Source organism: Mesoplodon bidens, assembly GCF_964165515.1.
Source record: "Mesoplodon bidens genome assembly, chromosome: 11".
Lineage (NCBI taxonomy): Eukaryota > Metazoa > Chordata > Mammalia > Artiodactyla > Ziphiidae > Mesoplodon > Mesoplodon bidens.
Window position 1 is genome coordinate 80,257,512 of NC_138167.1, and position 144,179 is coordinate 80,401,690.

Below are 144,179 nucleotides of genomic sequence, written 5' to 3' on the forward strand. Positions count from 1 at the left end.
CTCCTCACTTACATACCAACTAATCACTATAAATTTGACTGACTGACTGTTTTTCTGCCTCTCCCTAGCCCCCAACTGCAGGAGGGCAAGGACTTTGTTTTGCTCACTGCTATATCCCCAATACCTACAAAAATGCCAGGCAGATCTCAACAAATATATACTGAATGAAGAAATGAATAAATGAATTCTCTTCTTTACAGGATCTTCTCCATGCCAGCCACACCAGGCATCAGAGACAAACTGAGGAAAAAGAAAATTTTGATAGAATTGAATTACATATAGCTGATAAAGCATGGATAGAGAGGTTGATGGCTTTAATTTGAAGACTTTCACATTCGTTTTCTGATCAACAAAGGACAAGGAAGGAGTCTGAAACAATCTGAAAATGTTTTTCAAAAATATTTTAGAAATTTTATTTTTATAAAATGTTTTAAATTCATGTATTAAAATGTATACCAACACACACAAAAAAAATCATGTAAGCTGTATCATAAATACAAAACTAACAGTTTTCAAAACATATAAGACACATCCAATGTAAAAAAAAATCTTATATATACAAAATGAAATGTATTTCCAATACAAAAAAAAAAATAAAGGGGGAAATGCTTGAAAAATGCTCATCCAAAAGTACAAAACAAAACCCTCCCCTTGACTGGCCACTTAAGCTGCTATGAAAGGCTTTTCTTCTTCCCTTATGTTACCTGGTCTTTCTTCTCATTTTTCTTTTTAATTTATTTGTAAGATAAGAGCCAATTAAGGTGTTTTAAAAGTCGATGTTAGTTGTTATACTTTTACAGTCAAGTGACTTTTAATTCCAAAAGTTAATACTTTATACTCTGAGATATAAATGAGTTCCTAAACACTGTATGCAAATCAAATTATGATTTGGGTACTGTAAGCAGAACATAACATTTACAGAAATTTCTTTTTATAAAATTAAGATTTTCATGTCACATTTGCTTAAATCACAGTAAGCCCCTAAATTAATTCCTCAACCCACCATAAAACAAAAAAAACAAAAAAACCTCCTTAACAATGTAAAATATTTTATTCACTCTCTTTATGGTTCCCTCAAATGCTAAATAGGAACATCTAATCTAAAATACATCTGGAGGGGTCTGTTCCCTCCCTACCTACCCCACATCTACTAATATGCACCAACAACAGAAACTGGCTCAGTGCTTACCTACTGTTAATGCTAATACTCATCTGATTTAGTTCTTGTTGCAGCAACCAAAAATTTTGAATTTTGGTTGTTTTTTTTATGTAAGAACCACATCTATTACTAATTTATCACCATTTTCCTTAACAATATATTTCAGGGAAAATGTTTAGATTTAAGCTACAATTAAAGTTCCTAATCAGGAAATCAAAAAAGCTAGTTACTGATGTTGATATGCTTTTTCCCTGTCAAAACTATCTTTCCTGATTAAACTTAGAGGGAGGGAGGAAAGGAGAGAAGGAGGGAGAGAAGGGGAAGGAAAACAGACTGGCTGGAAGGTTAAAGGTGACATCTTGCAGTCACAATGACTCTTCCAGTATTGTGTAGAAAACCACAGAGAATTCTCTTGAAATTCACTAAGAGAATAGCACTGGCAATGCCGTTCATCTAAAAGTAAATGGAATTAGAAGAAAATTATTTTTTACTATTTTCTATATCTTGGAAAAATTCTGTTGTTAAAAATTATGATTATAACTGGCTCCTCCCCAATTATTCAGATTTACTAACATTTAACTGTGGAGCAATTACTTTAAAAAAAGAGAGAAAAGTGAGGATTAAGAAAGGTTAAGTTCAGTCAAGTAGGAAGTCTGGTATGTAAAAAACCAGAGAAAGCAGGAGAGTGCCCAGTTCAGAGACTGACAGCTAGAGTCCAGGTCCAGCCCGGGGCTATCAGCTAATGAGAAAAGGTAGACCAACAAAATCTACTCACTCCAACACGCGTAACTTTTGCTTCACAGAGAGTACTTTTGAAATCTAAGACTCACTTATCAAGTGAATTAAAGGAAATTTTGCAAACTGTGCACATAGACACAATATTTTTAAAGCAAATTTAAGGGGTGCACATAAGTTCTGAGACTATATTTGGGAGAACTATACCCCCTTGGGGTAAATGTGGTTCAGAAATCAAGCCACTACTACCCTGAGGCACAGCCTGCATAATAATAATATTATTAAAATATATATTTCCTTCAAATTATTCTCATTAATTATGTCAACCAATTTGAATGCATCAAGGGAGAATTTTACCAGTGGTATAACAAGGTACATATTTACATTTTCATTTGTATCTTAAGGACAAACTGTTAAAAATGATGATTTTGATGATTTCATATAATCAGAATCATATGAAAATGATGATTATGAAAAATAAGAAAAAAGGTGTGTTCATTTGGGAAAAGCTACATTAATATTATTCATCCAACCACAAACACTTTTGTAATGAACGCGATACTGCAAAACAATTCACAGCTTTATAAAATGTTGAAATACAGTTTCATTAGGATTTTTTTTCCAATTCAAAATTAAAAGAGTTCAACTTACATCGCTGCTTAACTATTTTACTCTAAAATCTTTAAAATATATAAAATACCAAGATTATCAACAGTCACATATGTTTTGAAGTCAGGGGACACATGTATTTTCTTAAGATTGGTTCCATTTGTGTAGAAGGTCTGTGAGGATTCCCCAGTGACAACATTCCACCACTGTTCAGAGAAAAATAAAATTCTTATTAGGTTGGTAATTACAGTGTGAGACAATCTGCAGTGCCAACTGGATCCTTCACCCCATCACCTCCCCACTCCCAAACTAAAGCAAACACCAGGAAGGATGTCTAAGGTTTAATGCTGAATATAGTATTATCAACCCAGTCCACCATTCCTGATTAACCCTGGTGACTGCCTCGCAGCTACCCTACACCTAACCCCACTGTAAGGCATGCTGGAGAAACATGCAGCCTACTCAGAGCTCCAGACAGAAGGCTACACAAAGCCCATTATGGCCATGGCTGGACTGAATTCTCCTGTCTGCATATCCTTCTCAGTAGAATGGAAAGAATGACCCTTTCTTCTCTAAAAATGCCCCTTTGCAGACATGGACAGGAATTTTGGCAGATATCAAGACTACTGATAATATGGGCTGCAGGATAGAATGTTCTCGCTACTGAATCTTCCCTTTCACCAGGAGTGATTCAAGAGCCCATGACCAAGTTTTTTATTTAAAAGTCTACACATTTATTTGCTAAATAAATACTGAACATCTCAAATGTAGCAGGTGCTCTGGCCAAGTCCTTCCTTTCTCTTCCCAATTACTGAATTCGCTAAGATTGTAACAATATTTATATTCCTTTACTAAATGGAGATCATGAAGCTTACCTACATATCTCACAACTAAGATGAAGGCAAAAGAGACCATGTACATGAACACCTTTTGAAAAGGCCTCAGGTACATCAAGATTCTGAGTATTGAAACTGAGCTATTTGTAATGAGGTCGATGGACCTAGAGTCTGTCATACAGAGTGAAGTAAGTCAGAAAGAGAAAGACAAATACCATATGCTAACACATATATATGGAATTTAAGGAAAAAAATGTCATGAAGAACCTAGGGGTAAAACAGGAATAAAGACACAGACCTACTTGAGAATTAACTTGAGGATATGGGGAGGGGGAAGGGTAAGCTGTGACAAAGCAAGAGAGAGGCATGGACATATATACACTACCAAACGTAAGGTAGATAGCTAGTGGGAAGCAGCCGCATAGCACAGGGAGATCAGCTCGGTGCTTTGTGACCGCCTGGAGGGGTGGGATAGGGAGGGTGGGAAGGAGGGAGACGCAAGAGGGAAGGGATATGGGAACAGATGTATAACTGATTCACTTTGTTATAAAGCAGAAACTAACACACCACTGTGAAGCAATTATACTCCAATAAAGTTGTAAAAAAAAAAAAAAAAGATTCTGAGTATTATGAATGCAATGATCACTTCTGTGTCCGTGGCAATGCCTAACATTCTGCCTTGCTCGTGTGACTGGGTCAACTATTCATGTTCACTACTAGTAATGGTAACTGGTAAAAGTATACCTTGTGGACTTAAGTAAACCTCAATGAAGCAACATGTACTAACTTGAAATTCTCTAGGACTCACAATTTTGCTTTATAAAATAGCAGTGTAGGGCCTCCCTGGTGGCGCAGTGGTTGAGAGTCCGCCTGCCGATGCAGGGGATACGGGTTCGTGCCCCGGTCTGGGAGGATCCCATATGCCGCGGAGCGGCTGGGCCCGTGAGCCATGGCCGCTGGGCCTGCGCATCCGGAGCCTGTGCTCCGCAACGGGAGAGGCCACAACAGTGAGAGGCCCGCATACCGCAAAAAGAAAAAAAAAAAAAAAAAAAAAAAAAAATAGCAGTGTAATCAAGACTGCAGAGGACAGTCGCTGGAGGCAAATCGTAGAGGTGGTAAAGGCCCTTAGAGGTCACCTAGTCCAACTGCCTCACTGAACAAGTAAGGAAACCAGGGTTGAGAGAGAAGAAAGGCCTTGTCACTGGGAACAACACCGCTAGCAGGTGGCAGAAGTGGAAGAGGTATCCGGCTTCCCAACCTAGTGCACCCACTGCCCTTCCGTCTATTAAAACAGACCACTCGACTTGGAAACACTACCCCAGCCACTAATGTGAATATGGACTAAAAGACACTGATATTAAATAGGACTTATGCAAGGGACTTCTGGGCAGTGAAACTACTCTGTATACTACAATGGTGGACACGTGTCGTTATACATTTGTCAAAATTCACAGACTGTACAACACCAAGAGTGAACCCTAATAGAAATTATGGACTTTGGGTGATAATGACATGTCAATGAACATTCATCAGCTGTAACAAATGTACCCTCTGGTGGGGGATGTTGACAGTGGGGGAAGCTTGCACGTGGGGAAAGGGTGGGTGGGTATATGGGAACTCTGTACTTTCCGCTCAGTTTTGCTGAGAAACTAAATCTGCTCTAAGGAATAAAGTAAATTAAAAAAAAATAGCAGGGATATTTTTGGAAGGAAGGATAATTGGGAATTTGGGATTAACAGATACAAACTACTATATATAAAACAGATAAACAACAAAGACCTACTGTATAGCCCAGGGAACTATATTCAACATCTTGTAATAACCTACAATGGTAAAGAATCTGAAAAAGAATATATATATATATTATATTATAATATATATATTATATTGTAATATATATTATATATATTATATATATATACATCTGAGTCACTTTGCTGTACAACTGAAACACTGTAAATCAACTATACTTCAATTTTTAAAAGATAGCTAACATTTACTCAGGGTACACTATGTGCCACCATGTATAAGTACTTTACTTGTATTAACTCCTTTAACCCTCCCAACCCTATGAGGTAGGTGTTATTATTACACCCATTTTACAGATGAGAAAGTCGAGGCTAAATCACCTTGTGCAAGATTACAAAGTTACTGAGTGGCAGATCCAGGCTTTGAATTCAAGTAGTCTGCCCCAAGTCTCACTCTCTTGACCTTTATATTCTGTTGCCTCTACATAATGGAAAACCTGAATTTATCATCATGTATTTCATATTTCAAATCAGCCTTTCTCCTCATGAGTATGAATTAATGTGGATTTCTTGTCATTCTAACAGTATGTACTCTGTGGCATGACACAAGTAAATTACATTATTTTTTACTTATAAATAGGAATAATTTTGAAAGTTAAGAGCTTTTTAGCTACTGGATAACTACTTTATCTTACTGACATTCGATTCATACAGCTTGGATTATAAAGTAAACAGACTCAAAAGGCCTATTTTCTTGGACATTACAGCAGCTGTTCCTTTTTTACTTTTAATTTGCTCTGTGCTCTTAGTCTCATGAACATGCTGGGTAGATGCAGGCTGAGCTATATCACAACCAGTTTAACCATGTTAGTAATCAAACCAGAAGGAAGAACAGCCTGATTGTCACTGAAATATACACACTGAATATATAGGCTATAGGCTCTTTCACCCTGAAGACATAACTTCAACAGTACCGACATCGATTCTGCTGTTTATTTCAAGGTTCTCCAGGAACTCTGGAAATCTAGTCACTGATCTCCATCATATCTTGTAAGCCAGACTCACAATTATGTGACAGCCTTCTATGGTGCCCAGAGCACCAAAAGACATGGTCTCTAGAAGCTCAGTGTCAAAGCTGAGCAGTTAAGTTTTTCAGCAGTTAATACGGCTGAAGACTCCCAGCTTCCAACACAAAGACAGCAATGTCGCTCCTCTAAGCATCATCCTCAGAACAGACTAAGAGTGCAGTTTATCTCTACACTAAAGGAGGACAAGTGGTGGTAGTCTCACAATCCCCTAATAATTAAATAAAGGTGGACCTTTATTTAGGTACAGGTTAATGCAACATCTTGTAAGCAGCATTGTATTTTCAATGTAAACTTGTAAAGGAATCATAACATACATCCTCTCACAGAGCTGAAAACTGCCCTCTGATTTATCTTTTTTATAAGCTAGATTTTTACATTAAATAAAATTGCATCTACATAGGTCCCATATAATCAAAAACTTCAATTCAGTCATTCAAATACTTTTGAACATCTATACTGTATTAGACAATCAGAATCATTTCCTACAGCTGAATGTTTTCAGTAAGAAAAAACAGTATTGTAAGATCTAATTCATTAGGGTCTAATTCATTAGGGATCTATTTTAAGTGATCAGTACAATACACAGTACCATCTTCAACCCCTTTTACAAGTAAATCACTACTCAAGACTCAGCTCAAGCATTCCCCTCCACTGGAAGCCTCTGCTAACTCCCAAAGGTAGAACTGTCCTCTCCTTTGTGCCTCTACTATCCTTATGCAAATGTGTCCCAGAACCCCTCTTACACTTAGAGACTTTATTTATTTACTGTCTGCTTCCTCCAAAGACTGTCAACCACCTGGGCAAGAACCAAGTCTTAAACATTGTGCCACGTAGCAGTGCCAGCACACAGTGGGCACTTAATACATTCTTAGTGAGTGGATGGATAAAAAGATGCAAGCACCAAAAAATGACCCTGAGGCACCACAACACGCTCAACCGTGGCCTCAGTATTTGCTAACAATAAGTCTGTATAAGGCAATCTACTAAGTAATTAGGAAATTCACAACCTCTATGAACATCAGTTTCCTCACCTACAAACCAAGGATGATAAAATTTAAGCCTCGCAAAGCTGGCTAATAAGATGATGTAAGTAAAGCATTTTGTAAACTATAAAGCAATATGCTGCCGCTGCTATTTTTATTATTATTACTACCACCACTACCACTACCATTACCACTAATACTTAAGAAAGGAAATTTCACAAATTTTTTTAAAGACTCAACCAACATAGTTCACAATTAGTGAAGTAGAAAATCAAATTAAGTTAAACACCCCACTTTATAGTCACTCTGATCGCCTAAGACTTTGTTTGGGGCAGGATGAGAGCTCTGGACTGAGAACATCCCTAACACTGTCATCAAAACTTCCAAGAGATCTGAAGAATGCAGCCTTGCAGATCTCAGTCTCATCACCCAGAACGGGATAACAGTAATCGCCCTTCCTCTCTGATGGGTTGTACGAGGCCCAACTGAGACACAGGAAGTGAAAATAATTTGGAAAGTAGGATACAGGCTGTTCTTTTCTTTCAGTCTTTGAGAAACCCTTACCTTAAGATATCCTCCAGCAGAAACAAGCATTTTGCTATCTGGAGAAAAGCAAAGGTCAGTCACCCAGCCTCCGTGAGTAGCAGCTCCTTCTTCTACTGAAATCGGAGCAAACAAATGAAGAAGCTCACCATCTGAGACATTCCATATCTATAAAAATGATACACAGTTCATTAACAGGGTTACTCAGAAGTTTTATATATCTATCTATTTCATTTGGAACATATTTGGAAATTTTTCTTAAAAATATAATTACAATTCAGTGATACCTTAGGAATTTTTTTAGATTACATTCCCTCCTGTGCAAATTTTTAAAAACTACTAATTATAATTAAAATGCATTACTTACAATATTTATCATTAACTATACTCCAAAAAATATAACAAAAGGACTTAGAGTGACTGATTAGAATACTGTGATTCTTTCACTGAATAAAAGGAGTATGGGGCCTCCCTGGTGGCTCACTGGTTAAGAATCCGCCTGCCAATGCAAGGGAGAGGGGTTTGAGCCCTGGTTCAGGAAGATCCCACATGCAGTAGAGCAACTAAGCCCGTGCACCACAACTACTGAACCTGCGCTCTAGAGCCTGCAAGCCACAACTATTGAGCCTGCGCTCTAGAGCCCGCAAGCCACAACTACTGAAGCCCACACGCCTAGAGCCTGTGCCCTGCAATGAGAGAGGCCACTGCAGTGAGAAGCCTGCGCACCTCAATGAAGAGTAGCCCCTGCTCGCCGCAACTAGAGAAAGCCCACATGCAACAACAAAGACCCAACGCAGCCAAAAATTTAAAAAATTCAAAAAAAAAAAAGAGTATGATGGGAGAAGCAAGGAATAAACAAAAAAAGGCCTAATAAACTATCTCAAAAGAACAAAGAATTCTAATTCAGGATCTACCACTAAGAATATTGACAGACACTATTCAAACACCTAAAGTATATATATTTTAAAGAGTAAGTCCCAGTAAGGTTTTTAATATATATATATATATATATATATGTATTTTTTTATATTTTATATGTATAAAATAAACAAGCAAGCAAGCATATACACATACATTCACTAAGATTAGTTTACTAAGCTCTTAAAAACAACCCAATTATAGATACTAATATTTTCATTTATTTCCAGTGATACTTAATATATGAGCAGTACTCTAATTTTTCAAAGAAATTGTACATCAAAATAAGAAAAACAGAGGCATAAATAGCAAAAGAAAATAATCAAAATCATCATTTGTAAATGTCCCCCTGGGAAATCCAAGGGACTCAAATGGAAAAACTGATTAGAAAGAATTCAGTAAGACAGCTAGATAGAAGATATATATATATATATATATAAAACATTAACAGCTTTCCTATATTTTGAAAAATCAAGTCGAAAAACAGAAAATTTTTTTAATGTACTAAAGAAAAAATTCTAAATAACCCTTATTTAAAGAGACAATTTTTACCTTTAGGGGTTTCTGGAAAATGAAACACTGCCTCATAACCAGTAAAGGAGCCCTTTCATCCAGAGGTGAGAACTCAGAGCAAAATGAATGTTCCCAAAGCAGTCCTGCCTCTTCAGCTGGCATGGCATTTATGAGAATGGTATACGGAAGGTTGGTTACTTAGTCCTCAAGCAAGAGAATCTTAATTTTCCTGGAAAGCCTATCTGATAATGCCCCTAATTCCTGCATAATGCATACTGTCTCATTCTTCTGCATTATATACCTACCTATTCCTTGAATTTTAATTCCTGCTTTGTAAAAAACGAACAAAATAACATACAAAAAACAAGACTCTCCTGATTATACCAGTTACCAAAGCAGCCACCCCCAATGCCCAAACTTTTTCCATCAACTGCCCAATCCTTCTCACACAACCAGAGGCAGACAATCCCACGAGGACGGCAATAGGCTCCACTCTAAATGTTGACTATCTAATGGATATAGTGCTAAAGAGACCTTTCAGGGCAGAAAACAGCAGAATTGCAATTCATTTATAATCTAGACAACAATTTACAAAAATTACTTTCCTCACATTCTGCCACTAAAAACAATCTTTGGTTCAGGTCCGAGAATTAAGATGAATCATTCTCAAGCTAACAGCACAGAACCAACTGCAAATAACTAGGGCATCTGCCTCCTCACATACTTGGGAAATGCTTCACTTTAACTCTCAAATGAATTCTTTTCTGCAGTGAAGTGCAGCTGTGAACACAACGTGCATAAGAAACAGAACAAAGAGTGCCTCATCCAACCAGAACCCTGGGGCCTGTGCCTCCCTGTCACATTAACAAAGGCCCCAGATGTGGCACAGAGGGCTACAGCCAAAGCTGGAGGGAGAGCACTGCTTTCATGTCAGCAAACACCCTACCCTGATTTCTCCGTTGTCATCTCCAGTTGCCAACAGGGTACTGTCCACAGAGAAGGCAGAGCAGCGCACGCAGCCTTTGTGGCCTCTCAATTCATGTAGAGGGGAAAGGAGTTCAAAACTCCAAATCTGGAAGGCAATTCAGATTGTTTAGGAAGAGTAAATACACTCGAAATAAGCATCTATAAACCCTGCCTCAAATGCTAGTTAGCCATAAATTCAATCATATGAAGTTCTAACATTCAACAGTTCATAAACTTTCATGAGAGGCCCAAATGCCAACTAGCAACCTGGTTCATTTTTCAGAGTTTCCCTTTAATTACTCAAGTAAACTTAAGCTCAAGGATCAAAGTCACAGCTTCCTTAACTTTAGACTTAGAAGGAAGAATAGCAAAGCAGCCTATGGAGTACAGCAGACTTGAGTGGAGTCCTGGCTCCACTATTTACTAGTTCCTTGGCCTAGGACAACCCACATAAGCTTCTCTGGCTTCAGTTTCTTTATCTGTATAATGGAGACAATAGCACCTATAGAGTGAAAATTAAATGAGATAACAGAGACTGAAATTCCTAGCAAAGGGCCTAACGTATGGCGAGAGTACTTTAAAGGTTAGTCCCTATACCATCCTACTATCTTAGCAGCCAAATGCTGGTCTTTTCCTTCCAATATTCTCCCTGGTGGTTCTGTCATCACCATTTAACAAGCTTGTACTGAAAATGTGTTCCAGGCACTGTGAGCAAAGAACTAGTGGTGCAAAGATAACTGGATTCAGTCCCTGTCCTTGAAAAGTTTCTAGTTTAATCATGAATGTTTGAGCGAACAGTGGTATGAAGTAAATTAACATGAGTAATATGTAATAGGAACACTGAGGGTGGAGCAGCTAATCCTGCCTGAGGGCCAGGAAAGGGTTCACTGAAGGACTGACCTTAAATCTAGGTCTAGAAGAATGAGTCATAATGCTTCCAGGTTAAAAAGGATACAAGGTTGTATCAAGTGAAAGTTAACAGTGCGCACAAAAAGATGGAAGTAGAAGTAGTCTGGCACAGAGGGAACAATGTAGCAGAAAGAGATGGTGATGGGCTAAGGAGTTGAGCTTATAAACCATCAGGTCACAGAGGAGTTTCAACAGGGAACTCGGGCAGCAGTAGGGAAGATAAACCAGAGGAAGTACAGACCAGTGGCAGGTCCACCAATAAAAAAGGAGAGCCTGGTCTTAAGGGTGGGGACAAGGAAGAGAACAAGGATCCAGGAGACACTGAGGAGTAATCAATAGAGCACAAAACACAGGAGAGTCCCAGGCAACTCCAGTGTTTACAGGTTGGAAAGACGGGTAGATAATGATGCCATTAACAAAGATGGAGAAAAAAGAAGAGAATGGAGAACGGAGTATTCAATGTCCCCAACCAGGGAGCATCATTTCACTGGAATGTGATTTTTAGAAGCAATGATTTACATCAATTACAAAAAAGTTTACTGTGGGTGTACAATTAAATGTAAATCTCTTTTCAAGGCTTTTTATTGCCTAAAATATTCAGTAGACATTGCCTTTGATTACTAACAGACAAAAGTTATCAGTAAGGGAGAAATCAAAAATCCTCAATGTCATTCACTTCATCTATTTGACACAAACTAAATGTCAATGGGCATCCTCCAAAAATTCACAAAATGAGACAGCCATGTAGACAGAAACTTATTATTCTGTTTTACACATTAGTTGGACTCATAATACATAACAAATACCAAGGTCTTATGCATGTACCTTTCAACAGATTGGCCTACCTTTGCAGTCTTGTCAGCAGAGGTAGAAGAATACTTGGTTGCATCAGGAGAAATATCACAAGAAAGAACTGTATCCTGATGACAGACAAAGTCTTTTTCTATTCTTCCAGTAATAATATTCCATACCTTCAAAGAAAAACTCATAAGTTGACAATTAAGAACATTTTGTATTACTGAGCATAAACAGCCAGAAGACATCCTATAAACCAAGAGCTTTAGCACATTGGTTGTTCTGACCTCTTTAAGTGCCTTTTAGTACAAATGCTCATAAACACACAGCAGATGTAGATGACTGCAGTAAACAGAAAACAGGCACTTCTATTTTAGAAATTTAAAAATTTAAGTATTTACATATCAGCCACCTGCTTTTGGCTGTCATGATATAATCAATGCGATCAATATTAGAATATTTTTTTAAAAGAAATGTGTGCTTCAAGTTACCTTCACTGTTCCATCAAACGACCAGGAAAGCAGTCTTGAATTTTTCAAGAGTCTAAAGTCTTTCACAGTTTCCTGATGGGCTTGCAGAAAGACATATTCCTCTGATTGCCAATTCCATACCTGAATATCAGAGAAATAAGTCTGCTATAACTCTTTCCCCATAATATCCCATTAGAGAGGTGGAGGTGTATCACTCGCTTGTCTAAAGTCTTTCATCCTCATGGCACTTCAGTAAAATAAAGAAGAGAACCAAATAAGAATATGGTATCCCCATTTTACAGACAAAGAGAAAAGCTGGGGTTAATTAACTTGACTATGGGCAAAATAAAATATTTTTCCTCCTAAATAAAGTCTGTTTTCTTCAGTTGCTTGGAGAGCAGTTAATTACACCAGAAGATAGAGAAAAGTCACAATATGTTCATGAGCTCACCATCTGATTAAATTTTCCAAAGAGAATTATCCCAATTACATATTCACAGATTTCTAAACTTCACAAGTTAGGCCAAGTGTCCAGATTCTGGCTCCACTGAAGCTACTGAATCCTACTGGCCCTATTGCCTGGGAAGGTCAGTTGACCAGAGCAGCTTCAAACCAGGTCGTGGAATTTCTGGGCTTCAGAGATCTTACCTAGCCCCTAATGCAATCCTCAGAATGACAAAAGTGATATAGTACGTTATTTTTCACATGGCACTCCAGGAAGAACTCTTCAGATACAAAAGAGAAGAGACTGCAATGCTGGAGACAACGCGTTCCAAGTAGGCTTGAGAAATGAGCTGGAACTATCATTCACAAACTGAGAAGGGCACTTCAAAGAGAATGAATGCTAGAGTTAAAGCTCAGGAGCAGGAAAATGTGGAAAGGTTACAGGTACCTGTTCATAGTTCAATCTGACTGGAACAGGATACGTAGAAGGAAAAGTAGGGGGAAAAGTTTAGAAAGATATTCAAAGAAACAGCCCAGAGAGCCTGAAGCTAGACTTCTGAGCTGTGGGCAATCAGGGAGTCTCCCACAGAATTTTCTTCTATTTTTTAATATTAGGAATAAAAAGATAATGAAAAAGCGGCCACCATCTCAGGTATGCACATTAGTAGTATTCTGGGTCTCCTTTTTGACTGGTGAAGGTTAAACAGTAGAAATGCCTTTAAGGCTTTTCTTACTGGGCTTAGGCAAAACTGTAGAAGAAATTACACCTCTCTTACCCCCTTTCTTTACTCCTCTGTCCTCCACATTTAGCAATCACCCTCCCAGCCCCACCGAGCCCTGGCTCTCAGATATCTCCATCTTTTCTGTCTGAGTGTTCATTCACAGAAGCAGGGTATCTTGTATGAGAGCAAGGGACCTTAGAAGAGGAGCTGGAAGTGAGAGTAGTTCTAAAGAGGATGAACTGGGAATTTCAGTATTCTAAGAGCGCAATAAGATATGCTGAGGTAGGGGGAAGAAACAGAAGCTTTCTGGCTCCCCAAATCATAGCAGGAAAAAAGGCATCCTGTGTGACTAAACATAAAATACCCTGGACCGCTACCACTAGGAACCTTCTGGCTCCCTCCTCCTACTTTCTGGGCTTTGCTGGACTAGAGGATCAGGGGCTGTTATTAACAGCTCTTCCGGGTTGACTGGCACTGCCATTCCCAGCTGTGTCTGATTCAATGTTCCTTCCTGACTGAGGTTCTTACTGCTACCGTCCACACATCAAGAAGTCAGAGAGCCTTCCTGAGCAGATATAACAAAGAATTTGACAATCACTGAGGGGAAATGAAGACTAGCCTTAGCAGCTTTTGTTGCAGATGCTTTCTGATAAGGCAATGATGACATGGATACCTTTTTTGTTGACCTCAAACATATTGTGCTAGTTGAATCACCTTATATAATAGCTAAACTTCCACCAGCATTATCAGTCACATGTATAAAGGTTGAATTTGGGTATGTCTCTACAATTAGCTATAATTTTTGCAATGTAGGTACACTGGAATTTTTTCAGCTATATAAATTTAAATTTTAAAAAATGCTAAAGAATCTTTTTACACTTGTAAGAATCAATATATTCTCATTCATTCTCAGGTAAACACAGCTACTACTTGGGCTTTATTTACATCAAGGTAAAGGATCAAAAACTACCAAAACAGACCTCAACTTTCACAACTCTAGGTGCTATAATCAAGAGAGCTGATTCTTCAAATTTTGGCAATAACTTTAGTTGAGCTTGACAAAGATTTACCAAACCCCTACTACATTCCAGGCACTGGGATACAAAGATGATTAAAATAAACCTCCAAAATGGTAACTGTGTGAAGGGTTTGCCGATTTGTTAATTAACTTGATTGTGGTAATTATTTCACAATGTGTACATATATCAAATCATCACATTATATGTCTTACACATAATACTATTTTGCCAATTATACCTCAGTAAAGCTGGGGGGGAAGAAAACAAACCTCCAATTAATTATTTATTAAAACATTAAAAAAAACTATAAAACAAAAACCCAACCAGTCAATTCTTGGAAATACCTACCAAGAATTTTGTTGCATGAATGTACATGCATTAAAACATTTTAAATGTAAAATGTATTCTGAGTAGAGCAGAAAAAGAGGATGAAACACAACTCATTTCTACAAATAATCTAACTTGGATCCTAAAAATATTCCTAGAAATTATTTCTCCCTCTGGCTGAGAATAACTGATCTTCAAGGAGGTCATAAAACCTGTGAATTTAGCTGCTGACAGAAAGACTATACTGTATACAATGTCTCAGCAGAATTTCATCAGATGTAGCTTAGTTTTACACATTTCAAAGCCATCTAGAGAGGAAGAAAGGTGAATATTACACTGAGTTTCAGAGCTAATACACTAGTACCATGGGAGCCTATAATAAGTAAGTTTCTATACTAAAGGCAAATTTCATTCCAATCATATAGGACTCATAGAGACATAACATAAAAAGATTTTTTCCAAAATAGTTTTTAACAGTGTAGCTAAATATTGCCACTGTAGGAAATATATACATATGTATAAAATAAGAGAATACATACTAACTCCTGTTTGAACATATGTATTTATCTCCTTATCCTTCACTTCTAAAACCCCACTAAAATGACAAAGTCAAGAATGAGAAAGAAGGTAACAACAAAACATTGGAGGCTGTATAGCAGGAGAATGGTAACTGGCTTTGCAGAACCAAGAAAACAGAATCTTAAAAGCATTAGAAAGACAAAAGCAACAAAACTGACACTATAGAACTCTCAAAATGCTCAGAAACTGAGGTCACAAAGTACATCCAGAGGTGGGAATGAGGGTGGGGCTAAAAACAGATGTATCAGGAGTTGTGGGAAGATGGCAGTGATGCAGGCATCTCCTTGAAGCCTCCCTAAGAGTAGACAAAGCAACTAAAAGAGCAAATCCAAAAATGCACAGACAATATCAACAAGACCAATACCAACAAGACTTAATATCAACATGTTAAGTGACATAGTATCCCCAAAAACCACAAGATACAAGTAAATGGGGACAAACTGAGAGCTGCAAGACTTGCACAGTAACAGCATCTGTATGGGTAGAAGCAGAGGGAAGCATAATGAGTCTGACAAACCCAAAAAACAGGAGAATCCCAAAAGAGCCAAGTACCATTCACTGAAAAGTGCAAAGGACCAACAGGGAACAGCAGTAGAAACTGAGTGCAAGACGGACTGTACTGTGTGGCACAGTCTGGAAGGGCTAAAGCAGTCTAGACCCTATGAACTCTCAAAAGTAACCGGGACAATCCTACAATGAGGAGAAACGGTTGAGAACAGAATCTAAAGTAAGAAAAACAAGGATGATGGCAGCAAAGGAAGGGGAAGGTCTCCATAAAAATGAGGGAAGGGGATAGAACAAAGGGATCTCATCAGCACAATGCCAGATTTTTAACACTTCATGAAAACAACAGAAGATGGAACTGCAGAGCTGTGAAGAAAGAAATGTTGTCCTTCCCAATCACTTCAAAAAGTTCAGGAAAACTAATTTCCTGTAAAAAGAAAAGAATCACTATTGAATCCCAAACAATGTTATTATGAGAAAAAAAAAAAAGAATAAAGTGCAGAATAATACTGCTAAAACAAACCAGAAAGAAGAATCTCTGGATTAAAGGACACCAGCACAACTGAGGGTAGGATAGCAATTTTGAGAACAGGGGGATCAGTGAAGGTTTACACACTAAACGCTGAGACATTATACGATCCACACCCCCCTTCCCACTCTCTTCCCCCATTTAGCTCTAAGAACCTGTCTGCCAGGTTTATAACCTCCAGGAGAAGACCAGAGATTCCTCTCTAGGAATCTGACAAGACCAAGACAAAGACCTAAAGACACTGACAACAAAGTTTCCCCATCCAGATCACCTTTCAGAGGAGGTCTCAGTCAATACACAGAGCTCCCAGTCAGCCTTTTAGTATCCATCTCTGGGTAATGAATGATCACCACACAGCTGAGGAAGGCCTTTAAAATAAGAGGCCAAAACAACCAAAACAACCAAAAAAAAAAAAAATTGGAGGGAAGAGCAACTATGCAGGAAAATTAGATTTTGAGGGAAAAAATATATGTAATGTATATGATATAATTTATACGTTATTTATATACCTATCTATCCTCAGAGAAGATATTTCATCTACAAAACAAGAACACATGCTCTACAAAAAAACAAACAATAGAAAAGGACTCTCCAGCATTAAAAATATAATGGTAGAAATGAAAAACTCAATGAAAGGGTTGGAAGATAAAGCTGAAGAAAACTCCCAGAAAATGGAGTATGGTACAGAAAGATGAAACATAGAAAAAGAAAACTAGGTGATCAGTCCAGGAGATCCAATATCTGAATAAGGGTTGTTAACAGAAAAAGGAAGCATATGGAGAGCGCGGGGAGCGGGAGTGAATCAAAGAAATAATTCAAGTAAACTTCTGTGAATTGAAAAACATAAGTTTCCAAACTGAGAAGGGATAGTGAAAGTTAAAAACAATGGATGAAACAAACACACAAAGGCACATCATCATGAAATTTCAAAATTCTGGGGACAAAGAGAAGATCCTAAAATCTTCCAGAGAGAAAGATTAGGAATCAAAATGGCTTCAGATTTCTCAACATGAGCTTTGAAACTTAGGAAAAAAAATAAAACAATGTCTTCAAGGATTTAGGGTAAAATAATTTCCAACTATTACCAGAGGTAGACTTTTCCTAAATTGCACTAAGGCAGAAAAGGCATTCATAGTACACTTGGTCTACTTAGTCATAACAATGACACTAATGACCTAAACAAAATTTTGTTGTGATTGTGTCGGGATGACAGGGATCGACAAAAGGGTGTGTGCATATGTTGGAGGTAGGACAGGTGGGAGGAAAAAAAGAGCTAAATTTTCATCTTAATATAAGGAATTAAGTAGATAAACCCTCAAAACTAAAAAATCAAGAATTAGCACTATAAGCATGCAATATAGGGTAATGAAGGTAAATATCAAAAGAAACGTCTAAAAGCTAAAAGTGGTGCTTTAAGAGAAAGAGAAATGGGGGAGTCTACTTTTTATAATGAGCCTTGTAATACTATGACTTTTAAAAGTATGTGCACTGGAACTTTGATAAAGAACGTACACACACACAAGTGCTTCCTCACAGAGGGGTTGGAGCTGTGGCAGACGCAGCCCTGGGTAGCCCCTTCTCTGCCACCTCCTTCTCTTCCTGAGGGCTCCCCACTCCTCTTGCCCTCCGACGCTGCCCAGATAACACTGAAGAAAACCTCTGTGCATAAATATTTCTCCATACTTGATTACTTTCTTAAGATAGGAATAAAAATGTTCAGTCAAAAGCCACGTGGCTAACAGGGTCTTGGTGCTCCGGCCGGGTGTCAGGCCTGTGCCTCTGAGGTGGGAGACCCGAGCTCAGGATATTGGTCCACCAGAGACCTCCCGGCTCCATGTAATATCAAATGGCAAAAGCTCTCTCAGAGATCTCCATCTCAACACTAAGACCCAGCTCCACTCAACAACGAGCAAGCTACAAAAAACTAGCAAGACAGGAAAACAACCCCACCCATTAGCAGAGAGGCTGCCTAAAACCATAATAAGGTGACAGACACCCCAAAACACACCACTGGACGCGGTCCTGCCCACCAGAAAGACAAGATCCAGCCTCATCCACCAGAACACAGGCACCAGTCCCCTCCACCAGGAAGCCTACACAACCCAATGAACCAACCACAGACACTGGGGACAGACACCCAAAACAATGGGAACTATGAACATGCAGCCAGCGAAAAGGAGATCCCAAACACAGTAAGTTAAGTAAAATAAGAAGACAGAGAAACACACAGAAGATGAAGGAGCAAGGTAAAAACCCACCAGACCAAACAAATGTAGAGGAAATAGGCAGTCTACCTGCAAAAGAATTCAGAGTAATGATAGTAAAGATGATCCAAAATCTTGGAAATTGAATGGAGAAAATACAAGAAATGTTTAACAAGGACCTATAAAAACTAAAGAGCAAACAAACAATGATGAACAACACAATAAATGAAATTAAAAATTCTCTAGAAGGAATCAATAGCAGAATAACTGAGGCAGAAGAATGGATAAGTGACCTGGAAGATAAAATAGTGGAAATAACTACCACAGAGCAGAATAAAGAAAAAAGAATGAAAAGAATTGAGGACAGTCTCAGAGACCTCTGGGAAAACATTAAATGCACCAACATTTGAATTACAGGGGACCCATTAGAAGAAGAGGAAAAGAAAGGGACTGAGAAAATATTTGAAGAGATTATAGTTGAAAACTTTCCTAATATGGGAAAGGAAATAGTCAATCAAGTCCAGGAAGCACAGACAGTCCCATACAGGATAAATCCAAGGAGAAACATGGCAAGACACATATTAATCAAACTATCAAAAATTAAATACAAAGAAAAAACATTAAAAACAGCAAGGGAAAAACAACAAATAACATACAAGGGAATCCCCATAAGGTTAACAGCTGATCTTTCAGCAGAAACTCTGCAAACCAGAAGGGAGAGGCAGGACATATTTAAAGTGATGAAAGGGAAAAACCTACAACGAAGATTACTCTACCCAGGAAGTATCTCATTTAGATTCGATGGAGAAATTAAAACCTTTACAGACAAGCAAAAGCTAAGAGAATTCAGTGCCACCAAACCAGCTTTAACAAACGCTAAGGAACTTCTCTAGGCAGGAAACATAAGAGAAGGAAAAGACCTACAATAACAAACCCAAAACAATTAAGAAAATGGTAACAGGAACATACATATTGATAATTACCTTAAATATAAATGGATTAAATGCTCCAACCAAAAGACAGAGACTGGCTGAATGGATACAAAAACAAGACCTGTATATATGCTATCTACAAGAGACCCACTTCAGACCTACGGACACATACAGACTGAAAGTGAGAGAAAAAGATATTCCATGCAAATGGAAATCAGAATAAACCTGGAGTAGCAATTCTCATATCACACAAAATAGGCCTTAAAATAAAGACTATTACAAGAGACAAAGAAGGACACTACATAATGATCAAGGGATCAATCCAAGAAGAAGATATAACAACTGTAAATATTTACGCACCCAACATAGGAGCACCTCAGTACATAAGGCAAATACTAACAGTCATAAAAGGGGAAATCAACAGTAACACAATCATAGTAGGAGACTTTAACACCCCAATTTCACCAATGGACAGATCATTCAAAGTGAAAATAAATAAGGAAACACAAGCTTTAAATGATACATTAAACAAGATGGACTTAACTGATATTTATAGGACATTCCATCCAAAAACAAGAGAATACACTTTCCTCTCAAGTGCTCATGGAACATTCTCCGAGACAGATCATATCTTGGGTCACAAATCAAGCCTTGGTAAATTTAAGAAAATTGAAATTGTATCAATATCTTCTCCAACCACAACACTATGAGACTAGGTATCAATTACAGGAAAAAATCTGTAAGAAATACAAACACATGGAGGCTAAACAGTACACTATGTAATAATCAAGAGATCACAGAAGAAATCAAAGAGGAAATCAAAAAATACCTATAAACAAATGACAATGAAAACACGACGACCCAAAACCTATGGGATGTAGCAAAAGCAGTTCTAAGAGGGAAGTTTATAGCAATACAATCCTACCTCAAGAAACAAGAAATATCTCAAATAAACAACCTAACCTTACACCTAAAGCAATTCAAGAAAGAAGAACAAAAAAACCCCAAAGTTAGCAGAAGGAAAGAAATCATAAAGATCAGATCAGAAATAAACGAAAAAGAAATGAAGGAAACAATAGCAAAGATCAATAAAACTCAAAGCTGGTTCTTTGACAATATACACAAAATTGATAAACCATTAGCCAGACTCATCAAGAAAAAAAGAGAGAAGACTCAAATCAACAGAATTAGAAATGAAAAAGGAGAAGTAACAACTGACACTGCAGAAATACAAAAGATCATGAGAGATTACTACAAGGAACTATATGTCAATAGAATGGACAACCTGGAGGAAATGGACAAATTCTTAGAAAAGCACAACCTTCTGAGATGGAAACAGGAAGAAATAGGAAATATAAACAGACCAATCACAAGCACTGAAATTGAAACTGTGATTAAAAATCTTCCAACAAACAAAAGCCCAGGACCAGATGGCTTTACAGGCGAATTCTATCAAACATTTAGAGAAGAGCTAACACCTATCCTTCTCAAACTCTTCCAAAATATAGCAGAGGGTGGAACACTCCCAAACTCATTCTATGAGGCCACCATCACCCTGATACCAAAACCAGACAAAGATGTCATAATAAAAAGAAAAATACAGGCCAATGTCACTGATGAACATAGATGCAAAAATCCTCAACAAAATACTAGCACACAGAATCCAACAGCACATTAAAAGGATCATACACCATGATCAAGTGGGGTTTATCCCAGGAATACAAGGATTCTTCAATATATGCATATGAATCAATGTGATAAAACATATTAACAAATTGAAGGAGAAAAGCCATATGATCATCTCAATAGATGCAGAAAAAGCTTTTAACAGAATTCAACACCCATTTATGCTAAAAACCCTCTAGAAAGTAGGCATAGAGGGAACTTACCTCAACATAATAAAGGCCATATATGACAAACCCACAGCCAATATCGTTCTCAATGGTGAAAAACTAAAACCATTTCCACTAAGATCAGGAACAAGACAAGGTTGTCCACTCTCACCCCTATTATTCAACATAGTTTTGGAAGTTTTAGCCACAGCAATCAGAGAAGAAAAAGAAATAAAAGGAATCCAAATTGGAAAAGAAGAAGTAAAGCTGTCACTGTTTGCAGATGACATGATACTATACATAGAGAATCCTAAAGATGCTACCAGAAAACTACTAGAGCTAATCAATCAATTTGGTAAAGTTGCAGGATACAAAATTAATGCACAGAAATCTCTTGCATTCCTATATACTAATAATGAAAACTCTGAAAGAGAAATTAAGGAAACATTCCCATTTACCATTGCAACAAAAAGAATAAAATACCTAGGAATAAACCTACCAAAGGAGACAAAAGACTTGTATGCAGAAAACTGTAAGACACTGATGAGAGAAATTAAAGATGATACAAACAGATGGAGAGATATACCATGTTCCTGGATTGGAAGAATCAATGTTGTGAAAATGACTATACTACCCAAAGCAATTTACAGATTCAGTGCTATCCCTATCAAACTACCAATTGCATTTTTCACAGAACTAGAACAAAACATTTCACAATTTGTATGGAAACACAGAAGACCCCGAATAGCCAAAGCAATCTTGAGGAAGAAAAACGGAGCTGGAGGAATCAGGCTCACAGACTTCAGACTATACTACAAAGCTACAGTAATCAAGACAGTATGGTACTGGCACAAAAACAGAAATATAGATCAACGCAACAGGATAGAAAGCCCAGAGATAAACCCACACACATATGGTCACCTTATTTTTTTTTTTTTTTTTTTTTTTTTTTTTGCTGTACGCGGGCCTCTCACTGCTGTGGCCTCTCCCGTTGCGGAGCACAGGCTCCGGACACACAGGCTCCGCGGCCATGGCTCGCGGGCCCAGCCGCTGCGCGGCATGTGGGATCTTCCGGGATAGGGGCACGAACCCGTGTCCCCTGCATCGGCAGGCGGACTCTCAACCACTGCGCCACCAGGGAAGCCCTGGTCACCTTATTTTTGATAAAGGAGGCAAGAATATACAATGGAGAAAAAACAGACTCCTCAATAAGTGGTGCTGGGCAAACTGGACAGATACATGTAAAAGAATAAAATTAGAACACTCCCTAACACCATACACAAAAATAAACTCAAAATGTATTAAAGACCTCAATGTAAGGCCAGACACTATAAAACTCTTAGAGGAAAACATAGGCAGAACATTCTATGACATAAATCACAGCAAGATCCTTTTTGACCCACCTCCTAGAGAAACAGAAATAAAAGCAAAAATAAACAAATGGGACCTAGTGAAACTTAAAAGCTTTTGCACAGCAAAGGAAACCATAAACAAGACGAAAAGACAACCCTCAGAATGGGAGAAAATATTTGCAAACAAAGCAACTGACAAAGGATTCATCTCCCAAATTTACAAGCAGCTCATGCAGCTCAATATCAAAAGAACAAACAACCCAATCCAAAAATGGGCAGAAGATCTAAATAGACATTTCTCCAAAGAAGATATACAGATTGCCAGCAAACACATAAAAGGATGCTCAACATCATTAATCATTAGAGAAATGCAAATCAAAACTACAATGAGGTATCACCTCACACCAGTCTGAATGGCCATCATCAAAAAATCTACAAATAATAAATACTGGAGAGGGTATGGAGAAAATGGAACCCTCTTGCACTGTTGGTGGGAATGTAAACTGATACAGCCACTATGGAGAACAGTATGGAGGTTCCTTAAAAAACTAAAAATAGAACTACCATTCGACCCAGCAATCCCACTACTGGGCATATACCCTGAAAAAACAATAATTCAAAAAGAGTCATATACCACAATGTTCACTGCAGCTCTATTTACAATAGCCAGGACATGGAAGCAACCTAAGTGTCCATCTACAGATGAATGGATAAAGAAGATATGGCATATATATACAATGGAATATTACTCAGCCATAAAAAGAAACCAAATTGAGTTATTTGTAGTGAGGTGGAAGGACCTAGAGTCTGTCATACAGAGTGAAGTAAGTCAGAAAGAGAAAAACAAATACCATATACTAACACATACATATGGAATCTCAAAAAAAAAGGTTCTGAAGAACCTAGGGGCAGGACAGGAATAAAGATGCAGACGTACAGGATGGACTTGAGGACACGGGGAGGGGGAGGGGTAAGCTGTGACGAAGTGAGAGAGTGGCATGGACATATATATGCTACCAAGTGTAAAATAGATAGCTAGTGGGAAGCAGCCACGTAGCACAGGGAGATCAGCTCGGTGCTTTGTGACCACCTAGAGGGCTGGGATAGGGAGGGTGGGAGGGAGGGAGACGCAAGAGGGAAGAGATATGGGAACATATGTATATGTATAACTGATTCACTTTGTTATAAAGCAGAAACTAACACACCATTGTAAAAGAATTATACCTCAATAAAGATGTTAAAAAAATTAAAAAATAAAGAACATACAGTAGGCTTAAGGCCTCTAGATCCACAATCCTTTGTTATGGTAAACTATTCTTTTTTTTTTTTTTTTTTTTTTTTTGCGGTATGCGGGCCTCTCACTGCTGTGGCCTCTCCCGTTACGGAGCACAGGCTCCGGACGCGCAGGCTCAGCGGCCATGGCTCACGGGCCCAGCCGCTCCGCGGCATGTGGGATCCTCCCGGACCGGGACACGAACCCGCGTCCCCTGCATCAGCAGGCAGACTCCCAACCACTGCGCCACCAGGGAAGCCCTAAACTATTCTTTTTTCACAGGATTTTATCCCTGTAATAAACATCTTACTATTAAAGAAAGAATGAAATTATTTCACTTAGATTTTACTACTGTAAAGTAAAATAGAAATTACATAAATGTGGCAAAAAGTATATTTATTGATTCAAATCCAAATACAAAGGCAGGTGGGAGAATTCAAATGAATCCTTGATTTTCAAAATAAACAATCTCCCACTAGAGGGTTCTGAGTCAAACTGCCTGCCTCACTCACAGAAAAATACGGGTTTTATTTATGCCCATGTGCATAATCTAAAGGGAAGCCCAAAATAATCTGATCTGAAAGTTTAAAATACATATCAGACTTGAGGCATAATCAAAGTGTTCCTTCATTAGAGTCAGCATTATGTATGTTAGAAGTTCAACCTCCCTCTCACCTGAATTGCAGAGTCATCAGAGCTTGAGATAAGAGTCTTTGCATCAGCTGTGAACTGGATGTGCCGTACAGTGTTCTTGTGCCCAATCCTGGATTGGAAGATTCTGTTGTTTAGGAGTTCTAAAATCTTCAAAGTAAAAAACCAGAGAAAATTAATACAAAGAAATTCAGCAACACCCAGGCATTACAACCCCAAAATATTAAATCGAATCTAGACTACAGAAGGGTATAGAATTTCCATCTCAGTGCTTTCAGTTTAACTAAAGATACACAAATGAATGGCACAAATACAGACACGCACATCTATGCACACACACACATACACACCCTAAAATAAAACATTCACTGAAATGACCAGATGGCAGTAGGAACCAGTGGTCCTTCTTGAGTATTCAACTACCCAATTCATCAAACAAGTAGCAGTCTGAGCTCAGCCACCAAAAAGAAAATGACATTTAAGATGGATGAGAAGGAAGAAAGAAAAAAATCCTGGTTGAGAGATAAGGCAAGCTCTTTATAAAACAACACAGAGACAATGCAAGATAAAGGATGATGAGGGAGACAGGTAAAGGAAAAGAGCATACGAGCAGGCTGGGATGCAGTACACTGAGGAGACTTGAAAGGGCTAAAGATTAATACGCCAAATACAGAGAATAAGAAAGTAGAAAAGAACTCAAAAAATAACAACTATGTCAAAAAGGCTTTCAAATAAACTCACACCAAAAAAAGTAAATATGTACTAAGTAAGCACTAGGGATGTAATGTACAACACGATAAATATAATTAACACTGCTGTATACTCTACATGAAAGTTATTAAGAGAGTAAATCCTAAGTGTTCTCATCAAAAGGAAAAATATTTTTCTGTTTCTTTGATTTTGTGTCTACGTGAGATGGTGGATGTTCACTAAACTTACTGTGATAACCATTTCATGATGTAAGTCAAATAATTATGCTGTATACCTTAAACTTATACAGTGCTGTATGTCAATTATATCTCAATAAAGCTGAAAGGTAAAAAAAAACTCCTCTTTGTGGGGCAATATGGACTGGAGAATATTTGTGCAATTCCTTACGACAATGAATCCAAAGTAAAATAAATGTGGCTAGTGGCATAATTAATAAATTAAGAAACAATTCCAAAAAGCTCAGGTGAGAAAAGGAGTCAATATTCTTTGAAAAACTATTATGTAGCTAGAGAAAATGTGCTTTCATGATGAATTTCACTTGTGATGAAATCACTTTTTTCCAAAATGATTTTTATTATACTGTCTTTTTTTCCTTACAAACTGATTTCATTTTTATTTATTTGATCTTATTTGATCAATTAAGGATTTCAGGTGGTAAACTGGTGTACTTCTAATACCAAAAGTAGAACAGCGAGGACTGGTGAAACAGGTAAATATAAGGCACCTGCACTGATATTCCCGATGAACCTGATCAGAACCAACATGGAAACAACTTACACCCCTAAACGGCCAAGTTTCTAAGAAGAGAAAAAATGCTTTTTGCATAGTTAGCTAAATCTCTGACAGTGTTTGATATATTTGGAGAACAGCAAGACAACTGGGCAGAGAACAAGGAACACAAAAAGACAAAAAGTATGAGAAAGAATAGTAAAAGCAATATGAAAAATATACAACCAATAGGATTGTAAGATTATTTTTAATCTAACAGAGGAACGACTAATTATCATAGAAAGATTTATTTAGTATATAAGTCTACAACGCCAGGTGTATCATTAATTTTAAACAAAAACTATACTCCACAGAATGCCTCTGCAGAAGAGAACTGAATACCCAAATGGCTCCATCTTCGCCTCCAAATGCAAGGTACTGAAGATGTGGACTTAAGCAACAGCAACTCACTTGAGCTTCAGTCAGATAATCAATCTGACCTGTGTTTCCATTAATGAGCTAATGAAAAATAAGTCACAATCAGGTATTAGACTGTAAGAGCAGTTTTTGTTCTTTAGAACAGAGACTTCAACTGAAAAAAATAAAATGAATATAACCAACAAGAGCTCCCAGGGGGAACAAGAAAACCCTATTCTATTCTCAGCAGCTGCATTTAGCACTTCACACTTCCGTTTCATTTCACTTTTGTGGTTCATATACATTTTTGTAAAATAAAACAAGCTTTAAAAGGTTTAAAAAGCAGCTGCTGTGCCCACCACCTGAGACACATCTGATTTGCAATCCCACAGCTAGCTCCACACTGTTTCCCATTTCTTCACAAAGCTCATTTTAATAGGGCTATAGTTTATTAAAATACACTTCCCTGATATTTTTCAAGGGGTTTGGTGAAACAGGACTGAGACAGACATTACATAAAAAGACAAATTAAAATTAAAATGGGTTTTATATCCTCCAAATTACCAAACAGTGTAAATTAAGATTTTTTTCCCCTTTTTCTTTTGGGAGGAGGAGGCATTGGAGAACAACCCATTAGCACAATTTGGGTTGTAATGCATAGACTAAGAGTACCAAGTTTCATAACCTGTACCAAAACTAATGATTATTCTTTAAAATCCCACTAATAAAAATACCTTATCACTCAACTAAAACATGTGACCTGGGAAAATATTTCTCAATCTTAACTAACTGTCAGATCTATCTAACTACAATTACAACCTAAAAGTCTTGAATTATTTTTCAATATGAAATAAGCAGTCACCTTCGTTTCAGGTACAAAGATTATAGGGTCAATCAATTAAGATAGCTTTTCCTTTACAATATTTTACCTGGCATGTTCTGATCGATTAGACATTCAAAATGAAGACTGAATTACTAAAAGGTGAATATCTTCTTTCCCTCAAAAATCAATTTCCATACTTTTTTAAGCAGTGACTAAAAAATGTATGTTCACTTAAATGGAACTATTACTTGTCAGTTTAATTGTCCTCTAAACTCTCCCACAGTCAATGACATAGAATAAAATACTTTTATAGTCAGATGACTTCTTGAAGTCTCAGTTATGACAACTATTAAAGAAAGGTTGCACAAATCTAATAAAGGTAATATAAGCATTGAACTTGACAAGAAAACTGTAGTGGAAAAAAACCCAAGTGGAAGAATCAGTCTGCTAAAAATCAGTAATGAGGAAATCACATTCAATTCCACACCCCAATTCATCCCAGAAATACAGGGCATTAGGAGCTCCTCATCGACACATTAAGGACAATAGTAAAGCTTGTAAAATACAAAACAAGCCATATTTAGAGGTGTCTCACAGCTTGACTCTGACCCTCACAGCAGACGAGAAGAAATTACCACACGCCATAGACAGTTTATTCCCAGATCTCTGCTTCCTGAGTTTGGATTTCACCTTGACTCTATAAAGCAGCTTACAGATTTTTGAAAATGAAAAGGACCTTACAGGTGAAGAAAGTGAGGTTCAGAGAAGTGATGCTATTTACTCAACATCACAGAACTGGCTGACGATAAAGCTTGAACTTGTACCTTGGTCTCCTCAGTGAACAGTCACTATTCCCTCTACTACATCAAGCTGAGCTTTGCAGCTTTAGAACTTGTTAAGCTCCATCCTACCCTGTCAGTCTGTCTCAAGCTCTTGCTACATCTCACACTTTCCATGTGCGTGCTCCCTCTATTTCTCTCTTCTCTTCTCTATTCCATTTCTCTCTTCACTCTAGTTCCATTCCATTATTTCATCTCATTCTCTCACATGTTCTTGCTCCCTGTCTTCCAGTTACTAACAGGAGAGGAATGAGGTAAAGCAAGGTATCACCTTGTTTAATTCTAAATACTAGCATATGTGAGCCTCAGCTCAAGACCCACATATTTATAAAACTGATACCTACTGATCATCTGTTAGATACTATACAATTACGCATGATCAAGTCCAAAAACAAACAAGAAAAATTTTGAATTGAGAGTTCAATCAAAACACTTTTTCCAACTATTTTCTAAAAAATACTCACCTGCAGACGTTTTATATCATCAACTGCAAGAACCATCACTTCATTTTCTTGAAACACAACATCTATTTCTTGCTTTAACACTATAGCAGAGTTCTCACATACTTTCTTTGTCTCCCAGAGCTGATTAAGAAATTAAAATACTAAAGTAAGATAACTGCATTCTCTGAAATAATGCAAAGACAAGTCTTAATCTTAAAAACAATATACAATCATACTTCACTCTCCAAATGCCTATAATGCTAGAAAATTTCAATTAGATTATAATTCAACAATAAAAATTTATTAATTACATAGTATAGGAAGAAGCAGTTATTATTAAGAGTAATGAATGCTAGAATCAAAATGCCTTAGTATGAATTCTAGTTCTACTGAAAGTTGTGACTTTGGGCAGATTACTTAACCTGGTGCTGCTCAAAGATAAGGACCTCTTGCTGTTTCTCACTGTTTGATACCAAGATAAGGAGCAAATCCGCTATATCACTAAACACACTGTTAACAGTATGCTTATGATACAGTTGATTTTTTTAAACAAGACTTTCTTGATGAAGGAAGCAGTGCACTGATTTACATTCTGGCTCAACCTTATTGAGACTGGCAGTTTAAACAGCACTAACTTAAGCTTTCTGTGACTGTTTCCTCAGCTGCAAAACAGGATTGCTATGAGAATTAGCAAATTAACACAGGCACAGTACTTTGCCCAATGTCTGACATACAGTAAATACTAAACAAATTTTAGCTAAACACAAATTTGTACAAGACACTGTATTAGATGCTACAGGGACAAACCAGGGTCTCTGGCCTCAAAGAGCTTATAATTTAAGATGTGTGAACAAGTCTGAGGGGCAGTGAAGCATTAGTGGTAAAGAGTTTTAAAATAACTCTGTGCTGGGAGATCAGCTCTGTGCTTTGTGACCACCTAGAGGGGTGGGATAGGGAGGGGGGGAGATGCAAGAGGGAGGGGATATGGGGATATATGTATACATATAGCTGATTCACTTTGTTATACAGCAGAAACTAACACACCACTGTAAAGCAACTATACTCCAATAAAGATGTTAAAAAACAAAAATAACTCTGTGCTTAAATTCAAGGCACAATTTGATAAGTACCATAAGAAAATGACACACAGTCACATAGCATTAAAGGAGAAAGACATTCCTCCAAATGGAATACTAGGAAAGGCTTCACTGAAAGCTTGAGGGGACTTGTAGGTTAGGATTTCGACAAGGAGAGATACAGAGAAGTGGGTTATTCCAAACATAAGAAAACACATAGGGCCCCCCTGGTGGCGCAGTTGTTGGGAATCTGCCTGCCAATGCAGGGGACACGGATTCGAGCCCTGGTCTGGGAGGATCCCACATGCCGTGGAGCAACTGGGCCCATGTGCCACAGCTGCTGAGCCTGTGCTCCGGAGCCCGCAAGCCACAGCTTCTGAAGCCTGAGCACCTGGAGCCCGTGCTCTGCAACAAAAGAAGCCACCGCAATGAGAAGCCCGTGCACTGCAACAAAGAGCAGCCCCCGCTCACCACAACTAGAGAAAGCCCCTGCACAGCAACAAAGACCCAACGCAGCCAAAAATAAATAAATAAAATAAATATTTTTAAATACCTTTAAAAAAAAAAGAAAATACATAAGCAAAAGTACAGAAGCAGGGAAGTACGGGGTGTTTGGGGAAATGTGAGCAATTCAGTGTAGGTTACCTGTAGGAATAAAACAGAAGACAGACTGGTACAGAATAGGCTGTACTGTAGAGAAATTTAATGGCAGACTTTGGAGTACGTATTTGTTGGGTTGGCCAAAACGTTCATTCAGTTTTTTCCGTAAGACGGCTCTAGTAGCACTTAGTTGTCTTTAACTTCATTCGAAACAATTTTGTTAGACTGTATGTGACAACTGCCATATCAGCATGCATTTTTTAAAAAAGACATCAAAATTGGTGAATTTTTGCGTAGCTATTTTAATACTGAAGATGGAAGAAAAAAGCAACACTTTGGGCATATTATGCTTTATCATTTCAAAAAAGGTAAAAACGCAACTGAGGGCTTCCCTGGTGGCACAGTGGTTGAGAATCTACCTGCCAATGCAGGGGACACAGGTTCAAGCCCTTGTCCGGGAAGATCCCACATGCTGCAGAGCAACTAAGCCCGTGCACCACAACTACTGAACCTGTGCTCTAGAGCCTGCGAGCCACAACTACTGAGCCCACGTGCCACAACTACTGAAGCCCACGTGCCTAGAGCCCACGCTCCGCAACAAGAGAAGCCACGGCAATGAGAAGCCCGCGCACCACAATGAAGAGTAGCCCCCACTCGCCACAATTAGAGAGAGCCCGTGCACAGCAATGAAGACCTAACACAGCCAAAAATAAATAAATTAAATACATTTATTTTTAAAAAAAGAACGTAACCGAAACGCAAAAGAAAAGATTTGTGCGGTGTATGGAGACGGTGCTGTGACAGACCAAACATGTCAAAAATGGTTTTTGCGAAGTTTCGTGCTGGAGATTTCTTGCAGGATGATGCTCCACGGTCAGGTAGACCACTTGAAGTTGAGAACAATCAAATCGAGATATTAATTGACAACGATCAATGTGATACCATGCGGGAGATAGCCAACATACTCAAAATATCCAAACCAAGTGTTGAAAATCACCTGCACCAGCTTGAATATGTTCACTGGTTTAATGTTTGGGTTCCACATAAGTGAAAAAAACCTTGATCATATTTCCACATGCAATTCTCTAGTGAAATGTTCTGTTTGGGACGAAGTGAGAGAGTAGCATGGACACACATACACTACCAAACGTAAAATAGATAGCTAGTGGGAAGCAGCTGCATCGCACGGAGAGATCAACTCTGTGCTTTGTGACCACCTAGAGCGGTGGGACAGGGTGGGTGGGAGGGAGATGTAAGAGGGAGGGGATATGGGGATATATGTATACTTTTAGCTGATTCACTTTGTTGTACAGCAGAAACCAACACACCATTGTAAAGCAATTATACTCCAATAAAGATGTTAATTAATTAATTAATAAAACAAATTGTGACAGGCGATGAAAAGTGGATACTGTACAATAATGCGAAACGGAAGAGATCGTGGGGCAAATGAAGTGAACCGCCAACAACCACACCAAAGGCTGGTCCTCATCCAAAGAAGGTGATGTTGTGTATATGGTGGGATTGGAAGGGAGTTCTCTATTATGAGCTCCTTCCGGAAAACCAAACGATTAATTCCAAGAATTACTGCTCCCAATTAGACCAAATCAAAGCAGCACTCAGGCTTCCCTGGTGGCGAAGTGGTTGAGAGTCCGCCTGCCGATGCACGGGACGTGGGTTCGTGCCCCAGTCCGGGAAGATCCCACATGCCGCAAGTGGCTGGGCCCGTGAGCCATGGCCTCTGGGCCTGCACGTCCAGAGCCTGTGGTCCGCAACGGGAGAGACCACAACAGTGAGAGGCCCGCGTACGGCAAAAAAAAAAAAAAAAGCAGCACTCGACGAAAACTGTCCAGACTTAATCAAGAGAAAACACACAATCTTCCATCAGGATAATGCAAGACCACATGTTTCTTTGATGACCAGGCAAACACTGTTACAACTTGGCTGGGAAGTTCTGATTCATCTGCCGTATTCACCAGATGTTGCACCTTCGGATTTCCATTTACTTAGGTCTTTACAAAATTCTCTTAATGGAAAAAATTTCAATTCCCTGGAAGACTGTAAAAGGCACCTGGAACAGTTCTCTGCTCAAAAAGATAAAAAGTTTTGGGAAGATGCAATTATGAAGTTGCCTGAAAAAATGGCAGAAGGTAGTGGAACAAAAGGGTGAATAAGTTGTTCAGCAAAGTTCTTGGTGAAAACGAAAAATGTGTCTTATTTTTACTCGAAAACCGAAGGCACTTTTTGGCCAACCCAATACTTTGGTAGACAAGGGAGCTACTATCTGTTTTTGAGCAAAAACGACATGACTGGGGGCTTCCCTGGCGGTCTAGGGGTTAAGACTCTGCGTTTCCACTGCAGGGGGCACGGGTTTGATCCCTGGTTAGGGAACTAAGATCCTACAAGCCACTTGGCCAAAAAAAAAAAAAGAAAAGAAAATTACATGACTGTATTGTACATGAGGAATATACCTTGCAAGCAACATGTAAAAAACCAAGAAAGAAAAGACTTGTAGCAGAGGCTAATACAAGAAAAGCAACAACTAATGAGCACCTAAACTTGAAATGGAAAAGTAGAAATAAATGATAGAAAATGGAAAGGTATCAATAGAATCCATTAGAATCGGCAAGTAATTGGATGTGGGAATTCAAGGTAATATAAAGAGTCAAAAGTTACTCTGAGGGGCTTCCCTGGTGGCGCAGTGGTTGAGAGTCCACCTGCCGATGCAGGGGACACAGGTTTCTGCCCCGGTCCGGGAAGATCCCACATGCCATGAAGCGGCTGGGCCCGTGAGCCATGGCCGCTGAGCCTGCGCGTCCGGAGCCTGTGCTCCGCAACGGGAGAGGCCACAACAGTGAGAGGCCCGCGTACCACAAAAAAAAAAAAAAAAAAAGTTACTCTGAGGACCCAAATGTAATATATTTAAATTAACCAAAATACAGTTTAATCATTGGACTTCTCCAGCACCTGGACCGTGGTAACACTCAATGAACATGTACTGAATGAATGAGACTACTATAGTTCACATAATAGCTCTTTTCAAGGATAAATATGAAACCGGCAGTTTCCTGTTTTACTTCCCTCAATACTGCCCATCAATTTCTTAACTAGGATATTTAGCTTACCATCATTAAATGTCTAAAATGAAAATCTCAATATATCTCACCCTGATTGTCTGGTCATCAGAAGACGTCAAAAATGATGATCCATCAGGAGAAAACATCACACAATGGACCCAACTTAAATGTCCTCTACAATCAGCTACTTTTAAACATGAGTCCATATTCCACAACTACAGAATAAACACAACAAATAGGAAATCACATTCATAAGCATTTTGAATACATCAAGAATATTAAAAATAGCAAGAATGATCCAGCAATTCCACTTCCATGAATATAGCCCAAAAATACATTAGCAAAAATACAAAATAACTTGTGTGGATTATTCACTGCATTGTTATTTTTAACAGCAAAAAACTGGAAACAACTCAAATGACCATCAATAGGGAACTAACTGAATAAACTGCATTAATCACAAAATGGGATAATACGCAATCTTAAGAAAGTAATGAGAAAAACACCCTGATAATGACTAGTCTCTGGGTTACGTTGTTTACATCAAAAAAGCAAAGAATGGTATATACATTTCTGCAGAAGGGTATATATGTTTCTCTCTCTCTCTCTCTCTCTCTCTCTCTATATATATATATATATGCAAGCTATACTAAATGAGATAAAAAACAAATATGTGACTCTAGAGATGGATACAGATGTGATATACATATAGATGGATATATAAGGCTATATATTATACATATAGATATCTGTTTATACATGCAAAAAGAAACATTAGGATGTTAAGACAAAAACGGTTACCTTCAGAAGGTAGGGAGGGAAAGTGGCAGGGAAGGGATAGGGATGAAAGTCAGACTTCCCTGAATAAAATTTATTATAAAGCTTTGATTTGGAGCCATACAAACGTTTTATCCATTTTTTAAAAATCAATCTAAAACAATAATAGGATGAACATAAGTGGTTTCCATATTTTACTTTCCACTGTCATCTAATCCTCATTTCAAATGACTGCAGAACCCTAAAACCAATGAATGTACTAACTGTACATGTATATACTTCTCCTGTTATTCATGCTTATTACAAATTGTCAATGTCTATCACTAGCCTGGCTGTATTTTGTCCTGAGTTCTGCTGCAAATTACTCAAATATATTCCAGTCTAATGTATCATATGTGCCTGAGTTCCTCTCATTACATTCTGAATTACAGACCTACTTTATGATTTCAGAACTAGCATGGACAAAACAAGTACTTCATCACATGCCCAGTAGTTTTCAATCAGTGAGTTCTATGGTTACCAATTCGTTATGTGAAATTTTCTCTGCCTTATCTCTGGAGTCCAATCTAGGACATACAGAGCTAAAGGCCAGAAATGAAAGTGGTTCCACAACTGAAAAATCTCCCTTGAAAATCCTTTCTCTTCCCTTCTTGCTCTCTCTCATCATTTCTTTGTCACTCACAGCCTCCAAAACTAAGTCCCTATATTTCAAGAAGAAAGACAATGTTTCCAGGAGATTTTTAAGAATAGCAAGGGGTAAGGATTTTAGAAGTGACAGGGAAGGCCAAAAGAAGGGTTGCTCTCCCACTCCTCCTAAAATCCAGACAAAACCCAGGAAGTGGAAATTTCCAACCACGCCTACCTTGAGGATCTACAGGTAAGGTGTGAGATCTCCTAGTAGCTCTGAATCTTTCGATTCAAGGCCTCTGCTGAAGAGAACACTGCCCACAGCACCTACTCTCTCCCATTGTTGCAAACAGGACTGGAGCTCGTTCACACTCACTGCCTCTGCTTCCAGTGGGAAGATTCTCACAGGGAAGTTATTCAGTGTTAGTTGCACTGCTGTACTCAGAATTAGGAGGAGCTTACAGAGCTTATCCACTCACTCTCATCTTGTCTGTATCTCCATGCTGAAGGGCTATATAGCTCAGCCACTCTCCAGCCATACCTTCAAGTATAGGGCAAGGTTGATGAACTCACTAAAAAATCACTGAAACAGGCTCAGAACACTGAAGAAGTGCTTGCCATAGTCAAGCTTTCTTTGAAGGTAGCCTGTGAACCAAATGAATTTCCCTATTTTCCAAATAAAGGCCCATACCCATCTTCTTGGACTGTAATCACAAGGGGCTTCAAATTACTTGGTAGTAAGCTAAATTCAAGGAATGAGTAGTAACAAAGCTTGGAAAAACTAATCCATCTATGGAGAAAAAATATCAGGGAATTCATTGCTTTTGAAAAAATTAATACAGCAACTCACTGGGTAGAATTCTTCTAGGTATAGACACTGAGTATAAAATCCATCAGGTTAAGGGCAAAATTATAAATATAAACAAGAAATCATTTTATTCAATAGTGCTTAGCAATGAAAATTCTAGGTTAACCAATTCTAATCTTAACTTCCGGAAATCTTACCTTTCTCAATGATCTAAGAAATGTGAACTGGACTCATTTCTCATCGTTTCCTTTACAGAAGAGTCTGTGCCCATATTTAAGAGATGCCATGTTTCTGCCTAGGAAACCAATGGTCATGCCATTGTTTCCCCAGACCTTGGCACATACTGACTGTTCGATAAATGCCTGATGCTATCTGTCACTCTCTGTTTACTGTCAAACCAATTCTTCAATCACTGCTAAAGTATTAAAGCTGTCAATGTGGCTTAATATCCTAAAGCTAAAGGTCATTATGCTATGAAGAAAACACTATAATTTCTCAAGCAAACATCCTCACCAGTTAATGGTTTAATTTAAGCAACCCATTCTTTGTCATCCTTGTACCTCTGAAGACCCAGACTTCACTGAGTAAATTCAACTACTCACCTCCACGCAGTACTGGGGCAAAGCCACCACTGCCAAATGGTTATGAGGGGAGAAGTCACAGTACTGGACAGTGCTATAATGGCCTGTGTGGATTTCTGCCAACAGGCCACTGGTGTGAATGTCAAACAGCTGTCAACATAAAATAGAGAGATATCTATAAAAGTGAATATGTTAAAAGATAAGCTATACCCAAAGTGAATCTAAATTTATTTCTAAAAGAATACCCTCCCATTTCAAACATAGAGTGTAAGTCCTAAAAAAATACTACAATTACTGATAATTGGCAAAATTATTAACTCATTAAAAAGATATAAATTAATATACATATACTTTTTAAATACTGCTCATCCTGAAACATGTTTCCTATAAAGGAAAACTTATCACAGATGATCATGCTAGCCTATAGAGAAATAAAACCTTTGTGAATACATGAATGGACTAGCCAAATTAATATACAGAACAGTTCTCCCTAATGCTCGTTTATTCAAAAGAGAAAATGTCTACTCAAAATGAAGATGATAAAAATAATATAGGGCAGAGGCTTACTAAAATGAAATTAGTTCAATCATTTCTATTTCTCTTCAGAGCCCAAATTACTCCATTATCAATCATTTTCCCATTTTTGAACCACAAAAAGCTATTTTTGAGTAATTCAAACTTCATTTCAATTTTTGGAAGATGTTTACATGATGAATATACTCTTCCAAAGTTTTTGCCAAATGATAAAAACGTTTATACCGATATACAGTATAACGATTTAAGGCCAAGCCATAGTCTTCAGGAAGGGAAAAAGAAAAGTTTCCAGTGGAAGCCATGAAAATGTTTTGTGAATGCATAGCCCTGTGAGCACACATAGACGGTAAGCAGAACGGCATCAGGGGCCAACAATAAATGACAGGAAATCATACTTAAAATGCTTCCCAGGACAAGTTGTTCTTAAAAATTAGTGGCTGACAGTCATAGAGGAAACTTGGCAAGTACGGAATAGGCAGCTGTCCCAATTACTGGGTAGCAAAAAGACCTAATAATAGGAGTGGGCTAATAACACAAGAGAATTGGAAAGAAATAGAGGAAAAGAATAGAGAGACCAAAGAGTAAGAACTGGAAGCTACATGTCGTTAAGGGTAATCTTAGGGTAGCTTTATTTTAGCATGGTAAAATAAAGAGCTGGCCTATAGATTTTTAAAACAGGAAAACATTTCACACAATATAAAATTATTTTCCTCTCTCACTGGACAGATAATTTTAAACAAATTTTGCTCAACACCATTAGTCATTAGGGGAATGCAAACCAAATCATAATGAGATGCCACTTTACACCTAATATGATAGTTATAATTTTTAATAATGGAAAAAAGCAAGTGTTGGCAGGATGTAAAGAAACTGGAATCCTTGTACACTACTAATGGGAACAGAAAATGGTACAGCCACTACGGAAAGGTCCGGTGGTTCCTCCAAAAGCCCAGTATAAAATTACCATACAACCCAGAAACTCTACTCCTAGGTATATACACAGAAGACCTGAAAACAGGGACTCAAACAGAGACTTGTACACTAGTTCTTGTGGCATTATTCACAATAGCCAAAAGGTGAAAACAACCCAACAACAAATGAATGAATAAACAAAATACAGTATATCGGTATAAGATTATTACTCAGCCATAAAAAGAAATGAAGTTCTAACACATGCTACAACATGAATGAACCTTGAAAACGTTATGCTAAATGAAATGAGCCAGACCCAAAAGGACCAATATTGTACGACTCCACTTATATGAAATATCTAGAAAAGGCAAATTCATAGTTTAGATTAGAGGTACCAGGGGCTGAAGAGAGAGAATAGGGAGTTACTGCTTACTGGTTACAGTGTTTCTGTTTGGGACAATGAAAAAGTTTTGGAAAAGTAGTGATATCTGCACAAGATTGTGAATGCAATTAATGCCAGTTAATTGTGTATTTTAAAATGGTTAAAAGGCAAATTTTACAAATCTTCACATCTTGTAAACGTAGTGGCTCCTTTCTGTTCTTACGGACTTTAACATACTTAAAGACAAAAGGAGATATTTTTCTTTGGTTTCCTGCTAAAGGGGTAAAAACCTATAAGCAACCAAGATCCAATGGTCATAACTACTAGATCAATAATAATAATATAAATGGCCCCTCAGTTTTTATACAGCTATATGTGTGTGTGTATATATATATATATATATTTTTTTTTTTTAGATTTATTTTATTTATTTTTGGCTGCACTGGGTCTTGATTGCTGTGCGCAGGCTTTCTCTAGTTGCAGTGCGCAGGCTTCTCATTGTGATGGCTTCTCTTGTTGCAGAGCATGGGCTCTAGGTGCGCAGGCTTCAGTAGTTGTGGTGCACAGGCTTCAGCAGTTGTGGATCGTGGGCTCTAGAGCGCAGGCTTAGTCGTTGTGGCGCACGGGCTTAGTTGTTCCGCAGCATGTGAGATCTTCCTGGACCAGGGCTCAAACCCGTGTCCCCTGCATTGGCAGGTGGATTCTTAACCACTGCACCACCAGGGAAGGCCCCAACTATATGTATATTTCAACTGTGTTCTTTAAAACTGTAATCTCTTGGGTGGGGGAGATAGGGAAAGGTTGATAAAAGGATACAAACTTCTAGTTATAAGATAAATAAGGTCTGAGGATCTAATGTATAACATGGTGACTATAGTTGATAACATTGCATAGTATAAGAGAGTAGAACTTAAATGTTTTCAAAAAAAAAGAAAAAGAAAAAAGGCAAATACGTGAGCTGGCACGTGTTAGTTGGCTCGATGGGAGGAATCTCTTCACAGTATACGTTTATCAAATCATCACATTATACACTTTAAATATTTTACAATATGTCGATTATACCTCAATAAAGCTTAAAATAAAATAGAATAAACTTGTAATATCTCTTATTTAAGTCTTTAAAATTACCATCAGAATGGGATGGCACTGAGCCCTAAATCAGAAGACCCGGCTCTCCAAATCACAGTGTAACTCTGGATACATTATTTGGCTGCTCTGAACCTCAGCTGCCTCATTATTATCATAGGGCTCTTGCAATCTGCTGTGCCCTTTGTATATTTATATCAAAAGAAATTATATGTAAGAGCACTCTGAATACTACAAATGTAAACTATCACTTGAATTGAATAAAGAAACATTTCCTTGTCGTTTACCTTTCTTTGCATATCTTCCTCATTTACTTCACAGAAATTTCACGAACTTCTTCAGTTGTTGATAAGTATTTCTCTCAGTCACCAAATCATAAAATTTTACGGCTAAGAAATAACTTCAAAAATCACCTAAACCAATGTATTTCAAATGGGGAAAGGGGAGAGAGTAATGCAGAAAGCATTCCATCCATATTTTAGATAAATTTGAGAAACACTGGTTAAACAACATAAATTGTTTCTTTATTGTAGGACTCCGGAGTCCTTAAATATGTTTGTACACACTGAAGTACCTCTAATAGCGGAAAGTAATACGTAATATTTCCCAAACCCGTGACCATGGAGACCTTTCCTCACAAGGCCTACGGACATTCCCTGAAGCGTAGTTCTGAGAACTATGGGAGGTTAGAGCATCTGCCCAAAATAGTTCAGCTATACTTTATATCAGTAAACAGTATAAAATGCAAAAATCAATTAGATGTTTCAATTTTCTTTAAATTAGACTAAATTTGGCTTTTGAAAATACTGGTACTTACAAAGACTTTATTTTTTGCGGCCACCATTATCCTAGCACCATCAGCAGACCATGAACAGCATTTCACTATCACTTCCATATCCTCTTGAGGCTCCTCTGAATTTAGGAAGAACTGCTTCACATTAATGCTCTTCCTCTCGTTTGCTGATTTCACATCCCAAAGCTTCAAATTACAAAAATAAAAAAACGTTTAAGTTTGTTTTGATCTCAAATCACACCTCTAGAATTCCACCTGGCCTAAATGTCACACAAATTATTCAGTTCACCTAATGACTTATTTTTAATTATGCATAACTTTTCATAAGGCTTTTAAATTAAGTATTCCAGTTTCATTCAGCACCTTCCTAAAAAGAAAAAAGAGCAATGCCCAAAATGCAGAATGTAAAACTACACAAAATGTTAAGAGACTTGCGTGGTGTGGAGGAGGCTAAAGATTAGGTGTTGACAGCAAGAATGAGCGTGGAAGAAAGAAGAGACTCACGACTTGCCATGGCTGCCCTCTGCTGGGCCAGGCATGAGGTTTGCTTCACATGCACAGCACGGACACTACACACAGGACCCAGCCCAAGCTGAGTTATAACCTAGCAGAGCATCAGAGACATAAGGAAGTCCCTGAAAATAGAAAACAATATGCTGAAAGGAAGCAAGCCACCTTGTGTGCTTGGTGGGGTCAGACAGGGCTCTAAAACAACTGGATCCTGAGGAATGGGATACAAAAGACCAAACCTCACTCGCTAACAGAGCCACCTGAGCAGCCCAAATGACAAAGGCCTTCAAGAAGATCCATCTTCACTCCCCTGGGCCTTGAGCAGTGTCCCAGTTTCACAGAATGATAATGGCTGCCATACACAGACCAAGGGTTGGCCAAGGAAAAGGATTTAAAAACAAAAAAAAGCTGCTTCTCAGGCTTTAACTCAGCTTCCAAAGCACAGCTCCCAGGGTAAAACCCGATTTGACTGGCCAGGCACACGTTTAAATCTCTCTTGAGTTTAAAGATTATATACACTAGAAATACAGCCAAAACCAAAACCTTTCCCCTTGCAATAACTATAGGTAAACTGGACGAACCAAAGAGACCTCTAAAGTAGTTAGCCCTCCTTGACACTGAAGAGAGAAAATCTGAACATCAGTGCCAGAAGCTTCAGTCACATCAGTCAGATTATATGAGAAATCACACTGTTTCCCTCTTAATACAAAAAACAAAGCAATCATTGCCTGGATTTAAGAAAGGAAAAGAAAACTAATACAACCCAATTTCACTACATCTATCTAAACTACATCTTCTGCATGTGGACCTGACCTTAGCCACTATCCAAGGAGTGATGAAATTCCACATACTGAGGGACCAAGTAAATACCAGCATTTCATTTTGAGAAAGTCACTGCACTGTATCCAAGGTCCATGTGCACCCTGGTCCTTGTGTGGTTCAAATGGCAATCTTTAAATAAAACTCACATTTTGAAACAGTTTATCATCAAGGCCTGAAAAACACATGCTTATCAACATGATATGCTATAAAACACTTAGAAGATTACAGAGCCATTTGGGACAGGAAATAATTTTATGGTTCTTCATCCTCTCGGAAAATAAAAGCTTTACAAGACTTTGACCTTGAAATGCTGTTATCCAGCATCATTTTGCAAGACCTCTGCTTAGTAAACGTCACTGTATCAGTGCGAACCAGCCAACGATACTGGCTTAACAGTAAAAGCTGCCACAAACACGGCAGTTCTTACCAAGAGTGCAGCAATGTCTGTCCCCTGCTGTTACTGCTCTATAATCACATTCTGATACCCACACCTGAAACCAAAATCCTGTCCCTGAAGACTTTTAAATTGTTTTTCTTTTAAGTTTTGAGACGGCTTAATTCAATCTGAAGGGACACGGCAAAGGTTTATCATCTTGAACACATTTATTAACCACTATGCTAGTCACTTCGAGATTATATAAGTGAATCAGATATAGACACTACTCTCAAGGAGTTTATAGGCCAGTAAAGGAGGTAAGACAAGCAATATAAATGACTCTAACGCAAGATATGCCAGATGTGTCTTTTTTTTTTTTTTTTTGCGGTATGCGGGCCTCTCACTGTTGTGGCCTCTCCCGGTGCGGAGCACAGGCTCTGGACGCGCAGGCTCAGCGGCCATGGCTCACGGGCCTAGCTGCTCCGCGGCATGTGGGATCTTCCCGGACCGGGGCACGAACCCATGTCCCCTGCATCGGCAGGCAGGCTCTCAACCGCTGCACCACCAGGGAAGCCCCAGATGTGTCATTTGAGAGGAAAAGATACAGCACAGTGGCAATGCTTTACCAGAGCCATGGGCTTGAGGAAACACTTTTTGCAGAGGGGGCCACCTCACTCTCCTCCCTGAAGTTCAGCCTACTTTACACCAACTTAAGATGGACAACTTAAGATGGACTTAAGATGGATTTCAATACCAAAAAATACCAGAGAGTCTAGGCTAAGGGGTCAGCATAAGCTAAAGTACAAAATGGAAAAGCACAGACAATGAAAAGGGAGAACAAGTGCAGTCTGGGTGCAGCAGCAGGAGCCTGCACACTCCCCCACAGAACCACTGCCTGCTCTGAGCCCCCTCCACATACTTTTACCATTTTCATGGTTTGTCTATTCTCTTACCTTTCTCCCCAGCTAGACCCTGAACAACTTCAAGCCAGGAACTATACTTTTTTTTTTAAGTGTTTAAAAACCAAATGCCTAGTACAGAATCTGGCACATAGTAAGTACTCAATAAATGATCAATAAATACATTTTAAGTGAAAAGACAAATTATTCCCATGTTTCAAGCACAGGTGAGTAGAGACAATAGCGTTACTGAAAGAAACCAGGTTCTGAAGATAGAACACATACATTCATCTCAACACCCTCCCAAAACCCATGTAAAACAACAGTAAAGAGAATTTTTCTCTCTAGGCATGATTCACAAGGTAAAGGAGAATGGAGGAAGATATTAGAGCGACAAAACTATAAAGGCTAGAAAGAAAAAAGACAAGTGATAAGGGGATTCCTTAAAATTGAATCCTGAGCTCACAGTGGAGAAAGCCAAGAAGTAGCCCAATTCACACCAGAGAACCCCCAAAAGGCTCAGGAAGTGTTGGGCCTAGCACCTTCCGGTAAAGATGGAGCTAACACAGGAGGAATCATCGAAAGTCCCTTGAAATCCCTTCCCCTACTATGCCATCCAGATTGCCCTACTCTGGCTGAAGAAAAGAGGGTTAATCTACACCCAGCACAGTTGAGAGCAGGGTCACCATTCTGAAAATAGGGAATTTAAGAGAAAGTCTATATTCCAAGTGTTGAGATCTCTGCCTAGATATCTTTGCAGAACTTGCCAGCCAGACTTTATAGCCTACAGGAAGGGGACTGCAAGATTTTTCTCTGAATACCCCACCAGATCAAGACAAAAGATCTAAAGAGTCTGACATTAAGAGTTCACCATCAAAAAATGATAACACTACAGGGAAACCCACTATAAATAAGTTCACAATTTCCTATCAGTTTTTTGGTGCTGCACTCTTTAAATGTGCTTTGTTTGTTTGTCTGTTTCTTATTATTTATTTTTGGCTATGTTGGCTCTTCATTGTTGTGCACAGGCTTTCTCTAGTTGCAGCGAGCAGGGGCTACTCTTCATTGTGGTGCACAGGCTTCTCATTGTGGTGGCTTCTCTTTGTTGCAGAGCACCGGCTCTAGGGCATGTGGGCTTCAGTAGCTGTGGTACACGGGCTCAGCAGTGGTGGCTCATGGGCTCTAGAGAGCAAGCTCAGTAGTTATGGCACACATGCTTAGTTGCTCTGCAGCATGTGGGATCTTCCCGAACCAGGGCTTGGACCCGTGTCGCCTGCACTGGCAGGAGGATTCTTAACCACTGCACCACCAGGGAATTCCCAGTGCTGCACTCTTTAAGCATGAGCAGATATCCAAGGATCAGGCAAGTAAGATATAGCTCTAAAGTGTAGACAGAAACCAAAACCAACAAACAGAAAAAAGAGAAACTATAAAAGAATATGAAAACTTAAAAAAAAACTATTACTAATACCCACAAAAAGATAAAAGATATTGTACCCATGAAACAAGAATAATATTAAAAAGGAAACTGATCATAAGAATGGGTACACTTAAAAATATGATAACAGAAATTAAAAACACAATAGAAGGAGTGAAAAATAAAGCTAAATAAATCTTCCAAAAAGTAGGATAAATGGACGAAGAAAAGAGAAAAATAAGAAAACATCCCTAATAGACATTCTAGAAAGAGAAACTAGAGAAGAATAAGTCAAATAATTAAAGGAAACCTCCGGAACTGAAGGACATGAATTTCCAAATTGAAAGAGGCTATCGAGTGCTAAGCACAATAAATGAAGACAAACCCACACCAAGGCACTTTATCATTAATTTTTAAAATACTGGGAATAAAAGAAGATCTTAAAAGTTTCAAGACAGGAAAATAGATCACATACGAATCAGAATGGCATCAAACATCTCAAGAGAAACTTTGGAAGCTAGAAGACAAGGGAGCAAGCAATGTCTCCAAAATTCTAAGGAAAAATTACTTTCTTCTGTATGCAGTCAAAAATATAAATTAATGGGCTTCCTTGGTGGCGCAGTGGTTGAGAGTCCACCTGCCGATGCAGGGGACACAGGTTCATGCCCCGGTCCGGGAAGATCCCACATGCCGCGGAGCGGCTAGGCCCGTGAGCCATGGCCGCTGAGCCTGCGTGTCCGGAGCCTGTGCTCCGCAACGGGAGAGGCCACAATAGTGAGAAGCCCGCGTACTGCAAAAAAAAAAAAAAAAAAAAATATATATATATATATATATATATATATATATATATATATATATATATATATATATAAATTAAGTATGAAGCTAGAAGAAAGACACTTTTAGACAGACAAGTTCTCAAAAATTTACCTCCCAGAGATTCTTTCTTAGAAAGCTAGAGGAGATTTTCCACCAAGCTGAGAGGGTAAACCAAGAAATTCAGGAAACAAGGGTTTCAACTCAAGAAAAAAGCAAAAGGAACTCCCAGGATGGCAGCTGAACACTGGGAATAGTACCACCAATCATAATGGAGCAAGGTAAAACCCTCTAAGAAAGTTATTTCTAAGAAAAGAAAATGTCAAATCAAATACCTGATACATTTAAATTGTTTAAGAAAGAACTTAGACAAGGGATAGTTTGAAGATGAATTAGTGGTATGCACATTTAAAAAATAATAGGGGGACTTCTGTGGTGGTCCAGTGGGAAGATTCCACACTACCAATGTAGGGGGCCCGAGTTCAATCCCTGGTTGGGGAACTAGATGCCGCATGCCTGTCGCAATTAAGAGTTCGCATGCACAACAAATAAGTCCGTGTGCCGCAACTAAGACCTGGCCCAGCCAAAATAAATAAATTTAAATAAATAAATGTCAACCTTTGGGCTTCCCTGGTGGCGCAGTGGTTAAGAATCCACCTGAATGCAGGGGACACGGGTTCCAGCCCTGGTCCGGGAAGATCCCACATGCCACGGAGCAACTAAGCCCATGAGCCACAACTCCTGAGCCTGCGCTCTAGAGCCCGCAACTACTGAAGCCCGCACCCAGAGCCCGTGCTCCACAACAAGAGAAGCCACTGCAGTGAGAAGCCGGTGCTTCACAACAAAGAGTAGCCCCCGCTGGCCGCAACTAGAGAAAGCCTGTGTGCAGCAATGAAGACCCAATGCAGCCAAAAATAAATAAATAAGTAAATAATAAATAAAATTTAAAAATTAAAAAATAAATGTCAACCTTTAAAAAAAATAAGCAAATGATAAAAACAAAGCTTCACTGTTAAATATACAACATCTTTAATCCCAAAGAAAACAAAGTGTTGTACAGGAAAGGGGGGAAAAATAATCATCATATACTACGTGGCCCAACTGTGATCAGTCACAATGATGTAAAAATCCTGAACACTGATCTAATCAAAATCCTGAAACATATAGGAACCACAAAAAGTAGGTCAGTTTGGGGAAGAAAAAATGAAGAGTTCAGTTTGGAGCACATTAAGTTTCAGGTACGGCATATTATCTAAGTGACAACAGTGAGCAGGCAGTTAAAGATGCAGGACACAGCACATAAGAGAAATGAGGGCTGGAGAGAACACATCTGAAAGTCACTCACAGAAGGGAGAAGAACTGAAGCCACAAGACCAGCTGAACTGGGATGGAAGAAAGGTGATGGAGGTAGGTAGTCAAGATTAGAATCTTGAGGAAACAGTTATATTTTAATGGGCAGGAAAAAGAGTTAAAGAAGGGGTTAGAGACACAGAAAGAGAAAGAAGAAAACACTGAGTGTCAAATGAGTAGAGTTTCAAAAAGGAAACAGAAGGGGGTGTAATACAACCAAAAGAATAAGGACTGGATAAAGAAAAATACCGGATTTCACACTCATCCAAAGAGCATTAGATTTTACAACAAAAAGAATGAAAACAAAATAAAACTGGATTTTACTCTTCAAGGGAATAACAGGACCAGGCTAAAAAAGGGTTAAGTAGTGAATAAGTAGTCAGAGGTTGAGGCAAGTATAGGTGACTTAAGAAGTCTAGTCATAAAGGTCTAGTCAAAAAGAAAAACTGAATGACTATTTCAGAGGATAACACAATCAAGGAAGAATCAAAGGTTTTTCACTTTTTGGTTTTATAATGCTTAGGAAGGGCCAAGAACAACTGTAGGCTGTGGGAAAGGATTCAAAAGAGAAAAAAAACTAAAGATGCAACATGGAGAGGAAATAACCAATGAGGCAAGGTCTCAGGGGAAGAAGGAAAAAAAGGAACAGTAGGTACAAGCAGAGGACTTCCTGGGCACTGAGATGAGAGAAGAAGGGGAGTAGAGACTCTTTATGGCAATTGTTGAGGGGGCTCATGGCAGGGAGCTCTCGGGTGGTGTCAACCTTCTGAATAGGTATGAGGTAAGGTTATCTCCATAGAATGAAAGAGATACAGTGACATTGTTAGGGGCTTAAGAACAGCAGAAAAGGTTTGGAACAGGCACTACAGTGAATTCAGTTCAGGAAACAAATGGCAGCAAAGAAGGCCCAGTAGAGTTACACAGCTCAAACTTGTAGAACAGATAAATGGCCTGGTTTCACAACTTTCTTCAACATTAAGCAAACTAATAATAATGGAATCTTCCCAGAACTTGCATTAGCAATGGAGATAAGGTAAAAGGAGAACCTTCCTTGAGATATAAAATGCCTCTGAAGTCATTCATTTAGTAAAAACCAAGAAATAACAACTCATAGGACTAGAAGAATCTTTCAGAAGAGGGTTGCCTTCACTGGGCCTCCAAAAAATCCTCTGATATGGTCATCCCAAAGAAGAGACAGATATTTGATATTTGTAGAGAATATGTCATAGAGGCCAAATCCATTTGGCTGAATATTCTAAGAATGCTCCAACATCTACCAGATGCCAGGAAATTATATCAAGTAGAATTCTACCCATAAAATTCCTAGATGCCCAGAAGAAATCTATACAAAAATGAGTTATCCTCAGTCAACAAAGAGAGATCAAAGATTCAAACAGAGGATCAGCATCAAGAGAGTATAATTTGCTGTAACTTAGGAGTCACCTAGTAGCATTAACAAATCTCCTTCTCTAGAGATTCTAACAAACAAAATAGAGCCCGGAGGACTCAAGTATTTCCCTGGAAGAGGTATATGCCAAGAAAATTTACTGAGCACATGCTCTGAGTACGACTGTGTACAATGAACTTCAGAGAGATACAGAAAGATGACAAGGTCTCTGCAGATCATAAACCTATATTCAACCTTATCAAAGAAAAAGAAGACACATGAAAATGACTGAACTAAACAGTACAACAAATTTATAAGTGGAAATCAGAAGACCAAGCAGCTTCCACCTATCGATATATATAGATACAGGTATATAGAAGATATGTATATATTTGTTCTCAGAACCAGATGGATGGATGTCATAAGAGAACACCTTCTGAAGAAGGCTTTGCATTTATTTTTTAAATTTATAAAGTTTTGAGGGTAATTAAAAACTACAGACAAGTGAATTGGAGGCAAAAAAAAATTCCAAAAAAGACTAATGAAACATATATAGGGACAGTAGCTGAAATAAGCCCCCAAAATTATCTTGCCCAGAAGTGACAATTAATGTACTGGACAGGATCAGAGGTAGAATGATGGAAAGTGAAGAGCCTTAGAGGTGTGCCTGATGAGCGTGGGTTTATCATAATTTAGAATTTGGTACTTTTGTGTTCCAGCTAAAAATGGCAAGATGAAAACAGAGGTAGAGAGTTAATCTAGCGGCTACATATTGGGATAAGGAAGGATGAAGAGTATATCTTAGAAGGTTGCTATCACACATGAGGGTATGACAGCGTGAACCAGAGCAAACACTACAGAAAGGTAGACCAAGAGATGAGGAAGTCAAAGATGGGTTAGACTGAACACCAAAGAAAGGAGAATCAATAAACAGGAGACCAGAATGACAGTAGAGAGGAATAAGAAAGTGGCATAGGATCTTATTGAGAAGTAAGGTGGAGATTTAAGGAAGAAGAATTCAGTGTTTTTTAAAGACTATAAATTTCAGGAGGCTGAATAAGCTTTTTTCCCTAGCTCTGAGTTTTCCCCCATAAGATTTCACAAAAACAGGAATATAGGAACATAAAAGGCAGAATAAATGAATGATAAATAAAAGCAGGACCTTTACAAATTTGATCCCATAGATCTCAAAAGATTTTATGAAACCATAAACGAAATACATGCTTAAAAATTAAGAATTAAAATTATATGAACTTTAAAGCATAAGGTAGTAAACCATTAATAAGCAATCATTATGACAACCAATTACAGTTATATTAAATATGCTCCTGGAAGTTGAAGCTTTCTGTAGAAATGTGAAAAACAGAAATCTATTTCGTAAGACAATAAAATTATTTATAAACCATTTTAACAATGAACAAAAGCATACCTTTAATGTTCCATCAGCTGAACAACTAGCCAAAAGCTTATCATCTGGTGAAAATCTGCAGTGATTGACTGAATTTGTATGGCCAAACATGGTATTTCGACATTCTTTTTGATTCAGAGCCCAGAGCTATTTGAGAAAGATAAAAAGATAACTGAAAAACTAGCATTGAATGGGGAAAAGTTAGAAATCATGTGAAGTTCTTCCTTCCCTCCCAATTAAGCTTTTTCAGTTACAGGAAGCATTCCATTCACAGTTTGACAAAGGTGTCAAACACAAAGGTGAACTTGTGATTAACAAGTAATGGGGCAGCCCTTAGATCAGCACCTAAATCTACTAAGGGACTTGAAGGTTTATCTAGGCTTCAGTCTGAGCACTAAACTAGCTAAACAATTACTGCTTATTTTAACAAAGTAGTTTGAAATCATTATTATTTTACTCAGCTGTATAACAATATGTAAAATAAATTGCCCAATTTTTTTAGACGCTAAGTTATCCAACTCTAAAAATAGTCATTTCTAAGATTTCCCTATGCAAACCTAGAGTCTACTAACTAGGCTAAAATCTATTAGGGCTCTTAAAAAATGACTCAAAAATACAAAGACTGCAAAGATAGATATAAATACATTTGACAGGAAACAGAAGGGATTAGCAGAGCAAGTTAAACAACCCTTCCTGGAAACAATCAACCAAATCCAGAACGTGGGACATTCCACAGGATAAATGACTCAATTTTTCTAACAAATCAATGGCATAAAAAAAGAGATAGACAGGAAGGGGAACATTTAAAGAATAAAAGATTTAAGAGACATATCAACCAAATGCCAGTTGAAGTTTGGATTCTGACTCCAATAACTATATGGCAGAAAGATATGCTTTGAGACTAATAAGGAAAAAAGAACATGGACCAGGTATATTAAGAAATTACTGTTTATTATGTTAGGTATGATAATGGCATGGTATTTATGTTTTAGACCTCAGAGATTCATGCTGAAGTATTCTGGGTGAAATGATATGTTACCTGGGATTTGCTATAAAATGCTCTAATCCAAAAAAATGGGAGGGGGTGGGGGAATAAAATACAATTGGCAAATGTTGACAATTGTTGGACCTAGACGATGGACACCACGAGAGTTACTATTCTCTCTCCTTTGGGGTATGTTTGAAAAGTATAAAAAATGTAAATAAAACGGGCAAGGGTGATTTATGCAAATTAGATTAAACACAGAAGAAGAAATCATTTACCTCCCAAAATTAATCTTAATAAAAATCCTTTGGAAATGATCAGTAAGTGAGGTAAGTCCTGTCCTTTATGTCCATCTCCATCCCTAGCTTCTTTTATCCCAGTCCCAGATAAACCCAATTCTGCAGATAATGCAAATTACATGGGAGCAGCATCAAATTTATATCTTTTCATTAGCTTCTCTCAGTTCAAAAAGCACAAGAAGGGCTTCCCTGGTGGCGCAGTGGTTAAGAATCTGCCTGCCAATGCAGGGGACACGGGTTCGAGCCCTGGTCCAGGAAGATCCCACATGCCACAAAGCAACTAAGCCTGTGCGCCACAACTACTGAGCCTGGGGTCTAGAGCCCGCGAGCCACAACTACCAAGCCCACGCGCCGCAACGACTGAAGCCCATGCGCCTAGAGCCCGTGCTCCGCAAGGAGAGAAGCCACTGCAATGAGAAGACTGCACATGCACCAAAGAGCAGCCCCCACCCTCTGCAACTAGATAAAGCCCGTGCACAGCAACAAAGACCCAACGCAGCCAAAATTAAAAAAAAAAAAGCACAAGAAGTGGGACTTCCCTGGTGGGGCAGTTGTTAAGAATCCACCTGCCAATGTGGGGGACATGGGTTCAAGCCCTGGTCCAGGAAGATCCCACATGCTGCGAAGCAAATAAGCCTGTGCACCACAACTACTGAGCCTGCACTCTAGAGCCCACGAGCCACAACTACTGAAGCCCACGCACCCTAGAGCCCATGCTCTGCAACAAGAGAAGCCACCGCAATGAGAAGCCCGCGCACCTCAATGAAGAGTAGACCCGCTCGCCGCAACTAGAGAAAGCCCACGCACAGCAACAAAGACCCAACGCAGCCAAAGAAATAAATTTTTTTTAAAAAAAGAACTTAAAGTTTATAAAAATAAGAGAATAGAACCCTTGCATAGGACATAGGATCCAGGACTTGAAAGAATACAATAAAATCAGATTTAAAAAAAAAAAAAAAAAGCACAAGAAGTCCTAATAGCCCTCATGGAAATGCAAGTGTGGAATGACCGGTCTTAAAGTAAACCTTGTCCTTATTTAAAACTGTTGACCAGGCTTCCTTGGTGGTACAGTGGTTAAGAATCCACCTGCCAATGCAGGGGACATGGGTTCAAGACCTGGTCCGGGAAGATCCCACATGCCACGAAGCAACTAAGCCTGTGCGCCACAACTACTGAGCTTGCACTCTAGAGCCCGCGAGCCACACTACTGAGCCTGCGTGCCACAACTACTGAAGCCCATACACCTAGAGCCAGTGCTCCACAACAAGAGAAGCCACCACAATGAGAAGCCCACACACTGCAACGAAGAGTAGCCCCCGCTCGCTGAAACTAGAGAAAGCCCGCGTGCAGCAACGAAAACCCAACACAGCCAAAAATAAATAAATAAAACAAATCAATTTATCTTAAAAAAATTATCAAAGATATGTGGAACGAATATCTATTTCTGGTTTCAGTTTGGTTCAAAATTTTTTCTTTTCCTATCAGTACATTTTTTCCCTCCTCTTTCTGGTAACAGACCCTCTCTTTCGAATCTTGAATCAAGCCCCAGTCATAATTCAAGTGGAGCTGACCTCACCTATTCGTCCCTTTTCTACATGGCTAAACCTAGCCAATCGAAGGATTCCATCCTACTGACCGCTAGGGTTATTCTGAAATGTGCATGTAACCCAAACCATGTCAACTAGAGTTTTCTCTATGGGAAAACTATGGGACCTGGGAAAGAGTGAGTATCCCTTCCTCTGTGATTATGAGCTGTAATATCCATGTAAGCGTGGAGCTAAGGATAGCCAAATCTGCTGCACAGAGAGAGTATGCCGGAATCAACAAAAAGGGAAACAGAGACTAGAGATGGAGCGGGGGTTAGGGCCTGAGAACGTATTTTAGGCATCTGGAATCAGCTATGCCTGAAGCCACACTCCTTCTAGACTTTTCAGTTACAAGAGCCAATAATATATTTGTTGTTGTTGTCGTTGCTTAAGCTAATATGAAAGTTTCTACCCCTGCAACCAAAAGATCTGTGATTAATACAATATATGAAAAAAAGGAGATGTTGTATCTATCAAATTTATCTACATAATTCTCATTATCCACACTTACTTTGAGGAAGCAGTCATTTGAACCAGTGGCTAAGAGAAGGTGATTACTATTGCTGGTGAAGTGGCAGCAATTGACTTGCTCTGAGTGCTCATCATAGGTACGAACTAGTTCCCCAGACACAGAATTCCAAATCTGAAGAGAATTGAGAAAGTAAAATTTACAAGTACCCCTTATTTTCAAAGAGAAAACAGAGAGGCAAAGCAAATGTGAGCTGTTTTGCAGATTTTCCCAGACATCATACTAATGAATATCTCCCCCTTCCCTAAATTATGTCAGCATTTTGCCAGAATGTTTTTTTTTTAATTACCTGCAAGTCTACCTGCAAGTAATGTAAAACAGTACATTTTTCAAGGGCAAGATTTCACATGTTCATAGGAATTGACAGCAGGCAGAAAAGTGCTATAAAAGGGATGGAATAATGGACTTCAGGCCAGAAAAATTCATCAGAGCCCATCTAAGACCTGGCTCTACCACCGACAAGTTGTGTGTCCCTAGTCAAGTCCTTAATTTACCTGCATTTCAGTTCCCCGCTCTGTAAAATGGGGATACTTGTACCCATCTTATACAATGCACGGTGTCAAATGACAAAGAATTTGATAAGTGTTCTGCTGACTTCAAGGTACTAGTAAAGAAGTAAAGGCAAATGGCTCAGTGAAAAAAAATAAAGGCTTTAGATTCTGAGGGAAACCTAGCTTTCAATGCTGGTGCCATCAGGCATTAGCTAATATGAGCCTGGGCAAATGACTTCATCTCTGAACCTGTTTCCTCATCTCTAAAATGGGATCAACACTTACTTTGCAATTGTTGTGAGAAATTGATAATGTAATATAAGAAAGTGTGTAGTATAAAGCCTCATGCAGTGTTCTCAGTAAAAAGTAATCATTTTCCTAGTTACTATGTTAACTAGTCTGTTTCATCAAACAAACAAAAGAAATAAATTACCTAATGAATTTTCACTGGGCTTTGGACTTTTAGAGGTACTAATGTCCCTCCCATAGCATTTTCTTTTATCTTATCAAAGCACTCTCCAGAGATCCAAAGAGTTTATTCTATTTTAAAGTTCTGTAATAAGTATTTCTGACTCTTGCTTTAAATTTTTTACAAATAGAAACTTGAGCCACATAGCTCTGACTCTGGAACACCACAGAATGGCCAACTCTAAGTCTGACTCAGAATAGAGGTTATGGAGTGAATTAACTGGTTGGTTGTAAAGCCACGTAGAGAGTCCAATCTATCAAGAAGATTTTTCCAAAGTCGCAATTTAGTCTGGACACTCCGGGGTCCTCTTCAAGTAGATGCAAACTCCACAAAAACTCTCAAGCCAACTTTCTTGCTCCCAGGTCCACTAAGACCCACCCCACCTGAACAGATTCAGCATTCCACACCCCTTTTGAAAAACGCCCAAGATGAGGTTTCCCCTCCATTTATCAAATAAAATATTCCCCTAGACTTCACTTTCTCTTAAATTCCATAAAAATACTCTGGCTAAAAGCCAAATTTAGGGACAAGAAACAGAAAAAAGAATAATTAACAAAGAAAAATTACCCTGTGGGTTTTCTTTTCTCTGTTTACTTTGTAGACTAGTAACCTGATTGTTAGTATGTTTATTCATCTAGTTTTGCATTGAATGTAAGCCAGCTCATAAAGGTAAAAAAAAATCTGGTTGCATTTCACAAATTATATATTTTACAACAGGAATCGATCTCAGACAATAATTTTGTGCAACACTTCCGACCACAGTACACTTAGAGATTTCAACTGATATTTAACCCACAGACCTGTCAATAAGTGTCAGGCAAATTCATTAATCTGAAATTGTGTTTCCCAGCTGCCTGATAAATATAAATATCAGCTGTGTTTCCTAGGCTAATCAACCTAAGCATTTTTGCTTGTGCTTAAAAATAAAAAGTTTTAGACAGAATTAATTTACAATGGATAAAACTGGTTTGCCTCAAGTTAGTAGATCAATAAGCAAGAGTTCTTTAACTCTACTTAACTCTAGTCCGTCTATTACAGAAAAAGAAAATAAATTCTGTGGTGATTACAACTCAAGAGGAAAATATTTCCCTACCTTCACTTTTTTATCCACTGAGCAGGTTGCTATAAATCTGTCATCTGCAGAGAATGCACAGCAAAGCACTTCATCCTCATGAGCCTTGATTTCTAGAAGTTTCTCTCCTGTTTCAGCTTTGAAAACCTGTATAAGCAACAATAAAATCTTTTTACTATACCTATTTAACCATGGGCCATCATTCAATAAAAATATTTCTTTAAAAGATCTTTATCACTGTTATTTTGCAACAGAAATGAACCTTGGCAATATCACTGCAAAAATGAGAATTTCTGTCAGAATTCGTATGCCTTAACATAAAAAGAAAATCATCCTGCCCCCCCAAAAAAAAGAAAGGAAAAAAGGAACTTCCCTGGTGGTCCAGTGGGTTAAGACTCCGCGCTCCCACTGCAGGGGGCCCGGGATCGATCCCTGGTCAGAGAAGTAAGATCCCGCCTGCCGCATAGTGCAGCAAACACTCAACAGAGGTGGCAGTAGCTTCAGTTCTTGAGAACAGTTTGGCAAATTCTTAACAATCAGTAGAAAACACTTCATTCAATATGCTTTCTGCACTCAAAAGCCAAAATTCATAAAAGTAGTAATAAAGTACACATATAGAAATAAGGCTTACAATCATAATCTTGCAATCTTAAATTTAAATGTTTTAACTGGTTTTTGTTTCCTTCAAAATCAAAAGGTTGAGTACCAATTTAAAGAAAAGCACTCATTCATGTTTTCTGAAAACAAATGAGAAATTAAAATCCCTTCAAGCGCCTAAGGAAATCATCTAGTCCAATTCCTATTTACAGTCAGAAATCTATGCCCGAGCCTATGATAAAATAGGTATTTTACACAGTCACTGTTTTTTAATCAGAGTCCTGTTCACTGTGCTATGAAGTCCTTATGTCTTTTAACAGTTATCATTTCCTCATTACCCTCAGCTGTCACATGGATGACAAGAACTGACTGCTAGGGTAAAAGGCACTTCTATGTCACCTGGCAAGTTTAGAATTATGAAAATACACCACCATATCTTTTAAATCTAAAGAGAAAGCTTTCACAAAATGTTCAAGAGATCTGAACATTTCTCTATTCCTAATGTGCAATTTTCTTGAATTTTAGAATTTAAATATATTCTAATATGCACAGTATTAGGTGCATGACTCTTTCAATTTTTTCTCAAGAGATAGGTTTACCTGCAAGTTTTTATCAGCTCCACAAGAAGCTATTCTTTGACCATCCTCAGAAAAGCAAGCATGGTAGACAGCATCTGTATGGGGGCGGACGACCAAGCGGGAGAGATTCTTGATGTTTTCTTTGTTTCTAAATATAAGGGAAAAAATGAACAGAAACCCAATAAACAAGAGTAAAAGTAATTATTTTCTTTCAGTAATAAACTGTCTTTTAACATAGTTATGCTCCAAAAAACACAAAACTCTTAAAATTAAATTACCAATATGTAAATGACAGCACACATCACCTGAGGATAAAAAGCATAATATAACAAAAGCAGCATTTTAAGATAAATGCTACGCTATATCAAGCAACCTGTCATGTACTACAAATATCACTGAGTTGGAAGAAATCTAGTTAATCAAATACCTGTCAGTTTTTATTTTCCTCTACTACATTAATAACAACATGTGCAGAGAAAACATTATAAGAAGATAACCTCAAAAAAATCTCCATCTTGGGCTTCCCTGGTGGCGCAGTGGTTGAGAGTCTGCCTGCCGATGCGGGGGACACAGGTTCGTGTCCTGGTCCGGGAGGATCCCACATGCCGCGGAGCGGCTGGGCCCGTGAGCCATGGCCGCTGGGCCTGCGCGTCCGGAGCTTGTGCTCCGCAACGGGAGAGGCCGCGGCAGTGAGACGCCCGCGTACCGCAAAAAAAAAAAAAAAAAAAAAAAAAAAAATCTCCATCTTTTTCAAAAGGAAAGAGCTATAGCAAAATGAAGCTCATTTCCTAACAAAAGTATGACACTACACCCACTACACCCATTATGACGTGCACTTTAAAACCATTCTTCTCTAACTACAATTATTCAGATATAGAGAAAAAAAAGTAATGTCATTTTCTTTGTATCTTAATCTACTAAATACTAAGTATTGCACTAGTATAGATATTATTTCACAAAGGCAAAAGGATAAAGGAATGTGATGTATACTTAAAATGGGGAAAGTATTAGAACAGTGTCAGAATTCCACATACATACACCCCAGTCACTGTGAGTAAATATGTTAAGTGGTATCATGCTTATCTTAAGAGGAAAAGGTTAGGCGTCAGATAAACCTAAAGGGCAACCCTGCTTCTACTACTTATTAGGTGTGTAAACTTATGCAAATTACTTAAACTAGTAAGTTTCCTTTTCCTCATATGTAAAATGTGAGTAATGATATCTGCTCTGAACAGGTATCACACACAAAACAGACCAAATGAAAAAAGGGAACACAAAGGCAAATCAGACTTAAACCTTGCCTAGAAAGTATTAAACTTCACTAGAAGTAATTAAACAAACAACTATAAAAACTAGAGTGATGAGAATCTGGAGGATAAACAGGTAAGCTACTGGCAAAGTTTAGAGAATCAGATTAAGAAAATATGTCCCCCGATCTGTCTACTCAATTCCTCAACGCTCGGAAAGTGACCTGTCACAATGATGGGCATATGGCCAAAAAGTATTAGATAAATAACAAACGAATGCATGAATGATTTCTTTGAAAGATGAAACTCAAATTACGTTTATACCAACCTAAACTTTCTACAGAAGGAAAAAAAAAGCTTTCTAGTACTGAAAAATAAAGCATTCTTTGAATATGACCTGGTCAAACCCAGTTAAAAAGATACAGCTATTAATGATTAACCATCCTATGAGAGAACATCATAGGTTGAAATGCAGTTGATGAAGCGGAAAAAAAAAACAGCAAGAAAAAGTAAAAATAACAAACTCAACGTTCAAAAGAGAACAAGAACTAAACCAATGCCCATCTGATTATCAGACCAAGTATCACAATTCTATTTTAGTCACTAACTAAAACATGAATTCAGTCGATCTTCTACAAATTTCTCTTGAATATCAACTACATGGACCAGGCAAAATGCTAAATGCTATTTATCCTTTTCTTTTTTTTTAAATAAATTTATTTTTTATCTATTTTTATTTTATTTTTGGCTGCATTGGGTCTTCGTTGCTGCATGCGGGCTTTCTCTAGTTGCGGTGAGTGGGGGCTACTCTTCGTTGTGGGGTGCGGGCTTCTCATCGTGGTGGCTTCTCTTGTTGCGGCGCACAGGCTCTAGATGCACGGTCTTCAGTAGTTGTGGCACGCAGGCTTCAGCAGTTGTGGCTCGCGGACTCTAGAGCACAGGCCCAGTGCTGTGGCGCACGGGCTTAGTCGCTCCGCAGCATGTGGGATCTTCCCAGACCAGGGCTAGAACCTGTGTCCCCTGCACTGGCAGGCAGATTCTTAACCACTGCACAAGGAAGCCCTATCCTTTTCTTTTTTAATCTTTTTTTTTTTTTTGGCCACACCACATGGCTTGGTTGGGGATCTTAGTTCCCCAACCAGGGATAGAACCCAGGCCCTTGGCAGTGAAAGCACAGATCCTAACCACTGGACCACCAGGGAATTCCCTAAATGCTATTTATTCTTAAAAACAACAACTAACATTCATTGAGCACTTTCTGTGATCTAGGTACTCTTCTAAGCAACCTATGCAGGTGTGTATGTTTGTGTATACACACACACTCATTTAATCCTCACAACAATGCTATGAATAGTACCACTAGGCAAGAGAAGTTGAATAACTTTCTCCTAATGATATACAACTAAAAAATAGCAGAGCTGGGATTCAAGCCCAGGCGGTCTAGAACCAGAGTCTGTTATTTTAACCTCCAAACGTTCTATACTACAGAATGGATAGATAATTATCGGAAAAAAACAAGTAAACAGAAAACCACCGTAAAATGACACAATGCTATGATATTGAGTAAACAAGTATTCTAGAATACAGACAGATCTCAATGAATTAGGTGGCTGCTTCCAGGGAGAGTGAAACCTCTTCCCAAGAAAATGTTAAAGAATGGTGAACTCTGGGAAGTGAGAAGGTAGGGGAACATGAAGAGTCTCTGATTTTTCATTTTACATCCCTCTAACACTGATTTTAAAAAAAAAAATCAGGAACATGGATTGCTTTAAAACAAAAATAAAATCAATGAAAAATTAAAATTTTATTTTTTGAGGAATTCCTTGGTGGTCCAGTGTTTAGGACTTGGCACTTTCACTGCCGTGGGCCCGGGTTCAATGCCTGGTCAGGGAACTAAGATCCCACAGGTTGCACGGTGCGGCCAAAAAGTAAAATAAAATAAAATTTAAATTTTTTTTAACTTAATTTTTAATTAAAAAAAATTTTTTTAACTCTCTCCTTTACGGAACCTTACCAGAATCCCTCATCCATCCAAGCTAAATTACCCACTTCTCAGTTCTACCTCTATTTTATACATTACTTCTGTTGCATTTATCACATTATAATTATCTGTTTAAACTTCTTTCTTCACTACTAGATTGTAAGCTCCCTGGGGAGAGCCTTAGCACCTAGTAACAGTGCTTTACCACAGTAGAGAGACTCAAATATTTGTTGAACTAAACTGAATTAGGGAAACCACCTGCGGCAACCTGACTTACGTGGAAAGAAGGTCCAGGGCTGTATAGATCACAGACGACATCAACCAGGAGGTCAATTTAGATATAAATTATTCATGTGAAAAGAGGACCATTCATACTTATTATCAAAAGGAGCTTGAAAATAAAGCCAGACCCACAGTTTAAATCACATTCAGCAAGCCACATGAGCTCAGTCAAGTCTCAACCTCTCTGTGCCTCAATTTTCTCATTTGTAAAGTAGGGCAAATAATATTTATGTTATAAGGTTGTCTTGAAGATAAAATGAACAATGTATGTGAGCATATAGTATATCATAGGCATTAAAAAGATAGTAGTTTACCCTTTCCTTTTACAAATTGATAAGATTAAGATAAGAACACAACTGAATGGCCTCTTAGGAGCTAGAAGAATTAGGATTCAGTGGAAGTTTAATATGGACTATATGCAAGGCAAAGTGCTCATCACTTTATATCCAATATTGATTTAAATCTTCACAAAAACAGCATTTACCTCAAAGAATTGTTCTCTATTTCACGTATGAGAAAGAAGAGTAACCTGTAACTTGTTCAAAATCACAAAACTCTTAGGTTTTAGAACTGAGTCTCAAATCTAGGTTTGTAGCTTCAAAAACAATGCTCTTTGCTACTATACTGTATTACAATAAGTGAAGCATTTATATTAATATTTAGGATGAATGTCAAAAGTCATCTTATAGGCAAGCATCTATTTTTATGGACTCTGAAAATATGTATTTCTCCTATGGTTACTTCTCTAGAAGTTTTCAATAAGTAAGAATGCTTATTAAAAGTTTGAGCCCTGGGCTTCCCTGGTGGTGCAGTGGTTGAGAGTCCGCCTGCCGATGCAGGGGACACGGGTTCGTGCCCCGGTCCGGGAAGATCCCACATGCCACGGAGCGGCTCAGCCCATGAGCCATGGCCGCTGAGCCTGCATGTCTGGAGCCTGTGCTCCGCAACGGGAGAGGCCACAACAGTGAGAGGCCTGCGTACCGCAAAAAAAAAAAAAAAAAAAAAAAAAAGTTTGAGCCCTATCCAAAGTAGTTAAGTCTTCCTGGAGTGAACTTATTCACTACCTGAAAAATAATGACACAGTTAGTGCTGTTCCCTTTGGTTTCTCTCCTAACCTACTTACATCCATTCCACGTAAAGCATTCCATTATCGACCTCCTGCTTGGCCTTCAGCTTAGCTTGCTGATAAACTTCTGAAGTTTCCAGTTCACAGAGGCCCAGTTGTACAATATTAGGAAATGGCTGTCGTCCAAGAAGATGTCCATTTAAAGATAAAAACTCCTGGAAATTCTCACAGACTGTACCATCCTATGAACAAAATGAAATCTCTTAGAAATGTAACCAGAGCCCAGATCTGACACCTTTTTGTTTCTGTGATTTTGTCAATTTAAAGGCTTAAATATTCTCTATACGAGCTAAAATTAAATAGCCAACCATTAGGTAACAAATACATAGTGATCCTCTTTGGACTTTTAAACATAGGGTAAAAAAAAAAAAAAAAAAAAATCTCATTATCTAAGTGCTACCTTCTTAACACATTCTCTTTCCTAAAAAAAAAAAATGAACACTTTACTTCCCCAGCTTTCAAACCTCAATCCTATCCACAGCAGGAGAGGAGGCAAAATAATTAGAATAATCAAAGATTAAGTAAGGAAATTATTGCTCTTCACCTCTGCTATTTTGTTCATCCCCACTATTAAACCTAGAATTAAATGTCAAAATGAGATGTCCTTTAAGGACTTATTTTTCATAATAATATATACCTTTTCATCCAACATATGCCTGTATTCCACAAATTCATGAATCAGATGAGCAGGGCCTACGAGCTCCGTTTTTGCTTTAATCCAATCCAGGGAAAACATTAAAGTACACAGTTCCTTAAAAAAAAAAAAAAAAAAGATTAGGAGCACCGTTAAAGAGATCAAAGAATTTTAAATCTACCATCATTATCCTAACACTACTGAGAGAAACTTAGCAGATGCCTAGAATTTAAGGACAAAAAGGAACATATCATTAATAGTTCCAAAGAAACAAAAAATGGACCTCACATCTTAATTCAAAATAAATTTCAGATGGATTTTTCAGACTTAAATATAAAATAGAAACTTCAAAAAATACTACAAGAGGGCTGCCCTGGTGGCACAAAGCACAGAGCTGATTTCCCTGTGCTATGCGGCTGCTTCCCACTAGCTATCTATTTTACATTTGGTAGTGTATATATGTCCATGCCACTCTCTCACTTTGTCCCAGCTTACCCTTTCCCCTCCCCATGTCCTCAAGTCCATTCTCTAGTACGTCTGCATCTTTATTCCCATCTTGCCCTTAGGTTCTTCATGACTTTTTTTTTTTTTAGATTTTTTTAGATTCCATATATTCCATATATATGTGTTAGCATACGGTATTTGTTTTTCTCTTTCTGACTTACTTCACTCTGTATGACAGACTCTAGGTCCATCCACCTCACTACAAATAACTCAATTTCGTTTCTTTTTATGGCTAGTAATATTCCATTGTATATATGTGCCACATCTTCTTTATCCATTCATCTGTCGATGGACACTTAGGTTGCTTCCATGTCCTGGCTATTGTAAATAAAACTACAATGAACATTGTGGTACATGACTCTTTTTGAATTATGGTTTTCTCAGGGTATATGCCCAGTAGTGGGATTGCTGGGTCGTATGGTAGTTCTATTTTTAGTTTTTTAAGGAACCTCCATACTGTTCTCCATAGTGGCTTTATCAATTTACATTCCCACCAGGAGTGCAAGAAGGTTCCCTTTTCTCAAAGTATACATGGTTTTCTAAAATGTTAACATTGTGAGTAGTTAATTGGTAGTCATGACTTCAAATATCATCTATGTGCTGATGATTCTCAAATTTTATCTTTAGTCCATAGTTTTCCCCAGAAATCCAGATTCATATATCCAACTATATGCTAAATATATCCAGTCAGATGTCTTAATGTGTACACCAGACTTAATATATTCCAAATGAGCTCCTAACCTTCCCTTCACCCCTGGTAAAATACTTGTTTGACCCACAGCTATCCTGAACTCAGTTCATGGCAACTCCAATCTTTGAACTGCACAAGCTTGGAGTCATCTTTGACTCCTCTCTTTTTCTTACATCAAATCCATCAGCAAAATATGATGACTCAATGCCAAATCATCACTTCCTTTCTCCTTGCACCTTTTTTCTTCTTCTGAGCACTTACTACCCCACTAACATATAAAAATTTATTTGTCCCGTGTCAATCTCCCCCCAGAACGTAAGCTCAATGAAAGCAGGGACTTTGTGCCTGTGGTATATCCTTCATAATGAAGAACACCACCAGTACACAACAGGCACTCCATAAATATTTGCTGAATGAATGAATATACTTTCCCACTCTCCATTTCCTCTCAGAACTTAAAAACAAATCCATATTGTCCACAAAGGATAGCTACTGATATGAAGAGACTGAATTTTTAGGTGGTTCATTTACTGCAGTTACTAAGGGACCTGCAGGTAAAAACAGTAACAAAAACAAAATTACTTACACAGGTTATAACCCTATTTTTACTAATAAAAGAAAATTCTAAACATAGGACAAAATAAAAGAAGAAAATCGTTTTTTAAATGAGTAATCTTACTTTGTGCATTTTAGCACTAGCCATGTGATAGGCCAGAAAATTGTACCAATACATGCAGTCCTCCTGATCTGGTGAAAGATAATGTAGCTGGAGATGTCTCTGGAACTGAGTGATTAGTTTCTTGTGTAGATCCTGAAACCCAAATGAAACATTTCAGAGGACAGAAACAATTTCATAACCTAAGCATCACAGAAACTCCAGCTTCCAAAGCTATTTAAGAATGTACAGAGAATCTCCCCACAAGATACTTATTAACTACAAAAGAAAAAAATAGTAACTTTACAGTGGAGAAACTTTAACCAAGTAATCAATGTTAATATCACTGATAAGACGTGTCAACACCCTGATATGATGCACTGAGAAGGACACAACAGCACTTCTGTGGTGTTACTGCCAAAAATATATAACCTTACTCTAGTCAAGAGAAAACATCAGACAAACCCAAACTAAGGGACACTGTACAAAGTAACTAGTGAGTACTCTTCAAAAGTGATCATGAAAGAAAGAAAATCAAGGAATTTTCCTAGATTTGAGGAAACTAAGGAAACATGATGATATTATGCAATATAGAATACAGAATTGGATCTGAACCACAAAAAAGGACATTAGTGGGAAAGCTGGCAAAATTCAAATAAAGTCTGTGTATTAGTTAACAGTATTGTATCAATGTTAATTTTCTGGCTCTCATAACTATATTATAGTTATGTAAGATGTCAACTTTGGGGGAAGCTAGGTGAAAGTATACGCATAGAAACTGTATTATTTTGCAACTTTTCTGTAAGTCTAAAATCATTTCAAAATTAAAAGTTAAAAAAAAAAAGAACATACAGAGATGCAAGTACCTGAAGCTGGCTGTGATTCTTCTCTGTAAGGAAATCTACTTGAAGATCATGTAAATAATAAAGAAATGATTTTCCATTTCGATCACAGAACAAGAGAGACTTATTAACAAACTCCTGCAGTATGTCTTCAACTTCTTCAGTTTCCATATCCCAAAGGATACAAAACACCTAGGAATCATTTTAAACATTTAATGTGCCACAATGTACAATGACCAGGATTGCACACAAGAGGTTAACAGACAAAAAAATCATGTGTTAGGGCTTCCCTGGTGGCACAGTGGTTAAGAATCCGCCTGCCAATGCAGGGGACACGGGTTCAAGCCCTGGTCCGGGAAGATCCCACATGCCACAGAGCAACTAAGCCCGTGCGCCACAACTACTGAGCCTGTGCTCTAGAGCCCACAAGCCACAACTACTGAGCCTGCATGCCTAGAGCCCGTGCTCCACAACAAGAGAAGCCACCACAATGAGAAGCCCGCACACCACAACAAAGCGTAGCCCCCACTCACCGCAACTAGACAAAGCCCACGCAAAGCAACCAAGACCCAACACAACCAAAATTAAATAAATAAAACAAATTTTTTAATTGTATTAAAAAATCATGTATTAAAGCCCTGAATAATATCTTCATTTCATAAGAAGCTCAAATACTCATCAAGATAGAAAAGAAAAAGAGTTCTAAAGAAGTCAAATGCTTCTCCAGGTTCACTAGAACCACTGAGAACTAGGTAACTCATCTGAATTCAACACCAAAGCCCATGATGGAAACCAAGAGCAGTGGGATTTCTACACCCTACAGCCCGTCACCTCAGGCACACAGGTTTTATCCTCCCAATATCCTCTGTAACAATATCCTCAGGACTAAACCAAAGGTTATATGCCACAATACCCAATGATAAGGATTGTTGGTCCTTCTATTACCTTCGTAGGCACCTTAACATCTTTCTGAAGAATGGAAAGATCTGTGTAATAATCTTTGATGTCTTCTCTGAGCATTTCAACACTTATAGACATGGCTTCATCCAAAGCCTCATAATCATAAGATGAAGATTTCCTTATCTTCTTAAATTGCTTATTCTGAAGTTGCCTGAGGTAGTACTCCCAGCGGTTGGGAAAATCTCGTAAAAGTGCACCAATTAAAGACACTACAAGAGGTGAACCTAAAAAATAAAAAAAGTCACTGTGTTATTACAGTATCATTTCCAAATTACCACTAAGAATCAATTTATCCTCAAGAAAGAATTTCTGCTGCACGCTATCCAAAGCTTTAAAATATTTGTAACTCTTGGATTCACTTCAGGTACTTATTCTAAAGAAGTCATTAGAAATAAGAAATATTTCATTTAAGGATATTCATTACAGCATTATTTAAAATAGTGAAAAATCTTAATACAGGGAAATGACTGAATAAATTAAAGTATATCACAATATTATGCCACTGGTAAATTTTCAAAAGATATTTAATAACATGGGAAAATGCTCAAGATTTGCTATTAAAAAGGATAAGATTGAAAATTATATATACCATTATAATCTCAATATTTTTTTCAAGGTTTTATATGTCCTAAAAGACTAGAAGAAATACTCTCATGATGCTAATAATTATCAGATTGTGAATAATTTCTATTTTTTCTTTTTAAGTGTTTCAAAATGCACATGCATCACCTTCATAATGAATACAAATCAAGTATTCTTTTTCCTAAGGTTGAGATACTTTTTAAAAGTCAATTAACTCAAAAACAAGTTTGACGGAAGAAAGAAAAACAAGAAACTATTTCCAAGCATTAACAATGATGGAAAAAATCATCTTAAGAGCTGACAGATTTGACTATTTAAAATTTTAAATTTCTGTGTCAAAAAAATACAACTGAAATTAAAAGGCAGACGAAACTAGAAGAAAAACAGTTGGAAAAAATATGACAAAAGGTTAATAGTTTCCATAGTTAGAGTGCCAAAAAATCAATGAAAAAACTTATATCACAAAAGTGAGTCAAGGATAATTTCTTTTTTTTTTTTAATAAATTTATTTATTTATTTTTGGCTTCATTGGGTCTTCGTTGCTGCACACAGACTTTTCTCTAGTTGAGTCAAGCAGGGGCTACTCTTCGTTGTGGTGCGCAGGCTTCTCATTGCGGTGGCTTCTCTTATTGTGGAGCACAGGCTCTAGGGGCATGGGCTTCAATAGTTGTGGCACATAGGCTCAGTAGTTGTGGCTCGCAGGCTATAAAGCACAGGCTCAGTAGTTGTGGCGCACGGGCTTAGTTGCTCCGCAGCATGTGGAATCTTCCCACACCAGGGTTCGAACCCGTGTCCCCTGCATTGGCAGGTGGATTCTTAACTACTGCGCCACCAGGGAAGTCCAGGATATTTCTTAAAATGCAATATTCAATAAACAAGTAAAAAGTTTAACTTCACTATTCAAAAATGCAGATTAAGAAGACAGCACCGGGGCCTCCCTGGTGGCGCAGTGGTTGGGAGTCCGCCTGCCGATGCAGGGGACATGGGTTCGTGCCCCAGTCTGGGAGAATCCCACGTACCATGGAGCGGCTGGGCCCATGAGCCATGGGCGCTGAGCCTGCGCGTCTGGAGCCTGGGCTCCGCAATGGGAGAGGCCACAATGGGAGAGGCCACAACAGTGAGAGGCCCGCGTACTGCAAAAAAAAAAAAAAAAGAAGACAGCACCACTTTTTACTTATCAAATTAGAACATTATTTTTATAAAATCCCAACCAGGGAACTCCCTGGAAGTCCACTGGTTAGGACTCCATGCTTTTATTGCAGTGGCCCAAATTCAATCCCTGGTCAGGGAACTAAGATCCCAAAAGCCACGCAGCACGGCCAAAAAATAAAAAATAAAAAAATAAAATCCCAACCAAAACAATTTTAAACTGTGACTCTCACTACGTTTTTTATTCTTTGACAACAGAGGTCATGTCTTCATCTTACCCCTTTCATAACATATTATAGGTGTTTGTTAAATATTATTTTAACTAAAGAATGAATACCAAAAATATCACTATCCATGTAGGGTATCAGAGAAGAACCTAAAATACTAAATATTCTAGTAAAGTTTTTGGATGTTCATGTGTTAAATTGTTATGTTCATTAGTTTAACTTACAAAAGGGTAAATTAATATCTCTATAACCCCCTCATACACAAAATAAATAACTATACCTTTACATTCTTTTATAATACTGTGAGCTTGTTCTGGCAAATCTGCTTTCTTCATATTAACAAAAAGGGATAAAATTTCAAGTCCTTTTTCTTTTCCTAAACCACTCTCCACAGGGACTACATACTTAGGACCTGTGAAATCACAAGACATAGTAAGCAATTTCGTATGCCACATATTTAAATGTAACTGAATTATTATAAAAAGCAAATTAATAATCCTTACCCATTACTAAATCTGTAACACTCTTGTCTCTGGTTGTAAGAAGAATCTGACACTGATTGTCAAAAGCTTTTAACACCCAAGGATCCCAAACATCATCCAAAATCAACAGAGACCTTAATAAGAAAAAACTGTACTGAGTCACTAATGACATTTATTTTAAACTTCCTTTAAAAAAAAGAGAATGCCACCAGTGTTTTTTTTTAATTTACAAAATTAAAAAAAAAAAACAGATGTCTATTTCATGGTTCTTTCTCTTTTCTTTGGTATCCCTTTCTCAATATACCGATAAGGAAAAGAAAATTAGAGACTTTCCCTTTCTTCCACCCCAAATTACTGCATATTAAAGTTAAAGGACTTATAAAAAGAGAACTGTGTATACTTTATTATAAGTATTAAAAATAAGCCTCCTAGTGCCTAAAAAGAACTATCCAAGTAATGAGATTTTTCCAACTCAGTCTTTAAGTACCCAAACCAAGCAAGAACAGGGCTTAGGTTAGCATTAGAAAGCATCACAGAACAATGACAATATTTGACCATTTTACCTACAAAACTAGCAATTTCATATGTCCCAACCTAATCGAATGCACCAGCAAATAATATTACTTTTCACTTGGTACACTAGTGGGCTTTATTTCCATCCAAGAAATCAATTTGTTTACACATCATGGCAAAGAATCTGTGTGCTAATTCCTAATCAGTCCCTCCAAAAAACTTTTTTAAACTCGTCAGAATGGAGAAAATAATACAACTAAAACCTGACAGCATAATTATACACTAGCGTTATTATCTGAATGGCACACTACTTCTTTACACTACAAAAAAAGACTCTAGGAATATACACAGGCTGGATAATTACAAAAACATAAACCAAAATGATGCTGAGAGAGAAACAAAATGACTTTATATGACATGATCTGATACATCTGAGAGTGGTTACAATATTTTCCTAAACAGGAATAATTTTTATTTTTGCAAAGAAAGTAGAACTAAGGAGAAGTTACTGATCAAGAAAAGAGGAAGTGGTTAGTGGTCTCAATCCCATTTCTCCAGGAAAATGGATACTAGCGACTATCAAGAGGAGGGGGAGATAACAGAGGGATCTGGGAGAGAAAGAAGCCAGAAAGAAGGGAGCTTGCCCTCTGTACTGAGTATCCATCATAATCACTAGGAGGCTTTTTCCCAAAATTATTCCTCTCACCAAATATTCTGATATGAATCCCCTTACCAATTTGGGGAAGCACTGCCATATTCAGCCACTACTACACATGAAAGTATACAGCATCATCAGGTGCATGGGGGCAATAAAAAAAATTCAGAGCCATTACCTAATTCTCACCCAATTTACTGTTATACTCACAAGGAATGCTTTATTAATCTTTGTACTTGTAGCACTTGACCCAGAACCTGGCACGACACTCAATGTTGGTTAAATGAACAAATAAAATAGCTGCTAGGTGGCAGAAATCAAATTGTTGACTAAATCCCTTAACTCTTAACAAAGATAGCAACTAAGTTGTTGTCTCCCTGTGGCTAATGAAAACTGTGATATAGCTGACAACAGTGCCTGGCACATAATTATAATGGCATTTATTTAATAAATTAATTAATTATTGAAATAAACAAAACAAACTCTTAAAGTACTTGGAAGTAGAAGAATTACATGTATACCCAAAAACTAAGAGAACACAGCAGAAGGGTCCCTTTCAATAAATAATCCTTCCTGACTCAGTCTTTTACAAGTTGCCTGCATTTATTCTGTCTCTTGTTCTGTGTTAATCTATTAGAAATAATGTATTCAAGGTAAAAAGTCTGCATCTTTTAACAAAGACCATTCACCAACTCACCTACTTAAAAAATATTTCTTGAGAGCCTACAATGGTACACAAGAGAGCACTGGCAGGTACGAAGCAAAGGCCAGTGGCAGACACTTTTTTTTTAATACAAGAGAGAGGAAGAGCAGGAAAGCAATGGTTCTTTCTTAGACCCTCTACCCAACAGCAAGAAAAGGCTATGATGTTCTCAAGATGTCAGTAGTTAAGTCTCACTGGGACTTCATACACCAAGTAAGTATAACCATCTGTACCTTGGATGTTTGCGCAACATCAGAATGCGGAGACGGTCTTTAGCCTCTTCAATATTAAGTGGAAGCCTCTGGGAGAAATTCTCATCCTGATCCAACCGTGTGCAAAGATTCTGCAGTTTCATCAGAAGCCCAGATTTGTCTTGTTTCCCAACTGAAACCCAATGCACACCCCCTGGGAAACAAACTGGTGAGGAAAAGAATAATAAATTTAAGGCCTTTGAACAGCTTCTCTCCTTTGAAAGAGGAGGAAAGATTTGTTCCAATCTTCAATCTCATCACTTCTTCAAACTTCTCTTGATTCAGAGTATACATGTCGCTTGTAGGGTTATTATTGAGCTTTACAGGCCAAATCTAAGAAAAGCTGCAGATGTGAAGAAACTGAAGTATGGAGTTAATCTGCTGCTTATCAGTAAAATCTTACCAAACAAAATTTCACAGTCTTTATCTTATGTCATCAATGATCACTGTACAACAGTTTCTCAACGTAAGCACTCTCACATTTTGGGCCAGGTAATTCTTTGTTGTGAGGGACTGTCCTGTGCATTATAGGATATTTAACAGCCTCCCTGGCCTCTATCCACTAGATGCTAGTAGCATTTTCCCTCCCCAGTTACGACAACCGAAAATGTCTCTGAACTCTTGTCACATGTCCCCTGAGGGGCTAAATCACCTCTGAGAACCACTCATGTCCAGGAACACATAAGTCACTCATTATGGTTCCCATACACTGACTTAAAAGTAAGAAGTTAGGTTCAAGTCTGGCTCTACGGCTTACTAGCTATTATATCTTTAGCAAATAACCTGTCTCATTTATTATACCAGAATAAGACTGTTTACCCCCACCTATTTCAGAGTTACTGTGAGAAATTAATAATATAAAATATGTGATTTTCCTATGCTAAATGTAAAGGGTTATAACAGACAGGATTATTAGTGATATGGATCTAAGAGCACCTTACAAATACTAAGCTTTGAACTAGTAAGCATTATATAAGAACAGGCATTATTATTACTGTTACCGTCAACTGTCTGTCATCATTTTTGTTAATCAGGCCACAGCATATAGCATATCTTACAATACATATTTTTACATACATATTATCGGAACCAAAAATCTTAAGCTTTCATAGACTATACTTAATCAGCTCTACATAGATACCAAAAAAAGCAAGAGGGGTCCCTATGTATAAAATATGGGGAGGGACTTCCCTGGTGGTGCAGTGGTTAAGAATCCACCTGCCAATGCAGGGGACAGGGGTTCGAGCCCTGGTCCGGGAAGAACCCATATGCCACAGAGCAACTAAGCCCATGCACCACAACTAATGAGCCTGCACGCCACAACTACTTGAAGCACGTGTGCCACAAATACTGAAGCCCACGCACCTAGAGCCCATGCTCTGCAATAAGAGAAGCCACTGCAACGAAAAGCCTGCACACCTCAATGAAGAGCAGCCCCCACTTGCCACAACCAAAGAGCCCACACGCAGCAATGAAGACCCAATGCAGCCAAAAAAATAAATGAATAAAAATTTAAAAATAAATAAATAAAATATGGGGAACAGCAGCATTAGATCAGACCAGTGGCATTAACCATAAAGATTTATATTATATGATCATAAACGTATAAGAAAAAGTAAAAAATAGATACAAAGATAAATGAGTTTTATTACACCAAAGGGCAACTTATTTACTGGCATTCACAAATAATTAAGTACAAAAAGAAATCACTATTTTAAAAATGTAATCATCTGGGCTTCCCTGGTGGCACAGTGGTTGAGACTCCGCCTGCCAATGCAGGGGACACGGGATCGTGCCCCGGTCCAGAAAGATCCCACATGTCACGGAGCAGCTAGGCCCGTGAGCCGTGGCCGCTGGGCCTGCGCGTCCAGAGCCTGTGCTCCGCAACGGGAGAAGCCACAACAGTGAGAGGCCCGCGTACCGCAAAAAGAAAAAAAAAAAAAGTAATCATCTAAAAGAAATATTTGTATATATGCACAAAGATCTTTTTATGACAGACATTTATTGAACACTTTCCTAAGAGTTCTACATGTTAATCTACATTTAATCCTCAGAGTAGACTATCAAGCAGATACCATTATCATCCCCATTTTACAGATGAGGAAACTGAGGTACAGAAAGGTTGAATCCCAGAGCTGGGATTCAAACATCCAGTGTCAATGCTCCACTTCTAAACTATTCTGCCTCCACAGGATATTCACCACAGCACTGTCTACAACAGGAAAAAACTGGAAACAACCTGCAATGTCCATCTTAATCTCCTCTTCCACTACAGGCATCCAAAGCCAAAGGCAGACCCAACTGAGAAAGAGGAGAACATTATATATAAGTGAAATTTAGTGTATTAAATAGAACTTGATTTTTTTTTTTTTTTTTTTTTTTGGCCATACCACGCAGCTTGTGGTATCTTAGCTCCCTGACCAGGGATCGAATTTGGGTCCACAGCAGTGAAAGCCCAAGTCCTAACCACTGGACCCCCAGGGAATTCCCAGGACCTGACACTTTAATTAGTGAAATGACCTGGATACTCTGAACCTGTACAAGGCCAGGGAAAGAATCAGTCTCAGAGAAGAGTTTAAAACAGGCAATGAGGGAAAAGAGTAAAGTTGTTTTCTGATTACACCCTACAAACCCCAATTCAATGGTTACACATCCACTAAATGAACCTAGTAAAATTGCCAAGGTTTATGATCATGAATTTAAATTGGAATTCAGTTGGGTGATTTCTTCAGCAAGGAGAAAGGAAGTAACGTCTGGATGAAGCAATGGGGATCAAGAAAAATACCTATTCTATCTCCTAGCAACAGAGAAGGAATCATCTTTCACCCAAGATAAGGAGAGAACTAAAGGGTGAAGAACATGGGCTTCCCTGGTGGCGCAGTGGTTGAGAGTCCGCCTGCCGATGCAGGGGACACGGGTTCGAGCCATGGTCTGGGAAGATCCCACATGCCGCGGAGCAGTTAGGCCCGTGAGGCATGGCCGCTGAGTCTGTGCGTCCGGAGCCTGTGCTCCGCAACGGGAGAGGCCACAACAGTGAGAGGCCCACGTACCGCAAAAAAAAAAAAGAGTGAAGAATATGTGCTGAGGAGCAATTAAATGATGGGCAATAAAAATCTAGGCCCAAACCTAAGAGGGGGCTGATGGGATAAACAGTGGGGATATTAGGGAATTAAGGGATAAGCCCTGACAGGTCAGAAAACTGTAGTGAACTTGAAAAACAGAATAGATGGATGTAGGCAAACAGTGGTATAGAATGTTTAACAGCAAGATTTCAAAACTGGTATCGTTTCTGGTAATGCCATGGGCCAGAATCCAGCCTGTGATCAGTGAATTATATGGCTGAAGGGTAGTGAAGAAAATGGTCACTGCAGATAAAGAAGTCAAGAAACTGAGAGGCCAAGATTTTGGATGACACATCCACATAGATATCAAAATTACTAAGAGTGCCACCAGAAGAAGGCCTTAAATTTATAACTAACAACTCCAATCATCAATGAATGAGAGGGCAATAACATAACAGGGAAAGATTAGAAAAATGAACCTCAAAGGACAAAGAATTTAGCTGGAGAAGGAAGTATTAATGGCCTGGACGAGGTAACAGAGAGCAAGGACGGCATCCACCCATTTCCTGGTGCTGAAATATGTGGAATAGAAAGGGAAAAAAGTTGCCACACCACTGAAGGAGGCTATGGAGAAGGTGGTATCCTCAAGGAACTGCCCAGTTTCATGTAAGGCAAGGAGGCAAATATTCCAAGAAGGGCTGATGATATAGAGGAGTTTCCTGATCACAGAGGAGTCTAGAAGGTATAGCAAAGGCTTGGGAATGAGGGGAGGGGACCTAGATCAGAATTTGACAATGAACTGAGTAGTAACTACAAGAGAATCTAAAAGATAACAAATGATCAGGGACTTCCCTGTCGTCCAGTGGGTAAGACCCCGTGCTCCCAATGCAGAGGGCCTGGGTTCGATCCCTGCTTGGGGAACTAAAGCCCACATGCATGCCACAACTAAGAAGTCCACGTGCCACAACAAAGACCCAGCACAGCCTAAATAAATAAATAAATATTTTTTACAAACACAAATGACCAGAAGAAATAGAACTCTGCAGTAAGTGAGGTAAGGCAAGGCTGTGAAGCATGGTTTGATTACCAGTGCCAATGCCTTACAAGAAGGTAAACAAGTCCTACTCTTTATTCCTGAAAGCTTCCTGACGTTCTCTAGGCTTGCTTCAGCTTGAGTCAACACTTACGAAACAGTAAATCCGTGAGGCTTCACTTACTTTTACAGCTATGTTCTCTGTGTGTACATGATTGTAAATGCACAGGAAAAAGTTTGGAAAAACTCACTCTAAACTATTAACCATGACTACCACTGGTAATGAATTTAGGAGAAAGAACAGAAGGGAAAATGGAAAGAACTTTACTTCTTTTTAAATGAAGATACTACAACTCTTATGTTAAAAACACAGTTTTAAACTACCTGTTGCTCCTGAAGTGTTTTTTTTTTTAATTTGCACTTTCTATTTAAGATTTTCTAAAATCATCCCAGGATTAAAGACAAGGCAAAGAAAGTATCCTGATACAACTAGCTAATGAATTTTTCAGATTTAAATTTAAGTATCAAGAGAGGAACCAAGATGGCAGAGTAGAAGGACGTGCTCTCACTCCCTCTTGCGAGAACACCAGAATCACAACTAGCTGCTGGACAATCATCGACAGGAAGACACTGGAACTCACCAAAAAAGATACCCCACATCCAAAGACAGAGAAGCCACAATGAGATGGTAGGAGGGGCACAATCACAGTAAAATCAAATGCCATAACCCGTGGGTGGGTGACTCACAGACTGGAGAACACTTACACCACAGAAGTCCACCCACTAGAGTGAAGGTTCTGAGCCCCACGTCAGGCTTCCCAACCTGGGGGGTCCAGCAACAGGAGGAGGAATTCCCAAAGAATCAGACTTTGAAGGCTAGTGGGATTTGATTGCAGGACTTTGACAGGACTGGGGGAAACAGACACTCCACTCTTGGAGGGCACACACAAAGTACTGTGCACATCAGGACCCAGGGGTAGGAGCAGTGACCCTAGGGGAGACTGAACCAGACCTACCTGCTAGTGTTGGAGGGTCTCCTGCAGAGGCGGGGGGTGGCTGTGGCTCACCATGGGGACAAGGACACTGGAAGAAGTTCTGGGAAGTACTCCTTGGCGTGAGTCCTCCCAGAGTGTCATTAGCCCCACCAAAGAGCCTAGGTAAGCTCCAGTGCTGGGTTGCCTCAGGCCAAACAATCAACAGGGAGGGAACCCAGCCCCACCGATTAGCAGTCAAGGGGATTCAAGTCTTACTGAGCTCTGCCCACCAGAGCAACAGTCAGCTCTACCCAACACCACTCCCTCCCATCAGGAAATTTACACAAGACTCTTAGATAGCCTCATCCATGGCAGGGCAGACAGCAGAAGCCAAGAAGAACTACAGTCCTGCAGCCTGTGGAACAAAAAACACATTCACAGAAAGATAGACAAGACGAAAAGGCAGAGGGCTATGTACCAGATGAAGGAACAAGATAAAACCCCAGAAAAACAACTAAATGAAGTGGAGATAAGCAACCTTCCAGAAAAAGAATTCAGAATAATGATAGTGAAGATGATCCAGGACCTCGGAAAAAGAATGGAGGCAAAGATCGAGAAGATGCAAGAAATGTTTAACAAAGACCTAGAAGAATTAAAGAACAAACAAACAGAGATGAACAATACAATAACTTAAATGAAAACTACACTAGAAGGAATCAATGACAGAATAACTGAGGCAGAAGAACGGATAAGTGACCTGGAAGACAGAATGGTGGAATTCACTGCTGTGGAACAGAATAAAGAAAAAAGAATGAAAAGAAATGAAGACAGCCTAAGGGACCTCTGGGACAACATTAAATGCAACAACATTCGCATTATAGGGGTCCCAGAAGGAGAAGAGAGAGACAAAGGACCAGAGAAAGTATGTGAAGAGATGATAGGCGAAAACTTCCCTAACATAGGAAAGGAAATAGCCACCCTAGTCCAGGAAGCGCAGAGAGTCCCATACAGGATAAACCCAAGGAGAAACACGCCGAGACACACAGCAATCAAATTGGCAAAAATTAAAGACAAAGAAAAATTACTGAAAGCAGCAAGGGAAAAATGACAAATAACATACAAGGGAACTCCCATAAGGTTAACAGCTGATTTCTCAGCAGAAACTCTACAAGCCAGAAGGGAGTGGCATAATATACTTGAAGTGATGAAAGGGAAGAACCTACAACCAAGATTACTCTACCCAGCAAGGATCTCATTCAGATTCAATGGAGAAATCAAAAGCTTTACAAACAAACAAAAGATAAGAGAATTCAGTACCACCAAACCAGCTCTACAACAAATGCTAAAGGAGCTTCTCTAAGTGGGAAACACAAGAGAAGAAAAGAACCTACAAAAACAAACTGAAAACAATTAAGAAAATGGTCATAAGAACATACATATTGATAATTACCTTAAACGTGAATGGATTAAATGCTCCAACCAAAACACACAGGCTTGGTGAATGAATATAAAAACAAGAACCAGGGTTTCCCTGGTGACGCAGTGGTTGAGAGTCCGCCTGCTGATGCAGGGAACACGGGTTCATGCCCTGGTCCGGGAAGACCCCACATGCCGCAGAGTGGCTGGGCCTGTGAGCCATGGCCGCTGAGCCTGCATGTCTGGAGCCTGCGCTCCACAACGGGAGAGGCCACAACAGTGAGAGGCCCTCGTCCGGCAAAAAAAAAAAAAAAAAAAAAAAAGAACCATATATATGCTGTATACAAGAGACCCACTTCAGACCTAGGGGACACATACAGACTGAAAGTGAGGGGGTGGAAAAAGATATTCCATGCCAATGGAAATCAAAAGTAGCTGGAGTAGCAATACTCATATCAGATAAAATACACTTGAAAATAAAGAATGTTACAAGAGACAAGGAAGAACACTACATAATGATCAAGGGATCAATCCAAGAAGAAAACGTAACAATTATAAATATATATGCACACAACATAGGAGCACCTCAATACATAAGGCAACTGCTAACAGCTATAAAAGAGGAAATCAACAGTAACACAGTAATAGTGGGGGACTTTAACACCTCACTTAAACAAATGGACAGATAATCCAAAATGAAAATAAATAAGGAAACAGAAGCTTTAAATGACACAGCAGACCAGATAGATTTAACTGACATTTATAGGACATTGCATCCAAAAAGAGCAGATTACACTTTCTTCTCAAGTGCACATGGACCATTCTCCAGGATAAATCACCTCTTGGGTCACAAATCAAGCCTCAGTAAATTTAAGAAAACTGAAATCATATCAATCATATTTTCTGACCACAACGTTATGAGATTAGAAATGAATTACAGGGAAGAAAACATAAAAACACAAACACATGGAGGCTAAACAATGCGTTACTAAATAACCAAGAGATCACTGAAGAAATCAAAAAGGAAATCAAAAAATACCCAGAGACAAATGACAATGAAAACACGACGAACCAAAACCTACTGGAAGCAGCAAAAGCAGTTCTAAGAGGGAAATTTATAGCTATACAAGCCTACTTCAAGAAACAAGAAAAATCTCAAATAAACAATCTACCCTTACACCTAAAGGAACTAGAGAAAGAAGAACAAACAAAACCTAAAGTTAGCAGAAGGAAAGAAATCATAAAGATCAGAGCAGAAATAAATGAAATAGAAACAAAGAAAACTATAGCAAAGATCAATAAAATAAAAGCTGGTTCTTTGAGAAGATACACAAAATTGATAAACCATTAGCCAGACTCATCAAGAAAAACAAGGAGAGGACTCAAATCAACAAAATTAGAAATGAAAAAGGAGAACAACAGGCACCACAGAAATACAAAGCATCCTAAGAGACTACTACGAGCAACTCTATGCCAATAAAATGGACAACCTGGAAGAAATGGACAAATCCTTACAAAGGTATAACCTTCCAAGACTGAACCACAAAGAAATAGAAAATATGAACAGACCAATCACAAGTAATGAAATTGAAACTGTGATTAAAAATCTTCCAACAAACAAAAGTCCAGGACCAGATGGCTTCACAGGTAAATTCTATCAAACTTTCAGAGAAGAGCTAACACTCATCCTTCTCAAACTCTTCCAAACAACTGCAGAGGAAGGAACACTCCCAAACTCATTCTATGAGGCCACCATCACCCTGATACCAAAACCAGACAAAGATACTAAAAAAAAAGAAAACTACAGACCAATATCACTGATAAATATAGATGCAAAAATCCTCAACAAAATACTAGCAAACAGAATCCAGCAACACATTAAAAGGATCATACACCATGATCAAGTGGGATTTATCCCAGGGATGCAAGGATTCCTCAATATACGCAAATCAATCAATGTGACACACCATATTAACAAATTGAAGAATAAAAACCATATGATCATCTCAATAGATGCAGAAAAGGCTTTTGACAAAATTCAACACCCATTTATGATAAAAACTCTCCAGAAAGTGGGCACAGAAGGAACCTACCAACATAATAAAGGCCATATACGACAAACCCACAGCAAACATCATTCTCAATGGTGAAAAACTGAAAGTATTTCCTCTAAGATCAGGAACAAGACAAGGATGTCCACTCTCACCACTATTATTCAACATAGTTTTGGAAGTCCTAGCCATAGCAATCATAGAAGAAAGAGAAATAAAACGAATACAAACTGGAAAAGAAGTAAAACTGTCACTGTTCGCAGATGACATAATACTATACATAGAGAATCCTAAAAATGCCACCAGAAAACTACTAGAGCTAATCAATCAATCTGGTAAAGTTGCAGAATACAAAATTAATGCACAGAAATCTCTTGCATTCCTATACACTAATGATGAAAACTCTAAAAGAGAAATTAAGGAAACATTCCCATTTACCACTGCAACAAAAAGAATAAAATACCTAGGAATAAACCTACCTAGGGAGAAAAAAGACCTCTATGCAGAAAACTAAGACACTGAGGAAAGAAATTAAAGATGATACCAACAGATAGAGAGATATACCATGTTCTTGTATTGGAAGAACCAATATTGTGAAAATGACTATACTACCCAAAGCAATCCACAGATTCAATGCAATCCCTATCAAATTACCAATGGCATTTTTTACGGAGCTAGAACAAAAAATCTTAAAATTTGTATGGAGACACAAAAGACCCCGAATAGCCAAAGCAGTCTTGAGGGAAAAAAGCAGAGCTGGAAGAATCAGACTCCCTGACTTCAGGCTATAGTACAAAGCTACAGTAATCAAGACAATATGGTACTGGCACAAAAACAGAAATATACATCAATGGAACAGGACAGAAAGCCCAGAGATAAACCCATGCACCTATGGTCAACTAATCTATGACAAAGGAGGCAAGGATATACAATGGAGAAAAGACATTCTCTTCAATAAGTGGTTCTGGGAAAACTGGACAGATATATTTAAAAGAATGAAATTAGATCACTCCCTAACACCATACACAAAAATAAACTTAAAATGGATTCGAGACCTAAATGTAAGACCGGACACTATAAAACTCTTAGAGGAAAACATAGGAAGAACACTCTTTGACATAAATCACAGCAAGATCTTTTTTGATCCACCTCCTAGAGTAATGGAAATAAAAACAAAAATAAACAAATGGGACCTAGTGAAACTTAAAAGCTTTTGCACAGCAAAGGAAACCAAAAACAATACGAAAAGACGACCCTCAGAATGGGAGAAAATATTTGCAAACGAATCAATGGACAAAGGATTAATCTCCAAAATATATAAACAGCTCACACAGCTCAATATTAAAGAAACAAACAACCCAATCCAAAAATGGGCAGAAGACCTAAAAAGACATTTCTCCAAAGAAGACATACAGATGGCCAAGAAGCACATGAAAAGCTGCTCAACATCACTAATTATTAGAGAAATGCAAATCAAAACTACAGTGAGGTATCACCTCACACCAGTTAGAAAGGGCATCGTCAGGGTTTCCCTGGTGGCGCAGTGGTTGAGGGTCCACCTGCCAATGCAGGGGACACGGGTCCATGCCCCGGTCCGGGAGGATCCCACGTGCGGCGGAGCAGCTGGGCCCGTGAGCCATGGCTGCTGAGCCTCTGCATCCGGAGCCTGTGCTCCGCTACGGGAGAGGCCACAGCAGTGAGAGGCCTGCATACTGCAAAAAAAAAAAAAAAAAAAAAAGAAAGGGTGGGCTTCCCTGGTGGCGCAGCGGTTGAGAGTCCGCCTGCCAATGCAGGGGACACGGGCTCTTGGCCCGGTCTGGCGGATCCCACATGCCGCAGAGCGGCTGGGCCCGTGAGCCACGGCCGCTGAGCCTGCAGGTCCGGAGCCTGTGCTCCGCTACGGGAGAGGCCACAGCAGTGAGAGGCCCGCGTACTGGGAAAAAAAAAGAAAGGGTGGGCTTCCCTGGTGGCGCAGTGGTTGAGAGTCCGCCTGCCGATGCAGGGGACATGGGTTCGTGGCCCGGTCTGGGAGGATCCCACATGCCGCAGAGCGGCTGGGCCCGTGAGCCACGGCCACTGAGCCTGCGCATCCGGAGCCTGTGCTCCGCTACGGGAGAGGCCACAGCAGTGAGAGGCCCGCGTACTGGAAAAAAAAAAGAAAGGGTGGGCTTCCCTGGTGGCGCAGTGGTTGAGAGTCCGCCTGCCGATGCAGGGGACATGGGTTCGTGGCCTGGTCTGGGAGGATCCCATATGCCACGGAGCGGCTGGGCCCGTGATCCATGGCCGCTGAGCCTGCGCGTCCAGAGCCTGTGCTCCGCAACAGGAGAGGCCACAACAGTGAGAGGCCCACGTACCGCAAAAAAAAAAAAAAAAAAAAAAAAAAAGAAAGGGCATCATCAGAAAATCTACAAACAACAAATGCTGGAGAGGGTGTGGAGAGAAGGGAATCCTCTTGCACTTCTGGTGGGAATGTAAATTGATACAGCCAGTATGGAGAACAGTATGGAGGTTCTTTAAAAGACTAAAAACAGAATTACCATATGATCCAGCAATCACACTACTGGGCATATACCCAGAGAAAACCATATTTCAAAAAGACACATGCACCCCAATGTTCATTGCAGCACTATTTACAATAGCCAGGTCATGGAAGCAACCTAAATGCCCATCGACAGACGAATGGATAAAGAAGATGTGGTACATATATACAATGGAATATTCCTCAGCCATAAAAAGGAACAAAGTTGAGTCATTTGTTGAGACGTGGATGGATCTAGAGAGTGAAGTAAGTCAGAAAGAGAAAAACAAATATCATATATTAACGCATATATGTGGAACCTAGAAAAATGGTACAGATGAACCGGTTTGCAGGGCAGAAATTGAGACACAGATGTAGAGAACAAACCTATGGACACCAAGGGGGGAAAGCCGTGGGGGGATGGGGACGGTGGTGTGCTGAATTGGGAGATTGGGATTGACATGTATACACTGATGTGTATAAAATTAATGACTAATAAGAACCTGCTGTATAAAAAAATAAATAAAACAAAATTCAAAAAATAAATAAATAAAAATAAATTTAAGTGTCTATTATCTACATTATCAAAGGTCTTTCTCTCCTAAATTTAAAACTAAATTAGGGCATTATTAACATACGCAAGAAAAATAAAACACTATTAGCTTTAAAAAGAAAGACAAACAGCCCAAAAGACCAACTGATCTGCCAATCTCCTACCATCACAGTAAGACAGTTAAATACAGAAGCATTAATTTCACATTTCAGAAAGAATCTAAACATCTTGACTATGGGCACAAGAGGGAGCAATTTAGCCTTGAATGAGGCTTGTACCTATAATTTCATTCAGAGAAACTTAATCAGAGGAAAATTGCCTTTATTCAGAGGAAATTAACCCCTCCTACTTTCACATGAGGTTTATGCAAGTAGCAATTAATAATCTAATAGCATCAAGGAAATCTTAGGAAAGAAGGAAGCAAACAGGTAGACAGCCTCTGGAGAAAACTTTCATACTTTAAAAACTCAGCACTTAAATAAAATTGTGTGAATGGTTTAAAAATACGTCAACTCTTTATAATTTCCCTAAATAAATAAATAAATAAATAAATAAATAAAGGGTTGAACTTTCAAAAGGAAAGTGGGTTTCCTAAGAATGTATAGGCATAAGTAGTTAAGAACTTAAAAGTTTTTTTTTTTTGCTGTACGTATGTGATTTATTTTATTCTTCAAGAATCCTTCCAAAAATGTTAATCAAAATAAGAACAAAAAGCCTTGGGCATAAAAAAAAATATGGAACGCTTCACGAATTTGCGTGTCATTCTTGCGCAAGGATTAGGGGCCATGATAATCTTCTCTGTATCGTTCCAATTTTAGTATATGTGCTGCCGAAGCAAGCACTTAATGGTATTCTTTAATATACACCAAACACCACTCTAAGATAACAAAATTTCTGTAGGAACACAGTTTTAATGAAGTTTGTAACCCATACAGTTACCCACACTTACAAAAGAAAAAAAAAAAGGTTTTATACCACAATTAAACAGCAAAAGTCTAATATTCCTATATTTTAGAATGGAAATGAACTCCACAGAGATTAAAATTCATCTTTAGGGGGACTTCCCTGGCAGTCCAGTGGTTAAGACTCCACGCTTCCACTGCAGAGGGCACAGGTTCAATCCCTGGTCAGGGAACTAAGATCCTGCATGCCACGCAGCATGGCCAAAAAAAAAAAAATTTTTTTTTCTTTAGGAAAGTATCTACTCTTGAACTAGTGGATATACAAAAGCAGACTCCAAATAGATTAAAAAGCTAAATATGGGGCTTCCCTGGTGGCGCAGTGGTTAAGAATCTGGCTGCCAATGCAGGGAACACAGGTTTGAGCCCTGGTCCAGGAAGATCCCACATGCCACGGAGCAACTAAGTCTGTGTGCCACAACTACTGAGCCTGCGCTTTAGAGCCCGTGAGCCACAACTACTGAAGCCCACACGCCTAGAGCCCCTGCTCTGCAACAAGAGAAGCCACTGCAGTGAGAAGCCGGCCCACGGCAACCAAGAGTAGCCCCTGCTCGCCACAACTAGAGAAAGCCTGAGCACAGGAACCAAGATCCAACGCAGCCAAAAATAAAATAAATAAATTTATTTTTTTAAAAAGCTAAATATGAATGGTAAGACTATAATAGGACTACTTAAGAAAATTCAGGAAGCACAAATTAGAAGACAAAAAAATTAATTTGACTACACCAGAATTAAAGATTTCTATCAAGGACATCCAGGACAAAATTAATACAGATAATATAAGGAGAAAGTATTTACAAAGTCTAAAAGCAACAAGCCCTACTATCTAGAATATATAAGAAACTCCTAAAAAGCAACAAAATGGAAAAACTGACAAATGTTATCAACAAAATTTATAAACAAGGAAACCCAAAAGCCTAAAAAGCTTATGAAGAAATGGTTCAAACTCAAGTTATCAGAGAAATGCAAATTAAAAGATATCACTTTACACCTGCTGGCCTGGCAAAAATTACAAAGCTGGATGATACCTAGTGTCACTAAAGAAGTGAGGATATAGGAGCCCTCACACGCTATTGATGGGAATGCACAGATTGGAGGGCCATCAAATTTGATATTTATATATCCTGTAACTTAGTGATTCTGGTCCTAGCTACATATACTCAAGAAGTTCTCATTTCTGTAAAAGTTCAACCAAGCTTTGCTGGGGCAGCAAAGAGTTGGAGACAATCTATGTATCTATTAACTAGGGAATGAACAATAAAATGTACTGGAGGTACCCCATGGAGGGTAGCAATCAGGTGTAACAAATAATATGTACATACAACAAGGATAAATCTTAAAAACATAGTATCAAGTGAGATAAAAAACAGAAGAAAATAATTAACACTTTAACATTTATGCAAATTTAAAATATTTACATATAAACATAAACATTTTACAAGAAAACATACATTACACATACATTTACAAAGAATATACAATAAATACATTAGAAAGATCGCCTATGGGGAGGTGTGATTCTGTGATTAAATATATATTTGGTTTTCATCACTCTTCCTGGCACACAGCTCTAATATCCTTGTAATTTCCCCTATAAGAAGAGCCTTAGGGGCATCTTTTGTTATACTATTTAGTTTTGTTCCTGGTTCCTGAAATAGCTCCAGGGTATAAAAGTGAAATGGTGTCTTACATTATTCATATAACAAGCCCCTTTTAACCACACCTGAGTTTCTGTTAATAAAGTGATTTCTGAAAAGCCCCTAGATAACCTAAGGATAGGGGCTGGTTACCAGAGGAACCAACCCCTTGATTAGAGTTGGAACTTTCAGCCCCACCCTCCAGACCTCCAGAGGACAGGGAAGTGAGTGGCTGGAGATTGAGTTCAATCACAAATGGCCAAGGATTTAATCAATCATACCTACATAATGAATGAAGACTCCATAAAAAAACCAAAAGGGCGAGATTCACAGAGCATCTGGGTTGCTGAACACAAGATGTAGGAAGAGTGATACACCCAAATTGAGCACGGAAGCTCTACACCCCTTCCGACATACCGTGCCCCATGCATCTCTTCCATGTGGCTGTTCCAGAGTTTTATCCTTGTATAATAAACCAGTAATCTAATAAGTATAGATGTCAGAAGCACAGGTAACAAACAACCTGGACTGGCAATTGGCATATGAAGGGGTTAGGGGGCAGTCTTGTAGGACTGAACCCTTAACCTATGGGATCTGATGCTATCTCCAGGTAGATAGCTTCAGAAGTGAGTTAAATCACAGGACACCCAGCTCGTGTTGAAGAATTGCTGGATGTGTGGAAAACTCACACATCTGGAGTCAGAAATGAAGTACTGTTGTAGTTGCGTAAAGGAAACACATAGGAGGAGTGTGTTTTCCTTTAGAGGAGGGAAATGAGAATGGGAAATTTTTAAAAGGAAATAAACACAGCAAGAACCTAAGTCTTAGATAGACCTAATAGGATAATGGGCTATAAACTAATATAATTTACTCAATCTTCTGTACTTGAGATCTCACAAAAGCTTATAAGGGATATGAATTAAGCTCATTATGCACTGGACAATTGCTAGTATCTCTGGCATTTTCTCAAAACAAAGTGGTGAAAATCTATTCCGAGACCACATTTATACAATATGATTCCTGGCTAATTAATCCCATAAGTTGTTGGTCAATTTTAACCCCTAAAATTGAAAATTCACCTCAATAATATAGAGCGGTTTAAACTGATTTAAAGAGCACATTTTAGGGTTTCCCTGGTGGTGCAGTGGTTGAGAGTCCACCTGCCGATGCAGGGGACATGGGTTCGTGCCCCGGTCCGGGAAGATCCCACATGCCACAGAGTGGCTAGGCCCGTGAGCCACAGCCGCTAAGCCTGCGCATCCGGAGCCTGTGCTCCGCAACGGGAGAGGCCACAACAGTGAGAGGCCCGCGTACCACAAAAAAAAAAAAAAAAGAAAAAAGCACATTTTAACCCTATAAATTGGTATATTATAAATACATAGTTTAAAGGAAATTCATCACTATATTGAAAGGAAGACCATTTCTTCACACTAAAGAAATTTAAACCAATTTTATCCTGAAATATCCTTGGTGATCAACTTTGCAGGAGCGGGGGAAAAAAAGTGAATAAATAAATAAATCCTTAGCCCTGAAATGTGCATGGCTCTGAGTCTGATGAAACTTCTCTACAATGACGAAGGAGAAAAACCAGGGCTTAGGAATTAGGCCTACTTCTCACAAGAGTATGATCAATACTGTTAACAAGGGCTGTGAAGTATTAACTAAAACCAGGTGTGTACAATAGATGTGCCCTAGCCTCCAACTTTCTGAATCTCTCAGGTGCTTACTGTTTATTGTATTTATTTTGTCATCTTGTCATAAACTATCCTTTTTTTTTTTTTTTTTTTTTTTTGCGGTACATGGGCCTCTCACTGTTGTGGCCTCTCCCGTTGCGGAGCACAGGCTCCGGACGCACAGGCTCAGCAGCCATGGCTCACGGGCCCAGCCACTCCGCGGCATGTGGGATCTTCCCGGACCAGGGCATGAACCCGTGTCCCCTGCATCGGCAGGCGGACTCTCAACCACTGCGCCACCAGGGAAGCCTGTCATAAACTATCTTAATTGGTGATTATATATTGTAAACAAAAAAAAGTTATTAAGCACTAGAAGTCAGGAACTATCTTTTTAAGTTCCCCAGAAAATGGATGGAGGCAACCAAAGACTGAGGAAGCTGTATAATAGTCCTGATAGGGAATACCCTGAGAACCTACCAGACTCATTAGGGTCAACAGTACACCTGCCAAATGTCCTAAACCCTCTTCTGCACCATATGTCCTTCCCCACTCCAGTAACTACCCAATACCCTTCCCACCTTCTCTACTCTCCCACCCTTGCCTAGTCAGTCTTGTAAACTTCTTTCTATTCTTCCTTCAAACTCCAGCTAAAATGTCATTTCAGGAAGCCTGTCTTGTTCATTTTCTTCCCCCAGACAGAAAGCTTCCTTCCTTTGTTCTAACTTTGTACCTTATACTTGTTTCTACTGTTCAATTTATCACACATGATGTAATTTGTTTGTATATCTGCCTCCCCTACCAGACCGTAAGTCCTAAATTCCTTAGATGCACAGGCTTTTTGAATTAATTCCTAAATTCCTCCCCTAAATTCCTTAGATGCACAGCCTTTTTGAATTAATTCCTAAATTCCTCCCCTAAATTCCTTAGATGCACAGGCTTTTTGAATCCCTTTTGCCCCAAAACAGTGCCAAGATCCATTATAGGTTCTCAAGCATTTACTGAATACATGAATATCTGAAGCAAGGAAAATCAGTTGCCAGATGTCAAATGAATCTATAAAGCCTGCCTGCAAAAACCCATTGGTTGTTACAGTCAACTCCCAATTTTTCTTTTTCTTGAGATTACACATAAGATAAACAAGTTACTAAAGATTCTTATTTTTAAAGATAAGTAACTGATAGAATTAATTGCAGAAATGGAATTAATAGTTTATTTAATACAGATGCCAAATACATGGGAGAATCTCCCACTGGGATGATTCTTATTGGAACCGACTTTCCACAATCTCCTTCCCTACAGCACTATGTGCAAAAACAGACACTCAACTGACAGGAAGCTGTAAGTCTAGTAGTGTTGAAAGTCAGGGATACAAGCTGGACAACCTTTCAAGATATTTTGTCAACCCTACAATTCCCCCAATTATTAAGATACAAGGCAACTAGCTTCATTCCATTGATAATAAGTGCCATCTGATAACACATGAATTTACTGGCCTGGCTAGTTAAGCCTGATTGTGACAGGCAGGGTAGAAAATAAAATTCAATCACCTGTGGTAGGCAGAAAAATGCGCCCCCCACACCAGCCAATGATCTCCACAACCTATTCCACAGAACTTGTAAATATGTCACCTTACACAGTAAAAGGGACTCTGTAAATGCGATTAATTTAAGGATTCTGAGATGAGATTATCCTGTATTATCCAGTGGGCCCCATGTAATCACAAGGGCCCCTGTAAGAGGGAGGCAAGAAAGTCAGGGGAGGAGATGTGATGACAGAAGCAAAGACCAGAGAAGAGAGAAGGATTTGAAGATGCTATGCACTGCCAGCTTTGAAAATGGGGAAAAGGACCATGAATCAAGGGATGCAGGCCTCCTCTAGAAGCTGGGAAATGCAAGGAAAAGGATTCTCCCTAGAGCCTCCAAAAGGAACTAAGCACTGCTGACACTTTGATTTTAGCCCAGTAAGAGCTATTTTTTGTCTTCTGACCTCCAAAACTTCAAGATAATAAATTTGTGTTGTTTTAAGCCCCCAAAAGTTTTGGTAATTTATTACAGCAGCAACAGGAAACTAATGCAATGCCTAAACAATATCTTCTTAGTCAGCAATGGTAATCAAAACTTACCTTCTAAGACAGAATGATCTCGAACAGCTTCTGCAGCTAATACAGACTTCCCACAACCTGCCATTCCATATATGGTGACCCATCCTGGTTCACCACTCAGTTTGAAGAGCTTCTGCTGAATTGCATTCACTAGCTTCCTCCTAGTAACAAAAACAACGGGCCTCTGTGGTACTCCACCTTCACACAGGACTGTCCTTACTGAAATCCAAAACAAAACAAGCATGAATGAAGAGAACTCTGAAATGGTTACTCAAGTAATACCATAAAAACCAAAGAGAGCAAGGCTGAGGTCTCAGCCTCAGAATTTCCAAGAGAAGAAAGAAAATGTGGCTAGCATATTAACTTCAACTTTGATCTCTCAGAACACCCAGAACGAAAGCAAGCATATACCTCTCAAGATGACTAAAGACAATGAAAATCTCCATCTGTATCTGCCCTTACTCACCCTATTCCTCCCTGACTCTCCAATCTTTTTCTCATACTAAAGACTGAGAAGAGAGTGTAAAGAAAAGAATATGGAATTGCTTTCAAGAACACAGATTTCTAAAGATTCTTATTCTTTCCTATGCTTGAACTTGATAAACACAAAACTGAAGAACTTAAAGGACTATAAATTGCCCTATTATCTCTAAAAATTATGGTATGTATATTATTACCTCAGCAGTAGATAGTTCACTGGGCAAGGAAATGAGAGAGGTAACACAGATGCAAATAAAAATATTTGAATTGGGGCTTCCCTGGTGGCGTAGTGGTTGCGAGTCTGCCTGCCGATGCAGGGGACACGGGTTCGTGCCCCAGTCCGGGAAGATCCCACATGCCACGGAGCGGCTGGGCCCGTGAGCCATGGCTGCTGGGCCTGCACGTCCGGAGCCTGTGCTCCGCAACGGGAGAGGCCACAGCAGTGAGAGGCCCGCGTACCGAAAAAAAAAAAAAAAATTTGAATTGGAAAATGATAATTTTTTCACATACATGATTCAGTGAACTGATCAGTCTCTCTAGCAGATTTCATCTACAATAAGACAAAACTGCAGCAACGGAACCTTTATGGTAGAAAGTATCATGGATACAAACCATATGAAGTTATTCCAACTGAATCTTTGCCATTGGAAGAAGAGATGACAGGAATGCCACCATGGAGAAGGCTGGCAAGATCTTTATACCCTTCATGTAGCAGAGCATTGTAGAATGATATATAGGAATAATTATCTTTTTCAAGTATCGTTTTAATTAGCATAGCTGCTCGTTGCCGTTGGGTGGGCTAAAAAAAAAAAAAGTAGTTTAGTATACTACAAAGAATATATTTGCAACATAAATTAGTGGAGACCAGTACAAGTTTTGAAATAAATTCTAAAAATTTTTAAGAAAGCATAGACTGCCTCAAAGGGCTTTACCTCATTTTTTACTTTTTCCTCCTCCGACACTGTTAAAACTCCATTACTAATCATGTGATCCATGATGTAGGATGTTTTGATGTCCCTTTCCAGGGCTTCTCTATGTTGAAGCAAACAATTTCGAGCTTTTGCATCCATCCTCCCTCAAATTCTTCCTTCTCTGTCAACCATGAGCTACAGGCAAACATCAAAATATCTGTCAAGCCAATAAAGAAATGAAAAGATATATAACCTCACTGGTAATGAAAAAATGTAAAGAAAATAAGACTTCTTTTGCAAAGATTTTTTTTCCTATTTATTTTAACAGAGTTTATTTAAACTCTCCTACGTGTCCGCCCACAGAAAGGAGAACGGAAGGGGGACGCCGAAAAGAAAACGAGCAGGCTGTCTGCACCGGTCACTCTGTCCTCCCCTGGGCTTCATCTATGTCCTGGCTTTCCCCACTGGACTTTCATCAGCCAGACATGCAAAGACTTCTTTTAAATAAACAAAATCTAATGCTTTCAAAGGTGTGAGGTAATGGGTATTCTTTTAAGATACCTGAGGAGAGTACAAAGTGGATGCAACTTTTCTGGAAGGCTATATAAGGTAAGATGTGTTTAAAGTAAGCATTCTCTTTAACCCAGAAATCCCGCTTCTAGGAATTTACCTCAGAGAGATATTCATATATGTATGCAAAAATATCCACAAAAAGGGTTAATAGAGAGTGTTTAGGTAAGATAAAAATATTAAAACAACCTAAATGCCCATCATTCGGAGTATGGATTAAAAAATTAGAGGATGTACATAAGATGGAATATTATATAGCCATTTAAAATAAGACATCTCCATGTACTGACATGGAAAGGTGCTCATGACACATCACTGATTGAAAAAAATTTAAATGATACCATGTAGAGTACAAAATATGTGTTGGTCTCATATAAATGCATAGAGAGATGTTTAGAAGTCTGTTCAACAAAATGTTTGGGTTACTTCCAAGTAGCAAGATTTGGGGGGAATTTTCCCCCATTCTTTTTTCTTCTTTTCTGTACTGTCTTATTTTTTTTTCAATACACATTATCATTTGTACAATTTTAAAACTTCCTTTAAGATTTTATAAACAATGGTCACACTAAAGTCCTAATATTTATAAACTACTTGATTTCTTTACCATCATTAAGACTAAATAGAGCATTCTTGGTATTGAGTATTAGTTCTCACTCAAGATGGGTGTCAGCTGGTAGGTCTTCATTGATAAACACATTTCTCATGTGCTTACTCCACTAATTTTTCAGCTGAGCTGCTAACTATGACAAAGCAACAGAAAATATCCTCTGATGTCATTTCTTAGACTAGGAGGACACAAAGAATAATATTCTTCACAGTATAATACTTTAAGTTCCTACCGACTTTATTTCAAATATGATGCAAATTTTTCAATAGGTATAAAACCCAGATCAGAACATTTGCAAGTTTTTAAACAGAATCTATCCAATGTAATACAGTGAGTGTCTAAATGCGTTTATTTATATACTCATTCAATAAACATTTGAGCCCCTCCTATGTGTCAGGCCCTGAATCCACAGAGATTAAATCATACCCCTAAAGGAATTCACAATCTGGTAGGAGAGTAAAATACAGATAATTATAATGTGATGTACTAAGCGCCAAGAGATAAGCACAAGTAATTTTGAGCACACAGAAGAGGAGCAATAATCAGTAAGCTTCATTAATCAATAATCAATAATGACTATAAAAAGTACCACCGAATGTGTCACTTTCAAACACAAGTAAATAGAGCATTTGCCTATGCTTGTCAAGGTTCACAAAATGCCCAATACTGGCATGAAACTGATTGATAAAAGAAAAAGTTATGGTTAGGATCAAGGCTACATTTTTAAATGTTAGTGTTTTTATGATCTCAAGTTAAACATAAAACGTCCCGGGCTTCCCTGGTGGTGCAGTAATTAAGAACCCCCCTGCCAATGCAGGGGACACGCGTTCGAGCCCTGGTCCAGGTTCGAGCCCTGATCCAGGTTCGAGCCCTGGTCGGGGGGAATTCCACATGCCGCGGAGCAACTACGCCCGTGCGCCTCAACTACTGAGCCTGCGCTCTAGAGCCCGTGCGCCACAACTACCCAGCCCGAGTTCCACAAGAGAAGCCAACGCAATGAGAAGCCCGCACACAGCAACAGAGACCCAATGCAACCAAAAATAAATAATAAACTAATTAATTTTTTTAAAATCATATTAAAACATAAAAGTCCCTTAATTTTTTAGTAATAAAACTCTATTTGACAAAACAAAAATGAACTTTTTAGATTTTGTCCAATAGCTAAGGCAACAGACACACTCTGACCACCTGAAACTAGTTTCCAACTTTACCTAGCCCTATTAAAACTAAAGACGTTAAGTTTTATACATTTTTTAACTCTGCACACATTTAGATATTCTGAACAAATTCTCAGTGTCCCACCTTTCGTAACCACATCAACATGTAAAGTCAGGGCTCTCCAGGCTTGTGAAATATAAAGGACAATTTCATCCAGGAAAACCGTAATAGTTGACCATTTCCTCTTTAGATAATTCCACTTCCTGGTACAGTATCAGAATGATTAATAATAATTCCTTGACCCAGAATTCTGAGTCTCTAAAATCGACTACTGAACCTCCGAAGAACCGGGTTCGGGGAGAAAAGCGGAGGCGCAAAGTTACCCAAACCTTCGCACCTGGGTCTTCACTGGGAAGAGAAGCCCTGCAAGGACAGACCGGAAAATCAAGGTAGGGGTGAGTGGAGGCAACGGGACTTCCGAAAGGAAATTCGGGGCTCGGGCCACAGCCCGGGGGCAGGTCGGGGCCTCACAGGTGTCTCACCTGGGCCTCCGCAACCGGGGGACTCCTGAAGACCCCCGGGAACCTCCGACCTGCGGAGGAGGCGTCACCCCCGCAGGCGGCCCACGCAGTCCCGAGGCGCCGAGGTGAGTATTCCAACCCAGACACAAAGGAAGGAGGGCCACTCGGACTGTCGTTCCTTCCCTCCCCCTGCAGTTGCACCCGGGCGGGAGCCCGGAGCCACTCCGGACGCCGCCGCGTCTACTTCAAGTACTTGCGGGTCGCTGACAGCCCAGACGCCTCACCTCCGGCTCCCTCACCCCTTCTGCCCAGGAATAAAGCCAGCCTCTCCGCCTCAGGGCCGTGGAGCAGTCAAAACCCGCCAGTCCGCCCCGCTGGGACAACGCGGGCCCTCGCAGGCCAATAAACACACCCTGAACCCCTCCAGGCGGCCGTCGCCGCGCGCGCTCCGGCCCCAGCTAGCGTCCGCGCGCGCACAAAAAAGCCTCCGCCGCACCAACTGGGGCGTGCCTCGCTCCAACGAAGGGCGGACCGAGGCGGCGGCGCGCTCGACGTGACGCGCGCTGCCCCGCCCCGCCCCTCTCCGCCCTCCCCGCATCCCGGTGGCTTGCAGACGCCTGGGAACCACGGTTTCCTCGTTTTTGCAGTGTTAACGCAGTTTAGGGAAGTAGGATTGCCGCCTACCCCAGCTGGAGGAACTAGAAAGCGGGTGGCTGGGAGACGCTGTGGAGCAGCGAGAATGGCCGGGAGAGGAAGGGGGCTGGTTTCTGGGCGGTGCCAAGTCTGAAACGGGGCGCGGTTACCGCCGAGCCTTCCCGCGGAGGCTGTAGAGGCCACGTCCCACTACCCCAGGGTGAAGAGGCAGCCCCGGGTTTGTCATTCTCAGGACCTCCAGACATGTCTGAGGTGAAGAGCCGGAAGAGGTCGGCGCCCAAGGGAGCCCCAGCGGAGCCTGGGAAGCGAAGCGAGGGCGGGAAGAGCCCCGAGGGTCGGGGCGGTGGAGGCGGGGGCTGGGCGGACCCCCGGACCGGCGTGAGCCTTCTGTCGCTGGGGACGTGCCTGGGCCTGGCCTGGTAAGTGGTCCGAGGCCGCCCGGTGTCCGGCCTCCCGTGGTCGCCCTCTCTTCTCGGGGTCCCGCGTCTGCCCCGGCCCCGCCCGGCTCGGCGTCCCGCTAACCTCTAGCCCCCACGCATGCGGCTTCTGTTCCTCAGCATCGACCCCAAGGAAGGGACGGCCCAACCTTTAACTTTCGCTCGTTTCTCGTAATTCATTTTGCTTTTGTACTGCTGGCGTGCCTCGATCGCCCAGCTGAAGCTGAGGCCAAGGTTTGGGAACGTCAACCATTAAGAAATGCAGATTCGGCCAAATTTCATTAAGCGCCTGTACAGGACAGAAGCATTCCCGTTTTTAGAACCCGTTACTTCCTGTCCGCTGTGCATTTGGGACAAATTTGCCCCACCCCATAAATGCCTAGTGGCAACGTTTGCAACCTTAAAAGAATTCATTATGATCTTAAAGCAACAAACGTTCATGATAATATCAAGTTTTGGAAGATAGCTCATATTTTGGTTATTGTGCATGCGTTAAGTCTGTTCCTAAGTTACAGATTGAGTTTTAGTATAACACTTTTGTTCACCTGAAACTAAAAACTTACAGTTTTTAAACCAAGCAAATAGCGATATATTGATGTCATAGGAAAGATGAATATTAAGAAATAACCTTAAAACCAACTTATTTTGTTTTCCTCAATCATATTCTTTAGGATTAACCTATTTCGTTTTAATAACAAGACTGACTCTTTAGAGTTCCCCTCCATTTTTACTGATTTTTGAAGTATTTAGAAGATAGCTATTTATCTTCAAGAATTGGATTTTAGAAGCAACCCTCGATGTCCTCTCATTTAGAACATTTTTTCCTCTTTTTGGCTGCGTTGGGTCTTCGTTACTGCGCGCGGGCTTTCTCTAGTTGCGGTGAGCGGGGGCTACTCTTCATTGTGATGCGCGGGCTTCTCATTGCCGTGGCTTCTCTTGTTATGGAGCACGGGCTTTAGGCACACGGGCTTCAGTAGTTGCGGCATGCGGGCTCAGTAGTTGTGGCTCGCGGGCTCTAGAGCGCAGGCTCAGGAGTTGTGGCTCATGGGCTTAGTTGCTCTGCAGCATGTGGGATCTTCCCGGACCAGGGCTCGAACCCGTGTGTCCCCTGCATTGGCAGGTGGATTCTTAACCACTGCGCCACCAGGGAAGTCCTACAACATTTTTGATGCTAGTAAATTTTGAAGTATACTTTACTGATGACTCATCCTCAGTCAATAAAAGATTTGTTACAATAAAGTGAAATGTTGATTATTAAATATTCTCTTCAAAAAGAGCTAAATTGTTATTTTACTAATATATTTGTTTATGGAATATTTTGATCTTAAAAGAATAAATGTACAGAATTTACTGTTTTAAATAAACTGCTTTTTTGTCTTAAATTGTATGACCTTCTTCAAGTAAATCAAAAACTTTGTGTTGGGAAAGTTATTCAGTACTAGAACTTAGTAGGCTAAAATATATATGTTGCTTCTTTCTAGAACCTAATACAACTGGTTTTAGTTACTGAATTTGTTAATTCTCATCCAAGATTCATATTCATATGAGATAAATTACATCAGAAAATGTTCAACTTTTCAATAATTTAGTTACTGTCCTGGGAAAACACACTAACAGGAATCTATAAAGGAAAACAACTGTTGAAAAGCAGACACTTCAGCTCAGGAATTTACTGTTAGTGCCTGCTGTAAAGATACAAACAAGTTATATTCAAGTAGGAAGATTTTATTTGAACTGTGTCTTTGCAAAATAATAAAACAATGCTCAAAGATTATTTCTAAAATGGGCAGATTCAATGATTGTTATTAAATGACTTAATTGCTCTTGTGAAATCTTTTGCGACAAGAGTTGAAGTATAAATACTTTGGTCACTATAGCAAATATGTATTCGTGGTAAATTTGGGAATTTTCTAAATAAAATGCAAACATTTAGCATCTCAAAATACGAAAAAGCACACTGGAATTATAACTAAGCCACTGACATTTTTACCACTAGGATTAGCACCTAAAGATTGGTCTATCAAATCTTTTTGCATGCTGTTGTACTGACACTGTTCTGGTTGTTAAAATACAAAATCGACTATATGTGCCTAAATACAGTTTAGGAGTACTCTAATTTTGTCTGATTAAGTTAGGGCAGAGATTTGAACCCTTGCACTGTCCGAGGTTGATTTCAAGGCATCACTATTTCAGTATCTTCAAACCATTAGTCTTTGGATCCTTGTTTGGAAAATAAACAGAGATAATGCAACAAAAGGGTGGTACTTGAACATCTTCTCTCTATTAAACAAAGTCCTGATAATCATCTGTCAGCTTGACAATAAGATGCTGGAGATAACAGTTGCCCAGAAGTATAGGGCCTGAGTGTTGGTTTGCATACGTCATTTATAAACTCTTTAAGGAAATTTTCCACGTAAGAGATTGAAGACATTCTGCTTTCAAAAAGTTTTTAAAAGTTATGAAGGTACTAAACAAGACAAAACCTTAAAAGCTTATTACATAGAAATTTAGTCAACTAGAAGTTCCATTGTAAAACTTTTAAAGTTTCTTCTGGAAATTTCAACAGATTTTTTCATTGCCTTTATAAAAGTTTGTCATGGCATTTGTGATAATTATGTATCAGAAGTCAAAAGCTCTTTCAACCATCAGATCAGGGGTTTTTTTTTCTCTATCTAATACAACTTTCTCTATAAATCATTTATACAGTAAAATCTTGGCTAACCCCATTTTTCAGCTTTTGTTGTTAGTGGAGTTTAATCTGAAAGACAGTTATCCTTTAATTACCTTGATTTTTTAAAATGGAATATGGTCTGTGTGTTCCTGAACTTTCAGTATTATGCTGAAAATGAAGTTGCTGTATGAAACATACAGCTAAATGGGTACTGACTCTTTCTCGTTACTAAGTTGAAACAGCCAGAGAAAAATCCTGTATATATAAATCCTCCCATCAGTTGTCTGACATCTAGGCCTCCTAAAGGAGCTATGCAGAGACAAGACTCCAAGGAAATGCATGGTTTATTCCCACAGGGCCCTGAATCTATATGAGTTCTCTGTAAACTGCAATGGATTATGAAGAAGTCAGGAAGATTCCCTTTGTAAAGCCTACACTAAGGTGGCCAATTAATCCGGGTCCTTTTCTCCTACATCCATACCTTCAAGATCTTTACCTATGATAGTGAAAAGAGGGCCCAAAACAGGGTAAGAGAATGCTTCTTTTCCTATTAGTGGGTCTCATCCATTCACTTCATCTTTTGTTTGCTATAAACCCAACCCTGGTTCAAAGTGTGACAGGCCTGGGGCTTCTATCAAGTGTTAAGTAGAAGGGAGCCCTGATCCATTTTACTACTCTAGGCTTGTCAGAGGAATGGGAAAAGCAGCTGTGCAAAGCAATTCAAAAGAAAGGGCCAAGGTACGTAAAGAGAATAGTTGACGTTTTATGTTCAAGGCATTTTAAGAGCTTTATTAATATGAACCTGTTTAATCTCTACAACACCCTATGAACTAAGTAGTTTTGTCCCCACTTTGCAGATGAGGAAACTAGCAAAGGTAAGTTAAATAACTTGCCCAAGGTGCTGGTACAGCTAGTAAATGGCAGAGCCAAAGTTGCCTAGCTTCACATTCATCCAGTATGATATGCTGTCTACCTTTGATATTAATCCAAAAAGAGGCCAAGACCCTAGAAATAGAAATCCCTAGTCCAGAATTGTTTATAATCCTTTCTCCTCCTAGAAGCTGTAGCCCTTAGCAGACCCTAATTGTTGTCTCACCTAAACGAAGGCAGATAGGGAGTAAGGAGGTCTTGAACTGCTCCTGTTAGAAAATGCCTCTGACTCATAAAAAGGAAACAGCACCTTGGGCATAATCTGGATGCCAGTTTCAAAAATTAGTGTTTCACAATTGAAACCACCTTCTCTCAGTGTACATTTTTGGCTTCTAGAAGAATCATCCTCTTCCTTAATGTTAAATGAGTTAATATTTATAATGCACTTAGAATAGTGTCTGGCAGTTCTAAGTGAAAATAAAACATGTATTTTAACTCAGCATCATACAGACCACTGTTGATTATTTTCATTACTAGCACTAAGTAAACTTTATACTTGTTTTTTCTTTTATGCACTATTCATATATAGAAATGGTGAATTTTATTTTTTTCTTTTGGTGAGAAGCTAGCCATGAAAAAAACTCTACAAATTATCATCAGAGATGGTCACTAATATGATACAGTTTTCTTCAAGCTTTTCCTTAATATTTAAATTTTGAAGAGAAGTGTGGAGATAACATTAAAAAGATTAAATAAAACAGAAAGTCCTGTAATGAATTTTTGTGGATCAACCTTCATAAAAAATTCCTCTTATAATAATGATTTTATTCTAAATGAACACACTGATCTATAGGATAAACCCATGAGGTTAACACTGGAGTAATGGATGATAAAACTAGTTCCTGAAATTAGACATTTCTTTAGACCATCTTTCTCCTTCATCTCTGTCTGCTGGTCCCTAAAAGCCAAGAATGAAATAGCCAATCAGAAAAGAATTGTCTACACATCCTTCTTTGAAATTAGGATAATAGTGTTTTCTAATAACGAGAAGTTTTGTTTAAAAGTTCATATTAACACACAGGAGAAGTCAATCTGTACTAATTATGTAACCTGGGCTTACTTAATTCACTGTTATCTCATAGAATAAACATTAGCCATCATCAAAAGAAATTTCATCCAACATTGTAAACATTTGTTTAAAATGCAAATACTCCATTTTAGTTTTGGACAGTTTTATAAACAACAGTTAGCCTAATGATATTTATGAGTTTGATTCAGTCAACTCTCCGTTGAGTTTTGAATCTAAATGTTTGTCTTTCAGTGGAAGTCATTTTTACAATAGAGTGACAACTGTCGTTGTCATCTTGGCTGGGAGATTTGAAAATTTACAATATCTAAGTCACATCCCAAACCAATTAAGTCAGAATTTCTGTGGTAAGACCCAGGCATTACACTTTTTTAAAGCTACCAGGTAAGGGCTTCCCTGGTGGCGCCGTGGTTAAGAATCAGCTTGCCAGTGCAGGGGACACGGGTTCGTGCCCCGCTCCAGGAAGATCCCTCATGCCAGGGAGCAACTAAGCCCCTGCGCCACAACTACTGAGCCTGCACTCTAGAGCCCGCGTGCCACAACTACTGAGCCTGCGTGCCACAACTACTGAAGCTCGCGCGCCCAGAGTCCGTGCTCCGCAACAAGAGAAACCACGGCAATGAGAAACCTGCGCACCGTAGCAAAGAGTACGCCACGCTCACCGCAAGTAGAGGAAGCCGGCGTGCAATAACGAAGACCCGACACAGCCAAATAAATGAATTTTTTTTTTTTTAAAGAAGAATCTGCCTGCCAATGCAGGGGACATGGGTTCCAGCCCTGGTCGGGGAAGATCCCACATGCCTCAGAGCAACTAAGCCCGGGCACCACAACTACTGAGCCTGCGCTCTAGAGCCCGCAAGCCACAGCTACTGAAGCCCACGCGCCTACAGCCCGAGCTCTGCAATAAGAGAAGCCACTGCAGTGAGAAGCCCGCGCACTGCAACGAAGAGTAGCCCCCGCTCGCCGCAACTAGAGAAAGCCCGGGCGAAGCAACGAAGACCCAACGCAGCCAAAAATAAAAATAAATAAATTTTTAAAATTTAAAAGTAAAGCTGCCAGGTGACTCCAATATGCAGTGAAGCTGTTGAACCACTGGACTGCGTATTCACTCCTCGCTTCTTATAAAAGCTGCCACTACCTATACCAGAATTTATGTTGTCCTTACCAGAAGTGGGCATAAAATACTGCTTTAACATCCGAACTTAAATGGGTTTGAGTTAGGAAGTAGTGACTTTTTTTTTTCCCTTTTTCAGGTTTGTATTTCAGCAGTCGGAAAAGTTTGCAAAGGTGGAAAACCAATACCAGTTACTGAAAATGGAAACCAACGAATTCCAAGGGCTTCAAAGTAAAATCAGTTTAATTTCAGAAAAGGTAATTATTAATTGGCATATTTGGGGAGATTTTATCGTTTTTCTTCCCCATTGCCACCCTTCTACCCCAGTTGATAAATTCTTTTTTCCTGCCTTTTAGACCATTACTACTTTAACTCTCACTGGTTTTCCTACTTCTTCACATCCTCCCTTTAATCCAACTTAGTCTTAGCTTACATTTCAAAAGGACAAGAATTTTCTAATATATGACAAATGTTATTGTTTAAAAAGACCAATATTGTCATACTGACGTGACCTCAATTTTCTATTTAAATATCAAGTATCTAGAGCACTGAAAATATTATTGATTTTTAGATATAAAATTAAAATAGGAGTAGCACTTTTTGGACTAAGATCCATCAGTTTTTTTTCTTTATTTCCACTTGGTAAGCATATATATTCATATGCATATAAGAATGACTAACCTAAAATAAATATTGATTTTTATAGACAAATGAAAATCCATGTCTATTTTGTGTTTCGTCAAGCTGCAAATACAAGTGCATTACTACTGTGATTCTTAGAAATGTGAGACAGATAAAAAATTTTTAACTACCACATGTCTCAGGAGAAGGTCAGCTGCACCCAATAAGTCATCATGTGGGCCTTGTCTGGCTACCAGAGACCAAGCTATCATTGGGAAACATGGCTTGTTTGTTCCTTTGTTCATCACTGAGCCTTTACTCTGTGATAAGGTAGAAAAGGACTTGTGCTTGGCCCCAGGGTAAGCAAAGATGTTGCAAAAATAGATAGAAATGAAATAGACGGCCTAAGTCCCTGCAGCCTGATGCACAGAATAAGCCTGTAATCCCCAAGAAGAGAAGAGTCATGGATTAAAATTATCCCTTACACATGCCAGTGAATTCCATGGAGGGTGAGTTTAGAGGCCTCTGGGAAGGTGCTGCAAGAGTTGGTATTTTGACCTAGGGCTCAGGTTGGAAACTGATTGTAGTTATCGAAAGCCCTCTAATCAGAGCAAACGCAATGACAGAAAAAATTCCAGGAGATAGAAACTTCATGTACTTAAATGCTATTGAAAACAAATTTTGAAGAAAGATTTCCTTTTTAAATGAGCATTTTGGCAGCAATTAAAATGCTTTTAGTGAATCTCTGCCTTGCAAGCTTGGAACCTGGTAAGGAGGACAAAGATTTAACATATGATTAGAATTTGAAGTCAAATATTACAGGAGATTAGAGCCTGGCCTGTCGGCTATCACTCTCAGTATCTCTCCCCAGTAGCCCTCTAGTTTCCCTCTTCTAATATCTAATTACTCCTAAGCAGCTGTAAGATGGAACACTGCCCTAAGGGTTGTTTTTTTTTTGGCTGCGTTGGGCGTTTGTTGCTGTGCGCAGGCTTTTCTCTAGTTGCTGCGAGTGGGGGCTACTTTTCATTGTGGTGCACGAGCTTCTCACTGTGGTGGCTTCTCTTGTTGCGGAGCTCAGGCTCTAGGCGAGCAGCGGCCTTCAGTAGTTGTGGCGCACGGGCTCAGTAGTTGTGGCTCACGGGCCTAGTTGCTCCGCGGCATGTGGGATCTTCCCACACCAGGGCTCAAACCCGTGTCCCCTGCGTTGGCAGGCAGATTCTCGACCACTGTGCCACCAGGGAAGTCCCTGTCCTAAATTTTTTGTATTAAATCTACAGTTTGGTAGACTGAGAATGTAAACCTAAGGGCTTCTCCATGCATAAATTAAAATATTCATTTTTTTCATACTTTCCACTATGTGGCCAATTTTATAATAGGCAATGTTTTCAATAAAACTCATGTAGATTAAAAAAATGCTTTTGTAAGCAACAAGGATGTATTTTATGGCACAGGCAAATATAGCCATTTGTTTGCAATAACTTTAAATGGAGTATAATCTGTAAATCTATGTTGTACACTTGAAACTAATATAAGATTGTTAATCAACTATACTTCAATTAAAAGTAAATAAATAAATGCCTTTGAAGCAGATAATTAAAATATCATCCTAGGATCCAAGAAATATTGTCTTCACATAGTTTGTTCTCTCCCAGTCTGCCCTAGGAGTAGTTTAACAATAGCTGCCTCTTTACAAAGCTGGCCCTAAAGGCCAGCTTAATGCAGTAGGAGGGGAAAACAACTAGACATGGGCTCTCATCATAACTGTGTGACTTTGGAAAAATCACTTTAACTTCTCTTGGCCTCTATTTCATCATTTATTAAATGAGAATATCAAGATTTGTGTAAGGATCAGATGAGATACAATATATATGCAAGCTCTTTGAAAACTTCCAAGCAGTAATAAATTTGAGATATTAACTTTTGTAAAAAATGAAGAATGCTTAGACTATAATGGCAGCCCATAAATGCTAGCTATTGTGGTGTACTAGTCACTTATTGTTTGCAGATTAAGTCTTGAGACCTTTGTTATCCTGAAAAGTTGATCTTATAATTGGAGTCTCCTGGGTTATACTGCCTCCAGGTTATAGTGATGCTCTGGTGAACAGCCTAAACAAGAAATTACCTTGGATTAAGATAAGCTTGTTGGGCTTCCCTGGTGGCGCAGTGGTTGGGAGTACGCCTGCCGAGGCAGGGAACATGGGTTTGTGCCCACATGTCGCGGAGCGGCTGGGCCCATTGAGCCATGGCCGCTGAGCCTGCGCGTCCAGAGCCTGTGCTCCTCAGCGGGAGAGGCCACAGCAGTGAGAGACCCGCGTACCGCAAAAAAAAAAAAAAAAAAAGCTTGTCTCTGCAAAATGCTGCTAATAAGACAACTAAACATAACACTATTACCAATGTACAAGTATTTCTCATAGTTGGTGTTTTTAAAGGAACTTGTATTATAGCTATATGTATTCATTAAAAATAATTTTTAAACAAGGTTTCAGAGCGATACTGTTATGCATTGTTCCCAGCTATCACCTGGAACTGCTTCAGGTCCTGATTGGGGTGGACCCAGGAGGTTTCTGGCCATTCTTCTTACTAAATATCAAGAAACATGTTCTTTATACCCTGAGATATGGGGACTACAAAAAGGCATAAAACATGGTCTCTTCCCCTAAGGAATTTAGAAGCTCTCATAGCTTCTCCTGGCTAATTCATCAGTATAGGGACTATACTGTATCTTTGTTTTTATATCCAGTGTCTAGCACAAGGTCTGGCACAGAGTGAACACTCAAGAATTCTTGAATTATATGCACTAAATGCCAAATAAGTTGCAAATATGTAATATGATAGATTCTACAGGAGTTCAGGCTCTCATGGCTAGGGTCATGGAAGAATGCTGCACTGAAAACCTGAGACCTGGTCTGAGCCTTGAAGGAAGGACAGAACTTAGCTAAACAAAGAGGAAGGAAGGCTAACATATAGAGAAGTTATGGAATTTGGGACTTCCTCCTAGAAGTGTTAGGAAACGTTAAGGGGTTTTTAATGTTGTACCACGATGTACATAGCAGTTTTTAAAACCTTAAATCTGGCTGTAGTGTGTAGGATGATTTAGAGGAAGTAACTAGAAGCAGCTATTAGATAATATTTCTATAGTATTTTCCTTGATCATCGAAGTTCAGTTTGGATGCCCTGTGTAAGTGCTTCCATAGCTCTTTCCCTGTCACAGCGCATGTAGACTTTGCTTTCTCCCCAATTAAACTAAGCTGCTTAAGGGCAGAACTGTGTCTTGTACAGTATTACGTCTTCAACATAATGCTGCAAACATCTGATAAATTAATGATCATTTCTAGGCCTTCCTGTAGTCTCTAAGGCTGTTATCTTTGTGTGAGTATAGGCTAAGAAAGAGGTCCACAACCTGGTCCTTCTATATTCTAGACATTTTAGGAGATGCTAGGAGCTTACCATAATTTATAGATACTTAGAACACTTTACTGTTTGACATCAATTATCTCTGTAAACTGATTTTTTATTCACTTTTTGCCTTTGTGATTGTTATAAGATCTGATTCTGGTACCTTTTCTGCAAGAGGTCAGTCAACAATTTTTTTTTTTCAGGCAGAAAGTCTTCCAGAATCATAGAACTTAGGAAAGTTAACAAATTTTATAACTAAGTCAGTTTCTAAAAAGCCAAATAACTATTAAAATGACAGCTAATTTGCTTTCCATTGGAATAAAAAAGAAGGAAATGTGATATACTTCAGACTTCTTTAACATTATTTTTCTTTTGAATATCCCTCCATGAAAATGCACAAATATTTAGGATTATAAGTTCAGGTGTATACAGTTGGCCCTCCATATCTGTGGGTTCCCCACCCAGATATTACATGAGGGACTTGAGCACCCATGGATTTTGGTATCCACAGGAATACCAATGCCCCACAGGTGGATACCTAGGGATGCGGGACAACTGTATTTTTCTACCATAGTGCTAATCTATTAAATGTGTTTAAAACATGTTTTTAACAACTTAAATATGTAACAATTGTTTTTGTCTGTATGATTCTTATGTATTTGGATATTTTAGACATCTTCAGAATTTGAACTTGGCAAGTGATTGTTAAAGTTTGTTTCCCTAATATAAAAGTTATTAAGTAGCCTTGGGAATTGTTTTGTGTTATAAATGCAGCTTGCAACTACTGAAAGTATCCTGCAGGAAGCTACATCATCCATGTCTTTGGTGACCCAGTTTGAGCAGGAAGTATCCAGCCTCCAAAGTATCATGTATGACATTCAGAATAGTGAAGAGATGCTCACTCAAAAGATGCAAAGCCTTAATGAGAAATTCCAGAACGTTACAGATTTCTGGAAGAGAAGCCTAGAAGAAATGAATGTTAATACAGACATTTTCAAATCAGAATCAAAACATATACATTCTCAAGTTACTGCCCAAATTAACTCAGCTGAACAAGAAATAAAATTGCTCACTGAGAGGCTAAAAGATTTGGAAGATAGCACAGTAAGAAATATTAGAACTATAAAAAGACAAGAAGAAGAGGATCTTCTGCGTGTAGAGGAGCAGCTTGGCTCCGACACAAAAGCACTTGAAAAGTTAGAAGAGGAACAGCATGCTCTCTTTGCCAGAGATGAAGACCTGACTAATAAACTTTCCAGCTACGAACCCAAAGCTGAAGAATGCAAGACACAGTTGCCAACAATTGAAAGTGCTATTCGCTCTGTTCTCAGAGTCTCTCAGGATCTGATAGGGACAGAAAAAAAAATGGAAGACTTGACTCTTCAGATGTTTAATATGGAAGACGATATGCTGAAAGCAGTATCTGAAATAATGGAGATGCAGAAAACCCTTGAAGAAATTCAGTATGATAATAGCATATTAAAGATGCAGAATGAACTGGATGTTCTAAAAGGAAAAGTTCATGATTTTATAGTATATTCAAGTACAAGAGAAAAGGGGACTCCAGAAGAATATAATCTAGAAAATAAAGGAATTGATAGTGATTTTTGAACGCACTACATTTATCCTGATGAACCACATTATTATACATAAACTGATTAGTTCCATGCTTTTGAGTTATTTTGATATGCCTCACTTTACCCTACATTATTGGAAAATAAGTGAGGTGTCCACACAAATGTGTTATCCAGAGAGTCAAAGCTTATCTTTTTAAGCAATAAAACTTATTTCATTTTCACCATTTTAAATAGAAACATTTCTAAAATATATATTTCTCTACTTTTTTGAAGCAATATACTTAATATTTTTTAATGTTTTTCTAATAATTAATGGACATTATTGTGAATTTTATCTGTCATATTGGACCCAAATATATTAATGTCCCTAGGAGCTATTGAGGGGTGTTTACCTCCTCACTCGACCCCAGTTTGCTATTTTTCAAACCTTCTGTCTATTTCTTATACCTTTTCTGTTACCTGAAAAGGTGACCCACTGACCTGATCTTACTGTCAGGTTGATCAGTGATGTTTTCACCTCAGCCAGTTTTTCATTTCCTTTGCAATTTACTGCAGGCTAAGAATCCAGACAACCAAGTTCATAGGAATTTTGTCCAAAATAAAAGATAACATGCCTGAGGGAGAGCCTGGAATGCTTTGCTATGAATTAATATGCACTTTTTGAAAACTATGGAGACTGGGAAATATTTTTACTTTTTGTTAAGGTTCTAAACTGTTATAGATACTTGTAAGAAATTTTTTTAAAGAATAAATGTGTTCTTTTTGAAAGCTTTCCCTATGAATTAAGTGTGCATCCTGTGAAGTATGGACTTTGGGAATATCTTTGTATACCTGGGCGTTTTTTGTTTTGTTTTTTTTTAAGGTTCTGTGTTACAGACTCTTGTGTTTGCTAGGTACATGATCTCTAGATAAATTATTCTACTTACAATAAAAATACACTAATAAGCCTGTGGCCTATTTTAAAGAAGAAAAAGCAGCATAGTGAGATACGATGTGATAATTATGGTAACTAAAATATGTCATTATTTTAGAGTCCCCAAACTAATTACCCAACCAAATTTGTTTTACATAGTGATTTTATTTTACACAAAATTATATAATAGAGTCAAGAATAAGACATGGACATACTGAGATGAAATTAAGGGGAGGTCTAGACAGATTTTTGCAATAATGATAATCGGAAATGTACAAGTTTGGGGAAGCACATAACACTTTTATTGGTAAACTGATGTATCAAGGGTGTCCAAGGTTGGTGTTGAAAAAACTGAGTTAACTGCATTTGAAAGTACTGTTCTAACAACATGTTTCTTCTTGCCAATAACCAACTATAGTCCCAGTTTTTTAATGCAATTTCAGTGGAATTAAACACAAAGAACTTGAAAGAAGTCAGTTACAAAAGATAGTTGTGGTCAGGAGGTTTTATTATGTAAATCTGTACATTTTTTGAAAAATCCCAAATAAGTTCTACTTTGGGGTTAGGAAGGCCTATGGTAGACACCATGGGTCATAGGCATAACATTAATTTTTAGAATATTAACATTAAATTTCTTGACTTCTGAATATGTAAATTCTTGTCTGTGTGCATTAACAAAATTGTATTTGTTTGCTTTTATTTTCACGCTAATAAAATAGATTATAAAGTTAACTGGAACTTTGTCGTTTCAACCTCCATCCTGCCAGGGCATATGTGATCTCTTGTACTCTTTACTTTTATTTATTTATTTATTTACTTACTTACTTATTTATTTATTGGTGTGTCACCAGGTTTGATACATCATTATTATTAACTATGGTATGTACTATAGTAATGTGTACAGAAAATTAATGGAAATAAGGTGGCCACTGTGCTCTATAGTGACAATTCCAAGGGAAACAGAAACTGCCCTTCTACAAGTATTTCATGAGAAAATATTGTGTACATGTATGTACACATGTATATATTCCTTTATTCAGGGGTTTTCCTATAAAAACTTGTCACTAGAGAGATTTAGATGTACCTCGTTTGTCTTCCTCTGTTTCTTAAATTCATTTATTTAACACAGATACTTGAAATTTCAAAAACTTTCCTGTGTATCAAATATTAAATTACATTGTTAGTTTTTCCTTTAAGGAAGATTACCATATCCTAAGACACATTTTTGTATCTTTGTAATTAATAATAAATTTTACATTAAGTTTCTGATAGTAGTGTCCATTTTTTTAATTAGCACATATAAATCACTTTTACAAAACAAACACCTAATTTTCTTAACCCTTCGATGTAAAGTTAAAAAGTATATTTGTAGGGCTTCCCTGGTGGCGCAGTGGTTGAGAGTCCGCCTGCTGATGCAGGGGACACGGGTTCGTGCCCCGGTCCGGGAAGATCCCACATGCAGCGGAGTGGCTGGGCCCGTGAGCCATGGCCACTGAGCCTGCGTGTCCGGAGCCTGTGCTCCGCAACAGGAGAGGCCACAACAGTGAGAGGCCCGTGTACTGCAAAAAAATAAAAAGAAAAAGAAAGAAAGAAAGAAAGCAATGCTTTCCTAGAAAACAATCTGAAAGCTAAATGTGCAAAAGTGGAACAACTGACTTACACGTTATAAATGGGATTCCTTTTTTCAATGTAATCACAATGTATATCTGTGTTACGACACAGGCTTTGACAATATATTTTACGTTTGTTCTTTAATTTTTTTTCTTCATAGTTTAGCATACAGCGCACAGGCTTAAGTTAATCTTCTGACTGAAACAATTGAAACCTGACAATTCCTATGTGTTTTATTTTTTTAATTAAATAAATTTGACATACAACATTGTGTAAATTTAAAGTGTACAACATGATACTTTTTTTTTTTTTTTTTTTTTTTTGCGGTATGCGGGCCTCTCACTGTTGTGGCCTCTCCCGTTGTGGAGCACAGGCTCCCGACGCGCAGGCTCAGCGGCCATGGCTCACGGGCCTAGCCGCTCCGCGGCATGTGGGATCTTCCCGGACCGGGGCACGAACCCGCGTCCCCTGCATCGGCAGGCAGACTCTCAACCACTGTGCCACCAGGGAAGCCCAACATGATACTTTGATACATTGATATATTCAGCCTTGAGAAAGGATATCCTGTCATTTGTGACAACATGGATAGACCTCACGCATGTATGTTTTAATTTTCAATTTTGTATTGTTTATGATACTTACCCATCTTATCACTATAATCAACACTTTAATATTCCCCTTTCCCTCTTAACTTTATTAACTGATGGCACAATGCAATAAAAATTCAAATATTAAAAATACAATAAAATAAAATAACTCAATTTCCCCAAAACTGCTATATAAACACACACACACAACAACAAAAATAACAACTTGAAATGTTGCCAGGCAGTTGTGTGGCTCAAAATGTTCATCATCTGATTTGTCCAAGTTAAACCAAAACAATTTAGAGACATCAGTATTCAATGGATGCTGGGGAAGGAGGATGGCATTGAAACATCTAAAAGTTGAGAATCACTTGTATTTGGAATCATGGAATTTTAGAACTTTGGAGATAGTGTTTTGTTTGTTTGTTGTTTTGTTTTTTACATATCTATCATCTCTATTAAACTACTGAACTGAGTTGAAGCCACAACCGAAGCTGTACTCATCTTTATGTTCCTCAGACTTCACATGCCTGACAACACACTAGGAACTTAAGGATTACTAATTGAATGGAATTAGTTCAATACCCCAGAAAAGTATTCATAAAAGTAATAGGACAATAAAGTCCCTTCATTCTAGCACTTGTACCTACAAACAAACTTGCATTTCAGAAGTCATGTTGTCTTGTTTGACCCCCCAAATTTACCGAAATTCATCTAGAGGGGGCTTCCTCCTCCCTTCTCCAGCAACTGAAGATACATCATTTTCCCTCATTTAGCTCATTTTGTCACCATGCAGAGGACTGATGGTGCAAAAATAACTGGAAAATGCCATTTGCAGTCACATGAAATTTCCTCAATGTTTTCCTTCCTATTCATTAGCAATACACTTGATGCATCTTTTACCAAATGCTTTCCAGAAGAGCAGTAACTTTATAGTTTAAAATAACGCCTAACATTTAAGTTGAATTTTAAATGTTAAGCTTTTACTCAATTTAATTATTCTGGTACTATATTTTCTTACAGTGTCAGAAGTCTGAAGCTATCATAGAACAATTGAAGTCTTTTCAAATAATTACTCATCTAAAGCGTCTACAGGAGGAGATTTATGAAGTGAAAACTTGGTCCAACAGGATAACTGAAAAGCAGGGTATATTGAATAACAATTTGACCACTGTTTCTGAAGATGTTACAAAAGTAGACCAAAGTACAACTTCCATGGCAAAAGATGTCGGTCTCAAGATTACAACCGTAAAAACAGATATGCGACGTATTTCAGGTTTAGTAACTGATGTAACATCACTGACAGATTCTGTTCAAGAACTAGAAAATAAAATAGAAAAACTAGAAAAAAATACAGTAAAAAACATAGGTGATCTTCTTTCAAGTAGCATTGACCGAACAACAATGCTCCGAAGGACAGCATCTGACAATTCACAAAGAATTAATTCTGTTAAGAAGATACTTTCTGAGCTACAGAGTGATTTCAGCAAGCACACAGATAGATTTTTAAGCTTAGAAAGTGACAGAGCTAAAGTTCTGAAGACAGTGACTTTTGCAAATGATCTAAAACCAAAGGTGTATAATCTAAAGAAGGACTTTTCCCGCTTGGAACCCTTGGTAAATGATTTAACAGTACGCATTGGGAGATTGGTTACTGACTTACTACAAAGAGAGAAAGAAATTGCTTTCTTAAAAGAGAAAATATCTAACTTAACAATAGTCCAAGCTGAGATTAAGGATATGAAAGATGAAATAAAACACATTTCAGATATGGATTAGCTTGAAATTATTTAGATTAGACTGAAGAAACTTTTTAATGGGACCTCTGTCATGTTATAAAAAGACTGACAAGTCAGAAATAATGGAATTTTGGAGTAAATACTATTTTGTATTTGATTCTATTTTGTACAGTAAAAATAAAAGTTTTTAAAGGACTGAGCACTGGATTTTCCAAAATAAATATGCTCAAATGTATTTAAAACTTTATATAAAACATGTTTGCAACTTTATATAGTAAGAACCTTATGCATCCCCCTTACATATACATGCATATGTTCGCACGAACGCGCGCACATGCACACACACATACACACTCAGGGGCTGCCAGTCTAGCGCTGGGAAATCTAGATGGGGCAGGATCTGAATCCCCACTTGCCCTCACTAACTGCCAAGGAGCATAGTACGTGTGGTTGGGGCCCAGCTGAAGAACTGCCCATCAGGATCAGGGCTGTAACATATATTATCCATTTAGAGTAAGAGAAACTAGAAAGGTCACAACCAGGGAGCTGTAGGAAAAGAATCATGTAAGATTTCCTGGGTCCTTTATGGCTTTAGGAAACAGGGAAAGGTCACCTAAAATGAGGTAGGGAAGTGGCATCTAGAGCAGGGTTTGCGGGGTGCGGGGCAGCGCAGATTGCAGGGGGCTTGCCAAGCCTCAGATGGAGGCTGCCCCAAAGCAGCACAACTCATGTGTGGTGTTGATGTGACCAGAAGCAGCCAAAGCAAAGAAGTTCTAACATTTGAAACAGCATCACATTAGCAATTCCACTTATATAAAATTCTAGAAAATCCAATCTCATATGTAGGGGCAGAAAATAAATCAGTGGTTGCCTGTGAAGTATAACTTTTAAAGAAGCACAAAGAAATCTTGAGGGGTGAAGGATGTTTATTATCTTGATTGTCTTGATGGTTTCATGGGTATAGACTTGTGTCAAACTCATCAAATTGTACTCTTTAAATATGTGCAGTTTATTGTACATCAATTATTCCTCAATAAAGTCATAAAAAAGTACAATATAATAATCTAAAAAAAAACCCACCCACAAACATTAGCCCTAGTTTCAAATGCCTAGCATGAACAGTATCCAGATGCATAGAACTAGTTACCTCAAAAAGAAGAGTTTATGAATTTTTTTCTTCTGGTTTTACTGAGATGTAATCGACATATAGCACTGTAGAAGTTTAAGGTGTGCAACGTTATGATTTGACTTACATATATCATGCAGTGATTATCACAAGTTTAGTGAACATCCATCATCTCCTACAGATACAAAATGAAAGAAATAGAAAATACATATTTTTCTTTGAGATGAGAACTCAGGATTTACTCTTAACCTTCATATATAACATACACCAGTGTTAATTATATTTATCATGTTGTACATTATATCCCTAGTATTTCTTTATCTTGTAAATTTGTACCTTTTGACTACCTAATCCAATCCCCCTCCCTCACCCCCCACCTCTGATAACCACAAATCTGATCTCTTTTTCTATGAATTTGTTTGCTTGTCTGTTTTTGAAGTATAACTGACCTGCAACACTACAACACTACATTAGTTTCAGGTACACAACATAGTGGTTTGATTTTTTTTTTTTTTTTCTTGTCACAGCTAGTGGCTTGCAGGATAGTTCCCCCACCAGGGACTGAACCCAGGCACTCGGCAGTGAAATCGCGGAGTCCTAACCACTGGACCACCAGGGAATTTTCCCTGATTTGATTTTTTTTTACATTTCAAAATGATCACCATGGTAAGTCTAGTTGCTTCTGTCACCATGAAAACATATTACATAATTATTAACTCTATTCCCCACACTACATTTCATCCCATGACTCATTTATTTTGTAACTGGAAGTTTGTACCTCTTAATCTCCCCACCTATTTCTCTCCCCTCCCACCCCCCTCCCCTCTGGCAACCACCTGTTTGTTCTCTATCTCCGAGTCTGTTTCTGTTTAGTTATGTTCGTTCATTTGTTTTGTTTTTTAGATTCCACATATAAGTGAAATCATACAGTACTTTTGTCTTTCTCTGTCTGACTTATTTCACTTGGTATAATACCGTCTAGGTCCATCCATATTGTCACAAATGGCAAGATTTCATTCCTTTTCATGAATAATATTCCATTGTGATATATACCCCATTGTGATATGTGATATATACCCCATTGTGATATATGGTATACCCCATATCTACCCCATCTTCTTTATCCATTCATCTATTGATGGGCACTTAGGTTGCTTCTATATGTTGGCAATTGTGAATAATGCTGTAATGATCATAAGGGGTGCATAGGGGGTGCATATTTTTCAAATTAGTTTTTTTATTTTCTTTGGTTAGACACCCAGGAGTGGAATTGCTGATGGGGAGAGCCAGGTCCCAGGGTCTCTGGTGGCAGTGCCCTAGGTGTTCCAGAGTTGGTGTCAACCCACAGGTGGGTAGAGCCAGCACCCAAGGGGTCCTGGGGCTGGTGACCACCTCCTACTAGGTGAGGCCAGTTCCCGGGGCCAGTGCCGGCCCACTGGTGGACGCGGGTTGGAGACAGATCCTGGGCTCTCTGGTGGGCAGGGCTGGGTTCCACGGTAGCTGAATCCCAGGGAAGCTGGCCTGTTGTGTCCCCACCTAGCTAGCTGTGTGGCTTGCAGTGTCCCAGTTCTGGTCCCTAGCAGCTGACAGACAGGGCCGGGTCCAGACGCTATAAGCTAGAAGGAGGATTCCAAAATGACACTTGGCAGCACCAGTGTTCTCGTGGGGTATGAGCTCCCCAAAATGGCTGCTGCCGGTGTCTATGTCCCCAGAGTGAGTCTCAGTTGCCTCCTGCCTCTCCAGGAGGCTCTCCAAGATCAGCCAGTGGGTCTGACCCAGGCTCCTTTAAAACTACTGCTTCTGCACTGGGTCTTGGAGCATATGAGATTTTGTGTGTACTCTAAGAGTGGAGTCTATATCTCCTAGCCCCTCCGAGTTTCCCAAAAGTAAGCCCTACTGGCCTTCAAAGCCAAATGTTCTAGGGGCTTGTCTCCTCAGAGCAGGACCCCTGGGTCTGGGGAGCAGGAAGTGGAGCTCAGACCCCTCACTTTTTGGGGAGAAACTCTGCAGTTGTAATTATCCTCCCATTTGTGGGTCACCTACCCTGGAGTATGGGTCTTTGGTATACCTCATTTCTGACCCTCCTAATTGTATCATTGTGCTTCCTTCTTTATATCTTCAGTTGTAGAATATCTTTTCTGCTAGCCTTCAGGTGGTTCTCATCAACAATTGAGCTTTAGATAGTTGTAATTTTTGTGTGTCTGTGGGAGGAGGAGAACTCAGGGCCTTCCTACTCCACCATCGTGGCCGCTTCTAGGATGAGTCTCAAGTTTATGAATTCTTACACCAGAATGGCTCATCCCTAAGCCTTGGGCATTTTGCCATTAAAGAGTTAGCATTAAAATTGATCCACATAGGGCTTCCCTGGTGGCCCAGTGGTTGAGGGTCCGCCTGCCGATGCAGGGGACGCGGGTTCATGCCCCGGTCCGGGAAGATCCCACATGCCGCAGAGCAGCTAGGCCCGTGAGCCATGGCCGCTGGGCCTGCGCGTCTGGAGCCTTGCTCCACAACAGGAGAGGCCACAACAGTGAGAGGCCCGCGTACCGCAAAAAAAAAAAAAAAAAAAAAAGAGGAAATCAACAGTAACACAGTAATAGTGGGGGACTTTAACACCTCACTTACACCAATGGACAGATCATCCAAAGAGAAAATTAATAAGGAAACACAAGCTTTAAATGACACAACAGACCAGATAGATTTAACTGATATTTATAGGACATTCCATCCAAAAACAGCAGATTACACTTTCTTCTCAAGTGTGCATGAAACATTCTCCAGGATAGATCACATCTTGGGTCACAAATCAAGCCTCAGTAAATTTAAGAAAAGTGAAATCATATGAAGCATCTTTTCTGACCACAACGCTATGAGATTAGAAATCAATTACAGGGGAAAAATGTAAAAAACACAAACACATGGAGGCTAAACAATACATTATTAAATAACCAAGACATCACTGAAGAAATCAAAGAGGATATCAGAAAATACCTAGAGACAAATGACAATGAAAACACAATGATCCAAAACCTATGGGATGCAGCAAGCAGTTCTAAGAGGGAAGTTTAAAGCAATACAAGCCTACCTCAAGAAACAAGAAAAACCTCAAATAAACTATCTAACCTTACACCTAAAGAAACTAGAGAAAGAAGAACAAACAAAACCCAAAGTTAGTAGAAGGAAAGAAATCATAAAGATCAGAGCAGAAATAAATGAAATAGAAATGAAGAAAACAATAGCAGGGCTTCCCTGGTGGCACAGTGGTTGAGAATCTGCCTGCTAATGCAGGGGACACAGGTTCGAGCCCTGGTCTGGGAGGATCCCACATGCCACGGAGCAACTAGGCCTGTGAGCCACAACTACTGAGCCTGCATGTCTGGAGCCTGTGCTCTGCAACAAGAGAGGCTGCGATAGTGAGAGGCCCGTGCACCGCACTGAACAGTGGCCCCCGCTTGCCACAACTAGAGAAAGCCCTCGCACAGAAACGAAGACCCAACACAGCAAAAATTAATTAATTAATTAATAAACTCCTACCCCCAACATCTTCTTTAAAAAAAAAAAAGCAAAGATCAATAAAACTAAAATCTGGTTCTTTGAGAAGGTTAACAAAATTGATAAACAAATAGCCAGACTCATCAAGAAAAAGAGGGAGAGGACTCAAATCAATAAAATTAGAAATGAAAAAGGAGAAGTTACAACAGACACCGCAGAAATACAAAGCATCCTAAGAGGCTACTACAAGCAACTCTATGCCAATAAAATGGACAACCTGGAAGAAATGGACAAATTCTTAGAAAGGTATAACCTTCCAAGACTGAACCAGGAAGAAATAGAAAATATGAACAGACCAATCACACGTAATGAAATTGAAGCTGTGATTAAAAATCTTCCAACAAACAAAAGTCCAGGACCAGATGGCTTCACAGGTGAATTCTATCAAACATTTAGAGAAGAGCTAACACCCATCCTTCCCAAACTTTTCCAAAAAATTGCAGAGGAGGGAACACTCCCAAACTCATTCTATGAGGCCACCATCACCCTGATACCAAAACCAGACAAAGATACTACAAAAAAAGAAAACTGCAGACCAATATCACTGATGAATATAGATTCAAAAATCCTCAACAAATACTAGCAAACAGAATCCAACAACACATTAAAAGGATCATACACCATAATCAAGTGGGATTTATCCCAGCAATGCAAGGATTCTTCAATATATGCAAATCAATCAATGTGATACACCATAATAACAAATTGAAGAATAAAACCATATGATCATCTCAATAGATGCAGAAAAAGCTTTTGACAAAATTCAACACCCATTTATGATAAAAACTCTCCAGAAAGTGGGCATAGAGGGAACCTACCTCAACATAGTAAATGCCATGTTCGACAGATGCACAGCAAACATCATTCTCAAAGGTGAAAAACAGAAAGCATTTCCTCTAAGATCAGGAACAAGACAAGGATGTCCACTCTCACCACTATTATTCAACATAGTTTTGGAAGTCCTAGTCATGGCAATCAGAGAAGAAAAAAATAAAGGAATACAAATTGGAAAAGAAGAAGTAAAACTGTCACTGTTTGCAGATGACATGATACTATACATAGAGAATCTTAAAGATGCCACCAGAGAACTACTAGACCTAATCAATCAATTTGGTAAAGTTGCAGAATACAAAATTAATGCACAGAAATCTCTTGCATTCCTATCCACTAATGATGAAAAATCTGAAAGAGAAATTAAGCAAACACTCTCATTTACCACTGCAACAGAAAGACTAAACTACCTAGGAATAAACCTACCTAGGGAGAAAAAAGACCTGTATGCAGAAAACTGTAAGACACTGCACTGATGAAAGAAATTAAAGGTGATACAAACAGATGGAGAGGTATACCATGTTCTTGGACTGGAGGAATCAGTATTGTGAAAATGACTGTACTACCCAAAGCAATCTACAGATTCAAAGCCATTCCTCTCAAACTACCAACGGCATTTTTTACAGAACTAGAACAAAAAATTTTTTTAATTTGTATGGAGACACAAAAGACCCCAAATAGCCAAAGCAGTCTTGAGGGAAAAAAACGGAGCTGGAGGAATAAGACTCCCTGACTTCAGACTATACTACAAAGCTACAGTAATCAAGACAATATGGTACTGGCACAAAAACAGAAACACAGATCAATGGAACAAGATAGAAAGCCCAGAGATAAACCCATGCACCTATGGTCAACTAATCTATGACAAAGGAGGCAAGGATATACAATGGAGAAAAAGTCTCTTCAATAAGTGGTGCTGGGAAAACTGGACAGCTATACGTAAAAGAATTATATTAGAACACTCCCTAACACCATACACAAAAGTAAACTCAAAATGAATTAGAGACCTAAATGTAAGACTGGACATTATAAAACTCTTAGAGGAAAACATAGGAAGAACACTCTTTGACATAAATCACAGCAAGATCTTTTTTGATCCACCTCCTAGAGGACACGAACCCGTGTCCCCTGCACTGGCAGGCGGACTCTCAACCACTGCGCCACCAGGGAAGCCCTCTACTCATTATTTTAATGATTCACAAATCTATCAGTAATTTGGTTGTCATCCTGAGTGGGACTTTCTTGAAGGAACCCTCAAATCTGGAATGTCACTAGGTTCATTGTCATGATTTTGTTTTCAAGACAGATAGCTTTGGAGGCAAATATAGAATGGAAAACTTTGGATCTGTTTCCCAATAGTAGAAAATGCAAAATTAATCACTTCAATAATAGATATGGTCTCTTAACGGGTGAGTCATCTTCAGCTTTCTGTGGAATTTCCTTGCTTTAATACTAAGTCTAACCAGTTGTGCAGTCAATAAAATCAGTGAAGAATTGTTTATCCATGATTAAAAGTTGATTACATTATTATTTTCAGAATATTAATGAAGTCTGAAAAACGAGTTTTAACCTTGGTTGATACAGCCTCCTGGTGTTGAGATCATGGGTCTTGAAATGATAGATATTGCCCCTAACATGAATTATCCTCCATCTTCAAATCCTGCATTTGCTGCATTCCACAAAGAAACCTAGCTGACTTGCACATCAAATCACAGTATATTAGGTAGGAATTGTATCTTATGTAGGAGACACGTCCTCTAGGCTTTCATTCAGTATAGCCAACCTTTAAGTGACTGTTGCACACATGGCACTTTATAGAGTCTATAAAACCACAAATGAAAACCTTGGAATAGTTGCTTTCTAGGAAATTCAAGTCACCAAAGATTCATAAACCGTATCAATGTGAGGTGAACATCTCATGCACCTCCTATGACCACTTCAGAGGATGTGAAGTCAGGCCTGCCTTGCAAAAGAGAAAATGATTCAGTAGGTAATATCTAAGGTGAGAGCTGTTAAGAGTAGCTAGCTTACTAAGGTACTTCATTGTTTGATGTATCAAGAGGCACAGCATCTCTTGTCCACATGGTATCTGGGATTTTTAACAATTATTGATTTATCATGTAAATGATAAAAATTGTATAAACAATATGATTATATAATTTATGTTGAAGAAACAGTATATAACTCCTAATTTAGCAGCAAGACTGCCTGCCATGCACCAAACGATGAATATTGTGGACACTTTCCCCAAAATGGTATCAAAACATTTCATGAAGTTTTCACACAATGGAGGTTTGGTTAAGCTGTTAAGTTTTTCAATTTTGTTGTACATGTCACCAGATAATTTAGCAAAAATCTGGCTTTCTTAAGAGTTTCTTAGAGACAAGTTGAATTTTATTTGATCCCTCTGGAAACTACTAATTATTTCCTAGTGTTGACATAACTCAATTAAACAACTAATCACATATACTCATCCCACTGGGTTCTGCTTTGTGGAATTAACATTTTCTTAAAGCCAAATGTGAAAAAACAATGTTAAAATATCCTTATTAGAATCTTTATTTTCAGCATGAATAAATTTTAAAATACAAAATGGGAATTCACATTTTAAGTGGGCATTTTAATTGAATTTTGAGGATGAAATGGTTTTACCTCTCAGAAATAGCTTTCAAAGTTCTCTAACTACAAGTAGCAAGCAATTCTTGACAGCTTGAACACAGCATACTTTATGTCAATACCCACAAATGAAACCTATTGCTTCTCTTGATAATAAAACTTGAATCCTGGCTGGAAGTGGAAATTTCTCATGAAGCTGGCTGAACAGCATATCCTAAAGTTTTTAAATCCACAGTCCACCTCTGCATTGGCCCAATATACATATATATCCAACCCCACAGGTTCCTACAATGTGACTGACCCTCCTCCCAGTAGGAGGTGGAGTCTTTGTTCCTTTTCCATGAAGCTGGGGTTTGATCTTCTGGGACTTCCGGTGACCAAGAGTATAGTGGAAGTAATGCTAGGACTTCCAAGGCTAAGTCCTATAAAAGATCCAGCTTCTCTGCCTGGCTCCACTTCAGAGCCCCGAAGTCAGTCCAGTTGCCCTAAACCCACCATGCTGTGGATTTTGAGGAAAGACTGAGCCACTAACAGGGAGATGCTCAAGAATCTCCCTCTGCCGGATGTGAAAAAGCCTTTGGAGATGACCCAAGGGCTACCATCTGATCGTAACTTCATGAGACACAGAAGCAGAAGAGCCCAACAAATGCTCCTGAATTTCTGACCCACAGAAAGCTTGAGATCACGTCATCTCATGCCATTACATTTCAGATGATTTTTTACACAGCAGTAACTAATGCACACTGATGACACCAACCGCCACAGCCATCATTTGCTTGGGCTCAGACCACAGCTCTACCTTTTGTCAGTTTGGTCCAAATTTACACCCATAACCCCTCCTTTTTCTCTGCAACACAGGCAAAGTAAGACTGGAACCTTAAACAAGACCAGGTGATGATGACAGAGAGAAGTTAACATGCAATGAGATATACCTGGTTTCTAAATTTAGTTCACTAACCTTATAACATGGGTTTGTAATGAAAACATTTCTCCTCCTGTTTAGACTCCTTCGAAGTTTTTTTCCTGAGGTCCCATCTGCATATACTTTACACAGGGACTGTCAACTCAATCCAGATATTATACCCAAAGGCCTCAAGGTAAAATGTAATGACTTGAAAAAATAAACTATATTACAGATTGGGCTTTTATACTTCCTAACCAAAATACAAGGGAAAACTAAACAGTGGCTTACTTTCTAGCTTTTAAAAAATCAGTTTGGGCTTAAACCAAATTCCAGATGCCTGAATATGCCAAAGTGCCACCGTCCCAGGGGCATTCACCTACTCCAGGTGTCAAGCAGGTACCTTTCTTAAAAACAAAACTGGAAATAGTTTATGGTAATTTTTTTTGTAATTTAGAAAGTCAAATCTGTGTGAGGAGAATTAAGTTACCTGAAATAGTTTTTAGCTATCAAATGTTTTGGTTCTTCTAAAAAGCTATCATTCTAAGAAACAGCCTAATTTAGATTACCTTCTTTTACAAATAAGGATTAGCACATTGATTAGGATTTTTAATAATAAGTGTTGCAAAAATCTGATTATATACTGAAATGTATTTGTCAAAACAAACCACAAATGAGTATTTATCCATATGCAAACTGAACAATTGTTTTTAAAAATTTAGGGCATGGTTCCTAAAAATTTAAGAACTCTCTTGGGTGACAAATCCTGAAACATAAGACAATTTGAGTAGGGATCACGGTATTCAACCAACAGTGAATTTTTTTCCTTGAGGTTTTAATGTATGCATAATTCTTTCCATTTTAGGGTTATTTCTTTAAAAACTAGTTTTAAAAATAATTATCAAGTCACAGACAAACCACGAACAGTTGGGTTTATTTCAACAGTAAGTTTGAAACTCTTCTTTCTGGCAAGAGCACTACAGTAATTATATTAGGAATAGACAATTTCCTACACTGTCAAATATATAAAAGTTCCTTCTGCATTTTCCTCAACACTGATGAACAAGCAGATTCAGTCCACATCTGCTTTCATCTACTGAGTGTACCCAAGCTTCTTCTTCAGAGATTCTGGCATCTCAGGTGGAGGAGGGCGAGGGAGCCTGAAGTAGACCTTCACGGAGTCATAGATGAACCACTGCAGTGCAGTCAGAGTGCCAATCATGATGATACGGGCAAAGAGTCCCTTCCATACACCTGGATAAAATATGAAATGTGAGTGAAAAATATATTCCAAAGTGTTCTTCTTTCCTTAGAGGGGAGAAAAAAAAAATCTTACCTCTAAATCCAAGTCTCTGGAGTACCAGAGACGCACTGCTACCCTTCTCTTTATTCAACACAGACACCACAGAATCAGCAGGGTGAGAAACAATGGCACAGAAGACTCCAGCTGAAAAAAGTCAAGATAAATGATCCATTATGGGGTCAGTTAAAAAAAATTTTCACATCACAGCCAACATTTTCATGAGTAATAAAATTCCCTTGTTTAAAAAAATCATATTTTAGAGTGAGACTGACAAGAAAAGTTATAAAGCAGTCTACCCTCTGTAAAACAGAACAATCCCTCAAGTTATATTCAGATTTTAACACTCTCTTGTATTAATAATTTGTTATTGGAAAAACTAAACACCAAAAAAAGGCACAGCAGTGAAGTCAATACATTCCCGAGCTTAATTATGACATGCAAACCACAAAACAATTATTTTAGGAACGAATTAGCAAGTATATACGAATCCTGAAGAGTATATAAAACGCAATGGAAAGATAAAACTTCTTTGGAATATTTTTCCCTCACAAAAGAGGCCAATACTGGAAATGATTATTCTTAATTTCACAGACAAGCATGTTCTAAATAATTCATACCTATGTAACCTGCCACAAATGTGACAACCAGCTGCTCTGGCTTTGAACATTCACTTCGGGGCTTGGGAACCACAAACTTGTACAATGCTTCAACAGTACGTTCAAAGCAGGCGAACTTCATCATGGTATATGGTATCTGTCTCATCCAGAGAGGAGCAACCCCCTTGTAGAATCTAGGAAATCAGACTTATTGTACTCGGTTGCATATATTCATCTAGCAGACTTTTTCATTATTAACAGAAGTGTCCGCACACCAGTCAAGTCCTGATAGTAACAAAATGGCAGCACTACTGCTTGTCATTTCTATCAGAACCTAAGACTAACATGCAGGTATATTTATCTCACATGCCAATGACTCAAGCACCTTTGACTATACAACCAAAAAAGTTGCTGGATGTTTCTTTCACTGGAACTACAAGAAACAGTAAGTTTACAAGTAGAACTCAGCTCAAGATTGGCATCCACAAAGGTGGATCTAAGGAAGCATGTGTGGCCTGACTATATGCAAATTCTTAACTGTGAACACAGATGACAAGAATTCTAACAAGGGCACTCCCCAACCCCCAAGTTAGGAGTTAATATTTAGGTCAAATATCAAGTCATTTGTAGACTGAAAATGATTCTAACTTAGGGGGGGGAAAAAAACCCTTAATTCAGGGTTCAAGCCATGTATCAACTTATCCTTGCCCCTAGAGTTTATGTTCTATGTGAGGGGGAAAGAGATGTGAAAAAGAGAAAGTCTGGCAGGTTTAATGCTAACAAATGCAGTTTTCTCAAATGAGTATTTTTATACTATATATTTAGGCAAATGTTTACTCACGCCTTTAAGCCTTCTTCCTTATACATTTTGGGAGCTGCATCCCTCAAAGTGTTAGCATATCCTGGTTGGGTTTGAATTCGAACCTTAGCAGCTTCCATAGGAGCCAGAGCAATGTCAGCAAAGAATTCAGCACTGGCAGAGGCAGCCAAATACAGTGATGTGCGCCAGAGATAGGCATTCTCCTAAATGAAAAACATAAGGAGAAACATGAAGTGCTGCTGCACTGGCTGTTCTCAATTTAAGAGACAGTTCTAGGCAACAGTTAAATTTCAGACATTTTAAGTGTTTCTTTATCACAGTCCACAGATAACACACATGAGGCTGAATATCTCTCATAACCTCATCAACCATAGTACACTGTGAATATTTTTTGAATGTCTAGGTGCCAAGGATAGTTGACCCTTGAACTCATACAGGAATACTACAATCCTTCTCTTTAAAAAACTCAAATCCAACTTATCTGGAAAGCAGCATAGCACAATAAAAAGAGCACTGAAGTCTAATGAAATAGTTTTTCTTATCCTGTTTATGTTAAAACAGCCTTATGACACAACACTGTAAAGCAATTATACTCCAATAAAGATGTTAAAAAAAAAAACAGCCTTATGATTTGAAACATACTATTCACCCTTTCTGAGACTATTCCCTCAGTTCTAAAACAAGGTGAGTCAAACAAAAATCTAAGATCCTTTTTGGTCTTATACTTTAAGTTAAAAACTGAGGACTTTTTTTTCCCTTTTTCTTCTTTAAATATTTATTTATTTATTTGGCCATGCCAGGTCTCAGTTTCGGCATGTGGGATCTAGTTCCCTGACCAGGGATTGAACCTGGGCCCCTTGCACTGGGAAGCGAGGAATCTTAGCCACTGGACCACCAGGAAAGTCTCTAAAAGCTGAGGACTTTCAATTTCAAAGTTAAATTACATACCTCTCCAAGCATGTTGCTATACAAAACTTTGAAGACTTCATAAAAGCCAAATTTGCAGAGCCCTTGCATAGAGTAGCCAATGAAAGTCGGAGCCCATCCTTTGGCCAAACCACGAACACCATCTTCTTTGAGTGTAATTGAGAATCCATTAAATATGCCCTTGTACTTTTGTGGGTCCACCTTTATTTAAAACAAGAAGAAGAAAAAAAATTAAATGTACCACAGAGATAATAACACTTCTCACAAACACTTAATTTTGTTATTATTAGTTTTTCCTTTTGGTTCTAATATAAACTTTAATAACTACACAAAAGGTGGGTAAATACAAGTTCACTGCATATCAGCTTAATGTCTACTATTATCTTTGTAAATGTAACTTTTTGTACAGTAAGGTCTAGCTTTCTTTCAGTCAGACTTAAGTCTTGGAGAGTTAGTTAAGAGGATAAAATTCCTACAAAAATACATGATAAAACTGACACAAGAGATTTTTCCACCACCCACCTCTTTTTACCACTTAAAAATTAGTTTTAAAGCTACTTCATAAACAACAGATAAGTCTATATCCTTGATATATGCTAGCCCATTAAGTGATTATAAAGTTTTGTGAACTTAAGACAATCAAATTAAATACAAGTTAAAAAGGTACATCAACATGAAAACCCTCTTTTGAGTTAAGAAATTAAATTTCCTTTAAGAGACATGCATAAGAAGTTTTAGCAAAGGTGTATTTAATATTCATTCTATTAACTAATGGGGGTAAAAATCTTATCTATTTCTGCCAGTACTAGAAGGGCTGGTATACATCACCTTCCTCTCCCTGCTAACATTTCACCTTCCTTTCTCTTTTAGGTAAGTAGACCGCTAATCCTGTTTGGGACAAATAAATTTTTGATGTTTGATTATTTGTGTTTCAATAATCCTAATTAAGACATTTTAATTGTAAAAGAAAACCTTTTCTGTAAATAAATATGCAAGAAGCTATGCCCACAGATTTTAAGCACTATACAGTGAGAGTTTTTTAATCTATAGTGTTCTCTGCCTTGATCTTATCAATAAATAAGAGACATGAAGTTACATCATATAATGCACAAAGAATGACTGCCTACTCTGACGTGTAAGTGCTTTTGTAAAATGACTATTTGGAGCAAAAAAGAAACAGTAGGCCTTGAAGAACTCTAGGCAGAATTCAGCCCAGCAGCAAAAACCACTTACAGCCAGAGTCTGAGATCAACAATCTACCTTCACTCTTATTTTAAAAGAGGTATTTCTTGGCTTTAAAACACTAATTAAAGTAAAAATCATGAGTTAAAGAAATCTGAGTTTGGTGTTCTACTAAAATTTCCGGCAGTCATAATGTCTTCATTCTTCTCAACTGTGAAGTCCTTGAATATTACTTGGAATTAAGTCACACACAGAAGAGATGTTCAATGTTGTCATCTCAATACAAACCTGCATACGGCATTTCACTAAATCCAGAGGAACAACAGCAGTGTGTGTCAGACCACAACTTAAGACCCCACCAAAGCCACACAGTGCGTAAAACTTCGCAGAGCCATATTCACAACTGTACTCTGTAATAAGACAAGACACACCATGCATTTTAATATAACACTCATGTTACTGGTTATCAACTTACCTCCTGGACAGTTAGGTTTCCACACAGCTTGTTAGTAGGTAACAGCCATGTTTCAACAATGTTTTATTTAGTCCAACATGCAAAAACAAACCTGCATTCTGCATTTAACCAGATCTAGAGGAACCAATGCTGTATGTGTTGTGCCACAACTAATGATTCCTCCAAGTCCACAGAGGAGAAAGAATCTGCCAGATCCATAGTCACAGCTATACTGCTCTGTTTGATTGAAAAAAAAAAATCAAATAAGTATTTCTTCAGAGGTGACTAAGGCCATGGGAATGCAAGAGAACTTTGTTTCCCTGTGAAAAAGTATTATCACAACTGAACAGCTCTGCCCACCATTTACAAGTAAACTGAAAGATAATTTTCCACCTAGTGTGAGCAAGGAATTCACTGCCAAAATCAAAACAATCATTTAAAGATTTTGAAGGTTCTTATCTGTGAGATACTACCTCTCTCTCGTTTTGCCATATAAATTTTTAAAAAAGTTTTCTACATCATTAATAGCTCTTCCAATTAAAGTCAAACTTCAAATTACTAACGGCCGATAAGAACACACTTCTGAGTACCAATCCAACTCAAATCATGTAAAAGCTTGCAAATCTCTAAGGCTACCCAGCCACTAACCAATACTATCCCCACTTATGGATCCCTATAGTGTAAAACTAGATAAACATAAATTCCTGCAGTCAAATACATTTACTACACAAATGACCACAGATTGAACTGTCTAAATTGAAGGACCGAATGATGATGTAAGGGTTTTTTCCTCACACTAAAGACAGAACAGAAACACATAATAATTTTTTTTAAAAAATCTTTACATTTTACAGGTACAAGGTAGATAACATATTCTGTACTCCTGCAATTCGGTTTTCAGGTTTCTCTGTAAATACACTCCACTGGGATTTAAAATACACACAATTAAAATAAAGTTGGGTCTAACTATCAAGAAACCCGAGAGATAAGATCAAAGGGATTCCTATCTATTATATCCTTTCTATGGTCTCTCCGGGTCTACAAGTCAATCAGGCGCATTAAAACAACAGTTACCCAGTTATCACACATACCTTGAGTCAATATTAGACTCCGGGAATACTAAAGGGAGGAAACAATATTTTTAAAAAGAAAGTGAAAGCAAAATCAAAGAACTGATAATACAGTTATAACTGCGGTGGCCAGTGGTTAAAATGAAGACTTTACCCAATGCCTAGTCGGCTGACCAAGCGGGCTCACGGCGAAGATAAGGAGCTAGTCACGGCCTCTATGACTCCACTCGCTCGAGGACGCGGAGGTCACGGAGGGAGCAGGGCCTAGACCCTTCCACGCCCTTGAGGGAGGGCCAAGGATCCGACACCCGGCTTCGGGCGGAACTAGCTGACATCCTCGGACAAGCAACTGGGCGCCCTCCTGCGCTGCCCCGGGCAGGGCGCGCGTCCTTCCCTGTCCTCCGGGCCGAGTACGCCACGAAGGCCGAGGGGACCACGAGGGGACCTCACAACCGTATCGGGACAGGGTCTGACCTCACCTTCCACAGTGGCGGCTGCCAGCTTGCGGGAGCGGCGGGGTGGGCCCGGGGGCCCGGCGGGGTTGCTGCGGGGGCCCGCGAGACCATCTTGCACCAGCTGCAGGTGGGGTGCGTTGAAGGGGTTCGCCCGCGCCAAGTGCGCCACGGACGAGAACATCTTCCTAGGGGGAGAGGAAGGGCGGTCAGAGGAAAGGCAAAGGGGGCCGTTAGGCCGGCTAAAGTCACCTGCACCCTGGGACCACCCCCGCACCCAGGCCTTGCCGCTTCCCGCCTCCGCGCCCTTGAGGAGGTCACCGCGGCCTCCCCAAAGGAGGAGGCCGACGGGGCCTACAGCCAAAGAAGCGACCCACGGGGTCTCCGCGCTCCACTCCCCGCACGCACTACAGAGAAGGCCGAGCCACACTCACTCCCTAAGATGGCGAACACACCACCGCTCCCTCGGAAAGGCTGGGGCTCACAGAGGCCGAACGTCCTCCAGCTCTTTAGATCTGTGCCTTTCGCGCGTCGTCAGCGGGACGCACACAGTGCGTCACTACAGGCTGGCGGCACCCATTGGCGAAGAAGAGCGCCGAGGCCCAAACGTCATCGCGTTCTCCTAGCAGCCCTATCCCCGCCCCACTCGCCCTAGCCCTTCCGGCCCGGCTTCTGCGCAGGAGGGTTCTCTTTGCGCAGGCGCGCATTCCGGGCTGGTGTTTTGAGTTGTGTGGGTTTCTGCTCGTGACCTCCTCTTTTTGTCTCTTCACCTTCAAACGTCTCTCCTGGAATCTGGGGCTTACTTTCTTTTCATTTAAATGAGCCCCAATATACTAGTCACCTAAAAAAAAAATCCGAATACGCGATGATATATTATATTTCGGTTTGCGGTTAGAATGTCACTGCAGTACAGTTTTTGTGTCACAGCTTCTGCTATTATGGTACTTTTTTTTTTTTTAAGTTCCATCCATTGACATTACACATAGACATGTCTGAATTTTCCATCAGACTTTAGGAGAGTATTTTAAGAGGAAATGTGTAGCAAGAACTCTTAAGACAGCTTGCTGCTTCATCACAATAGTTTATATAACACATTAAAGCATTCAATAAATTATTTTTAACACCTGGGAGTACAGGGGTGAACTAGAGTGAAAGTGACTGGCAGCAGATTTTGTTTTTAATAAATTTAGAAAATCTTCATTAGATTCAGTTAAACAAAGAAAGGCCTAGTTTAATTGGAAAGAGTTTAGTAAGGATCAAACCTCTGTTAGAATTCTGGCTCTGACATTTTCCCAGCTATTGTTAAAGTACCTTTGGGAACTTACTTGATCTCTGTGCACCTGTTTCTTAAGTGGTGGAAGCAGGGCTGGCCTCGTGGGCTTGCGACCTATACAGTTACGCAGGGGCTATGCTTGGTTTAATGTTCTGCTGTCACCGTTGTGAAGTTCTTAATGAACAAGAGAACCTGTGTGTTTCATTTTGCACTGGGCCCTGCAGATTGTGCAGCTGGTCCTGGATGGGAGTAATACATATCTTGCAGAGTTTGTGAAAACTCCGTGAGATAATTTCTTTTCTTCTTTTTTCTTCCTTTTTTGTTTTTTTGTTTTATTAAATGGACTTGAAAAATTGAGCTGTCTTGTATGCCAATGGTAGCAATATTGACTAAAACTCCGTTCCTATATAAACATGCAAGATTTTTGAAGAAAATTAGCATTACAATATTAGAAAAATTTTAAACGTTATCCTCTTAAGAAAGAAATTGGACATTTTCTTTAAAAAGCAGATATCATGGGTTTCAATCTTCTCAATTCCCCATCCTTTGAATAGAGTTCAATAATAATTTTGGTGAGATCAATACTTAGTGTTCACATTATGATGACTACTATTTATAGTAAACCATGGTGAATGCTGTAATTATATTTCTAATCTTGAATGATCTGTTTTCCTCTAGAGGTAATAATTGTCACTTTTGGCATTTGTTTGGTTTTCTTTTTTTTTTTTTTTTTTATAGAATAGGGAAGGGGGAATGAAGTGTGAAAGTTGCTGGCAATGGGGGAGGGGATTCCCATTTTTATTTTTATTTATTTATTTATTTATTTTCGGCTGTGTGGGGTCTTCATTTCTGTGCGAGGGCTTTCTCTAGTTGCGGCGAACGGGGGCCACTCTTCATTGCAGTGCGCGGGCTTCTCACTGTCGCGGCCTCTCTTGTTGCGGAGCACAGGCTCCAGACGCGCAGGCTCAGTAGTTGTGGCTCACGGGCCCAGTTGCTCCGCGGCATGTGGGATCCTCCCAGACCAGGGCTCGAACCCATGTCCCCTGCATTGTCAGGCGGATTCTCAACCACTGCGCCACCAGGGAAGCCCCTTGTTTGGTTTTCTAATCACTCATCACTAAGTCGAAATCTGCTGTATTAATTTGCTAGAGGCTGTCATAACAAAGTACCTCAGACTGAGTGGCTTAAGCAAAAGAAATTTGTGTTCTGTTAGTTCTCAATGAAATAATTTCTAAAACTGAGGATTTTTAGCCAAGGAGCAGAGCTGGGGTCTGAGGTTGGGGGGGTGGACATCAGTGAATGGGAAGTTACTGAGAGATTAGGGTAATTCTTGCTAAATGGACCTCACAGGATTCTTGCAGAAGGCAGGCCAAGGTTATCAGACATCACTTGGAAGATGAGGAATTTGATCAGGTATCAAGCGTGATCAGATACCGAGTTTGGGAGATTCTGGCTAAACCGACTTAGAATTCTTGCTACACTTGGGTTCCTTATGATCATGCCCAAGGATGGGCTTAGTGGAAAAAGGGATCAGAGTAGCCTAACTAAAGTTTGGTCAAGGAGAGAGTCTTTGTCAATGCCTTCCTATTCAGTATACCAAGGCAGTCTAGCATTTTAATTTCATTTAATATGGGCTGCCACTGAGTTTAAATTTCAGCCAAACTGTTAGAGACATCCTCAGCAATCTGAGCTAAAACAATGAATTGGGCCATTTTCTTTACTGTACTCATATCAGTAAGTTTGCCTTGATCTACCATTATATTCCTTCTCTTTTAGTTTTTGCTACTTATCAAATTACTCCAAAATTTAGAGACATAAAACAACAAATACTATTATCTCATATTTTCTGAGGGTCAGGAATCTGGATGTGGCTGAACTACATGACCTTACTCAGGGATTGTCATAGGGTTGTAGGCAAGCTGTTGGCTGGGACTGTGGTCTCTAAAGACTTGACCGGGGCCAGAGTATCTGCTTGCAGGTTCGCAAACTTGGCGACTGGCAGGATGCTTCAATTCCTTGTCGTGTGGCCCTCTCCATAGGGCTCCTCATGACATGGCTTCCCCAGAGTAATTCAAGAAAGAAAGAGCAACCAGGACAGAAGTTGCAGTGTCCTTTATAACCTAATCTCAGAAGTGACACACCATCACTTCTGTATTTTACTGGTCATGCAGACGAATCCTGATACGATGTAGAAAGGGAGGTGATCATTGGGGCCATCCAAGAGGCTGACTACTACACATCCAAACAAACATTCTCAGCCTCCATCCCCATGTGTGTTGCCCAGGTTTCTCTTAATATAAATCTTGCACACTTTTTATCTTACCTTCTAGGGTTTCCTGCAATGGGGCCTAGAAGCAATGGGAGGTATTGACAACTGGTTCTGAGAAGGATCAGCACACCCTACAAGGCAACTACCTCAGGGGGAGGAAGAGCTGTTTCTACTAGCAAAAGAGGCTCAGCAGAACTTAGGGGTTCATGATCCCAGTGTCATCTGAATCTTCCCATGTGTTCCCATCCACACTGCTCAAAAAAAAAGCCCTTATGATAACACAAGGCCTACAAGATTGGGAATTCAACTGCAATTGAAATTACAATTCAGGATTAGATTTTGGGTTTAGTTTTTAGAAATTACAGCCTTGTACATATAGGAAGGCAATCATTACATTTTCTGGTCCCTTATCTCCTCTTGAACTGAGAGTTTAAAACCCTAAGCTCATCATTTCCTTTCCCCTACTTATCCAACATAATTAGGAAAAAAACAGCCAACCCCACTGTAGTCCTTATTTTCACTTAAATATTCTGTGGAAGCATCTACTTGGTCACCCAAAGCCTTGCCTTCTTCAGCCATTTGATTACTGGTATCCACGGGTCATAATTTAAGAAAATTTTTTTTGCTGATGCATGCCATGGACAACCAGTGTCACCATTATCATTGACAGCTGGTCACCAATGCCTTTAAATCCAATCAGACCAGATAACCCAGAACAAATTCAGAGAAACACATTGTTAAGGTTTTGTTCTCCTGGAATTTCTTCCAATACCACTGTCTGTATCAGAGTTTGATCAGAGAAGCATAGCCACAGTGAGTCATATGGAATAAAAGATTTATTGTAGGGATTAGACCTTATGAGACTGTGGGAGCTGGAGAAGAATTTGCCTCTGTGTCTGGGGCTGGACCTGAAATTACTGTAAATCCATAGGACTTACAGTCAGGCAGGAAAGCTAAACATGAAGTGGGGGTGAGCAGGGACAAATTGGAACCCACAAAGTCAAACTAGACCGTGAGCCTGTCTCATCACCTACAATGCTGGTCCCTGCAGGAGCCATGGTGCAGGTGCTTATGAGAGCCACAGTGCCACTATGCATCTGGCCCAGGACTCAGAGAAACCGAAGAAGATCCAGTTCTGAAAAAGCTTCACACCTGGCCTCTGCCCCGATTTAAGGTGAGCCAGCAAATCAGCAAAATGAGCGTGAGCTGCCACAGCACCTCATGTCCTACACCGACCTTCAGAGTATAATGACTGCTGCTTCACCTCTGCCTTTGCACAAATTTCCCTTGTGACCAATCCTAACCCAGACCCATATTTAGGAGATAAACAGTTAAACTTTGAGACACTAGAGAGAGAGAACATTCAAGGGGAACTTTGCCATGGGCATTTGAAAAACTTAGAGCTAGAAGTCAAGTTTGCCCTTGTAGATTTGACAATTATCTCTGTCATGGAGAATCACAAGAAAATCCTTAAATAATTCCTAGCCAGTCATGTAATAGAAGGATATAAAAAATTATGCGAGGGAGACTAAAGTCCGTTTTCATATCTGCCCTGAGGAAAAAAGAGTAACATCCACTTATTTATTGTCTTTTTTGATTAGAAGTCTTGTTTTTTATTTTTGGGGTGGTTTGTTGTTGTTGTTGTTTTGTTTTTGTATGACTTCATAAATAGAGTAGGGAGAAATTTGTCTCTTTGTATCTGAAGTAAAATAAAATGGACTTCACAGTTGGGGCTTTAGTTTCCATTCTGGAAAGTTTTAAAATCCCCATTCTTTGGAAAGGTATGCTAGGTTGAGCCTAGGGTACCTTGTCTGTAAGGCTGGTGGTCTCTTTACCATAGTGCACCCCGAGAGCGCAGAGCTAGCTCTGGGGCCCGGTCTCAGACTCTTACACCCACCTATGTTTGTGCATGGAGCTGAAAACAGTGAAAGTTATATCTGTATATTCAGAGACATTGTATTTTATAGGAAATAAAAGTCAGGTGAATCCTTTTACCCAGTCTTTATCTCTTGATATCTTGAAATTTCTTTCTTTCTGCAATTAAAATCATAAAATATGCTTTGGCCCAGAGAGGAGAGCCATACCTCGATATGGCAGAACCTAAAAGAGTCCACGTGGAAGGAGCACATCTATGTGGCACTTTAGTCACTCAATGGCTACAATTCATCACCTGGACAGATTTTAAGTGAGGCCCTGTCATCATAGTTAGAGGTTCCCAAACCTGGTTTCTCATCGAAGCACCTGGGGAGCTTTTTAAGCACAGATGTTGTCAGACCTCAAAAGATTCTACTAAGTCTGATGAGGAGTTCTAGAAGCTGCCATTTTTTTTAAAGATCCCCAGGTGATTCTTAAAATAGCCAGTTTTAGGGACTGATGATCTAAGGAATTCAAAGATAAGCATGAGCCTGTGGAACGGGTCTGACCCAACACTGACAGCATCCTGAATTACCTGGTTTGCCATGGATATAAAGTGCTCACTTACTAGAAAGGAATCCCTGCTCATCTGGTTTGCTTCAAACTGAGTGTTCACCTTGTTCTTCCACATTCAAGAACAAGGTGCAAGGCTGCGGTGCACACCATCAGCACCCCATACAAACTGGGGCAAATTCTTAATAGAAGTATGAAAGGGGACAGGAGAATATCAGCTGCTTAAAGATGGTCACAGCCACAGACTTGGTAACATACAGGAAATTTGAGGGAGAAATGTATATACCTGAAGAATAGCAAATATGAAAAATAATGAATATAAAATGGACTAAGCCTTACTAAAATGAGGAGAACTAGTTTCGTTCATCCTTAGATGGGACAGAATATACCTAACACCTAAATTTGTTTATACGCTGGGTTATTATGAACTGAAATGTATACTAATTTTATCACAATTCAAACCTCATGCCACTTATGATCTTTTTGCTGTAGCTACTCAGAGGCCTTCTCACAAATGAGTCCAATGTAACTGCAGTCAGCTCTAAATGAAGTTAAAATTTGCAAACATAATGAAACTTCAGGAAAAATTATCAAATTCTGCTATTATATCTCTAAACCTGGAAGATAGTCATTTGGGAAGGAATATCTTTAGGGAATCAAACATATTTTTAGAGAGCAGTAGCCTCAAATGTTAGTGGAATTTAACTGACTGATTTTATTCTTCTGAGAGAAACTGAATATTGCTGACTATTACACAATTACAGTTAATGTACATAACACTAGCAGTTACTTAAATTTTCTATAATTTGTGCTGCTTTGAAATTTTGTGGAAAAGACACTGTTTTTTCCCTCTTTTGACTTCAAGGATTTCAACTTTGAAAAATATTTAAATCATCCATCATTTAAATTACAAAATAGGAGAAAATAAAAATCAACGTAGTATTTTGTCAGCTAATCTACTCACCCACAGCAGTGTATGGGTCAGAATAACTTGTTCCTGGGTGTTTGAATGGTCAAATTAAATGTCTGAATTAAATGAACATTATTATTATTATTATGTAAGTGGTATGGCTGAAGCTGAGGAGCCTGTTTTTAATTTTTTTAATATATGATTGGGAATTCCCTAGCGGTCCAGTGGTTAGGACTCTGTGCTTGAATATCCTGAGTTATGTGGACAAGCTTCAGTCCTAAACATTAAGAACTTCTTATACCTTCCTTTGCCATGACCTCATCCTCTTGGCTACTTACAGTCATTGTTTTTCTGTTAACACAATCTCCCAGTTAGGTCCGATCTTTCCAAAAACATCTAAGCATCCTCCTTTCTAGTCCATTTGCTAATGTATGTTGAAACTGCTTTATGTAATAGTAATCTAGACAAAAGTTTTTGGGCTACCTTTCACTCTAAGAAATAACACTGAAAAAAAAAGAAAAAGGCAAGATAACATCACGTATTTTAAAGAATTGTTGAAACGTTTGCAATTTTGCCTTAGCACAATGGATCCAAGGGTAATTGAAAAAAAGTCAGAGGCAGGTTTCGACTGTTAAAATGTTTAATGTAGCATGGTTGTTAAAATGTGTAAAAATATCTAGAAAAAAATACAAGTATCTTAGTAAAATCATTTTAAAAAACAACATAATGCCCCGGTTAGTCTAAGTTACTGATATTTATTCTTAAATTGTTTAATATCTATTGAATACCTAGTGTAGGGTACTGTGAATATTTCCAAAGGCCTCTCTCCTTTCACATTCTCTTCCCAAGAATCTCCTTTACTCCCATGGGATCAGCTTTCATCCTTTATGGTAAAATTCTCAGTATTTTATTTTCCTATTTTCTGATTTTGAATATTTGTTTACTTTTAAAATTTTTTGAAGTAATTTTAAATTTACAGAAAAGGTGCAAGAATAGTACAGAGAGCTTCTATATACCCTTCACTCAGCTTCCCAGATTGTTAACATTTTGCCATGTGGTTTATGATTCTGTCTGTCTGTCTCTCCCACCTATTTTTAGACACAGATGTATAGCGAGTTATACACACATATAATATATTTATATGTAGATATATAGATTACATGTACAAATACATAAATACACATAAATACCTATATACATACATATTTTTCCTGAACCAACTGAGAGTTAAGTTAAATACATGATGCTTTATTATTCCTAAATACTTCAGTATGTATTTCCTAAAAGATAGAGCACAAGCATCAAAATCAGGATATGATCAGTGATATAATACTACCATCCAATCTAAATATCCTATCTAAATATCCCAATAATGTCATTTATAACAAAAAACAAATCAAAACAAACCAAGAATACCTTTTCTTCTAGTCCAGTATCCAGTCCAGGAGCATGTTACATTTAATTTTCATGTCACTTTAAGTTTCTTCAATCTGGAACAGTTCTTCTATCTTTCTTTGTCATTCATGCCCTTGGCATTTTAAGAATACAAGACAGTTATTTTGGAGAATGTTACTTGAATTGGGCATCTCTGATGTTTTCTCATGATTAGATACAGAGTATGCATTTAGGGCAGGAATATCATAGGAATGATTTCTTGTTCTTTTCGGAGTATCATATCAGAAGGCACATGATGTTGATTTGTCTTATTACTGATGAGGGGAACTTTGATCACTTGATCAAGGTGGCATCTGCCCAGTTTCTTCATTGTAAAGTGACTATCTTTATCTGTAATTAATATGTAATTTGTGGGGAGATACTTTGAGACTACCTAAGTATTCTGTTCTTCAACAAACTTTCACCTACTGATTTTCACATTTGTCAGTGATTGTTGCCTGAATCAATTACTATTGTGATAATTGCCAAATAGTGATTTTCTAACTCCATCAGTCCTACATTTATTCTTCTGTGAGGAAGTGCTTTCCTTTCTCTTCTTATTTAGTTCATTCTTCATTTATTCATATCAGTATGGACTAATGGATTCCTGTTTTATTCAATGAATTATCTAATACTAACATTATTTCATTTGATGCTTATATTGTCCCAGATTTGGCCAGTGGGAACCCCTTTGAGCTGATCTTGTATTCTTTTTACTAGTCCCCATCATTTTTTGAGCACTTTGTTACTTTCTGGTACAGCAAGATGTTCAAGGCTCACCTTATACTTTTTCTGCCCCAGCCCTGGAATCAGCCATTTCTCCAAAGAGCTTTGGTTCTGTTAAGAGAATAGCATTTAGAACCAAGATCTGGGAGCAAAATATGCATAACAAGGCTCTGTGTTATTGCTTCTAGGTTTTCTCAGTATATATACATACATACATATATACACACTTGTATCAATCCATCTATCTATCATTAATTATATCCTCTTTTAAAAACCATGAGTGCACACAAATACTGCCAATTCCAAATCAGAATTCCCCAGAATTCATTCTAGCCTTTTTTTTTTTTTTTTTTTTCCTTTCCACATCTGTAACTCCCTTCTCTGGTTTTCATTACCTTCAATGTATTGTCTCTTATTTGCTTATTCCTTCTGGTTATATCCAGCTTCCCAATCCTGCCAGCTGTCTCCCTGTCATAAACCTTACAGAGCCCACTGGCCCTGGTTGCCTGAAATGAAGAATAGAAACCAAGAAATTAAAGAAAAGAAACCAACCAATGCTTTTTAAAGAAAAGAAAAATAGAAGGAGAAGAGGAAGAGGAATGGAAAACAGCTATGGCTATCATTATTAACAAATTAACTCCAAATCTTAACAGTGTAACAATAAAAGTGTACTTCTTGCTTCTGTAAAGTTTAATGCTGATTGAGTGGTTCTCCAGGGAGTTCTCCTCCAAGTGGTGACTCAGGGATCAAAGGTGTTTTAATCTTATGGCTCTGCCATCTCAACACATGACTGCTGCAGGTTTGGCCAAAAGATGAGATGCAACAAGGAAAAGTTACACCCTCTCTCAGCTGCCTCAGAGTGAAAGTAAAACGCCATTTCTGCTCATGTTGCTTGATTGAGAATTAATCTCATGACAGCACCCAGATGTATAGGACTGTATAGGAGAAAGGTAAGATGGATATGGATATTCAGGGACTCATTCAGGGATGAGCCCCTAGTCTCATCTGCACCCAATGTAGACACATTTGCATAGATTCTATCTATATTTAGATAACAATGTAACTTCCTGATGAACATTCTTGGAGAATAACAATGAGGTTGACCAGGATAAAAATGAGTAAACGTATATGTAGCCCTTGGATATACACTGTTAAATGCGGCAGTCATCTATAAAAAATGATTTCAGTTTTGGATTAGCTGATTTAAAGATACTTTTTCTAGCAATAGTTAGTAGTTAGCAGGGTCATGTCTCTATAATAGTCACTTCTAGTCCAAAGGCTAACGTGCTCTTTCCTGGTGGCCCTTGTAAGCGTTTGGATTGTTAGTAAGTGTTCATTAAATAACTGCAGTACAAGGTATAGCTCTGTGCTTCCTTCTTTAATTATAATTATTTTAAAATTTGAAATAATTTGAAATATTTGAAAAATTTGAAATAATTTCAAATTTACAGAAAATATGGAAGAATGGTACAAAGATGTACTTCATCTAGATTTACCAGTTTTTAACATTTTGCCGCAATTGCTTTAATAGATTCTTTTTTGTCCATCCATCAGTCCATCTTTATAATTTGAACCATTTGAGAGTAAGTTGCAGACTTATACTGTTTTACCCCTAAATACTTCAGAGTGCATTTCTTAAGAAGAAGCACTATTTTCTTATACAATCATAGTAAAATTATCAAAATCAGGAAATTTAACTTTGATAATATAATATACAATACACATTCAAAATCTGCCAATTATGCCAATTGTGTCCTTTATAATAATGCCTTTTTTTCTGGTCCACATCTGAACCAAGATGACATGTTGCATTTAGGGGTCATGTCTCTTTAGCTCCCTTTGCTCTATAAGTTTCTCAGTATTTCTTAGTCTTTCACGACATGAACAGTTTTAAAGAGTACAGGCCAGCTATTTTGTAAAATTTCCCTCTCTGATGTTTCCTCATGATTAAAGTTGTGCATTTAGGGAAGGAAGGAAGGAAGGCGGGCCATGTAAGTGATGTATTCTCCTCAGTGCCCTGCTTTGGGAGGCATTTGTGGTTGATTTGTACCATTACTGGTGAGATTACCTTTGATCACTTGGTTTAAGGTAGTGTCCTTCAAGCTTCTTCACTGTAAAGTTATTATTTTTCCCTTTGTAATTCATAAGCAATTTGTGGGGAGATAGTTTTGATACTTTTGAGACTATGTCAATAGCCTGTTTCTGAAAAATCTCACACCCACTCATTTTCACATCCATTGATGATTCTTGCCTGAGTGACTACTATGATGGTTGAAAATGGTAATTTTCTAAATTCTTGTTCCTTCTACATTTTTTTAGTTGCCCATTCTACTTTAAGAATGAGCTTCCGGGCTTCCCTGGTGGCGCAGTGGTTGAAAGTCCGCCTGCCGATGCAGGGGACACGGGTTCATGCCCCGGTGCGGGAGGGTCCCACATGCCACGGAGCGGCTGGGCCCGTGAGCCATGGGCACTGAGCCTGCATGTCCGGAGCCTGTGCTCCGCAACGGGAGAGGCCACAGCAGTGAGAGGCCCATGTAATGCAAAAAAAAAAAAAAAAAGAATGAGCTTCCCTTTTTTTTTTTTTTTTTTTTTTTTTTTTTGCGGTATGTGGGCCTCTCATTGTTGTGGCCTCTCCCGTTGCGAAGCACAGGCTCCGGACGCGCAGGCTCAGCAGCCATGGCTCACGGGCCGAGCCGCTCCGCGGCATGTGGGATCTTCCCAGACCGGGGCACGAACCCGTGTCCCCTGCATCGGCAGGCGGACTCTCAACCACTGCGCCACCAGGGAAGCCCTTGAGCTTCCCTTTTAAAAAAATTTATTTACTATCAGTATAGACTCTGGATTCTGGGTTATAATACATTACTGTTATTTTGATGTTCAAATTATCCCAGTGAAAGTCCCTTCAGGCTGACTTCTTGTTCTTTTAACATGTCCCATCACTTCCTGCGCATATCCTTGCTTTCCAAGGCAAGATATTCCTGGGTCATTTGTTTTTTTCATGCCCTAGTCTTCGAATCAGTCATTTCTCCATGAATCCCTGGTTCCTTTTACAGAGTAATAGTATTTAGGAACCTAGTCCTTTCTTAAGGAAGGGCTTACATTATTGAACCTACTTATTTTGGGCATTTTTTAAAATAAATTTACTTATTTTTGTCTGCATTGTGTCTTCGTTGCTGCACACAGGCTTTCTCTAGTTGCAGAGAGCGGGGGCTACTCTTCGTTGCGGTGCGCGGGCTTCACGTTGTGGTGGCTTCTCTTGTTGCAGAGCACGGGCTCTAGGCGTACGGGCTCAGTAGTTGTGGTACAGGGCTCAGTAGTTGTGGCTCACGGGCTCTAGAGCACAGGCTCAGTAGTTGTGGTGCACGGGCTTAGTTGCTCTGCAGCATGTGGGATCTTCCCGGACCGGGGATTGAACCCGTGTCCCCTGCATTGGCAGGTGGATTCTTAACCACTGCGCCCCCAGAGAGGCCCTATTTTGGGCGTTTTAACTGCAGAAATGAATTAGGTCCCATTTGCTCAGGTTGAGAAAGCATTTACCTCCTTTACATTTCTATAAGATCCTAAGTTCTGCAAAGATCTGTTTTGCTTATCAGTGGGTTCTCAGCACCTAGAGTGCCAAAGATGCATAGGGAAGTGTTCCATAAATATTTGCTGAATGTTTTACATGCTGCCAAGAGAAACCTACTTGAAATATGGTTCCAATTTTAAGTTCGAGGATCACTAAATAGCAGTTACATTCTTTGTATTCATTTGTTATGGCCACTTATGCTGCAGATTCATAGCTTAAAATAGTCTTATGTGTCCTACTCTTCACCTTGATGTTTTATATTGTATTAGAAACATTTAGGAGCCAACAGTTTAGTCAAAATTTTTCAGTGTCCCTTTTTTCAAGACTGTCCTGTTTTCACAATTTTCTAAATAGCTAGGACGTGATTTCAGTAAATGTCATTCCTTTTTACTGAGACTGAAACAGTACTGACATTCTATAAAGTCTGAGGTGTTAATTCAAAATGAATGGTTGAGTATTTTATTATTTGGCACTACTAAAATAATCTGAATAACTCAGATTACAAATCTGAAACAGAGGTAGAATTCAATCTCTGGTTTGAGAAACAAATCATACAGTTAGTGAATGTCGTTTGATCTTTTCTTGACAGAAACCTAATAAACTTTTAGATCTGCTTCTTAAGGCACTGAAAGATTAGAAGATGAAAATTAGGAGAGGGTAGGCAGGAAGCTGTTACAAACAAGTCAATTGACAGCTAAAAGGAGGGACAGATAATAGATAATAAGAGGAAAAACTAGAAAAAAATCATAAACTGAAAATATACAGCTGGCTCCAGCCCCACTTAGGATTAAACAACTTTACATGGTACCTGTTTACATATATCTTTGTTTATCACACACACAGCTAAGAGAGGGTGTAGAGAGAGTAAGAGAGCAAGAATACCTTAGCTTATCAAGACATATTGTCCTGACAATGTCCATCTATCAAAAATCACAAATGCATGTACTCGTTGGTCCAGTCATCTCACTTCTGGAAATTTATCTCACACTTACAACACTTGTGCAAAACTATGTATGTACAAGAGGATTCATTGTGGCATTATTTATAACTACAACAGAGTGCAAACAATGCAGTAAGTACACCAATAGGGTTAAAAAACAAATTATGGTATAGCTATACATGGAATACTTTGTAACTGTGGATAGATTGATAGATAGATAAAACTGGACCCTTTTTTACTGATGTATAAAGATCTGCAAAATACTGTTAAGTGAAAAAGTAAGACATATATAGAAAGAATATAGTACCATCCGTGTAATATTGTGTATGTTTCTGTGTGTCTATGTAACATCTCTGGAAAGATATACACACAAAACCCAAGACTGGTTGCCTATGGGGTAGAGAACTAGATTACCCTGATGTTTCTGGATATTTCAGGGTTTACTATGTGCAAGTTAATAAAGTAAAGGGCTCCTGTTTTAATGAAAGAGTTATGTTGTCAGTAGAAATTAAATTATCCTAAACTGATTTAAAAACCTTGATAATCAAGTTATATTATATTGGAAATAATAAGCCCAAATTAAGGCCACTTATTTCCTATTTACTGATTTTCTATTACGCTACCTTCATGCTCATTTTAGTGTAATGGTATGAACATAAGGATTGAAGCTGTATTGCATTTTCCATCCAGCATGCAATAATAGCAACTCAACATTTCAACTGTTACTTTCAGGTGACCCACTACTTGGTTAAAGCTTTCTGACAGTAGGATATATTACAAACTACAGTGAGTTCCACAGTGACATCTAGTGTCCCCTTTTGGTAAAATTATTTAGATTCTGGGATATTATTTCTGAGATAGCTTGTGGCCATATGACTAGGTACTATTTTTAAAGTCCTGAAGTAAAGAGTCTAACCAAAATCTGCTTATTAATACTTATTATGATTTTTTAGATTACAGTGCAAAATGTGGTATTTTGGGGGGTTCTCACTGTACATGTTTTAGCTGGATTAGAATTCACTACAGCAGTTGACACTGCAGTATAAAAATAGTTACGTTTGGTTGCTTTAAAAATTTACTGTAAATTTTACATAGTTTATAATGAGAAAAATTGGGAAATTTTGAATTCATCTGTAAATTTTAAAATTATTAAGAACTCTTCAAATCAAAGCTGCCTAACTCAAGGTATAATAGTATAAAATGGTTTAGAAGGGACCTCTGTACACAAAACAAAAATTCTGTTTGTCGAATATTGGGAAATTAAAAGTCACCTGAGTGAAAATATCAGAGACATTCTTTTTTAAAAATAAATTTATTTATTTATTTTTGGCTGCAGGTCTTCGTTGTTGTGCGCAATCTGTCTCTAGTTGCGGTGAGTGGAGGCTACTCTTTGTTGCGGTGCGCGGGCTTCTCATTGCGGTGGCTTCTCTTGTTGTGGAGCACGGACTCTAGGCATGCGGGCTTCAGTAGTTGTGGCCCTCGGGCTCTAGGGCTCAGTAGCTGTGGTGCACTGGGCTTAGTTGCTCCGCTGCATGTGGGATCTTCCTGGACCAGGGATCGAACCCGTGACCACTGCGTTGGCAGGAGGATTCTTTTTTTTTTTTTTTTAAGGCAGATAAGGGGAACCAGAATCAAGTTGGACAGGAGGACTTGAGATGAGCGTAACACATCTGGGGCTGTGACCCCAGCATCTGGTTAGGGACAGAAATGAGGGGTAGGGAGAGAGCAGGAGATGGGAGCTCAAGCTCTGTGTGAGCATCAGGACCCTGGGCAGAGACATCTGGAGGTGGCACTCAGGGAGACATACTCCAACCTACTCCCAGCGGATAGCTCAGCCCTCGCCACACGCGCACACGGGCGTTCACAAACACACACATCTCCACACCCGATGTCACCCATACAAGTGGAACTATTCCTCCCATTTCTTATGGTTGGGTGTATTCACTTGTGCACAGCCATGAATGTTTTAGGGTTGGACAGTGGAGGCAGCAGGATATAATTCTTCCCATGGACAACTCTGAGTTCAGCTTCTCCTTGGACTGGCTGAGAAAAGAAGAAGCCAGGAGAAGAAGCTAGCCAGCCCCTAGTCGAAATCCAGCCTACAGGCTTGTTTTATTTGGCCCACAACATGTTTTTTTGGTTTATTTATGTTTTTTTTTTTTTTTTTTTTTTTTGGCGGTACGCGGGCCTCTCACTATTGTGGCCTCTCCCGTTGCAGAGCACAGGCTCCGGACGCGCAGGCTCAGTGGCCTTGGCTCACTGGCCCAGCCGCTCTGCAGCATGTGGGATCCTCCCGGACCGGGGCACGAACCCGTGTCCTCTGCATCAGCAGGCGGACCCCCAACCACCACGCCACCAGGGAAGCCCAACCCAATAATCTTTTGACATACATTCAGACATCTATGTAGGTATGGCAGATGGCTCTAGGTTAAACTACCAAATACAGTGGTTCAGTGGCCACGGATTGGAGACATATATATATATATGTATATACATATATGTATTTTTTAATATATATGTATATATCTCCCAGCTATAAGTCAGATATTTGCCGGATTATTTACTCCTTGGGGATCTAAATTCATACTTCACTAATTCCACAGTCTGAAGTTCTCCTAGGAATTTTTGCTAAATTCCAAGAAATTATACACTCTTGGTCTCTTCTGTCCTCAAGTCCAGCTTCCCTGTGTAATCTGTTTTTGCCTTTCTTCAACCCAGAGAACCAGTCTCACCTTTAACTTCACTCAAAATTGTTCACTTTCACAAAAATGAATTGGTGAGCCAGATATAGAGAACAAACTCGTGGTTATTGGGGGAAGGGGGGCAACATAGGGGTGGGGAGTGGGGGTTACAAACTATTGGTTGTAAGACAGGCTCAAGGATGTGTTGTACAACCCGAGGGATACAGCCAATACTTTGTAAAACTATAAACGGAAAGTAACCTTTAAAAATTGTACAAAAAATTTAAAAAATATGACTAGCTAGCAATTTTGAATATACTAAAAAAAAAAAAGAATTGGTGAGCAATGTAGCCTTGATCAAAGACATTTTTAGTCTGATAACGAAAGAGCTGCACAGCACTCCTCAGAGCAAATAAAATAAAAATCTCCTAGTCATTCTTTCTCTCCCAAAGACCCTTTTGGGCTGCTCTGCCCTGAGAATTCTCACTTCTTCCGTCTCTCCACATGCAGTGGCCCTCTCCCCTCCTTTATTCATTTCCTTTATTTACACAGAGTAATTCACCTGTCCCAAACTTTTCTCCAACCTGTACCCATAAATCTATCCTGACTGGGAAGGGAAGAGGACTTCTACTCAACAGAAGGCAAGCTCTTACTAGAACAGTTGGGACTGTACATACAGTATCCTTTGTTTGTTTTAAATAATGCCTAAGATTAAATCTTTTAATCTATAAAAAATTTCTTGATTTTTACCAATCTAACTTTCTTTTCATCCAAATGCATATTGGCTTCTCAGTATTTTTTTTTCTTTTAAGGGTTATCTATTTCATGGAACAATTCGAATTTTCCAATCAACATTAAAAGAGGGAAAAATCAAGAAATTGATATATGCTACATAAATTGTATATACTATAAAATATATTCCCATGAAGTTAGATTCATATAGAATGGAGATAATAGTGCTTTGTATTTCTTTTTTTGGCTGCTCCGGGTCTTCATTGCAGCATGTGGGCTCATAGTTGTGGCATGCGAACTCTTAGTTGCAGCATGCGAACTCTTAGTTGCGGCATGCATGGGGGATCTAGTTCCCCAACCAGGGATCGAACTGGGCCCCCTGCGTTGGGAGCACGGAGTCTTACCCACTGGACCCCCAGGGAAGTCCCTCAACTACTTTTAAAAATGGTCAAAAGATTTGAACACACACTTGAGCAAATGAGACGTGTAAGTTGGAAATAAGGACATAAAAATCCCATTCCAAAGTAAAAGGAACAAATTAAATGAGACAATTCTCAGAAGATTTCGTCTAAGTCAAGTTTCTCAGCTTCAGCACTACTGACATTTTAGGCCTGGTAATTCTTTGTTGTGGGGGCTGTCCTGTGTATTGTGGGATGTTTAGCAGCATCCCTGGCCTCTACCCATTAGTGCCCTCCCCCAAACAAAGCTGTAACAACTAAAAATCTCCAGACATTGCCAAGTGTCCCCTGGGGTGCAAAATCACCAGCTGAGAACCAGTGTGCTGAGTGATGGAAGCCAGACTCAAAAGGCTACAAAGTGTCTGGTTAATTTATGTCACTCTGGAAAAGGCAAAACTGTAGAAACAAAAAGCAGTTCTTGCCAGGGTATGGGGTTGGGGGCAGGAGATTGATTACAAAGGGTCAATAAGGGAACTTTCTGGGGTGATAGAAATATTTTATATCTTGACTTTGGTACTACTCACATGACTGGGTTTATAGTTTTTGTGAAATTTAGTAAAATTTCATCCATCATTTCTTCAAATGGTTTTTCTGCTCTCTCTCCTCTCCTTCTGGTATACCCATTACATGTATGAAAGACTGCTTGATATCATCTCACAGGTCACTGAGGCTTTTCCTCTTTGTGTTTCAGTTTGGATAATTGTACTGCTCTGTCTTCAGGTTCATTCATCTTCTTTTGCACTGTCTAATCTGCTAAGTCCATCCAATAAAATTATGTTTTGATATTGTAATTTTTCATCTCCAGAAGTTTTTTTTCTGTTTTTTTTTTGTAGCTCCCATTACTTTCATCATTATGTTCATGTTTTTAACTTTTTGAGTAAATTTAGTAATGAATCATTTCTTGGTCTGTCTATTGACTTATTTTCTGCTTATAGGTCACATTTTCCTGCTCCTTTGCATCTCTATTTAATATTTTACTGGATGCTTGATATTGTGAATATTACTGAGAGTGCATTTTATTGTCTTGCTTTGAAGAGTGTTCAACTGTGTTCTGGAAGACTTAATTTACTAGGAGGTCAGCTTAATCCTTTCAAAGCTTATTTTTAAGTTCTGTTAGGATGTATCTAGAGTAGCTTTTATTCTAGAGCTTTTTTAGTACTACTCAGTTGTGGCCCTTCTGGGATCTATACTAAATATCCTGGGCATTTTACAAGGTCTTTCCACTCTGGCTTTTTGTGATGAGAATGTCTCCCAGCCCTGTGTGAGTTCTGGAAAGTGTTGAGCTCAGAGCCTCTGGGGAGGTGTTCTTCAACCTATGCACACAGTTTGGTATTTAGCCAGACTCAAGAGACTCCTATGCAAATCTCTGGAGCTCTTTTCCTGCATAGTTCCCTTTCCCGTTACTCTTTCCCACAAATTCTAACTGCCTTAGCCTCCTTGAACTTTGATTTCTGTGTCTTCAACTAACCAGAGACCCTGTGCTCTGCTTCAGACTCACCCTCCTTTTGTCACCAGCTGGAAAGTGCTGTAGGAAAAAAGTGTAATTGTATGGCTACTTTTGTTTCTCTTCTCTCAGGGATCAGTTACATACTGTCTGGTATCCAATGTCGAAAGGCAGTTGTTTCATATATTGATATTTTGCCTAGTTTTCTAACTTTTTACAATGGAAGGACAAATCTGTTACTGGTTATTCTGTCATGTCCAGAGACAGATGTGAAAAGCAATGGTTTTTTTTTTTTTTTTTTTTTTTACTAACAATAGACAAAAATACTGTAGACCAATAGAAAGAGGCTAGGAAAAATTTGAAATATAAACTTAAAATATTAAAATGATCCCACCTGTCAATAAGATCCAAGTTTCCCAACTACCAAAAGTGGGCAAAAATACAAATGGGCAATGAATAAAAATGAGATTAAAAGACCATTAATAGATGAAAGCTGCATTAATTTTAAATTAATTTTCTCAATCTCTTTGATAAGAAATATTTTTTTGTTTTACTTATTGAGGTTTAAAACACAGTACATTGCACAAAATCTTGTGTATAGATTGATGGAACTCTTGGTTACATATGTATATACCCTTGTTAACCACAACCTAGATCAAGATACATAGAACATTCTATCACTGCAAAAGAATCCTTCATGTTCAGCTAATACCTACCCTTCCCCAAAGGTATGTATGCCTTGTTCTTCTATCACCATAGAATATTTTTGCCTGTTTTCCTACTTTAGGAATTTTGGACTGAATCATACACTAAATACTTTTGCCCCAGGATTGTTTTAACATTATGTCTGTGCAATTCATCCACATTGTTACATGTAGCTGTAGTTTGCTTATTGCAACATAGTATTGCATTATAAGAGTATTCTACAGATTATCTGTTCTACTGTTGATGGACGTGTGAACTATTTCCAGTTGGGAGCAATTATGAATCAAACATTATTATGAGCATTTAACAAGTCTTTTTTGTGGTTATGTTTTCATGCCTCTTGGGTAAATACCTGAGTGGAATTGCTAGGTCACG

The 144,179-nt window shown here is 38.9% G+C and overlaps 3 protein-coding genes across 10 annotated transcripts; 1 reads left to right on the forward strand and 2 right to left on the reverse strand.

Moving 5' to 3' along the window:
• Window positions 1-386: 386 nt before the first annotated feature.
• On the reverse strand, window positions 387-93,517 carry APAF1 (apoptotic peptidase activating factor 1). 6 transcript variants are annotated; one of them, XM_081247961.1, is made up of 27 exons: window positions 92,310-93,517; window positions 88,299-88,472; window positions 87,979-88,165; window positions 86,908-87,105; window positions 68,892-69,075; window positions 66,809-66,921; window positions 66,586-66,717; window positions 64,333-64,571; window positions 63,412-63,579; window positions 62,570-62,701; window positions 60,699-60,812; window positions 60,059-60,243; window positions 55,447-55,573; window positions 54,272-54,397; window positions 52,201-52,332; window positions 48,841-48,966; window positions 39,859-40,020; window positions 36,149-36,277; window positions 33,424-33,549; window positions 28,603-28,722; window positions 26,462-26,578; window positions 24,665-24,790; window positions 12,294-12,413; window positions 11,853-11,978; window positions 10,079-10,204; window positions 7,723-7,869; window positions 387-2,709 (listed from the first exon to the last, which is right to left on the reverse strand). In XM_081247961.1, the coding sequence occupies exons 2-27, from the start codon at window positions 88,434-88,436 to the stop codon at window positions 2,563-2,565; spliced, it is 3,747 nt and encodes a 1,248-aa protein (XP_081104087.1). In that variant the 5' UTR covers window positions 88,437-88,472; window positions 92,310-93,517; the 3' UTR covers window positions 387-2,562. The 6 variants fall into 6 exon arrangements, with proteins under 6 accessions (XP_081104087.1, XP_081104086.1, XP_081104083.1 ...); XM_081247960.1 differs by lacking the exon at window positions 92,310-93,517 and adding an exon at window positions 91,418-91,611; XM_081247957.1 differs by lacking the exon at window positions 92,310-93,517 and adding an exon at window positions 91,155-91,331.
• Window positions 91,749-108,610, forward strand: IKBIP (IKBKB interacting protein). Of its 2 annotated transcripts, none has more exons than XM_081247963.1 (3): window positions 91,749-92,206; window positions 98,106-98,223; window positions 102,758-105,205. In XM_081247963.1, the coding sequence occupies exons 1-3, from the start codon at window positions 92,031-92,033 to the stop codon at window positions 103,592-103,594; spliced, it is 1,131 nt and encodes a 376-aa protein (XP_081104089.1). In that variant the 5' UTR covers window positions 91,749-92,030; the 3' UTR covers window positions 103,595-105,205. The 2 variants fall into 2 exon arrangements, with proteins under 2 accessions (XP_081104089.1, XP_081104090.1); XM_081247964.1 differs by lacking the exon at window positions 102,758-105,205 and adding an exon at window positions 107,695-108,610 and having other exon boundaries at window positions 91,753-92,206.
• Window positions 108,611-118,348: 9,738 nt separating this feature from the next.
• SLC25A3 (solute carrier family 25 member 3) lies at window positions 118,349-124,795 on the reverse strand. Of its 2 annotated transcripts, XM_081249470.1 has the most exons (8): window positions 124,672-124,795; window positions 124,265-124,425; window positions 122,550-122,671; window positions 121,101-121,280; window positions 120,174-120,355; window positions 119,354-119,526; window positions 118,770-118,880; window positions 118,349-118,687 (listed from the first exon to the last, which is right to left on the reverse strand). In XM_081249470.1, the coding sequence occupies exons 2-8, from the start codon at window positions 124,419-124,421 to the stop codon at window positions 118,527-118,529; spliced, it is 1,086 nt and encodes a 361-aa protein (XP_081105596.1). In that variant the 5' UTR covers window positions 124,422-124,425; window positions 124,672-124,795; the 3' UTR covers window positions 118,349-118,526. The 2 variants fall into 2 exon arrangements, with proteins under 2 accessions (XP_081105596.1, XP_081105597.1); XM_081249471.1 differs by lacking the exons at window positions 122,550-122,671; window positions 124,672-124,795 and adding an exon at window positions 122,828-122,952.
• Between the last annotated feature and the right edge of the window lie 19,384 nt (window positions 124,796-144,179).

Bases quoted from the DNA above. Each gene is read 5' to 3' on its own strand.
- IKBIP (XM_081247963.1), top strand. From the start codon at position 92,031: ATGTCTGAGGTGAAGAGCCGGAAGAGGTCGGCGCCCAAGGGAGCCCCA. The intron at 92,207-98,105 runs GTAAGTGGTCCG...TCCCTTTTTCAG, and splicing joins ACGTGCCTGGGCCTGGCCTG to GTTTGTATTTCAGCAGTCGG. The intron at 98,224-102,757 runs GTAATTATTAAT...TTATAAATGCAG, and splicing joins TCAGTTTAATTTCAGAAAAG to CTTGCAACTACTGAAAGTAT.
- SLC25A3 (XM_081249471.1), bottom strand. From the start codon at position 124,421: ATGTTCTCGTCCGTGGCGCACTTGGCGCGGGCGAACCCCTTCAACGCA. The intron at 118,881-119,353 runs GTATGAATTATT...GACTTTTTTCAG, and splicing joins ATTTGTGGCAGGTTACATAG to CTGGAGTCTTCTGTGCCATT. The intron at 118,688-118,769 runs GTAAGATTTTTT...TATTTTATCCAG, and splicing joins CCAGAGACTTGGATTTAGAG to GTGTATGGAAGGGACTCTTT.
- APAF1 (XM_081247961.1), bottom strand. From the start codon at position 88,436: ATGGATGCAAAAGCTCGAAATTGTTTGCTTCAACATAGAGAAGCCCTG. The intron at 28,723-33,423 runs GTGAGATATATT...TTTCTTAATCAG, and splicing joins CTGATGACCAGACAATCAGG to CTCTGGGAGACAAAGAAAGT. The intron at 11,979-12,293 runs GTAACTTGAAGC...TTTTCTTTGAAG, and splicing joins CGTTTGATGGAACAGTGAAG to GTATGGAATATTATTACTGG.